This window comes from Centropristis striata, chromosome 19, assembly GCF_030273125.1.
Source record: "Centropristis striata isolate RG_2023a ecotype Rhode Island chromosome 19, C.striata_1.0, whole genome shotgun sequence".
Taxonomy (NCBI): domain Eukaryota; kingdom Metazoa; phylum Chordata; class Actinopteri; order Perciformes; family Serranidae; genus Centropristis; species Centropristis striata.
Window position 1 is genome coordinate 32,283,687 of NC_081535.1, and position 130,205 is coordinate 32,413,891.

The following is a 130,205-nucleotide window of genomic DNA, read 5'->3' on the forward strand; positions in this document are numbered from 1 at the left end:
ATAAAAAGGAGAACTATAATGTATGGCGGAATAGCACTTGGGAGCACTTCGACTCGGCGCAGTAATATCATCACTCCTGAAAAATCTTCTCCCCTCAGGAGAATAACATGTTTTAATATGAAAAAACGGTGGAGTGTTCCTTTAAGCATTCAAAACCTTTATTTTAGGTTATTTAAAAATCTAATTTAAGTATATTTGGAAGATACAAATACATTGATTGAAACAATAAGACTTACCAACAGTAACAACTATTTTTAAACGACAATGACATTTCTCATTTTTGTGCACCATTACTTTTTTATTTTGAAAGTGCAGTACAGTGAGAATTATCTTTTTTTAAATATATGTATTTATATAAACAAGCTTTTATTGCACAATTAAACTATTATATAATGTACATATTCTGGGTACCAGGAGAGGAACGACGAGGACAGCAGCGACTCGGAGAACGAGGAGTACTCCGCTCTGCCGCCTCCTGAGTCCTCCTCTTAGACACTGTGGGGCCAATCCGAGATGTATGTTATTCATCATGTGTGCAACGTTGTGTTAGCTGCCAATCTTATTGTTTATATATTTAAAAATATGCTGTATATAAAAACTATTTACCTTAACTTAGACACTTTATTTAATTTATCTGTGGTCTTGATAAAGCCTTGGTGACACAATTTACACATCTGACTATGAAAGATTGTTTTTCCCAAATCAGGCATTGCATTAAAGGAACACTCCACCGTTTTTTCATATTAAAACATGTTATTCGGTCAAGTAAGACGAGTTGATACAGACCTCTTGCGTCTCAATGCGTGCACTCAATCGCCCTGGCGCGCGGCGCTTTTTATCCGCTTCGAAAAGCGCCACGTTTTATTTTGTGTCGCCATACTTGGTCGTTTAACTACTCGTGTAGCTGTATTTAAATAGGGAAAACGTGGAGGAGTTTGGTCGCTTCTAACTGTCCATCTGTTTGGATCCTAATGACTGAACTGGGCTAAGCTAAGTGCTAGCCAAGTGGCGCCGCACGCCAGGGCGATTGAGTGCACGCATTGAGACGCAAGAGGTCTGTATCAACTCGTCTTACTTGACCGAATAACATGTTTTAATATGAAAAAACGGTGGAGTGTTCCTTTAAGTAAAATGATTAGCACAGTCCCCTGCAGTGGCGTCTTCCTTATGACCCCCCCCTCCCCACTTCCAGCCCTCTTGCTCAGATCACGCCCATGTTTAATTCAGCCTTAATTGATCTTGTTGTGTGTGTGTGTGATCTTGTGATCACACACACACACACACACACAAACACATACATGTCTTCATATAGTTGTGAGGCCCACGATCATTGAGTTGTTTGTGAGGACCACCACTTCCCCTAGCCCAAAACACACATTTCAGGGTTTACCATCTCTGTTGGGACCTTGATGATTAATTAAGGCCTTTAGAGGCTATACTAGCATTTTCTTTGTGAGGACCGTGCAAAATGTCCTCACAACTACAAATGTCCTCACAATGTTGGTGTTCTGCCAAGCGTTGGTCTTCACAACTGCATATAGACAAGCACACACACACACACATTCTTGTACTTCTATCTTTGTGAGGACCCTCATTGGAACAGTGAATTCCCTACCAAGGTTACAATAGTTTTGTATTTCTCATTAGTTTTAGTTTTAATTTTGTTGTGAATTTTTGTTTTCAAATTCAGTTAGTTTTAATTAGTGTTTAGAGTGAGTTTGCTAGTTTTACTTTAGTATTTATTTTTTTGAAATGCTTTAGTTTGTATTAGTTTTAGTTTTTTTCTAATGGGGTATTTGTTGGGTGGGAGATTAAAAGACCTCACAGTAAATTTTGCCTTTATTTCCTTTGTCTGATCCATCTTCATTAGGTATGAAAAAAGTTGACAAAGACGAAAACGAAGGACATTTTCACTTTAATTTTAGTTAGTTTTGTAACCACACAATACAGTTTCAGTTAATTATCATTATCATGTAACCTTTAACCCTTAAAACAAAGTCTGAGATCTCAAAAAAGCCTTTAAATTAGTGAGGACTGGTCGAAATGTCCTCACTCTGTTGGTTAAAAACGTGTTCCGGTCCTCACAATGTAGGAAGTACAAGTACACACACACACACACACACACACACACACACACACACACACACACACAGACTGTACTAGCCAAATGCTGTCATGTCTGCTAACAGATATGGCCCCACTGCTGGATCTTTATTTTTAACTCAAAAGAATATATATCAAACTTCACTGAATTATTTTTTTTAAGATAGGATTTATTTCCATGTAATAAAGCTACACACAGAATCATTTCAAATAGTTTGGACCATGTTTTAGTTTAGTTTAACATTTCATTTGTAATTTTGTGCCTTTTTATGTCTGCATTCTGCCTTTCTTCAGCACCTGCCATTACAAAATGTACGGGATGAAAGTGTGTGTGTGTGTGTGTGTGTGTGTGTGTGTGTGTGTGTGTGTGTGTGTGTGTGTGACCAATTGATAACTGGAACAGTATAAAAAAACACATTTCAATTTCTAAAGCACAGCAGCATTGCTTGCTAAATGGTTAGCAGTGATTTAAATGAATACAACTTGTAGCTAACAGGCTAAAACATGCTAGCAGCTTTGTCTTCATTAGGTATGCCAGTGCATGTACACATTTAAAATGGTCTGTATCAGCAGCATATTCTTTAGTGTTTGTGAACTATTGTGCACAGGTCGGCACAACATGGAACATTGATGAAATTTATAACTGATCATCTTTGATTTGATCTTATTGGAATGAAGGGAAAACTGAAAACACAGGAAACCCACTTTTCAAACCTATGAGTAGGTTTCCTAATTATAATCCAACATTCAGTCTCCATCAATAAAAGCTTATTCACTGCACCTCATAACATGGAGGTGAATAATAAGATGGTGGGATGAAGAATATGCTGTTTGTGCAAACAGAAAATTCAGTTTCATTCTAAATTCTCATGTTTTCTCTATATTTTTTCATTCACTATTCTAAATGTATTCAGGTATTCTCAGACCCTCATCAGACATTTTTGTTCCTGCCATATCCTCAAATTACATATCCAAAACAGTTTGAATACATTATTTTCTTGATGGCATGCAAAGGAAATTGCATTTTTGATGTTGCAGTCTCATGTGGGCTATCTGATATTTATTTTGAAACACTGGTTTTGCTGCAAGAGTACTATTTTCTGTAACTATGTTATTTGTGTAATAAAGTATCTGCAAAGCATCACAGAGTCCTGGATGTCTGTCTGTTCCTGGTTAAAACCTAAAACCATTCATTCTGCTCTGTTTCAACCTAGAAAGACTCGACTGACCTGGGATGGATACCAAAACTCATTTATGGCACATTAATAATATCATGTTTCATTTTTTAACAGAAGCTCTGGGAAACAACTAGATACAGAAAACTGTATGTCTGTTAATGGAAATGTGTAAATGTATGCTTACACATTTTTGACACGTTCATAATGACATGTATATTTTTGACCAAAAGCTCTGGGAAACAAATTTCTATGCAGTAAACATGTAAACTGAGTTAATTTTCTCATTTTGGCGAGATAAACAAATTTTTGACACTTTCAGGATAACATGTATAACTTTTGACCAGAAGCTCTGGGAAACGTGTTTAAGTGAGATAAACAAAAAAACAACAACAACATTGATTTATTTAGTTTTCTTTAGGTCAAGCCAATTCTGAGTGCTATACAGAACACCATACTTGATACACACATCTATTTTGTCACCAGTTCACACTCTCACTTCAAACAATTTGAAAGTAACGTGTAATTGGGAAACATTTCTATGCAGGAAACGTGTAAAAGTGAGTTAAATTGGAGAATTACACTGATTTTATTTGCTTTTCTTTAGTACTTTGTCCGTCACTAAGAGTGTGTCAATTTTTAAGCTTATTTGGTTGAGAGAAGCTTGTTTTGCACACTTTGACATAGAAACATGTCTGTGAAACAAATTTCTACGCAGGAAACATGTCTTGAACCTAAAACCTCGAACCTTGAACCATGCAGCTGGAACAAAAAATATGTCAACTTCGGACTTATTCAGTACAATCAAAAGGCCTTTGACATCAAAAGTTATTGAAAGCTTTGCAGACGTCACACTATATGGCTGTGGCATGGCGGCAAAATATGGCGTTTTGGCATAAAATACGAGACTGTATAACTTGACCATACATTGTCTAATCTGCCTCAATCTTGTCATGCATAATGATGGTCCATCACTGAACAGTTCTACATAACAATATTTCATAAAGTCCCGCCCTTTTTGATTAGCCAAGCCCCCTTTTCCAAATACTGGACATGTTTCCCTCTTAATATTTTGATCAGGAGTGTAAATACATAAAATTCACTTGACATGTATTGTTATTATTGTTGTTTTTGGGGCCTCTCTCACTCCTGTCTTATGATTTTGCAAAGATTGTCTTAGAACTGAATTAGGCCTTGTTAAATATGTTAAGCTCAAAAAGTTCTGATTGTGTTCTGGTTGCTTCAGTATAAGTTAGAAAAATATATATATACAGTACAGGCCAAAAGTTTGGACACACACCTTCTCATTCAATGCGTTTTTCTTTATTTTCATGACTATTTACATTGTAGATTTTCACTGAAGGCATCAAAACTATGAATAAACACATATGGAATTATGTACTTAACAAAAAAGTGTGAAATAACTGAAAACATGTCTTGTATTTTAGATTCCTCAAAGTAACCACCCTTTGCTTACTAGAATATAAGACATGTTTTCAGTTATTTCACACTTTTTTGTTAAGTACATAATTCCACATGTGTTCATTAATAGTTTTGATGAATCTACAATGTCAATAGTCATGAAAATAAAGGAAACACATTGAATGAGAAGGTGTGTCCAAATTTTTGGCCTGTACTGTATATATATTTTTACCTGTTACGCACAATATTTAGGCTGTCATTGTGTCTTTTCCCAGAATATTGAGTGATGTAGTAGGAATAGTGATTAAAGCAGCAGCAGCGGTGTGCGTGAGGACGGAGGCTGCACCGGGCCGGTCCGCCCCTTCCTCCCAGCGGAGAGAGGACGCATCTCCGCGGGCTGGGGGGCTGCAGAGCTCTGCCTGGGATGGCTTCCTGCCGGGCATCGACGCACACTGAGCACCTCATCCTACCGGATTTAGCCGTTCACTTCACCTGGCTGTCACAGACGCGACGCTCCCGGCGGTGAAGCGGAGAGGTGACGGTAGAATGGGCCAAAGTCTCTGGTCCCCTCTTTAACCCTGGACATGTATCCGACGTCCCGCACACACAAAGGTATCCAACAGTTCGCAGTGTCCTTCCGAGGATGCAAATGTGTGTGGCGTGCATGTGTCTGTGTGTGTGTAAGTGCGTGCATATGTGTGTGCGTGCATGTGTGTGTGTGTGTGTGTGTGTAAGTGCGTGCATATGTGTGTGCGTGCATGTGTGTGCGCGCGTGCATGTGGTGTGTGTTTGTGTGTGTGTGCGCGTGTGTTTGTGAGTGTATGAAAGCATATCTACTGTCTGGCTTTGCACTTGTTGAGTGATGTGTGTGTGTGTGTGTGTGTGTGTGTGTGTGTGTGTGTGTGTGTGTGTGTGTGTGTGACCGCTTTGACAATGAGCCACCAGGCCTCACCTGTCCGTTTCACTTTTATCATGTGTGGATGTTTGCTGTTTGACCTGGATGTTAGATGTAAGGTACACTGTAAAAAAAAAATCTGTTTAATTTACGGTAAAATACCGGCAGCTGTGGTTGCCAGAACATCACCGTAAAAAATACAGTGAGCGTATGTAAATGTAAATATCAGCAAAAACTGTAATTTATACAGAATAATCCCATTACTTTTAGGATAATTGTTTCATCATGGTATTTCTCCATTAACTTTACATGGAAATTTTATATTTTTACAGCAAAACTGTGTGTTTTCTACAGTTTATGGCGGTAGAATTTAAAGTTTTATACTATTGTTTGATTTACAGTAATTAAAAGTATCTACTACGGTGATGTACAATGTTTAATTTTACGACCTATTTCTGATGCAATTTGACAGTTTTTTACTGTAATTTAAACAAACATTTTTTACAGTGTAGGTCAGCTGGAAATCAAAGCAAAGACTGAGAGCAGCCCAAAGTATTTGTTTTAACTTGATGAATCCTGCCTGTATGACGACCTGTTTTTTTTTATGACATGTCAAAATAAATGTCTCGAGGGCCAGTTTACCTGCTGCAGGTTCCTAGGTTTTAGGTTTAGGTTTTATTTTATTAGCACAGTTTGAATTACATAAAATGACAAAGATAACATATAATGTAAAGTGCAGGGAGAGGCAGAAAACCCAGATGGGCTTATTTAAAGCCTCCACCTAAAATTTCATTAGAAAGTAATAAACTAATAATAGAAAAAAGTATGCCACTTATATATCTTAGTTTTGACCTACTGTATGTTCCAAGTTCAACCTTAATCATGGCAGGGACTGCCTAACACCTTGCAGTTTTTTATGCAGAACAAAGTCCATGATTTTAATGACATATATTCAAAACCTATTTTTTATTTTTTTTAACCGAAAATATCCAGGCTAATTGCCTTATTATGTGACTGTATGCTATAATGTAGGGCTGGCCTATATGGCTTATAAATTAAGTCAATATTTTTTATGGCTAAACAGTAGAATTCCTGATAAGGAGACACTGCTTCCTCCAGGCAGATAGAGCAGCTGGTAACTCTGGTAACTAGAGGTTGGGGACGGTGTATTTACTGCTAGCAGCTATCACCAGCAGTCATGTACATTCACTGTGGCGCTTCACTTCTTTCTATATATATTAGCAACCACTAAGGTAAGGTATATTATTCAGATTAGTTGTTTTGGGTTCATTTAGAGGAAGATAGAAGCGGGGTTTGCATAATGCATTTTGTTTGTTGGTTTGCTTTGAGCATTTGGCTCTATAGTAGACTTAATGTTTGTTAATTAGCTCTGAAAAGGGTTCTTTTTCATTTATGTTGACTATACTGCCCTATGAAGCCTAACTACATTTTTGGTCAAAATTGAGTTGAAACTAAAAATTAACTTCTTGATGTTTGTTCTCTGTATCTTGTGACAAAGTTTTAGATTGCAATTTTTTTGCAATCTATCTATCTTGAGATAGAGGATCTGATAACCTTGGTAAATAAAACCCAAGCAGTCTGGATGGATACCACTCCTTTCTGTGTCTTTGATCTGTTGATAGCTTTGCTTTGGTCCTCCATCTCTCCAGGCGATGAGCTCCATCAGAAGGAGCTGGTCGGGACCTGTGTGAAGAGGATGCCACAGCGCCCCCTGTGGGAGCTGCAGTGCCACCACACACTTCTCTCTCTGGATGATGGAGGGAGAGCCCTTCACCTCTGCTGTCTCCTCTCTGCTCTACACCTCCGGGGAACACTTCATCGCCCTCTCCTCCTCCTCCTCCTCCTCCTCCTCGTCCTCATCAGATTCGGCCATCGCTGCCATGTCCCTGGAGCAGAAGACAACTTTTGCTTTAGTCATCTTCCTCTTTGTTTTTCTGCTCATCCTTATTGTGCGCTGCTTCCGAATCCTGTTGGACCCCTACCGCAGTATGCCCACTTCCACCTGGGCTGAAGGCCTCGATGGTCTGGAGAAGGGCCAGTTCGACTACACTCTGGCATAGGGGTCTATTCAAACACACACACACACACACACACACACACACACACACACACACACTGAGTTTATAGAGGCAGCACAAAGAGGCAGAGAACCTGTCTGTTGTCCTGTTCCTTTTCATGCTCCCTACTTTATGTGCACACACAGCTGTTTTATTCTCACATGCACAAGCTAATTAGAAAAAGATCAGATCAGAATTTGTATAATATGGGTGTATTTTACTCACTCCACATGGACTAAACACTGGTCTGGCTGACTGTGAGTATGCATATCCTGCCAGGTTGATACTTGCAAAGAGAAAAACTGTTGACAAGCACATAGAGCAGAGACATCTTAACTTGTAGCACCAACAATGAATACGTGACCTAGATAATTATGTACATCAACATGTTTGCCCACATTTATAGCTCACAGTACTTACAGGAAGCCTTTCCTGACCAAAACATTTATGAAGTAGGTGTAAGTGTGCACTGACTAAATGCAAACTTTCTGCCTCTAAAATTTGCTTTGTATCCGTCTGAACATCTGTTTTTACATCAGTTGCTTTTTTATGATTTAAATGCTTGTTTTTAGTTTTGTTAGTAATTCTAAAATAAATTATTCATGGTATTTCAGAAAAATAGAACTTCCTGTAATCTTAAGCATGACTTCAGTATTTTTCATCCTTTTTTTGTAAGTTAATAACAACTAGTGCAGTGCCTGTAGGAAGTCTGGATTCAGAGATTACATGCCACAATGTCTGCAACTCCATAAACACTTACTTTTCATAAGGTACATTTAGTAACATGAACACCAAGCAGGCGTTTCAGAAGGTGAAACCTCTAAATGGGTGAGAACCCAAACCCAACCTGTGTGCAATAACCGACCCAGAAACCTTTTCCAAAGAACTGAATACATTCTACACCTGTTTTGACAGGATTTCAGGATTTCACACCTGAATCTTAAAGATAGTCGAGGCTCGTTTACAAAGGAGAAGATACGGCAACAGCTGAGCTAATGTGAGCTAAACAGGCCTGGATCATGGACCCTGGAACTCTCCTCTTTCTTTCTGTGTATCAAACCAAACTGCCTCAGTACCTTCTGGAAAACTGCCACAATAACCCCCATACCCCAAAATAAGGCAGCACACAGAACTGACCACTACCAGCCCATCATCATGGTTGCCCCAAAACTGGACCCACTTCAATTCACCTATGAGGTGAAGAGGCACAGGGGATGCTGGTCTGTCTGCTAATCCTCCTCCACAGCATCTTGACTCACCAGGAACCTTTATCAAGATCATCCTCCATCTTAATACCATCCAGAGGTATCTAAAGACAGACTGCACGCTGTCTGGGTGGGATGAGCAGATCACCCACTCTCACCCTCAAAAAACTAGCAAATAATCCACAAACTTAAAAGACTCTCTGTTGCTGTGTGCCATTGTATGTTACGTGCTGCTGTCTGTCGGATATGGACAGTGCTGTGAAAATTAATTTCCCCTCAGGGACAATAAAATCTAAATATTGGATGGAACTTTACATTGACACTGCACAATTGCCCTGGTAGCCAGTCTGGTGGCTGCTGTCTGCAGCCATGTCTCTTAATAATGGACCATCTTCAAAAATTGTGCCCATAAAGTAATTTAGATATAAAACATGGGAAAATAGGGTCCAGGCTGAAAAAAATGCTGAAGTTACTCTTCAACACAAAAAGCTATACTTATGATATGAAGAAGGTATTGAACTTTAGCTGAAGCCAGCTCTAGGTGTGACTACAAAGACAAGGACAGAGCCTTTAAGACAAGCATAGAGGTGATAATGGGTATCATGACTTGAATATTTGATGATTTTGTGGCTGGTTTGACTAAGCCTAGTATTACCATGTGTCTAGACTGCAAGAGTTTTTGAGGTGTTTTTCACTCGCAAGTCTCAAGCAGCAGATCCCCTCTTATTCTAACCCATATCAAAGCTGCATTTGTCACATGAAGCATAGCACAGGGTTTGTGTATGTCCATCCACAGGGCCAACAACTCTCTGGTTGGTAACATTACACAGTTTTAAAAACATTGATTTTTTTTTTATTTAAAAATTTGTTTCTATAGCATAGCAATGTTGGTTTGAGTGCAATGAATGGTTGAGCTCTACCTGAGGGTGCTTCAGTCATACTGGGTAGCAATGTGTTGTTAGCACACCTCTCTGTCTTAGCCGTCCAGTGTCTCTCTGTCTAACAACTTGTTTTTATATTTGTCTGGCATTCCTAAAAGTCCTGTACGGTTTTACTTTGGTACTTGCTCCAAAGATGTTCCTTAGAGCAGTAGTTCTCAACCTTTTTGAGTCGCGACCCCCAAATTAACATGTATGTTGTCCGCGACCCCCGCTTACTGAACAGAATCTCACATGCACAGTTTAGATCACCCAAAAAAGAAACAAAATGACCAAAAAAGACACAAAATGGCCTAAAAAAGACAAAAAAATGACACAAAAAAAAAACAACCACAAAATGACCAAAAAGATATATTAAATGACCAAAAAGACTAAAACACATTAACACATGAACACTTTAACACAGTGGAGACAGAGCTGACTTCCAAAATGATTAGGTGACCCCCAGAAATCATCTCGCGACCCCAACTGGGGTCCCGACCCCAAGGTTGAGAATAGCTGACTTAGAGGAACCAGTACTTTATAATAAAAGGATTCAAAACGAAGCAGAACAAGCTTTTACACTACAAGGGTGTCAGCGTTGAGACTTTCAAGTGAAGAAGCACAAGCATTTTTACCATTATTTTACCATTTTTATCAATATGTCATAGTTTAGTTGGTTTAAAGAAGGCCATGAATAAAGTTGTATAATTATGGATTTGTTTAAACTAAATAATGTATTTTAGTGATACCATAAAGTAACTAAAAAATGTCAGCATTGATGTAGGTTTGACGTCTGTAATAAAAAAAATGTGAGCAAGATCATAGGTTAGAAAACTGTTTTTTTCTGTTTTCTTCCATGAATGTTTGGTCCCCAGTTCTCATTAGTCTCTATGGGACAGCTGGTTGGAGTTGCTGTCACATTCAGGCTGACTGAGCCAAATCTGTAAGTCTGTGAATAGAACGGATTTCCCTACAATATGGCCTAAAATGATGTATGAACAGGGTAGTTGTGGGAAAAAACACGTTTTTCAGAACATTTTACTGCTCCTCTCCACAGTTGTGATGTCATCCACATCACATTCAATACACCCCAAATAAACTCATTAAAATATGTACTTTGAATGTAGGCTAAAAAGGAGAGAACACAAACAATACAGAATTTAAATTTAAAAAAGTCAAGTGAGTTATTCAGTTAATTGTAATTTTTAAAAATCACGTTCTAATCATACTTAAAAAACAAACGTTTAGATATTAGTTGACTTGATTAGTTCTGTCTGTGTTTTCCCTTTGTTTTTTTGTTTATTATGACGCTTTTATTTTGCGAGTGTCTTCCTGTCTTTGTTCTGTTTCCCTCCTTTGTAATAACTTATTGCAGGGATGTCAAACTCAAATACACAATGGGCCAAAATTTAAAACTTGAATAAAATCGCGGGCCAACATTGAACAAATAAACCTTTTAATATATACCAAACATGTTTTGCTTTAACATTGAATATGGAACCAGCAACGCTTATAAACATACAATATATAACTAAATAGTGCAGACATGCAAAATCAAATTTCAAATAAAAACACATCAATGTCATTAATTTATTTAATAAAAATTAAATAAAAATCCTATGCCTCTTTTCTATTTGCATCCTTCTGAATTAAATATCAAAATAAAGTTTTTCAACAGGTAAATACATTTAAAAATAAAATAACAATAATAAATCTAGTATTAGCGGTAAATGCGCCATATAATACCGGCGGGTCAGCTTTTATAGTACAATAATAATATAATAATTTGGTATTGCCTCGCGGGCCAGAGTTTGACACCCCTGACTTATTGGTTTGTGTCTGATGATCTACCTCTCCTTGTGTGTTTTGTCTGTTGCAGATTCAACTTCTATTCTCCCAGTTTCTCATGTGATTTTCTTCCTTGGTTCGGTTTTTCCCAGTGTTTTCCTCTTATGTTTTTCATCCCAGAGTTCTTGCCCCTGCTTCTCTTCTTTCCAAATCTTTTTGGATTTTCAGCCTTATTTTGGATTTCAACGAGTCTTTTTATTATGACATCATTGAACTCATCCTGTCTGCCTCATCACATGATTATGCATTTGGGTTCAAACCTGCTTTTTGGACTACACATAGGGCAGAGCCGGCCCAAGCCTCCATGGGGCCCTAAGCAAAATTCAATTTCGGGGCCCTCTATTTCTGCCAATAATATTGATTGTTGATCATTCACACACCTATTACAAACTCATTGCGGCTCTGGCAGTGTTGTTTACATTATGCTATTGTCAGCCTGATATGTCTTCACACATTTAAGGGGGTGTCCCAGTAAATTACATAAATAATACCAATACAATAATGATACAAATGATACAAATGATACCAATGAATGAATGATGTCCAAGGTGTCACATGTGTTTTTTAATCTAAAAATGTATCACATTCAACTATAGAGTGACTAGGGGTTGATTTACACAACAATCCAAATGGTAAAGCATTATTTTTACTGTAAAAGTGGAAAAAATCTGGTTTATTATTTTTGAAAAACGTGAAAACATTCCTTTTATCTTGGCGTTGTTGACATAAAATTGTATTTTTGTACAATAATATATCTTTGATCATATAGAAAGTGTCACTCATGCATGCAAAATATTAAACAAAATATGTACATATTTTTTGTTAATTGCTCTTGGGGGCCCCCTAGTGGCCAAGGGGCCCTAAGCAGTCGCTTAGTTCTCTTATGCCTTGGGCCGGCTCTGACATAGGGTGAAATATAATATTCCTGTACAACCACAACTTGTTGCATCCCGAGTAGAACAAACGACATTTGAGAGAATAATCTAATCTCACTCTACCATGATCCTTCTGCCATATCAGTCTCAGGCTTTCACACATCCTAGTTTGAATATTTGACATTTCATTGTTAAACATTGAGGCTAAGTGTAAAGAATGAGGATAATTGAAAAGCCTTAAATCTTCTTCTCCTCTTCCTCTTCCCTTTTCAGTGCACATACAGATCTTGCGTTACTACTCTTCAGCTGTAAATGCTGACAGAAATCTCCTTTTGTCAGTCGATTGAATTGTTCTTTAACCCTTTATCAGGCAAAGAACTATATTTGGTAACTTCAGGTAATACTTAGAGAAAAAAGTTGCAAATTTACTAGATTAAAGTGGCAAATCTACAAGAAAAAAGTTGCAGATTTACGAGAAAAAGTGGGAAAAAAGCAACTTTTTTCTCCCAGATTCACCACTTTAAATCTCATAAATCTGTGCATTTTTTTCTTGTCGATTTGCCGCTTTAATCTTGTAAACTTTTTCTCAAAATATTATTTTCGTATGGTTTCTTTTACACATTCTGGCTGTATGTAATATCCTCCAATATTCTCTAGGGTTGAAATTTGCAAGTATTTCAATGAGTGTCCTATTAAGGGTTAAAGTGGTGTATCTGGGAGAAAAAAGTTGTTTTTTTCCACTTTTTTCTCGTAAATCTGTGACTTTTTTCATGCAGATTTGCCACTTAAAATCTCTTAAATCTGCGACTTTTTTTCTTGTAGATTTGCCACTTCAATCTAGTAAATTTGCAACTTTTTCCTCGAAATATTACCTGAAGTTACCAAATATAGTTCTTTGCCTGATAAAGGGTTAAGGACCTGAATGAATGTAAATGTGTGATCTCTGTTCAGATCATTGACAACCCAAATACCTTTTGCCAACCATGTATCCATGTACATTAAATTTACCTTTTTACCTTTACAAAGAGAGATTATTATGTGTCTCTTGGCCCAAGCCAATACTATTTCGTTCCCACGAATTAGTATTTCGTGGCCACGAGATACTAATTCGTGGGAACAAAATAAGTATTTCGTGGCCACGAAATATTTTTTTTTTTTTTTTTTTTTTCCCCATGTCATCTCTGGTGCTCCGTACTGTAACAGATTGCTGTAAGAAAACAGCCAAATCGTGACAGTAACATACTGTTTTCCATTAAAAAGGTATTATACTGCAGAAAACAATGCATTCTGGGCAATATCTGTAGGTAGCTTGCCGTTTCCCATAAAAAAATAAAAAAATAAATATATGTATATATATATATATATATATATATATATATATTAATGGCTGTATTTTACTTAACTAACTCATTCAGTATACGTATATTAAAATGACTGAGGTTACAGTGAAGACAGCGCTTAATTCGTAGTAATTGGCTTTCAGACAGTAATATGCTCTATTTACAAAAAAAATGCCTGCATTGTATACTGCAACAATATTGCAACTAGCTTCAGCACTATACTGTTTTATTCTACTGTAAAAATCAATGAAATGCAGGATTGTACTGTAATTCAATGTGTGGTTTTATCACATACATAACATACTGTAAAGTAAATAACAGTAGAGGAACTGTAAAATTAACAGTAGAATGCTGCAACCCTGCTGCCAGTATTTTACTGTTAATTTACAAAACAATTGTTTACAGTGTATGATATCTTGAGGAGAACAGATTCTCAGACCAATTCTGGTCCATAAAAACTCAAGACAATTATATCGTTGGAGGATTCCATCAGAGATGGTTTCTGTTACCTTCATTGTTTGCTTTTATTCTTCCTGTAAGTTGCTTTGGATAAAAGCATCTGCTAAATGACTAAATGTAAATGTAAATGGTTCATCATAGAGATGATACTTTATTGAGAATCGACCCATAAGGTGAAAGTTATTGAGTTCTATTTGCCCAAATTTGCCTTTTCTAATTACATGACCATATTAACCCATTGAGGCCTAAAACGCCTGTAAAACCTCTGGGCGATTTTAAAATAAGCCCCTAAAACCTGAAAAAAAACCTTTTCTGGAAATTCAACAGAAGCGTCAACGCTTCTACTAAATAATAGATTCTTCAGCCTCTGTAGCAGATAGAAATGAAATTCAAAAAGTATTTGAGAGCTTATACAAATACTACAAAACGAAGTATCCGCTTTCCAGGCTTCAATGTGTTAATAGAGATTATATTTTCTATTCTACATTGTTCTATTTTCCTCAGCTGATTGTTGATTGGCCACACTCTCTTGATATCAGCACATATTCAGATTTTAAATATTCAATTGTAGATTAATTATGAGGAACTGACAATAGAGGGTCTTTGATAATTAATAAATACAGTCCGCATACAGGAACAATTTGTGCCCCTTTCTCCCTTGTAGTAGCCTTCTAATACCAATTTCTGCCCTGACTGCAGTGACAGCTTCCAGGAATAATGTTCCTCAGAAAATGTATAAGCTTTTGTATTTTGCTCTCATGATGGAAGAGATGGAAGCACTAAGATGACAAATCCCAACAGAAAGCAACATGTTCTGAACAGACAGAAGAAAAGGCAATGTTGTTCATTAATTGTAAAGTCAACACAGATTTTCAGTTAAAAAAGAACATTGACAAATATACTTTACAACCATTCAGCTATCATTCAGCTAACCCTAACCCTAACCCTAACCCTTTTTTTTTTATTGTTAAACTTAAGTAAAAACAAATTCATGTTATTCGGCAATTGCAGTAACAATATACAAGTACAGTTACCAGTAGATGAGGTGGACGTTGAAAGAGTACATGAAAACAAGTTTCTTGGGGTAACAATTGATTATAAAATAAACTGAAAGTCTCACATAAAACATGCACAAAGCAAACTGTGAAGAAGCATTTCAGTTCTGAATAAAGCAAAACACATTCTGGACCACAAATCACTCCACATTCTCTACTGTTCACTGATTTTACCATATTTACAAAACTGTGCAGAGGTTTGGGCAATACTTACAAATGTACAATACAATCCCTATCCATACTGCAGAAAAGAGCCATAAGAATAATTCATAATATTGGTTATAGAGACCACACAAACGGCGTGTAAACACAGTTTATGGTTTTAAGATGACAGATGTTGAATCTTAATCATACACTGTAAACAATTGTCTTGTAATGAACAGTAAAATACTGGCAGCAGGGTTGCAGCATTCTACTGTTAATTGTTATCTACTTTACAGTATGGTACTGTGATAAAACCACATACTGAATTACAGTACAATCCTGCATTTCATTGATTTTTACAGTAGACTAAAACACAGTATAGTGCTGAAGCTAGTTGCTATATTGTTGCAGTATACAGTGCAGTCATCTTTTGTAAATAGAGCATATTACTGTCTGAAAGTCAGAGTAATTAAGTCAGAGTAATTAAGGTTCAAATGTACGAAGATAGCAGTCCCAATATTGCCTTATAAAAGAAAGTAAACCAATAACTAGCCCTTGGAGTGGCCAGAGCCGGCCATCCTATCCGAGAGTATAATTCACAATGGTGAGTGGACATCTAACAGCTATGAACCTCAAAGAAGCATGATAAACTCTATCAATCATTCTAAGACATGTAGCAGCAACATTCATGTACAAAAGATCTCCGTAATCCAACACAGATTAAAATGTTGCAGTGACAAGATGCTTTTTTACATTAAAAGAAAAACACAACTTATTTCGAAAATACACAACTTATTTTGAAAATTACTACTTATTGTAGTTCCATCTTTAGCTCAGTTTTTCTTTATACAGAATAATCTGTTTTTTAACTCTGGTTACAATAGTACAAACAAATAATTAGTCTATGACCTACTAATAAATAAAAAAAACTATGTGTACATTTTATTACCATTTTGATTTCTGTGTCATTGTTTTTTCTTGGGTTTATTCCTGCTCTGATCATAGGTAACAAATGTCCGTTTCCCTCCTCCAACACTTCTTAGATAGATAGATAGATAGATAGATAGATAGATAGATAGATAGATAGATAGATAGATAGATAGATAGATAGATAGATAGATAGATAGACTTTATTTATCCCAAGCTGGGAAATTACAGTGTAGCAGCAGCATTACACACAGAGACAATAACAACACAATTAAGTAAAAAGAACAACCTAGGCATACTTCAAGCAATAAAATATAAAAATACAATAAAATATAAAGTGTCTAAAGAAGGAGTAGAATAGAATTCCAGTGCAGAATAAATATGAATATACAGTATAAAAATGTTGGTGCAATGAAACAAATAAGGTGCAATGAACAGTGTGCATAAAAAACACATAAAGTGCATAGACAGTATGTAATGAACCAGGTTATTATTTGTTATTGTACAGTACAGTTCTTCTTGCCTTTAATAGTACAGCAGACTCTATTATTCCTTCTGGTAGAGCCTGCTGTACTATCAGAATGATCTCAGGCTCAGCCGTTATCAGGGAAGTCAGGCAGCGCTTGTTATTGACGTCGGGACGTTTGGATCCACCAAACCGAGGGATAGTAACCTGGTGGGAAGTGACTCCGCCCCCTCGGGCCTTATCGGCATACGTTGGTCACAGTCGCGAGTGAACCCAGCGGTTTAATTTGAAAGAACGCATTGCGTCGAGCCTCCCCATTGGCTGGTGGCACACAACGTAAAATATCCAATGAGCCGCCATATTAGGAAGCCAAACCCCTCTTTCATTCGGATAAGAAAAGACCGGATACTTCCAGGAGAGTTTGTGGAAGTACTGGATGTTTTTAAGCGCTTGACTGTAAAGCGTTAAACGTGCGCCGTGTGTATTTGTTTTGGTTCGGCTCGTGTCTTTATTCGTGGTGTTTTTAGTCTCTAACAATGGCGACCGCGACTGGTACTCCGGCCGGGCAGAGGAGCACGTGCGGCAGCGGCACGCCGCTGAGCCCGACCCGGATCACCAGGCTGCAGGAGAAACAGCAGCTCCGGGACCTCAACGACCGGCTGGCCACTTACATCGACAAAGTCCGGAGTTTGGAGTCTGAAAACAGCGTTCTTCACCTGCAGATTAACGAGAAGGAAGAAGTTAGGAGTCGCGAGGTGACCGGACTGAAAGCCCTGTACGAGAATGAGCTCGCGGACGCCCGGAGGTGTTTGGATGACTCCTCCAAGGAGCGGGCCTGGCTGCAGATCGAGCTGGGCAAGATCAAGTCCGACCACGACCAGCTTCTCCTCAAGTAAGCCTCTTTAAATCTTTAATCATGTTATACCGTCTAATACTGACGGGACCACCCGACGACTAGCCAAACTTCAGCGTCCTCACTTTGATTTTCGAGCCACTTTTACAACATTACGCACGCACAAGTGTGTGTGTGTGTGCAGCGTTTGGGGGAGGTGACGTTACGTTGTCTCGTCTCGGAGCGCCTGACTCAAATCCAGCCCATTAACAAAACATGCTTTTGTTTCTTTGCATCGTTTGTGGCTGGTTGCAAAATACTCTTGGACATGATGAAGTCACAATATGTAAGGTATAATTCAAACAGTGGTGTCGTTGGTAATTTTAAATCATATTTTGAAATGAATGACAGTCATTTACCAGCCCACCATTGTCTGTGTTACTGAGGGAGAGAAAGAGCGATTAAGCGTTCATGAAGGTGGCATGGTGCCTTCAAGGTCTACTGGTGGTAACGTTATATCTAAGGAAGATGAACACTTTGCTGTACCCTGGGAAACAATATTAAAGGGCCCCATCATCACGACCCCAGAATCACCATAATCTGGCAAAATACAGAATAGATTACAGTAATATACAGTTAATATACTCAATACATCAATAACTGTCATCAAGTGTATTTTCATGTACAGATGTGCAAACGCTCATAGAACTACAAATGCACCACAATGTCCTTTTGTCAAGCCTCTCCCTCACATATGATGTTATGAAAACAAAACATATCAGTATAATCTGGCAAAATTGACCCACTACATAGATAATGATGATAATAGTAATAATAACAGTCATACATTTTATTTGGAAGGCACCATTCGTGGCACTCAAGGACACTGTACGAAAAGATAGAAAAATATAGGGAAGGAAGTGTCCTCAATTTTCACCAAAAAATAAGTAAACAACCACTTTCAAAGCATCCCATATATATTTACCAACACCTATTCCCAGCAGCACCAATGTATTGAGTTGATAGAACCATCACAGAGGAAGACAAGACACAAACAAAAACCAAGAATCTAGAATCAAGTAACATTTTGGTCCTCGGCTCATTTTAAACTGAAATCACCCTGAAATCACCTCAAAATTCATTTTTGAGCAACGGCTCCGATGGACAGTTTAACATATCAGCGAGAGATAACCAGATATTTAGCTTGTGCCCACACGGCCCCGGGCCCTTTAGAGGTTGTGGGCCCCTGGGCAGTTGCTCATATGGTTAATCCGGCCTTGAAGGAACAGCAGAAACACACAAACACTCACTGGCTTTTGGTATTTCGTTAAAAAACAAAAAAAACAAATGTTTTCTGGGATTATTTCAGTTGTGTGTGTGTTACACAGAATTACTGCTGAGTTGAATAATGCGTTTAGTCGTTATTTGTATACACAGTGCACGTGTATTCATAAACATTAAATATGAGTGTTTGTGCAACAGAATTTGACAGCTGTGTGTGTATGTTAGTCACAGCTGTTGACCAAAAGTGCAGTAATGGATGTCGAGGATTTCCCATTGAAAGTGTGGTTTTTCAACTGTATTTCAGAAATGAAGTAGTAGTTGACCAAATGTGTGAATAGTTGTTAAAATGCTAATATTTTCCCATAATGAACACCAACCAGTCTTGTGTTTGTCCTGGGTATTTTTATGTTACGTCTGTGTGTAAAACTAAATTGACTGAAAACAACTTTGATTTCATTAAAAAAAAATCCCATAGGAGGGTAATATGACTGTTGTTGCTTGAAATGTGGCCTTATTATAAGGGCATACTACATCCCCCAGATATACATTTACTACACACAAGTGTTGTCCAGTGTGAAGTGTCATGTGTGGCGCTGCTGCGTGTTGCTGGACAGACGAAGTATTGTGTCTGCTTCAGCTCTCTGACAGATGAACACAGGTGGCAGTGACGGCCTGTTTCAGTCACTTAGCCACTTGACATATCCCATTAGGGGCGGCTGTGGCTCAGTTAGAGTTAGAGGTAGAGTTGATTGGCCCCCAACCGAAGGGTCTGTGGTTCGATCCCTGACCGCCGCAGCCTACATGTCGAAGTATCCTTGAGCAAGATACTGAACCCCAAATTGCTCCCGATGCTGCGTTCATCGGTGTGTGAATGAATTCCCAATGGTGGCAGGTGGCACCGTTTAGGGTAGCCTCTGCCACCAGTATGAATGTGTGTGTGAAAGGGTGAATGAGTGCAGTCTGTAGTGTAAAGAGCTTTGAGTGGTCGCAAAGAGACTAGAAAGCGTATATAAGTGCAGGTCCGTTTACCATTAGTCTCCTTCATATTTATTTTCAACATGCTGTGTATCTCAGTTGTTCAATACTTACTTTACAAACACTAAAGCTTCTCTTTATATCTTTTCCTATGTAAAGATCACACTAGAGGTAAACAGGCAACCAGGTAACCAAAAGATAAATTAACACTGACATGTTTTGAGAAATTACAAGGCTCTCTTTTACTTTCTTCTGTCATCTGTCTAGAATGTTTTTTAGTTTACAAAGTATCATAATAATAATAATAGTAATAATAATGATAATCCTCTTCCGTGTACACTCAAAATACACAGAGCATGGCAGCACCACAGCTTCCATTATAATCTGCAGAAGCTGCTTCACTGATCACTGAAGCAGCGCTCTGCTGTGCAGAGGAGAGACGAGTTAAGTGAAGATATTGTTGCTAAACAGTCTCAGTAGTAAATGGCATGAAAATGTGCTGATGGATTTGCTTTTTTTGTGTTTGCTTTTAGCAAAGCTAGCCCAGATGATATCTGGTAAAAACAGCTTGGTGATGCTGTCTTACCTTTTATATTTCCCCATTTATTGTTGGACTCTATTTTAAAAACTATGCAGAGGTGCTGCATGTAATTAGCTATGACTTATGCAGCAAAGCATACATGTATTTGCTATTTTATTAGGTCCGCTTTGCTTAAACTAATGGACCAATGAGACTAATGCAAAGTGATCAGCTCTGCAGTAAATCTGGAGAATTGGAGCTCTAAGAAGTGCTTTCAATCGCAGCTGATCTTATAACTTCAGAGGCAATTTGGCTCTAGTGCTCTGATTTACTCGCCACGCCGCTTATAATGTTGTCTAAAGACAACTTAAGTTCTTGTGTTTGCTCCCTTTCCAGCAGTAACAGGTGTATTTTTAAACATGTTCTCCGTGTGGATCTACTTCAGCTCATTGAGAATCTTTCTAAAGTATTTGAGGTATTTGTTGTGTGTGGTCTTACGGGAGTGTTTGTGTGAAGTGAGAGGCTGTTTGGTCAGTAGGTTTGCCCCAGCTAGTGTTTCTCAGTAAAGCGTGAAAAGCAGACATACCACTGTACATTCCACTCATAGTTTGTCCACTTTATGAGCAGTCCCACCGCCCAGTTTAACCCTCAAACACACCATGAGAAAACAACATGACTGTTCCAGCAGAGCTCCTCCAAAGAACACGCTCATGAACCCGTTGAAACAGCTCCAGTGTTTACTTAGTGAACTCAGGGAACGGATGTTTTTATATATGAGTTTTATATATAAAAGCCTTTATGACATAAAATGCATTTATTTTGAATAATCCAAATTAAGTAACGCATTGCTTAATAACATGTATTTGCATTGTAAGTATGATATAAATGTATTGTTGTTCTTTGTTCAATCCGTAGCACTTCTATTTCTGACGCGAGTCGTTGCTAAACTGTGTGAAGCTCAACAGAGCAGACCGCACCAGACAGGAAATCCCACACAGAATCAACGTAATACACTTCCGTCCCCTTTCAAAATAAAATGCAATACTGATGGACCCTCACTGATAAAGTGGGTTGGGTACCGTTCACATTTCAACTGATTCCAGCACCGCTACCTGTAATTCAGTACAGATAACAAACAGTACATTTTTACTACTTTACCGTCTCTGTAATAAATTATCAGTTTAAAAGTTCTAAATTTCAACATTGCTATTCTGTTTAGAACATTTTGGATGAAACGTTTTTCAGTCTGTCACCAGGCCACATACAAGTAGTTAGTATTCTTTTGTCCCTTTTAATACGTTATATTAAATGTGTCAATTTAGAGGATGTGAGACGCATGTCTGAGATTAATCAATTAACATACACTTTAAGTTCAAAACACATGTACAGCGGGATACGGACGCAGATATGCATCTGTGTGCAGAATCATTGTATATATATCATCAATAGCAATTTTGAGCCTTGTTCTCATGGGAATTGATATGTCCTCCTATTCGTTGCCCTTCAGTTTTTATTGCTTCGATACAGTTACCTGAACAAATTTTAAGAAAATGACATAAATAAACAGAGCTTCAGACATCACTTTAACATACAAACACAGAGATCAGTGGAGGAGAGTTGGGAGACAACAGCTGCACTCATGGGGCAGTGTGTGGGTTTGACTCTCATTGTGGAGAAATAAAAGACTGAAGTGAGATGAATAGAGTATTTTTTTTTTGTTTGACAAAACAATTCTTGATTAATGTTAATTTTTGTGGACACAAAATGCAGTTAAACAGTTAAATCCCAATATATTGTATCAATACCATATCGCAAAATGCTTAAAATCACAATATTGTATCGTGATAAAATGGCATTGTGGGTCCTCTGGTGATTCCTGCCTCTACTGATCAATAAAAAGGCTGTTATCAGCTCTGATACGGAGTAGTTGAGACCTGATCGGTACATCCCTATATTTAGCTCTGTTTTACCACAGGTGGCTGGTGTAGTCTGCTTTATAATTTTCCAGAACGGGTCATAGTGATGTTTCAGTAGGTTTACATTAAATCCAACTGGTTTAAGCTTTTACGCCGGACATGCTGGCAACCTGTAAATGGACCCAATTATAATTTTGATACACAGATTTGTACCTTAAGTCCTTTTAACTACTACTCACCATGCCTTGTCATCTTCCTTTCAGTTACAACAAGAAGGACTCTGAGGCAGCAGGAGCCCAGGCAAGGCTGAAGGACCTGGAGGCTCAGTTGAACAGTAAAGAGGCCATGCTGACCACCGCTCTGTCTCAGAACGGAGGCCTGGAGGCCGCGCTGGCTGACCTGCGAGAGCAGCTGCAGGAGGTACAACACGACTCTAACTAGAATGTGATGAGGCTGCTGAGATCGTCTGTTCCTTTTTAGTTGTTCCTCTGATGCAGCTATTCTCAACCTTGGGGTCGGGACCCCAATTGGGGTCGCGAGATGATTTCTGGGGGTCGCCAAATCATTTTGGAAGTCAGCTCTGTCTCCACTGTGTTAAAGTGTTCATGTGTTTTAGTCTTTTTGGTCATTTATTGTCTTTTTTTTGGTCATTTTGTGTGTTTTTTTTGTCATTTTGTGTCTCTTTTTGATCATTTTTGTGGTCAATTTTTGTCTTTTTTGGTCATTTTGTTTCCTTTTTTGGTCATATTGTCTTTTTTTGGTCATTTTGTGTCTTTTCTCGTCATTTTGTCTCTCTTTTGGTCATTTTGTGTCTTTTTTTGGATCATTTTGTGGTCAATTTGTGTCTTTTCTCGTCATTTTGTTTCCTTTTTTGGTCATATTGTCTTTTTTTGGTCATTTTGTGTCTTTTTTTTCGTCATTTTGTCTCTATTGGTCATTTTGTGTCTTTTTTTGATCATTTTGTGGTCAATTTGTGTCTTTTCTGGTCATTTTGTTTCATTTTTTTGGTCATTTTGTTTCCTTTTTTTGGGTGATCTGAACTGTGCGTGTGAGATTCTGTTCAGTGAGCGGGGGTCGCGACTCAAAAAGGTTGAGAACGACTGCTCTAATGAAACAGGACTGATGTATAACCATATAACAAAGAAGTTGGTACGCTGTGTAAAATGTGAATAAAAACAGAATGTATCAATTTCAGAATTCACAGTGTGTGTATGTATATATGTGTGTGTATATATAAATGTTAACGCCTGTTTTTGTGTGTTGTCAGCTGGATTCTAGTCTGACTCAGACCAAGAAGCAACTTGGAGATGAGATGCTTTTACGCGTCGACTTGGAAAACCGCTGCCAAAGTCTGACAGAGGATAGTATCTTCCGTAAGAACATGCAGGAGGAGGTCAGTGTTTCACATTTTATCAAGTCACAGTAGAACAGATCTGGCACTGAGGCTATGACATGTACATAGTAGAATTATTCTGATGTAGATTGGCTGTAAGCCTCAGTGGGCTCTCCGATTGTTACTCAAACAGGATGAAATAGTGTCATGAATTGTTGGGGACTATTTTCAGGGGTGGACTAATCTACATTTGGTGCTCTAGTGAGTTTTTGCATCGATCAGGGATGGAATTAAAATGAAAGTTATGGTGTTTTTTTTTCGATGACAAATTCCGATATTTAGAGAGCATAGAAGCCAATGGCCAATACAATTCCTATGTGGGGTTTTTTGGCATCTGATTACATATAAGAATTTGGTAATATTATCAATGAATATGCACATCAGTTCTACAAATTTGATAACTAATGTGACAAAAAATGATGTTTAGCTCTGTTATTGTCTGTTTGCTTCAGATTTACATTTTAAAATAATGTATCAACTAAATAAATGCCCTCAGGTCGTCAAAAACAAACTTAGTTTAAAAGAAAAAAAGTGTAATTGCATTGAACAGCTTCACTCAGCAGATGGCAGCACCTCATTCCTGCAAGAGCAAAAAAATTGTAAACTTGTGTAACTAAGCAATGTGAAAGCCAAATGCAATTGTGGCACTGAAGGCTATTCCATTTTTATACTATGGAGTCTTGACATGTAAAGATAAATACATCGTACATCAATACATTGGTTTTTTCCTTACAGAACATAGTCATATGGTCAAATTGAGATCATTTAAAATGTAATAACAATTAAGAGTCACTAGATGGCATAAGGATACTTTACAGAATCAAAAATCCAACAGTGGCTTTAAAGGCAAACAGAAGCTCCTGTTGTTATATCTCTGGTCTAAGGGAGAAAGACCTGCTGCACCACTGGTGTCAAAATGATCCATCAAAGGGTGTGGCTGCAGGTTTTCATTCCAGCTAAGCAGGAGCAAACCTGACTCAACTCATTCACTCACTGATCTGTCTGCACTCAGGTGAGTTGTTGTAGCAGGTGTGCTCTTCCTTGGTTGGAACAGAAGTCTACAAGCACGTAGCCACTTCCTTGGTCAGTTTGAACTCAGTCAGCAGTTTATAGAGCCATGCAAAACCCCAAAACCTACCTGACAAACAATAAAAGTAAAACAAATGACTCCCAAAATCTTCTAAACCAAAAACGGGAGGGAAAAGGGGCTCCAACAAAAAGGCTTCTTACAGCTGTTTAGCACTTTTATTTAGCAAATAATTTGCAAATGCATATTAGTCTGGAACCCCTCAAGAGCCGTTATCAGTGGGTGCAGACTGAAATGCCTCTAAACAGACCATCAGCCAATCAGATCACTGAGGGGTGTGAGCACTGAGTGACGCAATCAGCTCCATTAATGGGCCGACAGTTAATCAGTTGGCCACTAGTTTTAACAATGAAGGATTAATAGAGCACACAATACTGAGAAATGTAGAATATCACCACATTTACATTTCAACATCACACATTGGGCTGATTGTCTCAAATCAAGGAGCCACATTATCATGATGAGAGTTTTCAGTAGGACTGCAGCTATTAATTAAGTCATATTGGGGTTTTTTTAACTTGCTGAAATTGTTTCATGTTCTAATGGAGCTTAACCAATGTTGACTTGAGTTAATCAGGACTACAACTGAAGATAACTGTCTGAGTGCTGACTGTGTGCTCTGATACAGGAAGTGAAGGAAGCCCGGCAGCGGTACGAGACCCGGCTGGTGGAGGTGGACTCTGGTCGCAAGGAGGAGTATGAATACAAACTGACTCAGGCCCTGGTTGACATGAGGGCCCAGAATGAGGAGCAGATCCAGATCTACAAGGAGAACATGGAGAGCACCTACTTGGCCAAAGTATGAGCAAACACACACTGTGTCACATAATGATAATTATAATAATAATGATAATAAGCCATTGGATGTTGTACCTGAGGGGTGTTCCATCAAGGTGGATTAAGGAAAAGCCCGGCTTTTTTTGATAAATCTCGCTAATTTAAGTGAGAGATGCATTCCATCAAAGTGGCTTATGTGACTCCCCGCTCAGTAACCATGGTAACTGATACCACTAAACTAGCCTGCTCCGGGGCAGGCTAACTGATGAGCTAACTTTAGCTGTGTGTCAATTTATTTCTGACGAGCGGAAACAAATTCCCAAAAGAAAGTTCCGTCACGTTTCTTTTCGTGCGCGTGTCACTTTTGTCATGTCCGTACAGAAAGTTTAGACTTAGTTTTTTATGTTACAGTCTGGTTTAGACCTTTTTTCTCACAATGTGACAAGGCATGAATTTACACATCTATTTCAGTTACTGTTTTTCAATTCATGCAAGTTTTTTTTGAAGGCTCAAAATGTATAATTTAAGAAAAGTGTGTAAAAGTTTTTTAGTCCTTTATTCATCCGCTGTTAGACAAAAAAAACCCCACATTAAATCCAGTCTAAACCAGAACCTTCTGCTGTGGTAAAATGTATACTTACATCATTCTCTAGTTTCTTTATCTCCAACTTAATTTATTCAATTTTTCAGTGTTTTGTACTCCATATTGAGTTTTTGGTTTTGAGTTCCCATACGCATATAACGCTTGTAGATCAAGCTGGCATCCTGATAGTTGAACATCAGATTCCAACATCATCAGCATTATTTTACTGCTAAACAGTCTCTAGGTTCTGGGACCTGTCTTATCTGGAACTACAGGTCCAATATCAAACCAGGAAACCAGTTCCCAGTGCATGAGACCAGTGGACAGTCCTGTTGTCCTGGGGACAATAGAGAATGTGTTCAGGACAAACGGAGATCTTCCAGGGATAGCTCTGGGTTGAAAGGGATTTTGTACACATATTATTTAGGGCTGTGACTGCGTGTTTTTTTTTCTTACCACAGTACCATTACCAAGAAGCAGTGTATGAGCAGGTGGCTGTGACCGCTCTGCTCTCAAATGCATTACACAGTGAAATAACATGAGATTGACCTTGTGGTGATGACGGTAACAAGCTCATCCTGTCTATCCTATCACACTTATCAACACAGACTCAGGGCAGTCTGTGGCCTAGAGGTTAGAGCAGCGGTTCCCAAACGTTTTTAGCCGCGCACCCCCTTCTATGTCCCAACCGTGTTGACGCACCCCCAATCCCCCACACCTTCAAAAAAACCGAAATGCAATAAGCTTTTTTATAGCCATATTAAAGGCAGCATGTTTAATCATGCTCAAATGAGAACACACATATAAATAAATCACCATCACAACAATGCGGTCTGGCATTTGAATTAACCTGAAACACAGTTTCAATATAATGCAACAAAGTTATGCGCAAGCTTCCACTTTTAAGAGCAAAGAGGATGATGACAGGCTCAGGATCAGAGGCAGAAAGCACACAAGTTGGGAAAATGTTATAATATTTTGAGTCGCGTTGAACAAAAATTGCAGCAAGTTTAAATGAGCGTGGAGCTAAACAACCCGTCATCATAACACAGGCTGGAAACATGGAAGAAGATAACTTCTTCTATGCTTCATTTTAACATGAAGTGCATTTTGAATAGCCTGCATTTATTTATTAAATAATATTACAGTTTTTGATTTTACATTTTACAAAGGAAATGTTTTTTTACACTTCTTTATTGTGTGGGGGGAAAAAATGTAATTGTGTAATTATCAGACCGCCATTACATGACGGCAGTTCGCGCACCCTCAGGGGTCCACGCACCACACTTTGGGAATCCCTGGTTAGAGAATCAGGATTGTAGCTGAAGGGTGGCTGGTTCTAATCCCAGGACTAACGGGGATTGAACAACTCACTGCACAGACTCAGACATATTCTGCCCACTGATCGTTATCAAATAAATGATAAGAAACAGCACTTAACTCCATATGTTTTTGTGTGACTTTTCTCCTGTAGAGCTAGCAAATTGAACATTACTATGTCCTCAACATCTGAACGGTGTCTTTATTTTACAACTACAAACTTACAAATATAGATGATAATAACACGGTAAAGAAACAATGTTTTAACTTTGGGACATTTTTTGCTCTTTTACTATCCTAACATTTGGCAAATTGTTGTCACCTGAACTGTCTTCACTCAGTTGATTTGAGCTTGATTGTAACAAAAGCCTACGGGCACGCCTAAGCTAAACTGTGTGTTAGAACTGTCAGCAGTTTTATAGAGCAATACAAAATAGCAAGCAAAAAAAACAAAAAATAAAACACATGACAGGGTTTTAACCTAATCTCCTAAACTGAAAACAGGAGGGGGAAAAATGATCCAACAAACGGCTGCTGTTTAGTGCTTTTATTTAGCAAATAATTTGAAAATGCATATAAGTCTGGAATCTCTCAGTAAATCTTTGATTTCCAAGAGCCGTTATCAATCTGAATAGGCCTACAACCAATCAGAGCAATGATGGGTGTGACCTGGCTGAGTAACAATGAATGAATGAATGAATGAATCAGTGTGCCACTAGTTTTAACAATGGAAGATTAATGGAGCTTTGGATGCGATACTTGTTGGAAGGATTCATTCATTGCTGGTTTGTCTTTGCACCTGAGATTTGCTGACAGTAAGTAGTAAAAACTCACAATTAAAGATGATAATAACAAAGAAACATTTTACCTTTGGGATGGTTGTGGCTCTTTGCTATCTTAAAATTTGGCAAATTGTTGTTCCCATAATAGCGCAACCCTGCTGCCATTAACACTCTGCTGTCATTTACTAGCTGGTTTTAATGAAATCCATACACCATTTCAAGACAGAAGCAGTATTAACGTTGTTTTGATCATGTGTCATACAGGGATTTACACACAGTGAAACCTCAAGAACTACAGGTCCTTGCAGGCTCAGCTTTTGTACCAGTGGCTTTGTCTTTGTTTGGTTGTGCTCCAGTATAATAGATTGAATTCTAACTGGACGTTTATTTGATGTGCAGAAAGCCACACAGCAAGTTTCTGACATGGTAGCAAATGCTTGGCATCACAGGATGTGACATGTTGTGGCTTTCTTTTATAAATATAGAGTTCATCTATAGTTCACTGGGTGCAGTTGGCACAAGTGCATCTTGTTGCAAGATGCAAATAAACTGATGGAAACTTTGCATTTGATAAATTACCTTCTGACTGCTGCCTTTATTTCCCTAAGTTTGCCTGCAGAACATTTAACGAAAATGCATTTTCACCTTCTGCTCGCAGACCTTCACACCACACATTAGCAGACCACATTCATTGAGCCTTTTGTATGCTGCAGTGGAAAATAAATCTCAAGACAAGAGTAGATGAGATGAAGCTTATTATAAACCATCAGAAAAAACATAGGTGGTCCAACTGCTTTTTATACTGATACTATAATAAATTATAAATGTTTTTTTAATTGCAAAATCCCCATATATGCATTCTGTAGTATATTGGCGGACCAGTTTAAATCATCCTCTTACACATCCTGGTTATACTCTTATATAACCAATATGTATAAGCAACCAATCCAATCCACTTTATTTATATAGCACAATTTTAGCAAACACAAGGTTTCCAAAGTGCTGCACAAACAATAAATACATAACACAATACAAAGAGATGTAGTAAACAATAGAACAGTAAGATGCAATAAGATAAAATAAATAAAAAATGGGATAAAAAATAAATAAAATAAAATGTAAAATGTACTGCCCGCACAAAATAAAATATGCATGAATACAATAAAAACAAAAAATCATAAAATCAACACTCTATGTGGTGTTAAAAGCCAACGAGAAGACTATTGCCATCATAGTTTACAAACACATGAACCTGTAACTGATGCATATAGAGAGCCAACATGCCTAAAGACACGTTACTAACTTCCTGCATGTCAGGAAGTGACTGACACTGCTCAGTTCCTCTTTCAGGTTGTGATGAGAAGAAAACCGTGTTGATGTTTCTCTCTCTAACATCTGTGTGTTCGTCCTCAGCTGGAGGACCTTCGTCTGTGTTCTGAGATGAAGGGAGCGTCCACCAACATGGCTCGGGAGGAGCTCAGAGAGTCCACCCTGAGGATCGAGAGCCTCAGTGCCCAGCTGGCAGCGATGCAGAAGGAGGTTGACATTATATTTTATACAATATTATTATTATTATTGTTGTTGTTGTTGTTATTTTTGTGACAATTAGAAGTTATCTCCTGAGCAAACCACATTTATCTAAGTGCTGAATCTAGTATCTTACATTTTCCAACACAGGACTATTAAGACTCATTTCATCTGATTCTAGCTGGTGGCTGCAGTTATTTGCTCTTATTGTGAAATTCAGTGAAAATACAGTGAGATGGGCTGAATTGGGCTTCCTAATAATTTTCAGTTGTTCAGCCACTGCCTCATCTGGTTTAAGTATCTGAAATGTGTGTAATGCCAACTAATGTACAATATTTGGTCCATCATTCACAAAATTGCAAGATTATTATTCCTATTGGTATTTTTAGCTCTACTAATTCATCTGCCTGCTGATATCGGCCTATTACAAATATATCAGTATCGATGTGTAAAAAAAGTTTTATAGTGACATATTAGACAACATTTACAATATAACCATCTCTACAAAATAGCCTGTCAGTTAGCTAAAAAAAAATTCAAAAATCAATTTGGCTTAAAGATTGAATAATGTGGAGGTGTAGTCTATATTAATTATTTGCAGCAGTATTGTTAGGTTAGTGTGTAGCCTGGTGAGCTGTGTTTAGGCAGGGGAAATACAAATGGAAAATACAGATGCAGATTAATTAATTTGTGTCAGATATGGCCATCGCTGAAGTGCTGAGAAAAGATGGAAAAACACACCAAATGTTGCAGTAAAAAATCTTTTTAGTGCATTTGGTGGTGCATGTACAAGGAAAAATTATTCTCAACCCTGCATAGGGTTTAGTTTTCATCTGAGCAATCATTTTATTTAAGCAGGTATCTAAGCTTTTTGCAATACATATTAAAATGTTTGCCAGCTGTGTAACACATGAGCATTAGAGCCACCTCAGACTCTGACCTCCTGGTCTTTATTCAGACTCGTGGTTGGCGTGATCGTATCGTGGAGCTGGAGGCCGCTCTGGCTCAGGAGAAGGACAGAAGCCGCAACCTGCTGGCTGATAAAGACCTGGAGGTGGCTGAGATCAGGAGCAAGATGCAGCAACAGCTGAACGACTACGAGCAGCTGCTGGATGTTAAACTGGCACTGGACATGGAGATCAACGCCTACCGCAAACTTCTGGAGGGAGAAGAAGAAAGGTGAGGAGCTCAAAGGTTTGAGGTGGTGATTGCATCAGTTTAATTCTAACTGTGCTTCTGACACACTGGCTGACCTGGATTTTTTTCCGGTGTTTCTCTTTGCCAGACTGAAGCTGTCTCCCAGTCCCTCGGCCCGTGTCACCGTGTCTCGGGCTTCATCCAGCAGCCGCAGCGTGCGAACCACTCGGGGAAAGAGAAAGCGCGTTGATGTGGAGGAACAGGAAGCCAGCAGCTCGGTGTCCATCGCTCACTCTGCCTCGGCCACAGGATCCATCTGCATCGATGAGATCGACACAGACGGAAAATTCATCTGCCTCCAGAACACTGGAGACGAGGTGAGCTCTACGGCTGCGTGCCTGGTTTTGGTGATTTAATGTTCACGTGTACAGCTGAAAATGTTCAGTTTTAAGAACCGGTACAAGCTTTGTGTCCGACTAATGAGTGTGTTTGTCTCAGGACCAGGCAATGGTCGGTTATGAGATGATTAAGACGATTGAAAATGCTTCAGCCACCTACAAGTTCACACCCAAATACACCCTGAAGGCTGGCCAGAAAGTCACGGTAAGAGCTTCTGTTTTTACAGTCTTGAATGTTTGGAGAAGAATATGCTTGAATTAAAATATACACCTTGAAAAGTGGTTGATTTTCCACATAATCTGTTGATAAGGAGATATTACCGGTACCCCTTTTTCAACCAACAGCAACCTAGTTCCAGTGATGCTGCAGGTGCTTGTTTGTTCAACTTACGAACCGTCACAGAACCTGTTTGCTTCTCCACAGTTAGAGAGTTACGTCATTACGTCACTGTATATATCTGTACATCGTCTCTATGCAAATGTTGCTCGGGGCTTCTTGAGCCTACATTGGCATCTTAAAACGACATTTACAACACATTTATGTTGTTCCTCTTGGTTGCTATTGACAAGGATTACCTTCTTATTAACAGTGAACATAAGATGTTAATGTTAAACTTTGTAATGAGCTAACGCTAGGGCGCTGGGTCTAGCTAGCTACCTAGCAAAGACTACAGGTATTGATAACATCCCAGTTAAACCCCAGCTGGGTAACTGGTTTGAAATTAGACCGTGGCTCCAAACTGACCCTCAAACTGCTCTGGTTGAAAAGGGGAACCAGAGAGCCAATGCTGGATGTGGCACACTGATTTAATCAACCAGATTGGTTTATGTGCTGATACAGGTATCGGCAATCTACTTTAGATACAATGTATTAGTTAATGTTGTCAGTAGGGGTGTGACGAGATCTTGTATTTATCTTATTTTAACTTTTATAAATTTTAGTTTCAATTTGTGGAAGGAGAAGTTTATTAAAAGCTCATGCCTACATCATGCATGTGAAGAGTTATAATAAAACATTTCAAAATGCATGTGCAACTCTGTTAAATAAAAGTTTGTTGGTCCAGTCAGATATTTTGTCAATGTAGTTTTCTTAAAATCTCGTCTCGTTCTTGTGAACCCAATATCATGTCTCGTCTCATGAGCTGAGAGTATCATCACACACCTAGTTGTCAGTGTTGTGTTACATTCAGTCATGGGGGGCCCTGAGCTCCACGCAGTGTATCTGTATCAGCAAAAACACTAACACTAACACTAATGAGTCACTGAAAGTGTTTCTGAAAGAAAAGGTTGGCGTCTAGTATGTTGTTGTTCAGTGTTTTGCTCTTGTGTTTGAAGCGTGTGTGTTTTAAAACGAGGTGCGATGCATGAAAAGAGCTTCTCAAGTCGGTCAGTGTGAGTTTTGTGTTGAATATGAGGAGGACTTTGGGGCTTTTTGAACGCTCATGTGGTGTTTGTGCAGGTTTGGGCCTCTGATGCTGGCGTGAGCTCTAAACCTCCCACAGACCTGGTGTGGAAGAACCAGTCCACCTGGGGGTCAGGACTGGACGTCCACGTGGTGCTGGTCAACCCTCAGGGAGAGGTACACACACACACACACACACACACACACACACACACACACACACACACACACACACACACACACACACACACACACACACACACACACACACACACACACACACACACACTATCTCTGTCACTGACCCTCTGATCTGTTCAGTAAGTAAAATTTATAGAACACTTTTCATACACTACTGGTCAAAAGTTTTAGAACACACCAACTTTCCAGAATTTAATTGAAAATGATGCAGTTTAATGTCTCAGTGTACTCTGAAATGAATGCACATTTGCAACATTTAAAATTCTTTATTGAGCATGATAGTGTTTTGAAAGTAAAAAAAAGATTCGAAATCACATTTTATGTTGGACTAAAGGACTAAAAAAAGACACAAAATTACCAAAAAAAAGACACAAAATTACCAAAAAAGACACTAAAAGTCACAAAATGACTTACAAAGACATGAAAAGAATTCAAAAATGGACAAGACTCCATAGAGTTAAGTTGTTAACCCATTTCTTGTTCCCTGAAAAAGGCCTACTTGTATAATTCTGAAATGTACATTATTTTTCAGTTTTTGTTAACCTTACCTTTCAATAGAAAAATTGGGGTGTTCTAAAACTTTTGACCGGTAGTGTAGATACAATCACAAAGTGCTTTACAACAGGGATAAAATGCAGTAAAATATAGAGTTGATAGAAAAAAAAACACACAATAGCACAAGAACATGTAACTTCACATATGCCCAGGAAACATCAACATCAGGGGAAGGCTTGCCTAAAGAGATAGACAGTTTTAAGAGAAAACTGAAAACATGTGGACTCTATGCACACTGCTTGCTCTGATGTACTTTCACAATCTCTTAGGTTGTGCAATAGTTTCCCATCCATCTGGACGTTGTTGTTGTTGGTTGCTCACTGTGAAAAAAGTTGGGAGGGCCATGTTTTTCAGCCAGTTGAGTGTCGGGGGGAGGGAAAAAAAGTAAAGTATCCTTGGATTATATACTTGGTGGTGTAGTTTTGATGTGGAGTGTGTTTGTCGGTGTGTGTGTGTGTGTGTGTGTGTGTGTGTGTCTGTGGCAGGAAGTGGCAAAGAGAACCACAACTTACAAGACCGCAGCAGAAGAAGAGCAGAGCGACGAGGAAGAGAACGGAGTGGAGGACTCGGAGGAAGACCTCTTCCAGCAGCAGGTGAGACCACCAGCCACACCACCACGTCAGTACAGACGTACAGGGTCTACAGACCTCTGACGCACCCTGCTGACAGTCGCATGAACCATGACAGTTATGCTTTTGTACAGAGCAGCAAAAATCACCATAGTGTTATTAGTTTATTATTAAGATCCCCATTAGCTGCAGCAAAGCCACAGCTATTCTTCCTGGGGTCCAACAGTATCAAATATACAGTTAAAAACACAAAACATAATAAAAATAAAACAAAACAAAAATTATTCACATATTAATCCATATTACACACATTTCTACACATATACATCATTACAAAATCTACTAACACATAATACAAATGTTGTATATACACCTTCGTTCTACTGCATATACATTATAATAACACATATCATATACCTATAGAAATATACTACATTCATATAAATATACCGTGTTTTCTTATTTTGATAAATACTGTTTTATTAATATTTTGAATTGCTTTATGTTAGTGGTGAGTTTGATATTTTTAGCCAGTGAATTCCATTCTGTCATACCTCTATACAGGAACGTGCGCTTGATGGCGTTAGATTTTGCTTTAGGTTATGTAAAGTTACCTACAGCTGCATGTCTGCTGATATATTTATTGATATATGTAGTGTACATGCATTACAGTGTGGAGGCTGAAATGATCTGTCATGCAGCCCTTATTGTGTGAACACTGCGGAAGCAACTATCATCCGCTCTTTGAGGACATGAGTGTGCATTTTTGTTCTCGTATTAATCTTTTTTTTTAATCTCTTTTTTTTTCTCAATGCAAGTCAATAGAGAGAATCTACAAAGTCTCTTAAAACTTCTCCACTCTCCAATGCTACAGCTGCACATTCTAGCTGCAGACTGGACTAGTTTAAGTGCCATCCATTACCACCTCACACATTTAAGCAAGCATTGCAGAATAGTGTCAACTTTCCAACAAACTTTGAAATATTTCACATTTTTGAAACATTATTGGTCTTACTCAACTTTTTCAATGACATTCATACTTATTCAACCGAATTTCCACCTTTCAATCTATTCCAGACCTGGGCATTGTCCGGCCCGCGTGAGGTTACCCAGAAATTAGAAATCAATACAACCGCAGCGCTTTTATTTTGAAGGCGATTTACGTATATCTGAGTTACCCGAGTTACCTCGGTACCTTGTCAAAAATTGACAACCGAGCTGCTATTGCTTTTTGCATAAAGTTAATATAAAAATATATAAAAATAAGACATTCCTTGGTCACCTTGAGAATCCACCGTGAAAGCAATAACAAGCATTAGCAATTGAGCAAACAAGCACTTTTACTATAGTTAAGACAACAAATATAGCCACTAATATATATGACAGAAGAAAATAAACTTTAACAACCCTTGTGTCCTGTCAGTCAGCCACTATAGAAGCCTTTTTCATACTTTATATCAACTTTATATGAATTACAACGCACTCATTATTATTTATCGTTCGTTTTTCATTTAACCGTTCCACCTGTTATTTCCTGTCACTACCTTTCAAAATTAAAGCACCTGTTTCACACTGGACAGCACCTTTTCAAAATAAAAGCATCACAACATTGTAAAACAGTAAAGGTCATTTACATTTGTGTTTAAAATAAATGGAATAGTGATATAGTGATTGGAGTATTTACTACTTTTTACTGCTATATTTGATTTACTCCACATTAACAGTCTTATCATAACATGTATTCTTATCAGTAGCAGCTCAAAACCAGATAATTTACTGTATTTTATAAAGCGATTACATTAATATTGAGCAGAATTTAGTTCAGAGTTTTGGTCCGGCCCCTGCAACCTTCGTGGTATTAGTCATGAGGCCCCTTGGGGAAATTAATTGCCCACCCCTGATCTATTCCCTCTACTTCACCTTCTTTCACATGTAAATTCAGCATTGCAGTTTAGCGTTAGCTTTTAGCATTCAAGCACATTTTCTGCAGGAAATGCATTTTCTTTTAAGGTTGTTTTTATTTTATTTTTTTCAAATTTAGGCTAGGCGATGTTACTAGTCAGTGTAACTTGAAAGCCTTTCTAGCATTGTGTTTTGAATGGTACTGTGCATGTGTGTGTGTGTGCAGGATGACCCTCGCACTGCAAAGAGAGGCTGCTCCATCATGTGATCCCGCTGCATGAAGCAGCCTCCTCCTCCTCTGAGCCCAGCCAGTCTGCTGCCAACTGTGATGCTAGAACTATTTTTCTATCTTTTGTAGTGTATTTCAATAAAAAAAAAACAGGTTTTATTTCTCATAAAAAATGCTTTTGGTAGATATGTTTCTCATCTGAAAAAGCAAAATAACATGGTTGAACAAAATAGCATTTGTAGTTCAGAACTATTTTTCTTTTTATAAAAAACCATGCAACAGGTAGTTTAGCTCAAGGAGTGACTCGTTCTGGTATTTTTTAAATGTTTTTTAATTTTGTGATATTTTATATTTTATCTTATTATATTACTGATGCTATATTTTAGGCTCAAAGAAAAACCACAGGGTGTCAGTGATTAGATAAGTTTGGGGCTGGTTTTAGATCAGTTTTTTCTTTTATTTGCTCCAAACCTACTGTATTTAAAAAATGAAACTGACAGGACAAGTACACTAAAAGCTCTGCAGTAGCAGGAAATGATGTAATACATCACTTATTACATCACTCTGGACCTTTACTGGACTAGATGTTCTAGTAGAAAAAAATTGAAAATGCTCTGATTGTTTGATTGTATTCACAAGGAAGTCTGAGGGCAATTGGAGTTCAAGTTGCTGAGTCCTCTTAAACGCCCCCATGTATAAAATGTAAAACTGCAGGTTTGGTGGTTAGTCATGATAGTTTAAAAAAAAAAGTTCTCACCTGTGGACATTAGGAAATGGACAGGAAGCAATAGCCAGCAGCAGTTTTCAGCAGGGTGTTTTCTTTATCTCCAATTTAAAAACCTGTGCCATTAGAAACATGACGTGTTCAGATGTTTGATGATTGTATTCTTAAACTTTTGATATTCTAAGTGATTGAAGTACTTTTTGTGTTTTGTCTGTTACTATGCATGCTGTGGCTGTAATCATCATCATATTTGAATGATTAAATACGTTTTCTTGTATTTGTGTTTGACTTGTTTTTCACATGTCTTTCTCGTGGTTCCATAGAAGATTAGTCAGTAAGACATAGATTAGTAACTAATTATTCAAGCATACTTTTTTTTTTAAAGGATAACAATAAAAAAAATGCATACAGCCCTGTATTTACTATTTGATATCACCTTATGCATAAAGCGACTTTACCAAATAAGCCAGGCTTTTTTCGATTACAGGACATTTTCAGTTGGTTAGTTTCCGTAAAACAAATTCAGCATAGTTAAAGCTCAGTAGGTATGGAAACTTATTGTTTATTGAATGGAGCCCCATTAGCTGACGCCTTGGCGACTGCTAGTCTTCCTGGGGTCCCTAAAAAGACATAGAAAATGACATACAAACAACATAAAAACAGTACATACAAACTCAATTAATACATACATGCAATACTGTTAAAAAATTCTACATTCATATTTACCCGACAAATGTTATACTGCAAAAATCATTAATTCAGATGTCTATAGTGTCCATATCAGCTGTATACACTTATCATTTGTCATTTCATTAGAGAACATTTAAAAGGAAGAATCATCCGGCTAATGCTGGGAAACTAGTTGGATTACTTTATGTATCATGATTTTGGTTATCAAGAAAACCATGGAAAATGGCTAGATATCAGCCCCTAAATTAAACTCTTAAGAGCTATTTCTGTTATTATATTTGTTCAAACAAATGCACCTTTATTTGTACCAGGCATTAAAATGAACAAGAAATTGAAGAAAACAAGGGTGGTCTTATAATTTTTCCAAGACTGTTGCTCCTCCATTAAAACAGTCTCTGGAGCAATAGGATGCTCTCATTCTCACTGAGCACCAATGACATCAATCCCTTTAGCCCTTACCACGTTGTTGAACAACACTTCTGAACTGGAAAGTACAGTTAAAACTCATTGGGGAGACTTTTCAAACAGTAGAGCACTTGCCCTTTGCGGTGGATAAAATTTGATAGATTGTGAAGAACAGCAAGTTGTATTGGTTAACAGTTGAACTCTAACCTCTAGAGTGGTTCAGGTCTCACTTGTCATTCTTGGTAAACCTGTATCCTTTTCAGTTCCTCTCTCATGAGTCATTCAGGTTTCTATCTGTGCTGTTTCTTAGTAAAGAGAACAGTAAGGTTAAAATGTATAGATAAATGTATACATAAATAGGTTATAAATAATTGATGATTAATGTGTGATTAATTAAATGAAAGTTGATAGAGCTGATAAGTATAATTATTCAATTAAACAAATTATAATTAAATAGGACATAAATGCATATCATGAATTATTTTCTACAGTTTCCTTCCCTTTATTCTTCCTTATATCTACACTACCGGTCAAAAGTTTTAGAACACCCCAATTTTTCCAGTTTTTTATTGAAATTCAAGCAGCTCAAGTCAAATGAACAGCTTGAAAGGGTACAAAGGTAAGTGGTGAACTGCCAGAGGTAAATAAAAAAAGGTAAGGTTAACAAAAACTGAAAAATAATGTACATTTCAGAATTATACAAGAAGGCCTTTTTCAGGGAACAAGAAATGGGTTAACAACTTAACTCTATGGAGTCTTGGGCTATTTTGTCCATTTTTGAATTCTTTTCATGTCTTTGTAAGTCATTTTGTGTCTTTTTGCATCTTTTTCTGGTCATTTTGTGTCTTTTTTTAGTCATTTTGTGTCTTTTGGTTTTTTTTTTTTGTCATTTTGTGTCTTTTTTTGGTAATTTTGTGTCTTTTTTTAGTCATTTTGTGTCTTTTTTTTGGTCATTTTGTGTCTTTTTTTAGTCCTTTAGTCCAACTTAAATTTTGAATCTTTTTTTTACTTTCAAAACACTATCATGCTCAATAAAGAATTTTAAATGTTGCAAATGTGCATTAATTTCAGAGTACACTGAGACATTAAACTGCATCATTTTCATTTTCACCATCAAGTTGGTGTGTTCTAAAACTTTTGACCAGTAGTGTATTCTTACTGTAAAATAGTCAACTTTTCATGTCAGAAAAACAGAAATCCTCTTTCAGCTTTGTGAGGGGACAGTTTGTGAAAAATTGCATGGTAGGTAAAAATGCTAAAGGAAATCTAGTTGTAGTCTTGTAAATAGTGACCCTGCAAGATTCACAGCCTGTCTAAAATCTCAGTCTGAGACTAGGCTGGGACTAAAAACTGTCAACACTTGTCTTTAGATGTGAGCAGGTGTCAGCTGATAGTCTTGCAGGAGTCTTTCCAAATCTTTTCAAAGTCTTCTGATGTATAGGGAGCATTAGGAAAAGTGGAAAAGACTGAATTAGTCTGTAGTAATATAACATGTGACAGAGGCTGCATTAGCTCACACCCACTTCTCATGCTACAGAAGAGATACATACAATAATATTGTAAAACAAGTGCAAAACGCAATAAATAGGCCCTGCCTCACATGGACCACACACCACTGGTCATAGACTTAATGCATTACAACTGTCTCTGCTCAACCAGTCCTTCTTGTCTGACTGCTTTTCTTAATGTTTCAGAGGTATGAAGCCTTGCATCACTTAAATGTTACAAAAACATTACAACCTGATTGTAGCGAATATTTACTATTGTCTTATACAAAGGCCTTTTGTGAATACAGAATGACAGTCTGACAGGAGGTGGAGCTGTTGTGGGATGTCTGGTATGCTGGATGTTGACAGATGATAAGAGACGGCTGCTCACAACAACAGTTATATATTTTTAACCTTATTTCCCTGTACTGAGAATTCTGGCTTGTGGCTGTGTGAGTGAACTCAAACATTGCATAATGGTTGGTGTGTGCGCATTTGAAGTGAAAGGTTAAATTCAAGCATATTGGATGTAGTCTTCAGACTTGATCTGCTGAAATTGATCTAACGTGACACGTGTTTGTTTCCCTGCTGGCATGAGGTCACTCAGGTGATCACTTTATCAGCACAGAAACTCAACTAGTGGCCAGAATGCCATGAATTCTGCAGCGATACCATTAAAATGGGTTAAAGGTAGGGTAGACAGAATCATTTTGGTGTCCTTTGGCAAAAAAAATCCATATTAACCTCTTAGCATATTGTAATCCATGTGGCATGTAATCCAATAGTAGATAAAAATGGAATCACTTTATCATCTCATCCTATTAGACATTTCATGTAAATATTGTCATAATTAGCAAATGATCTAAGCAAAATCGTTTTTGTGAGGTCACTGTGAGGCATTCCTGAGAGACTGTGTTCACAACAATGGGACAGACGGACTGATGGACAACCTGAAAACATAATTATTATTATTATGAATGAATACATAATTATGGCATGGACACACTAGATAAAAACAACAACAATGCAATTAAATAAATACAACACAGGGATCATAAATCAAATTCAGCTACAAATTAAATAATTCCTATGTGCTTTCCTATAAAAGAAAGTTGTAGGAAGTGATTTAAAAGACTCTTAGTGTAGTCTGTCTGAATAATCTGACACCAACAGAAAATCCTCACCTATTTCTCTGCGCAGATCGTTTGATGGGGAATGATGAGCAGGAGACGTCCAAGTTCTCAGTTTAACATCATTTTATTACAATACGTCGATAAAGTTCATTATTACAGAGATCTCTGGGTTCACTCTCCATGTCCCTGATACACACAGACGGTTTCAGGTCGTGAAGTCTGAACCCGTCTCCTTTCCCTTGAACCCATTATTTATCTAACAATTGTTTACTCAGACATGAAGGTAGATTTCTTCCAGGAAGTTCCGCCTTCTGGATCCGCTGATTCGTCAGTTTTAATCAATACAGGGACACGTCATGTCACCAGGCAGCAATCTTCTCTGCCCTTCACACTGTGTCCTGACCTGGCCTCTTCTCCAAAACATTCAACAAAACCTCCTGCCTTGTTATGTTTTACAGATATAATTTGGAAACCCAGATTTTAGAATCTTAATCAGTTTAAGCAAATGGAATATATGTATTTAAAGTAATCATAGTTTTTAAAACAATATTAGCACACAAACATAATCACTGAATCTAAATCATATCGCATGATTTTTTTTTTATTACTTTATTGCAGGTTATGAAATTACAAATATTAACAGCTTCATCACATATTCAATTCATCCTGCCACATTTATGCGTTTTTTACAAGAGGCAATGCCAATAGAATAAATAAATAAGTAAATAAGATATTCATTTATAATTGTTTGCTTATTCAATAAATTGTTTCATTAAGGAAAAGAAAGAGAAAAAGAAAAAGACATTTTTTTTAATATTGCATGATTAATATATAAATGCATAGAGAGAGGGCACACACACAGTGAACTATGCATGCATTTGATAGTGACCTTTGATAGTGACCTGCGTCACGCACAGAGACAGACAGAGAGATAGAAAAAGAAAGAATAATCCAAATTATTTTAACAAGACAGAATGATCAAATTATTCCAACAGAGCTCTAACAAGGATCATGTTATGGAATGACAAGGAGTCAATAATCCTTGAAATAATTTCAGCAAGACCATTTAATGCTGCTTTAATACCATGCTTTAATGGTGATCAGTAAGACTTTCATTTTTTTTCATTTTATTAATTCTTCTTTTCGAACTGAAAAATAAACAAAAACATGAAAAACAACAACTTAGGCTAAATGCAAATAAATATACACATACTCACATACACACCGTTATACAGATGTACATATAAACATATAGACATATACACACATACAGTATATATAACCCTATACATATACACACATACAGTATATATAACCCTATATACTGTATATATAACCCTATACATATACACACACATACAGTAAATATAACCCTATACATATACACACATACAGTATATATAACCCTATACATATACACATACAGTATATATAACCCTATACATATACACATACAGTATATATAACCCTATACATATACACACATACAGTATATATAACCCTATACATATACACCCATACAGTATATATAACCCTATACATATACACATACAGTATAACCCTATACATATACACACATACAGTATATATAACCCTATACATATACACACATACAGTATATATAACCCTATACATATTGTAAATGCAGTTTCTTCCCAAAATATTGAAGAAAAATGGAATGAGCCGGTGTGATCAATCAGAGCTTTTAGTTACGTGCAGCACGGAGAGAGTTCTCAGCAATCTCTCCCGACAAAGTAAACTTTCTTCCTTATATACAACATTTCAGCCTTACATGATCAAAGAGAGGAGGAAGTTACAGGTGAAGCAGCGTCTTGATGAGATCAACATACAGGAACCAGACATTGAAAGTAGTGAGACACATGAACTTCAAAGAAACAATAGAAACGTAGATTGGGAACCAGTTCAGTTAATTGCCATGCAATACATATGTTAATCCCCTGCAGTTGGCCTGTCTGCCCATTTGTCTATGAGACATGATTTAATTAAATGTTGTGGAAATGTTTATTGTGTAAATATCAAGAATCTAAAACTATTTTTCCACAATATACACACATACAGTATATATAACCCTATATACTGTACATATAACCCTATACATATACACACACATACAGTAAATATAACCCTATACATATACACACATACAGTATATATAACCCTATACATATACACATACAGTATATATAAGCCTATACATATACACACATACAGTATACATAACCCTATACATATACACCCATACAGTATATATAACCCTATACATATACACATACAGTATATATAACCCTATACATATACACCCATACAGTATATATAACCCTATACATATACACACATACAGTGTATATAACCCTATACATATACACACATACAGTATATATAACCCTATATACTGTATATATAACCCTATACATATACACACACATACAGTAAATATAACCCTATACATATACACACATACAGTATATATAACCCTATACATATACACATACAGTATATATAACCCTATACATATACACACATACAGTATACATAACCCTATACATGTACACCCATACAGTATATATAACCCTATACATATACACATACAGTATATATAGCCCTATACATATACACCCATACAGTATATATAACCCTATACATATATACATACAGTATAACCCTATACATATACACATACAGTATAACCCTATACATATACACACATACAGTATATATAACCCTATACATATACACACATACAGTATATATAACCCTATACATATACACACATACAGTATATATAACCCTATACATATACACATACAGTATAAATAACCCTATACATATACACACATACAGTATATATAACCCTATACATATACACACATACAGTATATATAACCTTATACATATACACACATACAGTGTGTGTATATATAACCCTATACATTTATAGACATACAGTATATATAACCCTATACATATACACACATACAGTATATATAACCCTATACACATACACACATACAGTATATATAACCCTATACATATACACACATACAGTATATATAACCCTATACATACATAGACATACAGTGTATATATAACCCTATACATATACACACATACAGTATATATAACCCTATACATACACACACATACAGTGTATATATAACCCTATACATATACACACATACAGTATATATAACCCTATACATATACACACATACAGTATATATAACCCTATACATACACACACATACAGTGTATATATAACCCTATACATATACACACATACAGTATCCCTATACATATACACACATACAGTATATATAACCCTATACATATATAGACATACAGTATATATAACCCTATACATATACACACACATACAGTATATATAACCCTATACACATACATACAGTATATATAACCCTATACACATACATACAGTATATATAACCCTATACATATACACACATACAGTATATATAACCCTATACACATACATACAGTATATATAACCCTATACATATACACACATACAGTATATATAACCCTATACACATACATACAGTATATATAACCCTATACATATACACACATACAGTATATATAACCCTATACACATACATACAGTATATATAACCCTATACATATACACACATACAGTATATATAACCCTATACATATTCATGCATCTGCCCCGTCTAAGTAATAAGATAAATATAAGAACCAGTCGACTTAATGTTCAATACGCATTTCCTTTTATTACTTTGATCCAAAAAAAAGGGAGTAAGCTGAAGTAAGAAAAAAATACTTACTCTAGGCATATCCCCTGATACTCCACACTTTCAAATAAGAGAGTTTCTCTATATATACCCACTTAATGTAAAAAAAAAATAAAATAAAAAAATAAATAAAATTCATGGTTGCAGTTGTTCCATATTCTCACTCCTTTACTTGTAATGCAATGATACTTAGAATTTGTCCTTATCAGGTGTTTTCACATATTCACACATATACCTGGCAGGGCATGTCGGGATCTGATTTTAGAAATGTGTTAGAGCTAAAAGAAGCATGACTGTACAACACTCTTTACTTGAGATCTTCTTCAGCAGCCTACTTTATATTTAAGGTGATTGAACCAAGCTTGTGGGGTGAAGCCACCTACACAGATGGAATATTTCAGATGATATATTATATATGACATGATAAAGATTTGAGGGTTGTGCAAATCACACTAGTATTTGTGCTTTTCAAAGTAATTTCCTTTCACTTTTTAAAAACTAATTGCAAATGTTGCTTTCAATATAAACTGGACAAATAATGAATCATTGACAATAACAAACAGCCCAGTCGGAGAAAAACAGAATTGTTTTTCTGTATATTCAAAATTGTAAGTTTCAGTAAATCTGTTGAAACAAGGTTAAACTTTATCCTCTACCTTAAGATGTAAGCCACCACAGGGCTTATTTGAATTAAAAAACTTGAACTTTTAATCTGTTACTACATTCTCTGGCAGTGAGCAGAGAAACATCTCTCTGTGTTTTCCTCCCAGTTAACTGCCACAACACACTCACTCTGTTATCTGAGTTTTAAACGGAGAGCAGAAAGCGCCTCAGCGGCCCACCCACTCATCTCCACAGCTACTGTCACATGCTTTAACCTCCAGAGAAACACTGACAAGTTCCCTCAAGATATCAAGCATACAGGAAGTGAAGGGGGTGTGCCCTTCAAAATAAAATACTCATGTCACACAGCTTCTACTTCAGGCTCAAAACAGAGCAATATTTTACATTTTTGTCTGTTCTGGAAGAGAGGGGCTGTGTGTTGCTTTTTATAAGGTTTATTTCCTTTATAACATTCCAGACTACAATAATTACTCTGACTTTTGTCAAAAGAAACAAAGCTGTTTTGTATAAAACAATCTATTTGAAAAATAAATAGTATTATTTTTGCAGACCCGGTAGATGATATTTCATGGACTAAATGAGTCCAAATTAAGTCTGCTACAGTTTTAGAATCAGATTTCCTTTGTCATTTGTATGTGCAAAATAATTGAAGCCTTGTGTTGTACTGTGTCCTGTCTGTAACTGCTTTAAAATCAGTCTATACCTTATTTCTTGTCTATTATCCTGATGGATAGGTCATAGATAGATAGATAGATAGATAGATAGATAGATAGATAGATAGATAGATAGATAGATAGATAGATAGATAGATAGATAGATAGATAGATAGATAAGATAGATAAAATAGATTAGATAGATTAGATAGATAGATAGATAGATAGATAGATAAAATAGATTAGATAGATTAGATAGATTGATAGATAGATAGATAGATAAATAGATAGATTACTTTATTCATCCCCGAAGGAAATTTGGTTGTCACAGCAGTCTGGTATTCAAGTACAATAAAATACAATAAAAATACAATAGAATAAGATAGAAGTCATAGTGACCAGGGCCAGGGAACCCTGAGCCAAAGTATCAGGTGACTGTTCTAAAAATGTATTGCTGCTAAAGTCACAAGACTCAGTCAAAGATAGGAATGTTTTGCTTGTGATCAGCATCATTTCATACCAAGTATCTGCTAATACTGACATCCAACATGTGTGACCAGGAGATTACTGCCTCATATTTACAATAAGGGTGCTTCCACTACAGTCCAATACCCCGAATGAGGCGGGTCTCACTCACCGAAACGCTCCTAATTTGAATATGAGCGGTCTCAATTGCAGCACAAATGAAAACAGGAACAGCTTATAGTGACTTTTATTATCAACAGCAGGAGCAGACAGTTAAGAGTCTCTGTGGAAGGCTTGGAGATACAGGCCAGGAGGGTCACCCTGCAGGTGAGTCCGGTGGGTTTATTTACTGGTTTGACTGGTCATCAGAGGCAGCTGGGTGCAGGGAAGTAGAGTCTGGCTAATGAGGTGGGAGTGGCTGGCAGGTAGAGAGGAAAAGTACTGAAGAGACAGAGGCTGTGAAGAAGCCCTTGGCCCCTGCTGTGGCCCCTGTGTCAAATTAATAATAAAATGATCAATTCATAACAATGAACAATGGAACAATTCTAACCTTTTTTTTGTTCAAACAATATCTCATTGTACACAAAAGGAACCCGAATGTGTACATTGTATAATAGTTTAACTCCATGGAGTCTTATAGGGCTATTTTGTCCATTTTTAAATCCTTTTTACGTGTCTTTGTAAGTCATTTTGTGTCTTTTTTGGTCATTTGTGTCTTTTTGTGTCTTTTTTGTGTCTTTTTTTGGTAATTTTTTTGTCTGTTGTGTCTTTTTTAGTTATTTTGTGTATTTTTTTGTCATTTTGTGTCTTTTTTGTCATTGGTGTCATTTATGTGTCTTTTTTGTGTCTGTTTTAGTTATTTTGTGTCTGTTTTTGGTAATTTTGTGTCTTTTTTGTCAGTTTTATGTCTTCTGTGGGTTTTTTTTTGTTATTCTGTCTTCTCATTTTGTGTCTTTTTTGGTTATTTTGTGTCTTTTTCAAGACATTCAAAGATTTTGAATGCTTAAATATCATCTTTGCCATTTTTTTCATGTGCTAATGTGCCCCTCTGATTAAACACTGGCCCCTCCTTGGCCCCCACAGTAAAATTGGTCTAGAACCACCACTGCTGCAGGAATGAGCTCATCTCCACCTTTACAATCACACCAATAATGATTATTATGCTGTTGTGTTTAGGATTGTGTCTGCTGTTGTTTTGATTCATTTATATTGTGAAACTATTGCGTAATCCAAACTTTCTCCAGGATGGGTGTTTTTTCTATCAGCACTGTATCCTTAAAGTGAGGATCTCTCCTGGAGCAGCAGCACTGCATCACTGGCCAAGAACGCTCAACAGCGTCTAATATAAATAAATATAAATAAATGTCATATGTTACACTTTTGGTGAAGTTTTTTGTGTTTCCTGCAAAACTTAAAAAAATTAGTTAGGCTATTATTTTTAACAGGGTGACGATAAGCTACAAACATTTGCACTATTTAGCCTGTATATTTTGCCTTTTATATGTTTAGTCTGTATTTTCTTTTTAGCTTATTTTATTTCTATTCTGTATATAGCTTGTGTATCAAGGTTATTATAGTTAACGAAAACTAACGAAATAACGAAAACTAGAATTGAAAACTCATTTTCGTTAACTGAAATAAAAATAAAAATGAGAGTTTATAAAAAACGATAACTAACTGAAACTGTATTTTGTGGCTACAAAACTAACTAAAACTAACTAAAATTATAGTGAAAATGTCCTTAGTTTTAGTCTTTGTCAACTTTTTTCATACGTAAACCTTTTTGGTTGATATGAAATCTATTTCATCTATCTGGTTTTTATGACTTAGGAAACTTATTGGGGCTGAGATGGACAAAGGAAATAAAGGCAGAAATAAAAATTTATTGTGACCTTATTGAATCTGGCACCCAACAAATACCCCATTCCAAAAAAACTAAAACTAACACTAAAACTAATAAAAACTAAACTAAAACTAAGCATTTTCCCCAAAATAAAACTAATCAAAACTAGCAAACTCACTCTAAAAACTAATTAAAACTAACTGAATTTGAAAACAAAAATTAAACTAAAACTAATGAAAAATTCAAAGCTATTATAACCTTGTTGTGTATTTTGTTTTAGACGAGGGTTTATGTCTATGTGTAGCAGAACTGACAATAAAGTGACTTTTGACTTGACTTTGACTTGTCCTCTTTTATTTTGAAGGCAGCATTTCACATGTTCCGGTCGTGTGCTGTGTGACTTAACGTCTCTGGACTGGTCTTACATCACGTAAACAGAAGATGTTTATCAGGGAGAACAAGGAGCAGTATCTGGAGTGAGCAGCGTGTCTCCACCGTGTCACTCCGCGCCTCGCAGCCGCAGACATGGCCCTGCCTCTCGGATGGCTCTCTGCTCTGGCCACGGGGATTTTCGCAGCTCATGTTTTGCAGAAACTTTGCTTCCCATACTTTTGGAGGGACGTCTTCTTCCTCCTGAATGTGATCAGGTACGGCTTCACCCTGGAGCTCTCCAAGCTGACCTGCAGCGTGCGCACCGTGCTGGACAGGTTCATCCAGCAGGCGCAGCGCATCCCCAACAAGCCCTTCGTCATCTATGAGGACCGGGTCCACACCTACCGGGAGGTCGACCAGCGCAGCAACAGACTGGCTAATGTTTTCCTCCGGACGCTGAACTTGAGGAAAGGAGACTGTGTTGCCATGCTCATGAGCAACGAACCCGACTTCCTCTGCGTTTGGTTCGGGTTGGCCAAGGTGGGCTGCTCGGTGGCTTTCCTCAACACCAACATCAAGTCCAAGTCTCTGCTGCACTGTTTCAACTGCTGTGGAGCCAAAACTCTGATTGTTGGTTCAGGTAAAGATCTCACCTTCACTTGTTCACTGTGTCATAACTGGGCCATCAGCATTATGTGCACCACTGAGAACCCCTGGTCCTTTCTGGGTCATCTTTCCGCGTGAATATGATTTAAGACCATGTGGGAAAATGTTTTGCCAGGAATATCTTTTAAAGTTCCTGAAATTTTGATTTCACCAAAGTCATGCTTACTAGGCTGAACAAACAAACAAACAAACTAACTAACTAACTAACTAAAATTACTTGTTTATCTTCACAATAAAACAAGGACCAGAAACACAGCAACAGAGAAAATTTAGCAAGTTGTGCAGGTGAGATTAAGACAACCACTACAAATCTCACCTCAATTAGAAATAATAATTAAAAAAAAAAAGGAATTTACAAAAGTAATTTAATCCACTAAAGTAAATTAATAAAGAATGAAAAATAATCACGCAAATGTTGTCCTCAAGGGGAGTTTTAATTTAACCGGGCTTGTAACCAGTTCCAGGTTTGACATGAACTGAAGTGCCCTTGAGCAGAACCTTTAGAAACATGCTGCCCATGATGTGTTCACTGGTGTGTAAAGGATGGGTTAAATGCATTGGACAAGCTCACTGCAACAGCAAACACTGATGAACAAAAAGTCATGTTTTCACCTGCACAAACTTTCAAGGCATATTTCAAACAAACAAACAAACAAACAAAGAACAAGAACACTTTTTTACTCTTCCTCAATCATTAGCACAAGAGAAAAAAACAAAACAAAACAGTTTAGATCAGACTTAAAATTGGATCAGCAAATGTTTTTCCTCACTTCCTCTCAGGGCATCCTTATCCTGTATGACACATATAATTTAATCTTTAATTTTAACTTTAATTAACTAAGTCATGTAATCATTAACACATAGTGTGGTCAGTCGATACCCTCTGATGGCTTTGGTAAGGGATCCTGAAACTAATAAACCACATGTCTGTACCATAAAGCCAGTTTACCAAAAAGGCCAGACTTACACTCACCGGCCACTTTATTAGGTGAAATGTGTACCTAATAAAGTGGCAGTGATGCTCTTCTGCAGTTATAACGAATGGTTGTTTGAGTTACTGTTACAGTCTGACCTCTGACCTCAACAAGGCCTCCTGGCTGTGAAATACTCTGACCAACATCACCTTTATTCCTCATTATAATGCTAACTTTGAACTTTTACCACGTCTATATGCCTGAATGTGTTGAGCTGCTGCCCTGTGATTGGCTGTTTAGATATTTGAAAAAAAGAAAAGTTGGGTGAACTCAAAATTTCAAGGCAACAAACTTCGATAAAATTTTAAGTTGGACAATTAAACTAAATATTTTTAAGTTTTGTTTTTGAGTTTGCTCAACTCTGAATTCAGATTTTTGTCAACTCAACTGTAAGTTGTACTAACTTATAATTTTATATTGTAATAACTTTTAATCCTTACTTCTGCAATGTGCTGAATTGGCACGATTGTAACGCCGCTATGAAATGTCAGCTAATGTTGCGACCACAATTTTGAGTTAGCATTGATACGCTAACGGTTACTCTTGTAGCTGTAACAAGCAGCGCCGCTAGCATCAGTTAGCCGCTAGCATCAGTTAGCCGTTACCATCAATTAGCCGCTAGTTTTCGCTAATGACCGAATTTCACCGCTTTCCCGCATTTCCCAACAAAGAAATAAGAGTTATCAGAACTATTGTCCCTTGTTTTGAACCCCAACTTAAAGATATAAGTAACAACAACTCACCAACTTGTTTTCGAGCAGACAACTGGCTTCCTTTGTTGTGCTAACTTACATTATTGCCCTAAATGTCAATCATTTATATTTCCAAGTTTTACCAACTTAAATCACTGTTTTAGGCCAAAAAATACAAGTTGGCTTTTTTGCAGTGTAGGTTTGCCTAATGCAGTGGCCGGTGTGTGTATTTTGGTTAGTCTGACTCCTTTTCAGTTGATTCAGTTTCATAAATCAAATTCAGCATAATTCAGGCTCACTGTGGCTTAGTATTTCTGGACTCGTCGTTGGCTTACATACAAACCATCCTTGTTTATCATGGAACTGAATCAACTGAAAAGGAAATAAACATTTCTAACTGAAATAAGTCTGACTTATTTGGGAAACCTTCTTTATCTCTGTGTTCTAACGTCACCCTGTTTCTGATCCACAGAGATGTCTGCGACACCACAACCTCCCACACTAACTCTGTTTTCTGAGCTGCAGGTATTATCAGTATATGGTTTTCATTTAAACATGCTCTAACCACATTTTATCATTCAATACTTCTTTTCTTTCTTTTTTTAAGACGATGGGTACTTGTGGCATGCAGGAAAATTAGTTTAGCATGTTTCCAGTATATTTTTAGTTTGAAATATATGTAAATTATATAAATACACAACATGCAAAAATTAATCACAAGACTATTAACAGTAAACTTTACTTAAAATATAAAAAAATGAAAATACTCATTATGCAGAAAGGCCCTTTTCAAAGTGTCATATTAATTCTTCTTCTTATTGTTTCTCCATTAACCCTTTATCAGGCAAAGAACTATTTTTGGTAACTTCAGGTAATATTTCGAGAAAAAAGTTGTAAACTACTAGATTAAAGTGGCAAATCTACAAGAAAAAAAGTAGCAGATTTAAGAGATTTAAGAGATTTAAAGTGGCAAATCTGCGCGAAAAAAGTTGCAGATTTACGAGAAAAAAGTGGGAAAAAAGCTACTTTTTTCTCCCAGATTCACCACTTTAAATCTCATAAATCTGCACATTTTTTTTCTCGTAGATTTGCTGCTTTAATCTCGTAAACTTTTTTCTCAAAATATTATTTTCGTATGGTTTTTTTACACATTCTGGCTGTATGTAATATCCTCCGATATTCTCTAGGGTTGAAATTTGGAATTTGCAAGTATTTCAATGTGGTGAATCTGGGAGAAAAAAGTTGCTTTTTTCCCACTTTTTTCTCGTAAATCTGCGGACTTTTTCCCGCAGATTTGACACTTTAAATCTCTTAAATCTCCAACTTTTTTTCTTGTAGATTTGCCACTTTAATCGAGTAAATTTGCAACTTTTTTCTCGAAATATTACTTGAAGTTACCAAATATAGTTATTTGCCTGATAAAGGGTTAATATATAAGCAGCGTTTGAATGCTTTAGCTGTAAATCAGTGATTCAGTGATAAGAATTTGATGAGAAATGACAATGATGCACCTTCAGATATCTGCTAAACCAGTAGTTCTCAACCTTTTTGAGTCGCGACCCCCAATTTAACATGCATGTTGTCCGCGACCCCCGCTCACTGAACAGAATCTCACACGCACAGTTCAGATCACCCAAAAAAGAAACAAAATGACCAAAAAAAGGAAACAAAAGGACCAAAAAAGACAGAAAATGACCAGAAAAGACAGAAAATGACCAAAAAAGGAAACAAAATGACCAAAAAGGACACAAAATGATCAAAAAAAGACACAAAATGACAAAAAAAACAAACACAAAATGACCAAAAAGGACACAAATTGACCACAAAATGATCAAAAAAAGACACAAAATGATCAAAAAGACACAAAATGACAAAAAAAAACACAAAATGACCAAAAAAGACACAAAATGACCAAAAAAGACACAAAATGACCAAAAAAGACACAAAATGACCAAAAAAAAGGAAACAAAATGACCAGAAAAGACAGAAAATGACCAAAAAAGGAAACAAAATGACCAAAAAGGACACAAATTGACCACAAAATGATAAAAAAAGACACAAAATGATAAAAAAAAGACACAAAATGATCAAAAAATGACAAAAAAGGAAACAAAATGACAAAAAAAAGGAAACAAAATGACCAAAAATGACAGAAAATGACCAGAAAAGACAGAAAATGACCAAAAAAGGAAACAAAATGACCAAAAAGGACACAAATTGACCACAAAATGACAAAAAAAACGAACACAAAATGACCAAAAAAAGGAAACAAAATGACCAAAAAAGACAGAAAATGACCAGAAAAGACAGAAAATGACCAAAAAAGGAAACAAAATGACCAAAAAGGACACAAATTGACCACAAAATGATCATAAAAAGACACAAAATGGCAAAAAAAGGAAACAAAATGACCAAAAAAGGAAACAAAATGACCAAAAAGGACACAAATTGACCACAAAATGATAAAAAAAAGACACAAAATGATCAAAAAAAGACACAAAATGACAAAAAAACAAACACAAAATGACCAAAAAAAGGAAACAAAATGACCCCAAAAGACAGAAAATGACCAGAAAAGACAGAAAATGACCAAAAAAGGAAACAAAATGACCAAAAAGGACACAAATTGACCACAAAATGATCAAAAAAAGACACAAAATGATCAAAAAAAGACACAAAATGACAAAAAAAGAAACAAAATGACCAAAAAAAGGAAACAAAATGACCCAAAAAGACACAAAATCACCAGAAAAGACAGAAAATGACCAAAAAAGGAAACAAAATGACCAAAAAGGACACAAATTGACCACAAAATGATCAAAAAAAGACACAAAATGACAAAAAAAGGAAACAAAATGACCAAAATAAGGAAACAAAATGACCAAAAATGACAGAAAATTACCAGAAAAGACAGAAAATGACCAAAAAAGGAAACAAAATGACCAAAAAGGACACAAATTGACCACAAAATGATTAAAAAAAGACACAAAATGATAAAAAAAAGACACAAAATGACAAAAAACACAAAATGACAAAAAAACAGTGGAGACAGAGCTGACTTCCAAAATGATTTGGCGACCCCCAGAAATCATCTCGCGACCCCAATTGGGGTCCCGACCCCAAGGTTGAGAATAGCTGTGCTAAACGACGCTCATAAACAGAAGGAGGACTTTGATAGCATGTACATTTTTCTGTTGACTCTTCCTATGGGGACAGCGCCTACGTAAGGCACCATGTTTGCTCATATCAGTGGCTGACTGTTCCAGCCTTTCCATGAATCCGTCTCTTGTTGAACTGGGGTTGCAGTGAGGACAGTATCCTCACCAACATCATGCTTGTTTGCTTGAGCAATGATCTGTCTTCCTGTCACATGGCTGCAGCATGGTGAATCCTATTAAGTGTAGAAACTGGATTCCTCCAGTGAAACATTGGTAGAAACTGATATGATTAAGTAGAATGCCCTATTGTCCCATCATTAAACTACCCTACTAATATTACAAGTTAACCCTTAATAGGGCACTCATTGAAATACTTGCAAATTTCAAATTTCAACCCTAGAGGATATTGGAGGATATTACATACTGCCAGAATGTGTAAAAAAAACATACAGACCTGGGGGAGGGGGGTAATATTTTGAGAAAAAAAGTTTACGAGATTAAGGTGTCAAATCTATGAGAAAAAATGTGCAGATTTATGAGATTTTAAGTGGTGAATCTGGGAGAAAAAAGTTGTTTTTTCCCCACTTTTGTCTTGTAAACCTGTGACTTTTTTGGAGCAGATTTGCCACTTTAAATCTCTGAAATCTGCACATTTTTTTCTTGTAGATTTGGCACTTTAATCTAGTAAATTTGCAACTCCCCCCCGGTTTGTATTTGTATTTTTATTCATACTTGGCCTTAATATGCTGTCATAGTCAAGTTCTCCTCATAAAAGTCCATGTGGTTCTAGGACCAAATAAAGAGACATGGGGACCTCATTTTGATATCCATTAATATAGTTCTTTGCCTGATAAAGGGTTAAAGAAGCTATGGGCTTTTTAAAATATTAACATTTTAACACATTTGGAAGTAACCAGGGTTGATTCCCACATTTAGGAAATTAGAACTCCACAGTAAAAAGAGTTTTGAGTTTGATGATGACAAAAGTGACCTGGCCAGACATTTGGTGACTAGGGTTGACTTTTGGAAATTATAGAAAAAATTCAAGGAGTATAGTGAGGACAGCATGCTATATAGTTAAATAACATGTTATTCAAAATGTGGAGTCTGTGATTCTGGAGAGAGATTGTGATATTTGAACAGATCACCCAAACATTTATTTTCATACCAATGTTCATACCTCCACCTACTGTAGGTAATAGAATAGATCAGTTGTCCTTATTATAACAGTTAACACTATTAGCAGTATTCATTTAGGGCAGAATGTGTGGAAGAATTGTAACACAAAAAAAGAAAGGACGAGGTTAAAAAGAAGGAGCCACTGAGATGTTCAATGTAATATTAACTTCTTAGAAATGCACAGAAATTTCTGCTCATTATCCTGCTGCGTTATAGTGAACGATATAGGAAAATAAAATATTGAGATAACTTAAAGCCTCGTTGTCGACATGTTGTTATGCGTTGTTGGTTCATTTTTTACACCGTGGTCATTGATTCTCCTCCCGTCACTTCACACAGCAGTTATGGAGCAAGACACAGGAACTTCACTTTCAGTTTATATATTCATGGACAAACTGAAAGCTACACTGTACATTTAACAACATGGTACAACTTTACTGCTAACATTTTCTTTGCTCCAATGGCCAACACCTGGCACAGAGGTTAAATGCCCTATCTTCCACGTGTTGTTAATGTTAATCTTAACAATAATAAAAATAAAAAAGGTCAAGGTCACGTTTATTTCTAGAGCACCTTATATACAACCAAGGTTGACCAAAGTGCTTTACATAACTGAATAACCACAAAAAATCCAATCCAATACAAGATACATAATTGAATAACAATAAACTCACAAATAAAAAAGACAATTTCATCTAATAATATATGAGATGAGATGTACAATACAACACACAGAAACAACTTTCTTCTCACGCAGGTTCGAAATCCTTGGATAAGAAATGAGTCTTAACAGAAGATTTAAAATTGTCCAAAGTCTTTGACGACCGGATATGCAGCGGTAAACTGTTCCACAGCTTCGGGGCAGCCACTGCAAAAGAGCGATCGCCTTTTGTTTTTAGCATTTAGGCTCATCCAGGTAGGACTCATTTGCAGACCTCAGAGCTCTGGTCGGTCTGTGAACCTGTATGAGTTCAGTCAAATACGCTGGAGCCAATCCGTTTAAAATTTGAAAAACAAACATCAGGATCTTAAAATCTATTCTGAAATGGACAGGAAGAGTGTAGAGAGGCCAGAACTGGGGTTATGTGTTCACGTTTCTTTTTGCCTGTTAAAAGACACGCTGCAGCATTCTGTACATCATTTTTGTATCCGCCCAATGATTCAGACGGCTCACCATGTATTAGTTGCTTCCTGGCCTGTGCTGCACCCTTCCATCTGTTGTTTGTGATGCAAACCAACGAACAAACTGAACCATAAAACATGACCTCATTCGTGATAAATATGATAAATATGCGGATTGCACATGAACCTGGTCTCAACCGTTTTCACATGGTCCTACTAGAGCATCAAAGCTTGTGTGCATGTGCAGCCCACAATGTGTTTCCAACCACCTGCTTGGTTAGATTGTGTAACAGTAAAAAATTGCAGCTATTGCAATTTAAAATGGCCTTTTCTTACATTGTGATATTGATATAGAATTTGATAAGTCATTCAGCTGAGGACAAGTGTTGTGATGTAAAATAGTTCTTATGTGACTTCAGACCTTACAGTAGACATTGATGACATCACTTGGGAAAGTTTATCATTTCATTGATAAAGAAAACGGCTCCATTCTGGAAATATCCAGTCACAACTTAGCCTGGGTATACCCAGACTGCCTTGCGTGCTCGATTTAATTTCGAACTGCGAAAGGGTCTGGAAACCAGGGAGGTTTCTTAGCCCTGTTTTAGGGATCCAATCACAGAACGGGGAGGGACGGCAAGACGATGACGCGTACTACTCGGCACTTGGAAGCTTGTAGTTTTCTAGTTTTCTTACGGATCCAACATGGCTGCTGCAGACGCGAAACTCTCTTTAGCTGTAGATGGTGTTTTAAATAGTTTAGAGCGAAAGTTGAAAGGCGAAAGGTCTCTCGGCAGCTCCGCTGTCCCCCGGCTCGTAGCGAGATCACCGGTAGCGCCGAGCCGCCGAGACCGCCGGTCACTGCCGGTGATCTGGCTCCGAGCCGGGGGACAGCGGAGCCCCCAGAGACCCGCAGCAGCTTGTTTATTGCCCATAAAATCAGTGGATGTGTGTGGCAGAATGACATGAGGGGGAATAAGGCGTGAAAATAAATAATCTTGCAGAAAGCGAGAACTGGAGAAGCAAAGCAGCAGCAACACTCTCTCACAGACACACACACAACAAACATCCATTTCTGTCGCTCTACTACGTCATCTGGTATAACTGATCTGATTGGCTAAGAGCTACCTACAGACGCTTTGATAGACATTCTAAGCGCCCAATAAACGGCTCTGGAGGATCATAAACCACACCTCCTCTACGGAGAAATCCATTGCTCGTTGCCAGACTAGACCTCATTTGAGAATAGTCTGGTGTTAGCCAGGCTAGAAATATCCAGTCACAACTAGTACTAGTTGCACAATCTAATTTGAAGAGATTTTTTTTAATGTTACATCAGATTTCACCTCCTAGTGGTTGGCACTGTCACCTCACAGCAAGAGGGTTCTCTCTGTGTCCTCCAGCTTCCTCCTGCAGTCCAAAGACATGCAGCTTTGGTTTAATAGTGACTCTGAATTGCCCATAGAAGTGAATGAGAGTGTGAATGGTTGCCTGTCTCTATGTGTCAGCCCTGTGATACCTGTCCAGGGTTCAGATAAGCGGTTAAGGATAATAAATGAATGAATGCATGAATTTTCCCTGTAAAAGAATATTAAGTGTGTCTCTTCCACATCTTCCAGATTTAATGGATTGTCTGGAAGGCATCCTGCCCAGCCTGCTCAACGACAACATCCAGGTGTGGGCCATGAAGAGCCAGAGTGAGCACACACAGGTGCACACACTCCTGGATAAGGTTGATGCTGCCTCTGAGCAGCCTGTAGCAGCAGAGCTACGGGCCACCACCTCCCTCAAATCCCCCACCCTCTACATCTTCACCTCTGGAACAACAGGTGAGAGGTATTTCTACAGTGAGGATTTAACCCATAAAAACCCATGGTGACACCGGTGTAACAAACACTTTAAATCTTCTATAATCTCCCACATTCAGCTTTATGCTTCACCTTAACTCATTAAATCCCTAAGGTGTGGTGTGGTGGTCATGTGACTTTGACAAGAAGCGACTTCTACAACATGTGGCTGTGACTGGAAACAGAATTGTAAAAAAGTAGCTAATTTCTAAAAGCTTATTTTTTGTGACGAGGCTATGTTTAAACCCATTTAACAATGCTAATCCGTTAATAAGGAACTGAACAAATTAAAGTCACAATTTTGATATATGTTATGGAGATGCAAACAAAAAGGCAAATTTCTGTTTCTGTAAGCAGAAAATGTGTATTTTTTTTATTATTTTAAAATAAGAAATATCATAAACATAAATACAATAAACTCCCAATGTATCATATATGTTACATCACAGATCTTTGACATTTAGGGGTAGTATTTTTTTTTTAAACATCATAAATGTGTTCTATGTGGTCCACCTGGTCTGTGGTATATCCCCCATAGTTTTCCTTTAAGGATAACTGGGTCTGGGTTCTTATGGGTTAAATCATACTGATAATCAGTGTTGGGAGGGTTAGTTTTGAAAAATGTATTCCCCTGTAGATTACTGATTACATGTCCTAAAATTTAATCTGTAATGCATTCCCTTGAATTACTCCAGTAAAGCAATGTATTCTGAATACTTTTGGATTACTTTTAGCTTACTTAAAAATTGTCCAGCTGAGCGTGTTTATCTGGGACATTGAATTAATTTAACACTTGCTTTTAGAGAACGATCTCATTAGTGTCTTCAGAGAAAAAGTTATGCAAGCACAGAAAAAAAACAAATGTGGTATGTTTTGTCCGGCAACTGATACAATTTTCAGGAAAAATGGCATCCAAGAATTAAGAGTCTGCAATTTCCTTTTAACTTAAGTAATTTTCACAGCTCAAAAATTAGGAAAATTGAAGTGCAACTTGCCTGCGTAAAATGAAGCAAAAACATGCTTTAAATTTGCACAAAATATAAATTGTACATTTTGATCTGCTCAAGCTCACAATTGGTGATGTGATGAAAAAAGTATGGGCTATTAATCATTTCATATATATATACATTACTGGTCAAAAGTTTTAGAACACACCAACTTTTCCAGAATTTAATTGAAAATGATGCAGTTTAATGTCTCAGTGTACTCTCAAATTAATGCACATTTGCAACATTTAAAATTCTTTATTGAGCATGATAGTGTTTTGAAAGTAAAAAAAAAGATTCAAAATCACATTTTATGTTGGACTAAAGGACTAAAAAAAGACACAAAATGACAAAAAAGACACCAAAAGACACAAAATGACTAAAAAAAAGACACAAAATGACCAAAAAAAGACACAAAATGACTTACAAAGACATGAAAAGAATTAAAAAATGGACAAAATAGCCCAAGACTCCATAGAGTTAAGTTGTTAACCCATTTCTTGTTCCCTGAAAAAGGCCTACTTGTATAATTCTGAAATGTACATTATTTTTCAGTTTTGGTTAAGCTTACCTTTTTTTATTTACCTCTGGCAGTTCACCACTTACCTTTGTACCCTTTCAAGCTGTTCATTTGACTTGAACTGCTTGAATTTCAATAACAAACTGGAAAAATTGGGGTGTTCTAAAACTTTTGACCGGTAGTATATATATACAGGCTAACCCAGCAATAAAACCCTGGACCAGAAGGTGTTTTTTGGGAGACTCTTGAGAAACACAGCATGTCACTCAGAGAGAGAGAAGCACACTGTAAACAGCTGATTCTATGTGTTTCTCTCCAGTTGATTTCGAGCAATTATTGTAAACCAGCTCAAAACTTCACTATATCAGCCACTGTATGTGTAATATGTGGAGTTTCCCCTCCTTAAATCAATATTGCTATCAATCTGGTTCGACACAGATATAAGATTTGTTTTAAGGTTTTCATCAATATCTTGGGATATAGAAGGCATTTATTTTCATGAAAACCCCTCTGAATTTACCGTGAGATCTGGCTTTGCAGAAAGACACTAAAAGCTTGTTTTCACGGGACATCATCCGTATTTCAGAACAGAAATCTTTTGACTTCTGCTAAAACCATACCATCACATGCACGTCACTGTGAGCTAAAGAGTGATGCCGCAGACCAGAGGGCAGGGTGGTTTAGTGTCATTGGCAGGAGTGAAAGGATAACTGTTCATTATTGCATTTCTCTCATTATCATGATTGCAGCCAGAAACCTTTCCGGGCCTCAAAACTACTGTAATATTGGTAGAAATACATTTTGTTGCATTGTCATGAAGGTAGCACAAGCCTATGGACTCCCTCTACGATTTAAAAGGGAAGCAATGCAGTTAAAATAGACAGGAAGTATGTAATGCTGTATGCTTTTCTTCTCATTATCATTACCACAGGCCTCCCTAAGGCTGCAGTGATCACTCAGCTCCAGAGCCTGAAGGGAGCAGCAGGGTTTTGGGTGTTTGGAGGAACTGAAGATGATGTCATCTACGTCCCTCTGCCTCTCTACCACAGCGCAGCGTCCATCATCGGTATAGGAGGAACCATAGAGCTGGGTAGGTCTCACAATGTGTTTACATGACTAGTTCTGTTGCATTCACTATCAGGGCTTGACATTACACACATCCACCCAAGAATGTGGTGAGAATGGGTGGAAATTGATTAACAGGTTTGACGGTCTGATCCAGTGAACGAACATGAACTAGTTTGATTTTATGCCATGTGTATTTTCAATTCAGTTTTTATTTATATGGCCCAGAACCACAAATCACAGATTGGCCTCAAAGGACTTTGCAGACTCTGCAGTATTAAACAGTGTAGAAACATTTTGGATGAAAACTTCCACTTCTCTTCAGCTGGCGGACAATACCTTGATACATTTGGGAATTCATTCATTTTCCCCTCAGTGATGGCAAGCAGTCCAGGCCCTGAGGCAGCAAAACAGCCCCAAGTCATGATGCTCCCTCCATCATACTTCCCTGTTGGGATGATGTTGTCATGTTGGGACGCGGCCCCCTTCTTAGGCCATATGTAGTGCTGTGTGTTGTGGAGAGTCAAGGTGCTCTTTGTCAAACTTCAGTCGTGGACACCAATTTTTTTTTGCATATTGATAGCCTAATAGCATCGTTGCCTAAGTAGTATTTGAATATTTTCATAAAACAAGAAAAAACTACATTTTTAGCAAACACATTGGTATTTTCTTTTTTGATATTGTAACAGTAAGTTACTAATAACTTTTTACGTTACTAAATAAGGCAATTATGCTATTAGGCTAACGATATGGAAGACTCATGGACAGAGATGTTAACCAGTTCCAATGATTCCTTCAAGTCTTTACTTGTTACCCTAGGGGTCTTTTTTTTTTTACCTCACTGGTCAAAATGACTGGGTGCCCACTTCTAGGGAGAGAAGCCACAGCATTAAATCATCTCTATTTGTGGACCATTTGTCTAACTGTTGACTGGTGAACACCTAAAGTCTTTGAGATTACTTTGTAACCCCTTCCAGTCTGATGCATATCAACAATTCTTGATCTGGTCTTTGGAGATCTCTATTTTTACAAGGTAATTCCTGACTCCAATTAGCTCTTAATGCAGTCATTAGCCAAAGGGTTCACTTACTTTTTCCACACACATGAATGTTTCATGGATGTGTTCAATAAAGACATGAAATATTATAACTTTTTGTGTAGTATTAGGTTAAGCACATTGTGTGTTTCTATACTTGGGACTTGGATGCAGGTCAGATCACATTTTATGACAAATTAACGCAGAAATCTAGCTAATCTCAAATGTTGACATACTTTTTCTTGCCACTGCATACACAATGTTGAAGCAAACGACAAAATATGGGAACAGAGAGTAATAATGAAACATTTCATTGATTTAGATCTACTGTATAGGCTTTATGAAACTGTAGTAGAAGGACACAAACAATAGAAAAGTTCTAGAGCAAGAAAGATCTTCTCATCCTTTGCACCTTGACGGATTTAAACTGATGTAGAAGGGCCTTGCAGAGAGCAGATGTCCACTGAGGACCAGCTTTAGAGCCCGACTCACCCACTACAGGGAGTTTGTCCCGCCCCCACCTGCAAACATCCTAACCATGCATCCACGCCCAGCCCTGTACAGCAGAGCTTCAGATTAATTCTTTATTGTCTTTCAAAGTCTGTACACAGTCAAACCAGTACATGAAAAATGATGAATACTTTCTGTATCTGCCCGAAGATTCAGATCCATTTCAAAATGTAATGGGTTCTCCTTGGCCCACGCTACATCCGTCTATCAGGTTTTATGAACATAGGGTCAGTAGTTTTTCTGTAATACTACAGACAGACAGACAGACAGACAGACAGCATTAGGCTATTCTGTAACTTGTCCAAGGTATGATTATCTAAAGCAGCTATTCTCAGCCTTGGGGTCGGGACAGGTGTATACCTGGTCTGGCAGTGACAGAAGAGCTAGTCTCACGTGTCTAAATACATTTCAACATCTGAACCAGTGAAGATAATGGCCTCACCAAGGTTTGTCAACACAACCTTCCAGGATTGGACAATCTGTACCACGGGAACTTTGGCAGCAGTTGGAACAAATGCAACAGCCTTGGATTCATCAAAAACAAAGCCGACTGCAGTTTGTTTTCTGTAACGTTACCAGTTTCTACCATACTTTAATGTTACCAGCAAACTCATTTGAAGGTTCATTCAGTGGCCAACTCTATGAAGAGGGGGGACACAGCAACAATAATATTCTCCATAATAGTCTCCAGTGTCCACTGACTCTAAAGCGTCTAATTAAGGCGCTAGTTGAAGTGAATCAGCAGGTCCTCAAAGGGCTCACATTGTTTGGCTGTTACACTCAGCTCACTGGACACTGGACACTGTGCTCTGTGGACACTGTGGACACTTTGGACCTTGTGCTCTGGGGACCCTGTCTGCAGTTCTAAATACCAGTTTGCCAAGAGAATTCAGCTTATATGATGGTAACAGCATATAATGAGAACCCCTCTTTAGATCAGTAGTTCTCAACCTTTTTGAGTCGCGGCCCCCAATTTAACATGCATGTTGTCCTCGACCCCCGCTCACTGAACAGAATCTCACACGCACAGTTCGGATCACCCAAAAAAGAAACAAAATGACCAAAAAAAAAGGAAACAAAATGAGCAAAAAAGACACAAAATGAGCAAAAAAGACACAAAATGAGCAAAAAAGGAAACAAAGTGACCAAAAAAAGACACAAAATGACCAAAAAAGACACAAAATGACCAAAAAAGACACAAAATGAGCAAAAAAGGAAACAAAGTGACCAAAAAAAGACACAAAATGACCAAAAAAGACATAAAATGACCAAAAAAGACAAAAAATTAGCAAAAAAGGAAACAAAGTGACCAAAAAAGACACAAATTGATCAAAAAAAGACACAAAATGGCCTAATAAAGACACAAAATGACAACAAAAAAAAACACAAAATGACCAAAAAGAGACATTAAGTGACCAAAAACACATTAACACATGAACACTTTAACACAGTGGAGACGAAGCTGACTTCCAAAATGATTTGGCGACCCCCAGAAATCATTTCGCGACCCCAACTGGGGTTACAAAGTCATCTCCAAGACTTAGGGCAGCACTAATCTAGACCTGCATATATAGACGTGTCCAGTTTAGTAGATGTTTAGTTTTGATTATAATGACCCTCATTATAATTGGTCAAACTTTGACACTTTCTAGTTTCATATGATAAAGTGCCCTTTTGTACAAAACAATGGCTGGGCATGTTGTCCCCACTCTTACATTAAAGGTTCTCTACCAAAGATATGTACTTTAGTAGAGGAAATACAAGTTAGTCAATCAGTTAACTAACAATTTAGCTCACAATTTTAGCCTCCAAATGCTCTTTTTTATTATTATTGTTGTTGTTAGTAGGGCTGGGCGATATGGCCCTAAAAGAATATCATGATATTTCAGGCTATTTTTGCGATAACAATATTCTTGACGATATCAGAAATACTTAAAATGATATAGAAAATATGTTTTTTTTGTCTGTATAAATAAATAAAAATCCAAAATGTAGTGTGAAGTGCAAATCTCAACAGTTGCCAAATACAAAAAAATTTACTCTTGACTCTTGAGTATGAGAAAATAATAAAAATAACCATTTAGGGGTTTCGGGGGCATATTTTAATGACATTTTGTAAAGAAGAATAAAGGTTCTTGTATGTTTTATTTAAGGCATCTTATTTTGACAGTCTTCTTGTAAGTTCTGTGGTGGATTCTGTTAACACACCGTGCTCTTATTTTGAAATGTGTTTAGCGAACAGAGAGTAAGTAGCTTTTTGTGATAAAACAACTTTAACCACGACATCAAGAAGTAGGAACGTTGCCAATATATAAAACTGCACTGGCCTTGATTTTTTCTTCTTTTTCTTTCACCTACATTACACAATTTTGTTGATAGAACACAGATTCCAGTCATGGAAGTCGAGAAAAAAAATATTTTCCTTTACTTTCACATTTTAGATTCTAGATGGAAACACATTGTGGGTTTGATCAGAAAGCTTTTCTTATCTTACTTAAACTTAACAACAGAGTTTGGAGAAATGTTTGGCTTATAGTTGATGTAACTAGTTGTAAGGTCGCTCCAATCTTTAATAAGAACCATGACAGTTTATACATTCTCAAATAAGTCCTGTCTTCAACAGCAGAGAAATGTTTAAACAAACAAAACAGATTAGGAGAGACTGACTGGGCTGGATATCCTGGAGGGACCGAGAGTTAGCTTACAATTTTAATTTAAATAATATTAGATGAGTAGGCTCAGTACAAATAATAAATATGAATGCGTTGTTGTTTTGCAATTTTTTTTTTCATGTACCTGTAGGATTCAATGACTTGCACCTGCTGTGCACCTTAAAATGCTATGAATGAATGAATGAAGCAGGTTAATGCCAATTAGACAATTAGTCAAAGTTGCATGCTAAGATACTAGTTAATGGTAATACGTTAATAGTATAAAAAACACCAGAGGGGACTGGTAAACCAAATTTCACCACTTGGACTTGGTGCTAATGCATCTCTAAGCTGGTTTGCTAATAAACAGAGTAAGCAGAAAGTGAAGCGCCACCACAGTCAGCAGGACAGGTGAGAGTTTAGTTTAAGTACAATTTCAAATGTCCCTTTATAATAAACGCAACACTTTTGTTTCCAGCAAGGAACTTCCCAGGTAGCCTTTCTTTACCTTTACCAGTCCATTACTGGAACCAGTGGATCTGCGGCTGGCAGAAATCTGTCTCACCAGTCGTGTTCTTTCCTTGCAGAGTCTCCTGCATGTTGCTCTATTCCAGACCTGGGCATTGGGCGGCCCGCGGGCCACATCCGGCCCGTTGGCTGTCCTTGTCCGGCCCGCGTGAGGTTACCCAGAAATTAGAAATCAATACAACCGCAGTGCTATTATTTTGAAGGCGATTTACGTACATCTGAGTTACCCGAGTTACCTCGCTACCTTGTCAAAAACACGTATTGCTTTTTGCATGAAGTTAATAAATTACTGGTTTACTGCATAACATACATGCTCTATATTGTTTTTGTGGTTTGAATGTATGTTTAGTAGCATTAATTTATTTATTTTAAATCGTAGCTCCATGAAAATAAAAATAAGACATTCCTTGGTCACCTTGTGAATCCACCATAAGAGCAATAACAAACATTAGCATTAGCACTAGAGCTAACAAGCACTTTTACTATAGTTAAGACAACAAATATAGCCACTATTAATATATATATCAGAAGAAAATAAACTTTAACAAACCTTGTGTCCTGTCAACTAGCCACTATAGAAGCCTTTTGATACTCGTTATTATTTACCGTTCGTTTTTCATTTAACCGTTCCACCTGTTATTTCCTGTCACTACCTTTCAAAATGAAAACATCCGTTTCACACTGGACGGCACCTTTTCAAAATAAAAGCATCACAACATTGTAAAACACCTATACAATATACAAACAAGCTATATAACACACAAAACACCAGTAGGAACCTTGCTAAAGGTAATTTACTCCACATTAACAGTCTTATCATAACATTTATTCTTATCAGTAGCAGCTCAAAACCAGATAATTTACTGTATTTTATAAAGCGATTAAATTAATACTGAGCAGAATTTAGTTCCGAGTTTTGGTCCGGCCCCTGCAACCTTTGTGGTGTTGGTCATGAGGCCCCTTGGGGAAATTAATTGCCCACCCCTGCTTTAGATGGTGAAAGCTGAGAGAAGAAGTTGCTATTCCTACATACACAGTATATATACTTTGTATTAAAATAAGAGAATATATTTAAGGACATTTATGATAACATTGTCTGTTCTGTCACAGGTGCGACCTGCATCTTGAAGAAGAAGTTCTCAGCCTCCCAGTTCTGGAATGACTGTAGAAAATATGACGTGACTGTTTTCCAGTATATTGGTGAACTCTGCAGGTACCTCTGCAACCAGCCCAAGGTAAATAATGTCCTGCTCATACTAACAGCTCCTAACATTTCTAGTTCTTTTGTGTTAAAATAGTATAAATACATTGTACATTATTGTATTACCATCCTCAATGAAGATATAGTGTGTTTAAAACTTCTGCTTTGCTATGAAACAAACTAAATCACTATGGTAGTTTCCCCACGATGTTGTGGCAACATGTCTTATTCGTCTCATTTTCAGCATGAATTTCTTTCTTTTTTTTTTTTTTATTAACATTTTTATTATTATACAACATAAGATAGACACAATACAACCACAAACAACCACAGTATAATAGATCAGACATAACAAACCACAACAAACACCACAAGACATGCATACATACACATACACTCATATACAAAATCAAATTACAAACACAAATGGGGGGGGGGGGGGGGCAGTACTGTACAATTGCAATTAATTGTTCTTTTCAAAATCATGTTCATTTCATAATCTTTTTCAAGTTAATTTACAATGGAAACAAGGTGATAATGTGACAGTAAGCGCCCACTGTCACATCAGCATCAGTTTCTATGTGATTGGAAAGAAGTGCTTCTATCCTGTCCAGTACTTTTCTTTTCTTTTCCTTTTAAATTATTTTATTTTCAAATCAAATCAAATTTCAAACTTTATTTATATAGCGCTTTTCATACATAAAAATGCAACACAAAGTGCTTTGCAAAAAATAAGAATAAAAACAGACAATAAAAATGACAAAACCCACCCCTCCCTCCCCCACATACACATCTGTGAGTATATAGTACAGGCCAAAAGTTTGGACACACCTTCTCATTCAATGCGTTTTTCTTTATTTTCATGACTATTTACATTGTAGATTCTCACTGAAGGCATCAAAACTATGAATGAGCACATATGGAATTATGTACTTAACAAAAAAAGTGTGAAATAACTGAAAACATGTCTTGTATTTTAGATTCCTCAAAGTAACCACCCTTTGCTTACTAGAATATAAGACATGTTTTCAGTTATTTCACACTTTTTTGTTAAGTACATAATTCCACATATGTTCATTAATAGTTTTGATGAATTTACAATGTAAATAGTCATGAAAATGAAGGAAACGCATTGAATGAGAAGGTGTGTCCAAACTTTTGGCCTGTACTGTACATACACAAACATGCACACAAACACACACTCAGACTCACACACACAGCACATATTGATTGATTTTGTGGCATTTCCTTGCTATTATACTGTATCAACATGACTTGCCATCATGCTATTCATATTTAACCTGTTATCCACACACCAGGTTGCAAAACCAGTCCAGATAGTCAATATTCATCAGCACTTAATGAATGAAAGCAGGTTCGAGTAGTGCCAGGAGGCAGACTACACAACGCTTTACGCTCGTTGCTACTTTTGAGCACAACTGTGGCGGAAAGACAAGCAGGGTCTTTGTTTTAATGTCTGCTAACGTCCTCCCATGGTGGACACGTAGACATGCACGCACACACAATGTGAGGGCCGAGCTCATCCATTCTTGAGGCCGGACTCAAAGTCCTCTTTGTCCCCTCTCCCTGTTATTTGGCTGTGTGGGTGGAAGGCTGCCCGTGACACTGATTGGCAAATCAATGTTCTGGACGCAGTTCTAAAGTACATAAGCAACGTTTACACAATGTCAATGTGCAGACAGGTATGATAACCAATTACCAAAACATGACAAACACCATAGAAGTCATCAGAGGACACAAACACACCGGACAAGGTTTGTAACTGTTGGTATAAACTTTTAGTCATCACATGCCAGTATACACTGCAAAAAAGCCAACTTGTATTTTTTGGCCAAGCCACATACGAAATCTGAGGTCAGTCTGACTTCGGTCAGCGAAACATGCCCTAGACACACACACACACACACACACACACACACACACACACACACACACACACACACAAAATGCATCTTGCATTAGAGATAGATATGCATCACAAAACAGTGTAATCAAGACAGCAATAAGACGAATGGAATAAAAAGTAACACCTTATTAGAGAGAGCCATTGGAATGTGCTCATTATTGTGTTTCCACTGATATGATTGAAGAAGCAGTGGGGAAATACATTATGCTACCTAGATTTACAGTACAGGCCAAAAGTTTGGACACACCTTCTTATTCAATGCGTTTCCTTTATTTTCATGACTATTGACATTGTAAATTCATCAAAACTATTAATGAACACATGTGGAATTATGTACTTAACAAAAAAGTGTGAAATAACTGAAAACATGTCTTATATTCTAGTAAGCAAAGGGTGGTTACTTTGAGGAATCTAAAATACAAGACATGTTTTCAGTTATTTCACACTTTTTTTGTTAAGTACATAATTCCATATGTGTTCATTCATAGTTTTGATGCCTTCAGTGAGAATCTACAATGTAAATAGTCATGAAAATAAAGAAAACGCATTGAATGAGAAGGTGTGTGTCCAAACTTTTGGCCTGTACTGTATATCAGAAGATTAACATCAGTTTTGTCTTTATGTACTGTTCAGAGAGAACTGTGGAAAGTGCTCGGTATTAAAACACACATGTGAGGAAGGGGAATTGGAAAACTATGGACAAAATGGTCACGGCCAGAGAATCAGCTATGAGAGTGTGCTTTAATGTTCAAGCTGGGCTGAATCAACTGGTTTCCAGGCTGGACAATGATTAGATTTGTAAAAAAACAAACAGAAAATCTTTTCTTGTTTCCTCATCAATTGAAAGGTGACAGAAGAAGTGCCCACTACTTTTTCACCACTATTTTATTGAGACAATTCAACCACAACTTAATTAATAAATTGACAAAGCCTCATTTCCATAAAGGGTTTTTTTGGGAACATAATAGACTGCATGTGCTGCAACAGATGTATTCATGCTATTTCTTTCTTTGTGACACACATAAACATTACACTGTGAGTTTGAAAGCTTATAACATAACTGGCTTTATGACAAGCTTTATGACAAAATGCATTTATTTGAATTCTACAGGTGATTGAGAAATGATCTGTTGTCACCTGTCCGATCTGTTTTGCTAATGACACCTCATCTTTCTTCCTGCGTCAGAAAGAGGAGGATAAAGTTCACAAGGTGCGTATGGGAGTGGGGAACGGGCTGCGGGCGGACGTCTGGCGGGATTTCCTCTGTCGCTTTGGAAACATTAAGATGTGCGAAGTGTACGGCTCCACGGAGGGAAACCTGTGTTTCCTGAACCACATCGGCAAGATTGGAACTGTCGGCCGCACCAACTTCTTCTACAAGGTGAGTGACTTAACCACAATCAACAAAATCAACTTTATTTATAGAGCCCTTTAAGACAGCGTTAGCTGATACAAAGTGCTGTACATGGCAGGACAGACCAACAATAAAAACAATAAAAACAAAGAACAAGCAAAAACAACTAAAACAAAGCAAGTCTCATGCTGGGTAAAACAAAAAACAGTAAATAAAAATGGGTTTTAAAATGAATCTAAATTTTAAAATTAATCTAAATTAAAAAAAAACCCCACAAAGAACAAATAAAAACAAAAAATAAAACAGAGCAAAGGCTCATGTTGAGTTAAAAGCCAGAGAATAAAAATGGGTTTAAAGATTTCTGGCCTGCCTGATGTGCAAAGGTTGGGAGCAGTGACACACACACACACACACACACACACCCACAAAGCGAAGATGCAATAAAGGCAGATAAAAGCTTTTTTAATAGAATATTGGACCTTGATGGAACAGCTACTATTACCTTAGGCAACCTTTTCAACCATGGCTCTGAAAATAACTTCTTTTTTTTCCAGTTTTTTTTTATGTCTGCCACTCTGCCACTTCTAAAAATCCATGTGCTAAATGAAGGAATAACGTAGAACATAGAACACAGAGAACATTCCATGGCTGGTAAATTCAAGTACTGTACTAAAAATGTTTGACATATTTAAGTACTTTCATTTTTTGTACTCTACTATAATTGTTTTAAAGTTTAGTGGCTACTACGTCACAGTTTCAGATTATTAATAAAAAGTATGTAATCCACAATTCAATTATTATGTATTACTACAGAATGGTGCAAATAGTGCCTGAAAGTGGCTCTTTTTGAGCAGGCTCATGGTCAGGTTAAAGATGGGCTGAAAAACTACACACAGCTGAGTAGCATATCCTCTGAGTCTCCTTAGTCTAATGAACTATCTTCTATCAGCAGTAGTGCTAGACACAAACTCACTAGGAGAGGTTTTGCAGTAATCCAGTAATCCACACACTCACAGCTTGAGGAAGCACACTGCTGTCGCCAGATGAATGACAACTCTGTTCGTCTCATCTTAACTGTCAGCTGGACAGTTTAATGCTGCCGTGCTCTCATTCTACACTGGTTACAGGAATAAGACCAGCAGCCGTGCTGGTTCTGGACAAACAATGCACTCTCTATTCTTTTCTTATTCTATTTCTACGGGGGCACCAACTACTGTACCAGAATATCACACAGCTTTACCATGTGACATTTCTATTTTACATTCCCTATACAGTTTAACACAGGTGATTACCCAACAACACTCCTAAAGTTGCTGTTTTTTTTTTTATACTTTATTGCAAGGCTTCTTACTTTCACAAACATAATGAGTCATTTCGTTTTCTTTACAATATTGTACCTTGCATTTTTTTTCCCCCCTTTTTTTTTCAAGGTATATATTCACAAAGTAAACAACAAAAACATAGAGTAAACAGACAAACATATATACAAGGCAAACTGGTATTCCCCAAATGAGGATCTCTAAGAAAAGAAATAAACAACAAACTAATGACACACAAAAAAGAAAAAGATAATAATATAATGAAAAAATAAGCGGTGGGGCATGTATGCGTGTTCAGTGTAAAGTTGCTGTTTTAATGTGATTTCTCGTATTTGCTGTCACTTTGGGTTCATGGTGACCTAGTTACTAACTCCTGCAGACTACTAGCACATGACAACAGTACTGACAGAAAATCAGCCCCTTGAATTTTTGCCACTTTCATTGGCTATTGTCTTTGGGCATGCATAATGCTGTCTTTCCACCCGCGGTGCAGGACATTTTTTATTTTTTTATTTAACCTTTATTTAACCAGGGAATATCCCATTGAGATTAAGAACCTCTTTTTCAAGGGAGCCCTGGCCAAGAGGCAGCAAACACAGAATACAGTTACATATTTACATAACATACAGACCATAAACACTCATGAGAAACAAGTGCACGTTATGGAATTGGCCTCAATAACTCTTAGTTTGGATTTAAAAGTGCTCAAAGAAACAAATTCAGTTAATTTCCATTCTTTCTGTAGCATATTCCAGCATAAGGTGCAGAGTAAACAAATGCCCTTTTACCCAACTCCGTACGAGCATAAGGGACAGAAAGCAAAAATTGACCTTGTGAACGAAGAGAATACGATCCTGCATTTCTCACAGTAATTAAGCTGCAAATGTACGAAGGCAGCAGTCCCAATATTGCCTTATAAATTAAAGTATACCAATAAAGCCCTTGGAGTGGCCAGAGCCGGCCATCCTACCACAGAGTATAATTCATAATGGTGAGTGGACATCTTACAGTTAGTAATGAACTTCAAAGAAGCTGATAAACACTATCAATCATTCTAAGACATTTAGCAGCAGCATTCATGTACAAAAGATCTCCGTAATCCAACACAGATATGGTGAGGGTTGGGCCGGGAAAAACTAACACCATTTTCAAACTGTTCTATAGAGCCACATACCTGAAAGTATAGAATAATAAAAAATAAAATGGCAGCAGAAACCGAGGATTTATTATGTCATGCATTTAATTCAACCAGAGTTCTCTTCATTTCTAATGTATTTAGTTCCTGTTTTTGCTCCCAGCAGTGGGGGGTTATATTTGTGCACATGGTTAGCTGAGTAAATGGTAGCTGTGGTGGTTGTGGTTGTGGTGGGGGAGGGGTGGCATGGTAAATGGCTTAAAGGGGATCTGTCAACCTGTACTAACATTCAACAACTTTCCTCCATCAAAGGGTCATTGAAGGGTTAATGAACTGGCTGTATGAAGTTACTGTGCATAATGTGGACACGTGTGTCACATACAGCCTGGCACATGGACAAACTACAAACTACATGTGAATATACACTACTGGTCAAAAGTTTTAGAACACACCAACTTTTCCAGAATTAAATTGAAAATGATGCAGTTTAATGTCTCAGTGTACTCTGAAATTAATGCACATTTGCAACATTTAAAATTCTTTATTGAGCATGATAGTGTTTTGAAAGTAAAAAAAAAGATTCAAAATCACATTTTATGTTGGACTAAAGGACTAAAAAAAGACACAAAATGGCCAAAAAAAGACACAAAATGACTTAAAAAAGACACAAAATGACCAAAAAAGACACAAAATGACTTACAAAGACATGAAAATAATTCAAAAATGGACAAAATAGCCCGAGACTCCATAGAGTTAAGTTGTTAACCCATTTCTTGTTCCCTGAAAAAAGGCCTACTTGCATAATTCTGAAATGTACATTATTTTTCAGTTTTGGTTAACCTTACCTTTTTTTATTTACCTCTGGCAGTTCACCACTTACCTTTGTACCCTTTCAAGCTGTTCATTTGACTTGAACTGCTTGAATTTCAATAAAAAACTGGAAAAATTGGGGTGTTCTAAAACTTTTGCCCAGTAGTGTATATATAACACATCCAGAACACTACACACTTCTGTGTAGTACTAAAAAAATAAGAAAACTAAGTTTTCTGTTCCATTTCAATCAACGAGAGTCATTCAAGTGAAGACAGATTTAATCATCCATCTGGTCCTCTTTTCCAGGCTTTTAAGATAATTAAGCAAACTAAAAAAACAACTAAAAAATGAACAAGAAATCCTCCTTTTTTTCTATATTTGATTCGTCTTCTTTCTGTATATCATCATAGTACATAATATACATATCATATGCATAAGGACACCTTTCTATTATAGCAAGATAACAGAAATGCCTTCTCAAACAATGTATTAGAGCATTAGCATTATTAGAAGGTTGTGTAAACATTGTCAATCTAAATAATTACTTGTAGTATTTAAGCTGTAAGTGGGTTGCGGTGGTGAGGAGGATGACCAGTAAAGTGGCTTTCAGGCTGTGGGAGGTATTAGCCTTACTAATGCTCGTCTCTGGAGCTGTTAATCAGAGTTACAAAAGACATGTTATAAGTTTTAATCCCTGACCTCAGCTATTATTAGATCTGTCTCTCTGTCTTCCCTGCTGACCCACAACCTGTTATAAAATATAGTTATACAACATGATTTCAGGACATTTATACTAATGGTATTAATGTTTAATCTGAACAAACGCTCTCAATATTGAATATTTGTGTTGAATTGGGGACCAAATAGCACCTCTGCAGCCATTTTCCCCCTCCAGATATTCTTCTTGTTCTTCTTCCTATCAAGAAATCCTTCACATGCATGGAAATAAATCAAAGTTTGCTCATATGGTCCACCCCTGTGTCCTGTGCTTTGTGGAATAGTTATATAATAATAGCCAATATTCGCCTCTCACAGATTTATCAGTATTGGCGTAAATATTGTCCAATATGAGCTGATATGAAATGGATCATTTTGTCGTCAATTTGTGTCTTTTTTGGTCATTTTGTGTTTGTTTTTTTTGTTTTTTTAGACATTTTATGTCTTTTTTTGGTCATTTTGTGTCTTTTTTTGTCATTTTGTGTCTTTTTTGTCATTTTATGTATTTTTTTGATCATTTTGTGGTCAATTTATGTCTCTTTTGGTCATTTTTTTTCCTTTTTTTGGTCATTTTGTGTCTTTTTAAAAAAAAATTTAGACATTTTATGTCTTTTTTTGGTCATTTTTTTTCTTTTTTGGGTCATTTTGTGCTTCATTATTTGTCCAAAATTTGTTGTATCAGCTGAGTTTGTATGATCTGAACTGTGCGCGTGAAATTCTGTTCAGTGAGTGGGGGGCGCGGACAACATGCATGTTAAATTGGGGGTCACGACTTTAAAAAGGTTGAGAACTTCTGCATTAGATTACCATGTTGCACCAAAAATAGATTTCACACAGGACAATCTTTGAGGTAGATTGAATATTTGCAAACTTCTACGACATTGTGAAGGTTAATTTTTGACTTTTAAAGCAGTAGTTTGGTCACAAAATTACTTAATTAAATGATAAAAATAACAAACTTTAACTTTGAGTGATTGGTTGATGGGTTGGTCTGTCACTGAATTTTTTCAGTAAAATGATTGATTGTGATTTAAGACCATGAGACCTCAGACAAAGAGACTTTTCAAGAGTTGTACAATGCTCAGACTGTAATTATTAATTTTAATAAAGGCAGCGTTCCAGTTGATTGTTCCATTCATTTGTTTTGATTTAAATAACACCTGCCCAATGTAACAATATTTTCTTGATTTTTTTTTTTTTTGTGTAGCTCCTGTTCAAGTATGAGCTGATAAAATATGACATGGTGATGGATGAACCAGTGAAAGACTCATATGGTTTCTGCCAGCGAGTGGGAAAGGGTAAGTGGGACATTTACACAAAATAATTGTCTTTTCATACATTTTTGTCTTTGATTTTAGACTCTCCTGGTTGTTTTTCTCAGGTGAAACAGGGCTTTTAGTGTCCAAGGTTGGCGCCCTCAGCCCATTCTTTGGCTACGCTGGAAGTAAGCAGCTGACGGAAAAGAAGCTGATGAGAAATGTGTTTGTGAAGGGAGACGCCTTCTTTAACACAGGCGACCTCATGGCTGAAGACCAGGAGGGCTTCATCTGTTTCAGAGACAGAGTGGGAGACACCTTCAGGTACACTAGATGTCAGAGATGTATTTACTGCAGGTAATTTTTTTTTGCAGCTGTTACATGTGCAGAAAGTTTCAGGATCCAGAATCATGGTACATCGTCAGCTAACTCCAACGATAGCTACTATAGCTAGCTAATTTTGCAGGGAACAATCATTCTTCGAAATTAACTGTCAACTCCTTAGAGATTCTTTTAGTCCAACCAAACGCTGAACAAAATGTTGCAGTTAACTTTGATGAGTGAAAACACTGTGAAAGGGTCAAAGTTCTGAGATGAAAACAGGGCAATGCTAACTCCTACAAAAATGAGTCATTTCCTTTGCTCTCTGTGAGGATGTTCAACCTGATGATTTCATCAGACATAGTGGAATACAAAGTAAAAGTGTGGAGTTAGACAAAGGGTCTGTCCTCTGCTACACTAGCCTCTGTAATTCTTATTCAGCATTTCTTTCATCGGTTTTTAAAGTTTAAGTTGGTAACTTTTTAAAAATACATTTTTGTCATATTTGTCTACATCCAATCATCTCAACATCTCAATCTCAACTTTGGGTGAACTCTCTTTTAACTTGCTTTTCACCAGTCTTCTGTTTAATTGGCAGGGCAGGGATGGGCAATTTTCTTATTTCTGCTGGTTGTTTTTTTAAATGTTGTGTTTGTGAAGCAGTTTTAGCAAATATGAGAAAAGAAGAAAGGTTTTTTTTTTTTTTCAAATAAAAAGTTACACACCTGTAAAGGTATACTATATAGACGGAGCACGTGTGAGGACGAAGCTGTGAACAGAGGAATACAACAATCCATTCGTCATCAAATACCACTTGATACAGACGCCGCCTTGTGTCAAGTTTCACACCTTGAGCCTCCGTATCAGACACAGAGGGGCGTGACACATCGGTGGTATTTGACCTGGGAACAGCAGCGGGGAACAAAGTCACTTTGCTGATGCTCAGAGAAACACCGGGCCGAGGGGAAAAGTCTCATATGGACACCAACATACACTTATAGTTGGTTAAAAGTGATGACTGAGATATACTGAGATAGACATTTTTAGGAAATTCCTGCATATTATACATTTGTTGCAGTGTGAGCAGTGTTCCTGCTCATGGGGAATTCACAGGAATTGATGCAGTAGGAGGTGGATGTGGTGCATCAATCCAATCCAATCCCCTTTATTTGTATAGCACATTTAAACAACACAAACGTCTCCAAAGTGCTGTACATAAAATCAACAATAAAACAAACAATTCCATATACCAATCAGCAATAAATAATAAGTGTATAAATCTAAAATGATGCCATAAATAAAACAATACAATCAAACAGATAAACAAAGTAAAATAAAATAAAAGACGTAGTTAAAAGTAGTAAAAGAAATAAAAGACACCGAGGACCTGAAGACATGGAGGGGACATGGAGGGCGAGGGCTTTCCAAAGTCTGGGGCCCACCACAGAGAAAGCCCTGTCCCCCCTGGTTTTAAGTCTCACTCTAGGCACCACGAGCTGGAGCATAAACTGGAGCGTCAGTTTATCAGCCAATCACGGCCAGCCGGTGGTGACCGCCTTCTGCTCAAACAAGCGTTTGTTGCTAAATTCAGCTTGTGTGTATGAAGTGAAGTTGTGACATACCTGCACCTTCAGCTCTCAGAACTTATAGCTTTTCACTAAAACTCTGAGCTTTCAGCTTCAATTTCTCTACTGTATCCTTGTCCGTACTTTCAATATTTGCAATATTTTCCCTGTTTGTGTTTGCTGTTTACGTTTTTTCCCCCATAATTTTCAGTTTCTTATTCAGGACACATGGAACAGCCCTTACACTGTTAATCACTATTTGTGTCCCTAATTTCAGGTGGAAGGGTGAAAATGTAGCAACAACAGAGGTGACGGAGGTTCTTGGGCTGGTGGATTTCATCCAGGAAGTCAATGTGTACGGAGTGGAAATACAAGGTGTGTTGGAAATATGTTTGTGTCTCTATGTCTTCCTCTGCTACCCAAATACTGCTCATCTCAATTAACAGTAAAATAACACAGCCTTTAAAATCCTGAAGCGTATTGCAACAACAATACAGGTGCATCTAAAAAAATTTGAATATCATGAGTTCAATATTTTTTGTCAATCATTTCAGAAAGTGAAAGTCGTATATTATATAGATTCATTACACATAGAGTGAAATATTTCGAAAATTAGAATTTTGTGAAAAAGTTCAATATTGGAAACTCAAGGTGTCACACCAAGTACTGAGTGTATAGAAATGAAGATACTTTTCAGAAGCCTGACATTTGTGTTTTAAATATCCTTTTTTTTTTATTGATCTTATGTTATATTCTAATTTTCTGAGGCACTGAGTTTTGGGTTTTCCTTATCTGAAAGCCAGAATCATCAAAATTACAAGAAATACAGGGTTGAAATATTTCACTCTGTGTAATGAATCTATATAATATACCAGTTTCACCTTCTTAAATGATTGACAAAAAATATTGAACATTTCACAATATTCTAAATTTTTGAGATGCACATAGATAGATAGATAGATAGATAGATAGATTACTTTATTCATCCCCGAAGGGAAATTCAGTTGTCACAGCAGTCCGGTATTCAAGTACAATAAAAATAAAATACAATAGAATAAAATAAAATAGAGGTGGCATAAATAAAAACAACAATAGAAAAAAACACAGAATAGAACAAGAACAAGGACACTTAAGAAGTTAAGAATCTTGTAGTTTTTCTTTACAGTCTTTATAGTCTGACTGACTCGCATGTCAATCAGCTTGTTGTTTCTAAAGGCTCAAAGTTTGTTTCCATATTACATGCATCAGTGTGTGTTCCTGCGTGCACCAAACTGTGACCATTACTGCTCTAATGAGGAGAGCTGACACTGACCCGTGTTGTCCACAGGCCATGAGGGCAGAGGAGGCATGGCGGCCATTATTGTGAGACCAGGCCTCAAGTTTGACGGGAGGAAACTGTTTGAACATGTGATGAGCGATCTGCCGGGGTACGCTCGCCCTCTCTTCATCAGGCTGCAGGTAACATAGAGTCATGCTCACACACTGTGTCTGCTACTCCATGTTGGTCATGTTGGTTGATGAGTGTTCTTCATAATAGATAGATAGATAGATAGATAGATAGATAGATAGATAGATAGATAGATAGATAGATAGATAGATAGATAGATAGATAGATAGATAGATAGATAGATAGATAGATAGATAGATAGATAGATAGATAGATAGATAGATAGATAGATAGATAGATAGATAGATAGATGGATAGATAGATGGATAGATAGATCAATAAAAATGACTCTGCTCCTTTAGTTCAGCTATTCTCAACCTTGGGGTCGCGAAATGATTTCTGTCTTTTTGGAAATTTTGTGTCTTTTCTGGTCATTTTGTCTTTTTTTGGTTATGTTTCTTTTTGGGGGCATTTTGTGTCTTTTTTTGGTCATTTTGGGTCTTTTTTGATAATTTTGTGGTCAATTTGTGTCTTTTTTGGTCATTTTGGGTCTTTTTTTGGTCAATTTGTGTCTTTTTGTGGTCATTTTTTCTCATTTTGTGGTCAATTTGAGTCCTTTTTTGCTTAATTTTATGTAATTAATGTAATAGATAGATAGATAGATAACTGCATTCATCTCCGAAGGGAAATTCGGTTGTCACAGCAGTCCGGTATTCAAGTACAATAAAATACTGAGGTAGCATGAATAAAAACAATAGAAAAAAAACACAGAATAGAACAAGGACACTTAAGAGTTAAAAAAGAAAAGAAAAAGAACATCAGTTGGTAGGATGGTTGACAAGATGAAGGTAATTAAACTGGTGATATGATGGCAACAATGCTATAGTGACTAGACAGTATATAATAATAATAATAATAGTACAGTATATAATATAATATAATATGTAATAATAGATAATAAACAATATAAAAATAAAATGAAAAAATAAAAGTAATTATAAGTAAAGTAATATGATATATAATATATAATAATAATAGTAATAATAATAATAATAAATAAGGCCGGTATAATAATAATAGTAGTATATTACAGTATAATGGGGACTAAAGTCAAAAGAGGGCTTATCATAATACTGCTGAGTCAGTAAACTTGTACAAATGTGGAACTATGTTGAATTCGGTTCAAAGTTCCTTGTTTGACCTTTAACCCTTTATCGGACGATGAACTATATTCGGTAACTTCAGTGGATATCAAAACGAGGTCCCCGTGTCTCTCTGTTTGGTCGTAGAACCACATGGATTTGTACAAGGAGAACTTGACTATGACGGCATATTAAGGCCAAATATGAATAAAAATAAAAATACAAACTGGTGGGGGGGGTTGCAAATTTACTAGATTAAAGTGGCAAATCTACAAGAAAAAAAATGTGCAGACTTATGAGATTTAAAGTGGTGAATTCACCACTTTCAGTCTCATAAATCTGCACGTTTTTTCCTTAATCCTTCCTTAATCTCGTGAATTTTTTTTCTCAAAATATTACCCCCCTCCCCCGGGACCGTATATATTTTTTTCACATTCTGACTGTATTTAAATATCTTCCAATATTCTCTAGGGTTGAAATTTGGAATTTGCAAGTATTTCAATGAGTGCCCTATTAAGGGTAAGCTGCAATTTACAGCAAGCACGTTTTGAAACAAACAGACACAAACAATTTATCCCCAGAGGATTTTTTTTTTTTTTTTTTAAGTCTGTCAAAGCATAACTGAAAATGTGTGACAGCATCTAGCACAGCTGGGAAACCAACATGTTTAAAGTTCCAGCCACTTTATTTGGCCCTGTTCTTAATTTGACCAAGCATATTTTACACACCACTAGAATGAATAAGAGAGCTGGAAGGACTCATATCCTTTTTTTAACCCTTTATCAGGCTAAGAACTATATTTGGTAACTTCAGGTAATATTTCGAGAAAAAAGTTGCAAATTTACTAGATTAAAGTGGCAAATCTACAAGAAAAAAAGTCGCAGATTTAAGAGATTTAAAGTGTCAAATCTGCGCGAAAAAAGTAGCAGATTAATGAGAAAAAAGTGGGGAAAAAGCAACTTTTTTCTCCCAGATTCACCACTTTAAATCTCATAAATCTGCACATTTTTTTCTCACAGATTTGCCACTTTAATCTCGTAAACTTTTTTCTCAAAACATTATTTTTGTATGTTTTTTTTGCACATTCTGGCTGTATGTAATATCCTCCAATATTCTCTAGGGTTGGAATTTGGAATTTGCAAGTATTTCAATGAGTGCCCTATTAAGGGTTAAGGATTAATTCTAAGTTGTGATATCACACTGTGAACATACTCATAAGTCAAAGTCAAAGTATTAGCAACTAAACATACTGAAAGTATCAAAAGTAAAAGTACTCAGAATTATGTATTCATGTGTAATTAACATCCTAATGTCGCAAGCTCTTAGGGTGGAGCTGATTTTATATACATATATTTTATGTCATTAACTTATAAAAAATGATACATTTGTTTAATGTTTTATAAGGTAAGATCAATGTGGTGCAGTAAAAATGGCCTAATCCTAATTGTAGTGCAGTAGAAATATAAAGGGCCTTAAATGGAAATACTCCAGATACTTGAACTTGAATACAGTACTGAAGCAAATCTACTCAGCTACATTCCTCTGCTGCGAGAGTGTTTTTGTGAATGGAAGCTTTGTAAAGTAGATTGTGCACTTGCAACAACATGTCATGGTTGATCAGTGTGTGTATGACACCATCTAGTGTCTGTTTGGTGCCAATGCATTGTAAATGAGACAGATAAAAAAGCCTTAGATGACTCTGTACAGTTATGGTTACATTGAATTATTTTCTTTTATTTGAGCTTGTTCATCCATCTTTCTTTCAACAAACTTCACTCCACTTAAAAAATAAGTTTGAATTGAAAGAAAAATGTCCTCAAGTTGACCAGCGTACCAACATTCTTGATCAGCATATTCATAAATCACTGATACAGTAAGTGTCATTCAAATGAATAAATCTCTAATACAAATACAACACCAGTGGACCAAAATACGAATAGAATTTGGGCTCATTCAGCAGGAGAGAATTTAATCAGGGCTCATTTTTTAAGAGGTCAAACTTTTATTTTGAAAATTGAGACAGGAAAGTGAGCTCATGCAATGTCCAAACATGATCCAGTCTAAAAAGCGGTACAAACACACGGTTTTCACCAGGTACAGGGAGGAAGAAGGGCTTTAAGAACCGGGTGTTTTCATAAATTATAAATTATTCATGTATTTGTTTATTTAATCTATTTATTTTCTATTTTTTTGTAAATATGTATTATATAAATATGTTTGTTTAGGGGGAAAAAAGTGTTAATTGAGTAGTGGAGAAGGTTTAAATAAGCATATGCTTCATCCTACTCCTTTTCGGACATGTAGCTTTTGTTTGGACTATTGCTTTTTTTTTTTTTGATTATTATTCTCATTGGATTTATTTGTTTTTGAGTTTACTTTGTTGTGTTACTCGCACATGTTCGAAATAAAAGCTGAACTGAACAAAAAAAAACAAAAAAAAGAAGCTTAAATCTGGAGTGGAGGACTTTTACATATATTTCATTACTGGTTTTACTGCAATGGCGTTGCTAGGCAACAGCTTGGGTCCTTGTTCACTTCCTGTCAGCTGTCATAACAAACAAACCCGTGCACAATTCAGCAATGGTAATTATCCCATAAGTAGGTGCTGTAGCTACTGTAAATATTGTATCACAGGTGTTCCCAACTAGACACTTTTATACAAAGATGGTCTTGCATTTCACAATATCTGGGTGTCTGATGGAGAGGATGATGGGATGAAATGTTGCCGGAAAAAAATGCCTATTTAAAAAACCCTACTTAGCCACAGATTATATATATATTCTCTATTCTGCCTGTTGTCATAATTATCAATACTTCTGACATTTTACTTCTTTGATTGTCTAAATATTCAACTATTTATTTTTATTTATTTACAAGATTAACACTTACTTTATAACTATGTTATGTCAGAACTACTTATTTCTGTATTTAATTTATTGTAATGTCTTAACACTTTTTTCTTGTATGATGCTTAGGATGTTTATTGTGATGTCTCTTACTTCAAATTATGTCAAGAAATGTTATGTAAAATTATTAAAATGGTTAAATAAAAAGTTAAAAAAAAAAAAAAAGTTAGTTGTTCCCAACTAAAATTCGTAACATTAGACAGATAATGTTCAATACTAAACTTATTAATTTTGATCTGAAACCTGCTGTTGTTTTTTGTTTTTTTTAAAGGAGGTGATGGAATTGACAAGCACCTTCAAGCAGCAGAAGTTCCAGCTGGTCCAGAGCGGCTTTAACCCCTCAACGATCTCTGATCCTCTCTTTATTTTGGACTATGAGGTGAAGGAATACATTCCTCTAACAGACCGGATCTACCAGAGCATCGTCGCTGGAGAACGCAAGCTATAGACGTAACCAGAGAGCCTACAATCATGTTGGATGTTTACTGAGGCCTAGATGAAAAGCCATCGTCTACTTGGTGAAAAAAGGATTATGAGTTGATTGTATACATAAAAACAGTAATATCCCTATGAGATTTATTTGCCAAACAAACCCTCCCATAAAAAATATGAACCTCCTGAACTCCTTTAGAGCAGCCATTCTCAACCTTGGGGTCCCGACCCCAATTGGGGTCGCAAGATGATTTCTGGGGGTCGCCAAATCATTTTGGAAAAAATATAAATGCACAAAATTTATATTAAATTACATAATTTCAGACAGGGAGATGTTTTAGTTGTTGTCTGCTTCATTATTTGTCCAAAATTTGTTGTATCAACTGAGTTTGCGTTATCTGAAAGATTATGTTTAGTGAAAAAAAAAACTGTTTTACCACCTTTGAAAAGAGAGAATATATATATATATATATATATTAATTGGCAGAATATTGAATTTTGCTATTCAAATCTTCTAAAAACACACTGCAAAAAGGTCTGTCTAAAAACAAGATAAAAACACTAAATCTGAGGGAAATGATCTTGCTGCATGGACAGATAATTTACTTGACAAGATTTCTTAAATTAAGATGATTAAATCTAGAAATAAGCATGTTGAACGCTTAAAATAAGATGCGGCTGACAACATGCATGATAAATTGGGGGTCGCGGCTCAAAAAGGTTGAGAAGCACTGCTTTAGAGGACATTATTTAACTCTCATTCCTTCTACTGAAACAGAAAGCTCTTCATTTGTCCATTCATTTGAAAAAAATGGTGGTAAAGTCAAACCTTGCCCATTTTCAACCGGCTCTGTGACCTTGCACTGTGGGAATATGCACATGAACTGTTTTTGGCTTTCCAACATACTCATTCGGTGCTCGAAAATAATCCACCTACAAAAGTAAAACACACAAAACATTTATTAATTTATAGATGACTTCATTTACATATTGATTAAAAATATTTGACAAGTGTTTGAGTTTACATGTTCTCTCCAGGTTCTCTGGCTTCCTCCCACTGTCCAAAAACATGCAGCTTAGGTTTAATTGGTGACTCTAAATTGCCTAATTGCCTATACAGTTGATGATTTGGGTTAGCTAATAATTAAACATTTTTCTTCATTATTCAAGTACTCGGTATTCATTTAATAGATCTTCTCAGATATGGGCTAAATGAATGGATACATTTATGATAATAAATGAATTAACTGTAATATTTAAAGTTGTTTTAAACATATTTGCATGGATTAAGAGGGTAATTTGTCAATAAATAGTTTACTCTTAGACTCTTAGAATCCAGTTGAAAGTGCCTTAATTACAGCTGAAGTATAAATTAAGAAAACTTGATGAGGCATAATATTCCATAGTGTATATAAAAAAATAAGATTCACTTTTCATTCATTGTGGTTTGTAACTTACAAACAAAATAAATGGTTCACAGTTGTTTTGGGTCTTTGCTGACTGTTGCATTAAATGTCTTTGTATCTCAAGATACTTCGTTTCACTGATTGTAATCATTTAGCCAATTCTCACATCATTTTGACCAATCACAGCACACACCTGTATGTGTTTGTGTTTCAATTCATATTATCTATGAACAACAATAATACGAATTTATTTAAACTATATATACTGTATATATATATAAACTATAAATATTTAGCTATAGCAAATGTTTTTCAATTTTGTGCAGGTTCTTACTCCACAATTTGTTCATTTACGTTCTATTTTAAAGAAATTGTCCTTTTAATTTTTTTTCAATATGTGCTGCTGAGTAGATACATTGTGTGTTAACTGTACAAAGTTCCTTACTGTAAAAGGTCTTTAGTGTCTTCAGTGTTAAATAGACTCAGGATGGATTTTTCCACTGACTCAGGGTTGTTCTGCTCATGTCACCATCAGCTAGTTTCAGTATATTACCACAGTTATATGACTATAACTAAGAGATTATTTCTAATATTCTGGAAGATAGAAATACTCAGACAGGCTGGAAATAAACCTGGATCACGGGGAGACAGATACATATCACAATAAACCTTAAACTCCCAGTTGATTACTGACATGAAGACAGTTATTTTTGTGGCCGCCAATATGATCTTACGATTTTGATGGATGAAGTTAATCAATCTCAGTGATCTTGGTGTCAATAAATATGTTTTTGAGCGTGCTAATGTTTCTGTTTTCATCACTCAGATCTATTTTGGTTGTACGCAGAGGTGGTTCTACACAGGGGCCTCCAGGGGCCCCTGCCCCTGTGAAGAAGCCCTTGGCCCCTGCTGTGGCCCCTGTGTCAAATTAATAATAAAATGATCAATTTGAAACGATGAATGACGGAATAATTCTTACCGATCTGCCGGGTCGACTTTTAACCCAACCGCAGGCTCAAGACCTATCTCTTCCAACAATACCTTGGTTAAGTCATGGTCACCTAACACATATATATATATATATATATATATATATATATTTATTTTATTTATTTTTTTTTTTAATGTGCTTCCTTTTTTCTCTTCTTCTTTTCTTCTTTAACATATAGCACTCCTGTAGCGATGACAGTTAGCTCTTAAAGTTCTGTACTTACTTGATTCCTGTGGTCTATGTCTAGTACCATCAGGTTGAATGCACTTATTGTAAGTCGCTTTGGACAAAAGCGTCCGCTAAATGACATGTAATGTAATGTTAACCCATGTTAGAATTGTTATATATGTATATATACTGTTGGGCTGTCATGGTTGACTCGTCTCTTCAGTGCCAGTGGAGTGGCAGAGTGGGGTGGTGGTCCCCATTCTCTAAAAGGACCGGAGGGTGTGTTTCAATTTTCCCCGGGAAAGTCTACTCCAGGGTGCTGGAAAGGAGGCTCCGGCTGAATGTTGAACCTCAGATTCAGGAGGAGCAATGCGGCTTCCGGCCTGGCTGTGGAGCAGCGGACCAGATCTTTACCCTGGCGAGACTTCAGGAGGGGTCATGGGAGTTTGCTCATCCAGTCTACATGTGTTTTGTGGACTTGGAGAAGGCCTATGACCGTGTCCCTCAGGGAGTCTTGTGGGGTACTGCGGGAATATGGGGTACCAGGCGAGCTATCAGGTCCCTATATAACCAAAGTGAGATCCGTGTCCACATACTCGGCACAACGTCAAACACGTTCCTGGTGGGTGTTGGCCTCCTCCAGGGTTGCCCCTTGTCTCTGATTCTGTTCGTGGTCTTCATGGACAGGATCTCAGGACACAGCCGGGGGAGGAAATTATCCAGGTTGTGACCTTAGAATTGCATCTCTGCTTTTTTGCAGATGATGTTGTTCTTTTGGCTTCATTAGACCGGGACCTCCAGCACTCGTTGGGGCGGTTTGCAGCCGAGTGTGAATCGGTTGGGATGAGAGTCAGCACCTCCAAGTCTGAGGCCATGGTCCTGAGTTAAAGGGTTAAAGCAAGCTGATGGAGGTTTTGTGCAAAATGCTTGCTCAGAGGTACAGGTTGATACATTTTGAACCAAGAATGTTACATTGTTACAGTTTCATTAAGCAGACACTTTTATCCAAATCAGGCTCGGCGTTCTGAAACATTTTTTAATACAAGCTACATGGAGAGAAGGTCACAGCATGGTTGTTCTCTGAAGTATCTTCCAGAGTGTCTTGCTAAATATTATCATATAAACAAAGGAGCAACTGTAACCAAACTCATGACAAGTTGGATTCAATCAGGCAGTCATTCATTTAAGTGATCATGGTGTGTCTGAGAGTATTTAGCTCTCAACTCTCAGTTGACAACCAGCTGACTCTCACCTGACAACCTCTCTAGTAAATCTCCCAATTTAAACACAGAGAATAACATATCATGTATCAGAATAAATCATGGGAAACAATACACTTGTGTCTAAAGAAAAGAAAAAACACATTCCCCACTTTTGACTGAAAGTGACACTACACTATTTTTGGGAAATCATACAATAACACACACAAAAAAAAATGTAGTTATTACAATAAAACACAATTAACTAGTTAAAAATACTGAAATGGATATAGCTCAAATATGTAAAATAGAATGTATATATATATATATATCAGGGAGATCCATCTTCTTCCCTCAGTGACTTTGTATAATCACATGGTCTACCCATAATAATTGCATTAGGTATATGCCAAATCCATCATTATTCCCCCGTTAGAGACTATTTTATAAAAAAGTACATTATTAGAGGATCATTTGCAACACATTACAAAATAACTGATGATTTTACAGAATACATTGGAGACAAATCAAAGACTCTAAAACAAATGTATCTAACCTAAACTACTAAATGATCCAAAAACATTCATATCATCCGTCTAAGCATAGCAATTACAGACATATGGCAAGTGAGAATAACAGAACAATTAGAATAGATTTCAGAACAGAGTAACTAGTTTAGAAGTCCCCAGCTGTTTAGGGTATTCAAGCTTAAACATATTATATTTAGTGTTAGTGTAATCAATGGCGCCTTTCATAGTGCCGTTTCATGCTGTTACTCTGTAACGTCTGGCCTCCACTATGAATGCGCCCGAAGCAGGATGCCAGGACCAAATGATCCACCAATGTTCCGCCTCCAGAGGTAGTCACAGAGGTGGAAAATTGGTGGGAATGTTGGAAGCGGGATCAGTATGAACGGGACATCCCTGCAAGCCGCGATATTTGATGTCGCGCGTGACGTCTAACACACACCTCCCACTTGGTCCGACAGTCATCAATCACTGTTCAGCAGCTGCTTATTGTAAACAAACCAGCATGCTAACCATACACGTGGTGTCCGCCGCTGTCGCTAACTGTGCACAGAGTGTCCGGTACTTGTTGTAAACAAATGGAGGTCGCTAAGTGAACAAATACATATATATATATATACATATATAGCCTCTGTGGGTTAATGCTAATGGTCACAGTTTGGTTCAGTTTAGGCATCAAAATTACGTCACCTTACTTCCGCCTTTGCTCCCATCATGACATACTTTGCTCCTAAGAGGTCAACCTGAAATGTAAATATGGCCCATAATTAGCTGCTTTTACACACAACCTATGGGGTTGTTTTTGGAGGGAAGGTAGTAACGAAAATGCTGATCCTCTTACACATTCTATGCACAGGTCTGTGGCAATATTACATTTCCATATTCCAAGAGATATACATGCAGGACTGACACATCAGGAGACTCTTCACAAGTAACATGCATCACCCACTACAGGATGTAAAAATATTGGCACATCATACACTTTTCAGATTCAGCCCTGTATTCTGATCCTGGCTTTACACAAATAAAGCAACAACTGAATAGAGATATCATGAGAGCCTCCTTTATTTTTTTGTTTTATTATGATTAGAATATTGTGTGATGTGGAAGAACCAATGAAAAGGCGGTTTTACTTATATTATTATATTGATAATGGACAATTCATGGCCATAAAGAAAAATGTGATGTAAAGATAGCTTTTATGTTTTCTATGTGAAAAAGGGGAAATATTGCATTTTTTTTATATCATGCAATACTATGTCAGACCAATAATATGTAATGATATGACACAAATATATAATTCATTCCTATAAATAAAGTGCCACACATACTCACCGAACACATACAGAATTTAGATCAAATCACATAAGTGACAAAGGTTTATTAAATCAACCATACAGCAGCTTAAATATGAAAAAATAAATAAAAAATGAAATATCTCTTGAACTATAGGCGGGTTTTAACCAGTAGAGGGCAGTCAATATGTACAGTTATGACACAATGTGTATAAATCAAATACTTTAACAACACTACTGAGTATGCATATGTATTGTTTTTCAATAGAAAAGGGTGGTTTAGAGGTTTAGTTCCTCTTTAAAACACACTTTTCTTATACTGTCTGTGTGAATAAATGTGTATGCATGCTCTGTATTAGCACCTCCCAAGAAGAGCTCTGATTGGTCGGTTCTCTGGTATTCTGCATCTGTGCTCTCACTGCAGCAGCACTTTCTACCTATATATAGTTTAGTTGTGACGGAAGTCCTGAGGGCTTGTTTAACCCATAAGAACCCAGAGCCAGTATTCCTTAAAGGAAAATTACGGGGGATATACTACAGACTACTACTACTACAAAAAAAATACTACCCCCTCAATGTCAAAGATCTGTGATGTGACATATATGTCACTTTGGGCATTTATGGAATTCATGTTTATATTTCTTATTTTTAGTGAATAAACAAGACACCTTTTCTGCTTACAAAAACATCCTTAAATGCAAAGAAGAAGGCTTGCTTAAAGAATCGTCACTAGCACTTAAGACAAAGACATTTTTTTATGACATTTTCACTATAATGTTAGTCAGTTTTAGTTAGTTTTGTAACCACACAATACAGTTTCAGTAAGTTACTGTTTTAAACTTGTTTTTATTTTTATTTCAGGTAACGAAAATGTTTTTTCAATTCTAGTTTTCATTATTTCGTCAGTTTTCGTTAACTATAATAACGTCACACTGTTAAAATAATCGCCTAAGTCATTTTTTTTGGGTCAAAATTGTTGTTGTTTTTTTGCCTAAATTATCTCCTCATTGCCACCTATGGTAAAATCACCTACATCCTCAGTTGATCAGATCATGTGATTTTACCCCTTTAAGATAATGGCCTATGTCAAGTGTGTGATGAAGTGAAGTGAATGACTTAAGCAGATTTATTATGCCTAAGTCAAAATAAAATGTGACTTAGGCAATTTTTTTGAACATGCCTTTGTGACCTAAGCAAGATATGGTAACACTTTATTTTGAAGGTGTCTACATAAGAGTGACATGAGGGTGTCATAAACATGACATGGGATGTGTCATGAACATTAATGACACTTTGAAGTAACATTAATGCTCATGATACTTGTTATTTCATGTTTCTGACAGGCTTGTGTCACTCTTATGTAGACACCTTCAAAATAAAGTGTTACCATATCTTGCTTAAGTCACAAAGACATGTTCAAAAAATTGCCTAAGTCATTTATTTCTCTTAAGTTACATAATTTACACACAGTGTTATTACTATGCCAATAGCCATCCTTTGTTACATCCTTTTTGAGTGAAATGATCAATAAATGTCATATGTTACACTTTTGGTGAAGTTTTTTATGTTTCCTGCAAAACTTGAAAAAATGAGTGAGGCGATTATTTTAACAGGGTGACGATAATAACCTTGTATGGGACCATATAGGATAACACAAACATGTTTAGGAACAGGTCATAGTGGAAGCAGAGTGGATGTGGTTGCAGTTTTCAGCTTCGATTTCACAGTTAGCCTAGAGGTAAGGGCACTAGCTTAAAAAGATTAAAATGTGTCACACTGCAAAAAAAGAAATGTTGGGTGAACTCAAAATTTCAAGGCAACAAACTTCGATAAAATTTTAAGTTGGACAATTAAACTAAATATTTTAAGTTTTGTTTTTGAGTTTGCTCAACTCTGAATTTCTCTGGCACGATTGTAACGCCGCTATGAAATGTCAGCTAATGTTGTGACCACAATTTTGAGTTAGCATTGATACGCTAATGGCTACTCTTGCAGCTGTAACAAGCAGCGCCGCTAGCGTCAGTTAGCCGCTAGCTTTCGCTAATGACCGAATTTCACAACAAAGAAATAAGAGTTATCAGAACTATTGTCCCTTGTTGTGAACCCCAACTTAAAGATATAAGTAACAACAACTCACCAACTTGTTTTTGAGCAGACAACTGGCTTCCTTTGTTGTGCTAACTTACATTATTGCCCTAAATGTCAATAATTTATATTTCCAAGTTTTACCAAATTAAATCACTGTTTTAGGCCAAAAAATACAAGTTGGCTTTTTTGCAGTGCACCCAACTGAAATCAGAATCTAGATCTGAACAGCAGTAGTGGATTGTAACTAAGTACATTTACTCAAGTACTGTACTTTTTAAGGTATTTGTACATTACTTTTTTTATAGTTCTACTCCACTTCTTTTTGAGGCAGATATTGTAGTTTTTTACCCCACAATATTTAGCTGCTAGCTTTAGTTATTTTTCATAAATTTAAAGTGAATAGATTTTTTTCTAAATTAAATCTCATAACAGTATATTTCATAGTTGAATTGAGTCCTACATTTACCAAATTAAAACGCTGCTTACATAAATGCATCAATACAAATAATCTAATAATATATTTACAATATATAAAACAATCTGCGTAGGGCCATTCTGCATAACAAGTACTTTTACTGATGATACTTTAAGTACATTTTGATGCTGATACTTTTGTACTTTCACTTCAGTAAGTTTTACCAAATTAAATCACTGTTTTAGGCCAAAAAATACAAGTTGGCTTTTTTGCAGTGCAGTCTTTACTTTTGTCTGACAGCCTCAGTGTCATTCTACCTGCTGCTGAATGGAATGTGCCTTCAGGAGCTTTTCATGACATTTTAACAACTATGGAGCACCATCAATATTGACAACCATAATGTTTACCGTGATTCAAAGTTCAGCAACTGATCTCAACGCTCCATGCTTCAGCTGGAAGGATAAATGCTGGCTGCGCTTCCATGTGTAAGCTAATAACAAGTTGCGGTGTGTACAGGGTATCTAGAGGAACTTTTCCACTCTGCCTGTAGTAACAGTGGTAGTGAACCGTCATGGCCTCTTTTGTTGGTCAATAATGTTTTGTCAGAAGCTGAAAGGGGAAATTGTCTTCTTTTTCTTTCAGTCATTTCAGCTTCTGTCTGTGTCTTGAACGTTGAGTACGTGCTAAAAGTTAAAGATCTACTCGACTCAAAAATATTTATTTTTTGTTTATGTCCCCTAAAATGCCTGACCTTGACTATACTGACTTGTATCAGTGAAGAGTTCGTCACTACAGGCTGTTTTCACATTCCTGTACTGAAGGAGCGTGTCTGTGCACCTCATACAGTTTTCCACTACAGATTCTAGTGTCGGTAGTGTTTTTAGATACGTCACAATGTGTACATGAACATTCGCAACCACGAAGTCGGAATTTCTCTGTGACGTAAATTAAGAAAGAAAGACGATTTTTCTTTATCCACATCAAGTTTTCCACAACAAGAAGATGTTTCCAAAAGAAACATCTTTGAATATATGATTGCCAGGAGAAAAAATGTTAAAGGGAATTTCCATTTAGTATGGGATTATTTCGTTCGATACATTAAGGACTTGTCACAGTAAGCGTATGTTGTTGTCCTCGTTTTGGGTTGACTGCCTGGGTTTTTTATTTTTAATTAATTTATTTTAAATTTTATTTTATTTTATTTTATTTTATTTTATTTTATTTTATTTTATGTCTGTTTTTGGTGTCTGTCTCGGCTGTTTGTAAGTGTTTGTATTATATGTTGAAAAATTAAAAATGAAATAAATACTTTAATAAAAAAATAAAAAATAAAAAAAACAAGAAGATGTTTCCACAAGGGGAGGAACTTTGGATGTAAACTAACTGTTGACAAAAGAAAACTTGACAGGGTTTCAGCTCCGATTAACCCACCGGAAGGTCAGCAGACTTCTCAGATGATTTTTTTTTTTTTGTGTACTTATAGACTCAATTTTAAGACTACAGATAGGATATGATATTGATTCAATATGGAGCTAGAATACCTAAGGGGTCCATTGTTACCAACCTTGTTGGGAAGAGCGGTGCTCCAAAATTATACTATTTCTAGTTATACTATTTCTTAGGACAAGGTGACTTTCAAAGAAGCTCTCTGACCTCAGGATATATTTCTGCAAACTGAGGTCCCTAAACAGTATATGAATTGCATAAATTGGGTATGACTGGAAAGCAGAGGCTCTTGTGGATTCAATGAGCCCAATTTAAATCATATGTGATGATGTTCCCATAGTATTTGCATTTGCTCTTATTGCATTTCATTGCAGTAAGAGCATTTCTTAAATCTTAATCACAGTCTCATGAAACATATTTAATCACAAACTACAGATCTAGAGCATTCAAATGATGTATATTTTTTCTAAGTATATTGACAATACAGGAGGTTCTTAGCAGTTTACACAACAGTAGACAGAGAGTACTCTCCATCCAATCTGCAAAAATACAGAAATCTCCAAAATGACAACTGGGACATGATTAAGGGTGGAAATGTCGTAAACCCTTATACACTTTTTTGATTAATGAATTAATTTTTATTACAGATTTATGACAGCTTGACACACAATGCTGTGTCCACCACGCTATGTGACATCTACTCTTGACATGCTGTCTCCCCATTAAAATCTAATGCCCACATCCCAAAATCCTGTGGACAATTGGGACGAATGACAAGGGGTTAACTAAATTGCCACAGACAGGAGAGGTCATTGGAAGATCACAGCCCCAGAACCATGCTGGATGAATCTCTTTGAAGTGTGTCAGGTATTTTTTTAATTCCCCGGCACATCTCTGAGCGTGGCTGCTGCTTCTGGGAATGTGAGCTGCCTCCCTGGGTCAACTATGTGCTAATAGTCTAACACTGTTCTGAGAGGTCGTCGTGACACTTGAGGATGAAGCTCGCCCCCCTCCCCCTGAAATAGAAACCTTCTGATACCTGCATCATGCTTCAAACCCTCATGAAAGGGCTAAAAGAGGAAGAATGACTCTAATGTCAGTGTGTGAGTGTGGGTGTAACATATAGTTTTTGCATTCCTTCTGAAAGAGAATTGATTTTTGCAACAGTAGATATTTGAGTTTCCTGTGAATGTAATATTTAATATCTGAGAAACCGTGTGATGCACTCTTTTCTTGTGATCAATGTTTATGATATATATAAACAATGTATCCATCAAAAAAACATGACTTGTGTTTAAATTTGACAATAATCACAAATATATTCTTAGAAAAAACAAAGGGAAAAAAACAAGGTTATGAAATACATTGCCTTGCAAAAGTATTAATCCCCCTTGGATGTTTCACCCTTTTGTTGCTTTTACACATGAAATCATGGTCGATATAATTTGGCCTTTTTAAGAAGAATTTGCAAAAAAAACCCTCTTTAATATCAAAGTGAAAACAGATTTTTACAAAATAGTATAAATGAATTAAAAATCTATAAGTTAAAATAAATCATTGAATAAGTATTCATCCCCTAAGTAAATGACCTAATTCAACAAAGTTGCAGCTAGTTGATGCTGCAGAGTCACAGTTAGTGAAATGGAGATCACCTGAGTGCAGTTGATGTGTGTCAAGTGATCGTAGTATAAAAGAAAATGTGTCTGGGAGGTCCAGTCTCTGGTTCATCACTATTCCTGCTACAATTGTACCATGCAGACAAAAGAACACTTCTAGTAACTCAGAGAAAAGATTATTGAACAGTAGAAGTCAGGAGATGACTACAAAAAATTTTTTTAAACTTACTGGACATCACAAAGAGTTCAGTTAAACCATCATTAAGAAATGGAAGCAGTATGGACCTTGCTTAAATCTGCCTAGAGATGGCCGTCCTCACAATCTGAGTGACCGGACCAGAAGAAGACTGGAGAGGGAAGTCACTAAGACACCTAGGACCGCTCTGCAGGAGTTATAATCTTCGGTGGCTCAGATAGGAGAGACTGCACATACAACAACTGTTGCCTGGTTCTTCACCAGTCTGAGCTGTACGGGAGAGAAAAAAAGCTCATCAAATCTGGTCTGGAATTCACCCAAATGCATGTGGGAGACTCTAGGGTCAATTGGAAGAAGGTTCTACAGTCTGATGAGTCAATAACTGACCTTTCTGGCTATCAGACTAGACACTATGTTTGGCGAACACTAACCACTGCACATCACCACACGTTCACCATCTCCAGTGTGAAGCATGGTGGTGGCAGCATCATGCTCTGGGGATGCTCCTCAGCAGCAGGTCCTGGAAGGCTGCAGGACCAGTAATATAAATATCTTGTATACAGAAAAACACAACCAGAGGCATAATATGTTGAATATCATCAATACATTCAGAAAAAATATGTGCATTCCTAACACAAAGACACACACACACCCACACAAATACACATAAGCACGCACACACAAGGAAAGAGTTGAGGGATGGAATCAATTTAAAAGATCTTTTAGGGAGTCAGCTGCAGAGCACCAATCATTTAAACTAGTCTCTCTGGCCCCATTAGTTGTGGATGTTGACTCTAGACAGGCAACATGTGAGAAGCCACTGTCTGGTGGTGAGGGAGTGAGGTTTCCATAGTACCACAATCATCTTTTCAGCAGCAGTGAGGCCTGCTGCTAGTTTAAGCCCAGTGATATTCAGCTTGGGCAGATCATTCAGATCATTTACTACACACAGTTACTGTATCTAGGTGTATACCTGGATAATAAGCTGGACTTCTTGAAGCTCAGATCTCTGGACATGTGTAGTAAGATGCTGCAGATGTTTTATCAGTCTGTGGTGGTACACAGCAAAATCTGTAGTGTTGTTTTTTTCAGTGATAATCATTTTGAGTTGGTGAGTGATGATTTTAGAGTTTTTTTTAAATTGTAGTGATCAAAAAGCTCTGCCAGCGTTGTTACATGTTAACACTTGAGTTAGATTCACTTCAGCTGGAGTTGATTTTCAGATTTTGTGACTTGTATGTTCGGCTAAAGACAGAATGCACTTTTAATGTATCGTAAAACAAAACAATGAATGTTAATTATCACATTAGTGAAAGGAAATAACATGATTTGGGGGTTAAAAATACACTTTGTGTGTCAAAGTAACACAATGTATGTTAAAAAGTTAACACTCACAATGAAAGGGAATAATACTATTTTAGTGTTGAAATTACACTTTGTGTCATAAAATAACACAATGTATGAAAAAAAATTAACAAAAGTGAAAAGGAATAACACAATTTCAAGTTAAAAGTGCACTTATGTGGTGTCATAAAACACCAAGGGTGTCAAATATTTAACACAATCCTTCTTCATAATATACAGAAGAGCCAGCAGACTAACTGAATTTCCCCTCGGGGATAAATTTAGTAATTTTGATTTTGATTTTTTAAATTTGAATTACTTTCACTCATAGTAAGCCAGACAAACAAACAGGATGAGACTGGTGAACAAAGCCACAACATGTGAGGAAAAGAGCCAAGAGCTTTCATAGTCCATAAACTACAGGAGGGATCAGTTAGCAGTCACATGCAACAGAGTTTGCATTGTTTTAACGTGTTCTATGAATAAAATTAAACTGAATCTGTTGGTGATCAGGATTGCGAGAGGCTTACTTTATTCCTGACCAAACACCCACCCAACTGAAATCAGAATCTAGATCTGAACAGCAGTAGTGGATTGTAACTAAGTACATTTACTCAAGTACTGTACTTTTTAAGGTACTTGTACATTACTTTTTTATGTAACTTCATAGTTCTACTCCACTTCTTTTTGAGGCAGATATTGTAGTTTTTACTCCACAATATTTAGCTGCTAGCTTTAGTTATTTTTCATAAATTTAAAGTGAATTGATTTTTTTCTAAATTAAATGTCATAACAGTATATTAAATAGTTGAATTGAGTCCTACATTTATCAAATTAAAATGCTGCTTGCATAAATACATCAATACAAATAAACTAATAATATATTTAGAATATACAAAACTGCGTAGGGCCATTCTGCATAACAAGTACTTTTACTGATGATACTTTAAGTACAATTTGATGCTGATACTTTTGTACTTTCACTTCAGTAAGTTTTGAATGCAGGACTTTTATTTGTGGTGTGGAGTCATTTCACAGTGTCTTAATAGTACTTCTACTGAAGTAAGGGATCTGAATACAACTATACTCTTCAGAAAGAACTGATATAGTGTCTGGCTTCGCCCTGACTATTAAACCATTTCTAAAGTGAATGATGAATTGGTAAAGATTGTTGCTATGAGAAACTCAATGCACTCTGATGTTTTTAGTACACTACACTGCATCATACTGCGTTTTGCATCTGCTCAGAACCTCTGAGTGTGCACACAAATATTTTCACCTGCATGCTGTTTGCGATGGCAACACACTTGTTTTGTGTTTGGAATTGTATCTGCACAAAGGAAGACTCAATGCATTAATTAGTGTTTGCAGAGACAGAGTGTGTGATTTCATTGTGTGTGACAATTATGAATTATTATAATAACAATAAAGAAATAGAACAAAGGTGATCACAAATGCATGTTAATATTCACAAATAGTACACAACTTGACATGAATATTTACATTTTACATTTAGTCATTTAGCAGATGCTTTTATCCAAAGAGAAGGTGAATATTTAACAATGTTTTGGTGCATGTGTGACCATGCACTCATACACTGCAAAAAAGCCAACTTGTATTTTTTGGCCTAAAACAGTGATTTAAGTTGGTAAAACTTGGAAATATAAATTATTGACATTTAGGGCAATAATGTAAGTTAGCACAACAAAAGAAGCCAGTTGTCTGCTCAAAAACAAGTTGGTGAGTTGTTGTTACTTATATCTTTAAGTTGGGGTTCACAACAAGGGACAATAGTTCTGATAACTCTTATGTCTTTGTTGTGAAATTTGGTCATTAGCGAAAGCTAGCGGCTAACTGATGCTAGCGGCTAACTGATGCTAGCGGCGCTGCTTGTTACAGCTACAAGAGTAGCCATTAGCGTATCAATGCTAACTCAAAATTGTGGTCACAACATTTACTGACATTCATAGCAACGTTACAATCGTGCCAGAGAAATTCAGAGTTGAGCAAACTCAAAAACAAAACTTAAAATATTTAGTTTAATTGTCCAAGTTAAAATTTTATCGAAGTTTGTTGCCTTGAAATTTTGAGTTCACCCAACTTTTCTTTTTTTGCAGTGTAGCATTTTATAAATGAATGCAGCCCAGTCTAAATAACTGTCACTCTGCAAGTTTCCAAAAAAATTTGGTTAAATACAATCTCTCTTGAATAATATCACACAGCATTTTATTTATTAATAAAATGTTTGGGGGGTTGTATTCTTGACACATTGTTGAGTTTATCTATGTGCATATGTATACACTGTAAAAAAAGATAAACAATAGCTACTCAATAAAATTGAGGCAACAGATTGCACGCACTATTATTAATTAAATCTAACTATGCTACAAGTTGAATTAATAACAACTTAACAGGAAGTGTTAAGTGTCAATTAAAAACGGACTAATTCTATTGTGTTGGATTCATTCAAAATTCTCTTGATTTAGAATTACATACACATAAAGATTATATTTAATGTGATCAAAATAAGTAGATTCTATCTCAAACATTTTTATATTAAAGTTACTTAAACAACTGCCTCAAAATCAAGGACACATTTATATTTAATACATTTTATCAAATATATTAAGTAAAATGAAATGACTACAGAATAATTTATTACAGTGTAAACGTCTTATTTCTCTCTATAGAAAGTCCATAGAAATATATTACATATATTTTTGTATAGTCATTGAAAGTCTTGGTGGCAGTATGAGCACCATCTGCTCACAGCTCACCAGTCACCTTGCAGAGAATGAACGGTGTTCACATGTTGTAGGTATAGTGTAGCTGTCCTCAGTGAAAGTCACAGTACCCTGTTAACTGAAAGGCCACAGATATGGTCAAAACAAACCAAACACTGATGATACATAAACTCCAACACACCACCATGCTAAATAGCACTTTGTTGGGAAGTTCTAATAACATCTGTCAGTCATCCAACTGCAGAGCTGATGCTTTCATTAAAAAAAACTCATGTATGTTTTGTTGGAGAAAAGCTGTAGAGTTCAAGTTTGGTGCTCAATATTTCATTACAAACATCTGTATCTGTAGACCTTTATTTTCATCTGAGGTGAATTGAAAACAGTTTTACAATTATTTGCAAAATGACCACAAACTGCTAGTTTTAGGTCTCATGTGGTCATTTTTCATCAAAGAGACCCAAAATGAACAAAGAGACATCCAATAGTAGCACAAAGACAACGAGGATGACTATGACACACAAAACAACAACAAACAGGTGTAAACAAAGGGATACATAATTACCGTAAACATAAAAATATACATGACCAAGTTGGTTGTGTGTGTAAATGTAAAATGTGTGACCATGGCACCTAAAGCTAAATATTTCTAGTGATGTTTGGTAAAAAAATAAAATAAAATCCTATTCTGGAAACCAACACGAATCTGCGGAGCTCATGTTGTTGATGCGTCCGTTCTTTCCCATTCAGACTGATTTCCACCAGTTCTGGCTCGAGCTGGGCCAATCACAAGTCTTTATCTCATATAAGGCGGGTTTAAAAGGATGATTGACATCCAGCACAACTCAGGAAACTCAAGCTGCCAAACTAGGCAGCACTGATTAAATTCAAAGCAAGTTTCTGCGTTCTGTTCTCAAAAACACATTCCAGTGACTGGTTACCTGTAATCTAAGGAAGTCATTCATTGTCATAATTGTGTTTCAGAAATGAGCAGTGGTGGAAAGTAACTAAGTACATTTACTCAAGTACTGTACTTAAGTACAGTTTTGAGGAACTTGTACTTTACTTAAGTATTTCCATTTTATGTTACTTTTTACTTCTACTTCATTTCATTTTAAGGCAACTATTGTACTTTTTACTCCACTACATTTAGCTGCCAGCTTTAGTTACTTTTCAGGTCGAGATTTAACATAAAACATAATAGATTTAACATTTGTACTAATTAAACCACACAAAAGTATATTAAGTAGTTAAAATGAGCCCTATGTTGACAACAGTAAATTCAAAGCTTACATAAATGCATCAAAAATAATAATACAATAATATATTTGGACAATCTGAGTGAATCCATTATGCATTGGGAATACTTTTACTTTTGATACTTTAAGTACATTTTGATGCTGATACTTTTTGACTTTTACTTAAGTAAGTTTTGAATGCAGGGCTTTTACTTGTAGTGGAGTAATTTCACAGTGTGGTATTAGTGCCTTTACTTGAGTAAAGGATATGAATACTTCTTCCACCACTGGAAATGAGACACAGATAACTAGGAAAAATAAACAGTCTGTATTTTCTTAAACGTAGCTTGAAACATACTGCTGACATTCCCAGGATATGTGTTAATTTAACATATCTCTGCAGGCTCACACTGAAGGCCACCAAGGTCACCACCAATACCTCCTCACTGGTATAGATGACACTGCAGTGGTCTCTCAGCAGGCCTGTTGATTTAGACATGGTCACAACAGAAATATCCCAGGAGGTCAAAACCTGTGGCACACTTCTCATCTTACAGTGAAGTGAGAGAGGACGGAGCAGGAAGAGGAAGGATTCTTTTTCATTATCTGACTAGAAACATGAAATATGTAGGTGCAAGCACATTGGTTGGCATAGTTTAAAACAACGTGAAGCAACAGCAAAGGTAACTCATGCATTTAGAAATGAAAGCTGTGACATTAAGTAACAATATGTAAAAGGGGGACTGCTTCTCCTCCATTCCGAAAAAATTGCAAGGTAGGAAAAAAATGCTAAAAGAATCTAGTTGTAGTCTTGTAAATCGTTACCCTGCAAGATCCATAGTCTGTCTAAAATTTCAGTGTGAGACTAAAAACTCTAAACACTAGTCTTTAGATGTGAGCAGGTGTGAGCCTACAGTTTTCCGCGAGTCTTTTCCAAATCTTTTCAAAGTCTTCTGATGTAAAGCGTAAGGCAGACTGGGGCTTTCAGGTGAGCTTGATGGCTGGGTCTGACTGACAGGTCCACAACAGGGAAACATGTGGTGGGAATCAAAAATCAAGAAACTGGAACTTTCTCACAAATCTCAAATAGTACAAATTGGCCTGAGCTGTATACCATGTGAAGTAAACAGACTGTGGAAGAGTGAACCAGGCAGAGATCCAGCAGAGAGTGTAGGTGGCTTGATTGTAGATGAGCAGCAGGAGTCCATGATGAGTGAGCCAGAGACGCCCAGCTCCAGAGACGAGCACACCGAGGAGACAGACAGGAACATAGAAACACAATAGGGGGGAGGGTGTTATGAGGAGAAGACACACTAGGGACCTGACAATAGAAGTGGTGAATACCATCTTAACACTTATCCAGAAGATTACTTTGAAAAGTCTATAATAAGAGTTCATAACATGATGTTATGAGTATTGTGGTGGCAATTTTAACAACTGCACTAAGTTAATGGGTGAGCTGGCCAAACACAAAGCACTCAATACTCTGTTCAGCAAGTTTTATTAGCACATTCGTACCCCATACACCGCACAATCCCGAATGGCTATTTTACAATACAACAAAGCCCCGTACACCGCTCGACTTATGACTGTTGCACTTTTCAGCATTGGCTTTCCAGCAAGACTCAATGCAGCCCTATCTTCCTGCCCTATACAACACATCAGGACAGAGCCCACTGGTCCACACGTTCCCCTCAGTCATGGTGTTAGAAGAGTTGAGTTCAAAGAGTGAGTTCCCACAATGCCTTGTGTCTTGAATACCAAGTAGGTCGCCGCCTACTTCATGTCCCACCATGCAGGAGACACCAAATTTCCTTCACAGTATACAGTATGAAGTCCATTCCCATGCTCAATTATGTCCCAATTTGTTGTTGTTGTTGCAGCAATTTTTAGATTTTTTTGATACTGCACATTTGGTGCAAAATCTTTTTTTGTTGTTGTAGAAAATCAAAATAAAATGACAAATATGAATAGAATACAGTTTAAAAAATGCATATGTAGATATATTAAATAATGATAATGTATATATATAATAATGAAGACTTTTATTGGTAGCTTTTTTTATCTTTGACAGTCCACCGCACAACACAACATGTTCAAAACAGATGAACTCATCCTGTGATTAAAGTTTTCTCGTGAATTAAACCTACTTAAATGGTAAATGGACTGCACTTATATAGCGCTTTACACTACAGACTGCGCTCATTCACCCGTTCACACACACATTCATACTGGTGGCAGAGGCTACCCTAAACGGTGCCACCTGCCACCATTGGGAATTCATTCACACACTGATAAAGAAGCATCGGTTGACAATTTTGGGGTTCAGTATCTTGCCCAAGGATACTTCGACATGTAGGCTGCCATGGTCGGGGATAGAACCACCAACCTTCTGATCAGTAGGCGACCGATCTACCAACTGAGCCACAGGGTGAATAAAACCTACTTCTGATTCGTTTTGTAATCGACATGCATGCACAATCGTGTGTATGCTAGGATGATGTGACCTGACAAGAGGGCTATACAATTGGATTTCTTTTTCCATCCAGTGGAGTCTCCCCCTGTTGGAGATTAGTAGGAGTGTAGGTTTAAAGCACTACAACATTGGCTTCACTGTTCAGGCCAGAGGTCTCTGCTTGTTCAAATTAACCAGATTGTTGTCAAAAAAGGGTCCAAGTCAAATGAGCAATAATTTGAAGCAGAAATACACTGTTATAAAAACCAGTAAGAGCAGCAGAGGACTGAGTGAGTATGTGTCACAGTAATTATATCCTGCATTAACTGGATTAGCAGTCCTCCTGGATAATGAGCCCCGAGGATCTAGGGGGTCTGATCTTGAAATGATATAACAACCTTCACAGTGTGATTATCAGCAGGACTCCCACTAGAGTACAGGCAGCCAGCCAGACCAGGCTGGGAAACTTTAGACCTGATGAACGCTTCCTCTCCTTCTTTGTCCAACTAGTGTGCTATTTATTAAATGTAAATATGTTTTTATTTCCCCTCCTACAGACATTCAATTTATCTCTCTGCTCATATGCTCTTGCTTTAAGGTGTCCCATACTGTAATAAATAGACATAATAGTGTATATAAAGGGGGGAAAATGTGTGTATGTGTGTGCCTGTATGTATATTTTAGATTTGAACAAAAATATTTTAAGTATTTTATTAGAGTTCACAAATTCAGATGGATTGTTGAAAATGAGACAAAATAAAACATGAACATCTGATCTGCTGTGATGTTTGGGACGGTCGTTATCTGGCCCACTGTAAATAACCATTTCAGCATTATACAGTTATATAAATATATCATTATTACTATTAGGGGTGCTTTGAGGGTTCAGTGTTGTGATTGGGGGTTTTGCTGGACCCAAAAAGCAGATGATGTGAATGAAACAATCAAAATCAGCCATTCATTGTAGTTAAAGTTTAGTACCACAGTCAGAAATCTCAAGTTATAAGTTCACACAGAGAGCACAGGATGATCTACCCAGAAGCAGTGGAACAATCTGGGTAGATAAACAGCCCAGCACCTTTCCAACCAATGGCTGATTTAATAGTTATACAACCTATACTAATAACTTGTCATGAAACTGACTCTGTGACACTTTATCATTTTATTTATTTATTTTGTGAGAGCATTATAATACAGTGCTTACTTTCACACAATATACAATAGTATTTCTGCCACTCACAATCAAGGTGTTTTTTGTTTACAAAACAAGAAACAAGATACAGAAAGTTAAGTGTATTACATTTGAGAATGTTTAACAAACTGGGAAAGGTAGACATATGTAAAAGAGCAAATAGAAAAGAAAAAAAAGAAAAGAAAAAGAAATTATCCACCAGGGAGTTTCGAAATGAAATATAGGTAATGCAAACTAATCATTAGACCCAATAAAGCATTAAATAATAAAGTACAAAACAGCATTACAGGGTCATCCACACAGTACTTCTGTCTGTTCCAGATTAACATATTTAACCCACTTGGACCACAGTTTAATACATTTATCTTTCTGAAGGCGAAGGGAAAAGGTAATCCTCTCCATAAGATAAATAAATAAATATACCAACATGGTCTCACAGAAATCCGTGAAATAGCCACGGATTTGCTAAAGTCAAAATCCGTGGAATAGCCACGGAATCACTCAAATTTCTGTGAAACTGACACGGATTTCGCTACAATGCAAGTTAATGACAGTCATATCCCGTGGCTATTCCAACATACAAAGTGATTATGTACATTCACTGAGTGAATATTTAGAAAATAAAACATATATTTCTCGCTAGAAATGTGATCAAAATCCATTTTTATGCAGAAACTAAGTCAAAATATTGATTTTTTTTTCTGTCCGCCATGTTTTTTGCTCTGACCACCGGAACCTTGAAAGTCACGTGACTTGGAACGAACCAATAGGAACAAATATCCATGGAATAGCCACGGGATATGACTGTCATTAACTTGCATTATAGCGAAATCCGTGTCAGTTTCACAGAAATTTTAGTGATTCCGTGGCTATTCCACGGATTTTGAGTTAAGCGAATCCGTGGCTATTTCACGGATTCCTGTGAGACCAGGTTCAAATATACCTATCCACTCCTGCACCGTAGGTGGCTCAGGGAGCAACCAACGCCTTGTGAGTGCTTTTTTACCAGCGGTTATCAAAATATCAAATAAATATTCCTCAGCTTGCCTGACTCTGTGACACTTATGTCATTGTAAGGTGTTTTTTTTTTTTTTTTTTTTTTTTTTACAGCTAGAGGTGGGTGTGGGTTGTTGTTAATAACATTATGCATGAGTTGCCCCCCACCCTCCTCTTCCTTTGACAGAAACACTAGCTGCTTAGCCACACAATAGAGGCTTGTCAGTAGGCAAACAAACCTGGTTGGAATTATTTACACAGTAAATAACATAGTTGGCTCCTGCTATTACATCTGTGGAGGTAGCATGTTTAAATGGTAGAGCACTAGTTTTATATTTTACAGCTCTTCAGTTGCAGACAGTTTCACCTATCTCTGAAGCACAAAAATAGCACAAATGAATAGTGAACTGTCTTCATGGAGAAGACAGATAATGTCAGATGATAAGATCACTGCAGGTGTCATGTCCATGTGTCCACTAGAGACAGGCAAAGCAAGCTGCCCTGCAGCTCTGAAGTGTCCTCTGTTTACTGTCAAGTGATGCTAAGAGCACTTGATGTTGTGGCATGTCCTGTAGAGCAGTAGTTCTCAACCTTTTTTGAGTCGCGACCCCCAATTTAACATGCATGTTGTCCGTGACCCCCGCTCACTGAACAGAATCTCAGTTCAGATCACCCAAAAAAGAAACAAAATGACCAATAAAGGAAACAAAATGACCAAAAAAGACACAAATTGACCACAAAATGATCAAAAAAAGCCACAAAATGACCAAAAGAGACACAAAATGACCAAAAAAGACACAAAATGACTAAAAAAGACACAAAATTACCAAAAAAGGAAACAAAATGACCAAAAAAGACACAAATTAACCACCAAATTAATCAAAAAAGACACAAAATGACCAAAAAAGACACAAATTGACCACAAAATAATCAAAAAAGACACAAAATGACCAAAAAAGACACAAATTGACCACAAAATAATCAAAAATGACACAAAAGGACTAAAAAAAGACACAAAATTACCAAAAAAAAGGAAACAAAATGACCAAAAAAGACACAAATTGACCACAAAATGATAAAAAAAAAAAAAAAGACACAAAATGACCAAATAACACACAAAATGACAAAAAAACCACACAAAATGACAAAAAAAAAGACATTAATTGACCAAAAAGACTAAGACACATTAACACATGAACACTTTAACACAGTGGAGACAGAGCTGACTTCCAAAATGATTTGGCGACCCCCAGAAATCATCTCGCGACCCCAATTGGGGTCCCGACCCCAAGGTTGAGAACAGCTGCTGTAGAGGGCTGTGATAACAATCTATTCACAAGAACTAAATGGTTTCAGTTTCTCATTTAATGCTTTACATCATGCACATTTCATCAAGAATTTCTGTTTCTGCAATCAAGTTACCACAAACCAGCTGATACACAGAAAACTTAGGTCATGTAATCTTATTCCAACCTGGGACCTACCTTACTCAATTAAAAGTATAAAAGTATTAGGTCAATATACAACAAAAAGTACCAGTTACTTCATGTTTTAACATTATTTAGTATATGTGAGCCAAAAATATTTTTTGCAAATGTATACAAGTCTTCAGTCTGTATTTATAAAAGCATTACATAAACTGTGCTTCAGGTGAGAAAAGGCCATGGATATTTGTAAAGAATGCACTTTGCTTTGCATGTTGAATATTCCTAATGTAGCTTTTTCTGTTTTATGCAAATATTTTACTCTTCTTTTTTTTTTTTTTTAAATCTACATGCATGTATCATGAGATCACTTGGTTACCATTACAGACCTGACTGGCACTTGGCTCAGTAGCTATCAAGGGACCTGACATTTAGTAGCACATCCACACACTGCTTACTGCTCATTAGGGTCTAAGGCTGGTGAAGCCTACACTGTAAAAAAAAATCTGTTTAATTTACGGTAAAATTCCGGCAGCTGTGGTTGCCAGAACTTCACCGTAAAAATTACAGTGAGTGTATGTAAATGTAAATATCAGCAAAAGCTGTAATTTATACTGGATAATCCCATTACTTTTTGGATAATTGTTTCATCATGGTATTTCTCCATTAATTTGACATGAAAATTTTATATTTTTACAGCAAAACTGTGTGTTTTTACAGTTTATGACAGTAGAGTTTAAAGTTTTATCCTATTCTTTGATTTACAGTAATTAAAACTATCTACTACGGTGATGTACAATTTTACGACCTATTTCTAATGCAATTTGACAGTGTTTTACTGTAATTTCTACAAACATTTTTTACAGTGTAGCCTCACACAATGTGCAATTAGAATTAGATAGCCTATTTAGAGAAAAAACCCTATTCAACATAACTACACAACATTTTTAATGTATGTGTATGCTAGAGAGAGAGGCGACTCACCAGGTTTACACACAAACTTCTACACATATACAGATATGTAATCACCCCGCCCACTACCCCCATCCCACGCCTTTACCGCTTTGTACCCATATTGTATGTATGTTTATGTATATGTACGGACAGGTTGATGGCTAATTCTTCCTTCCCTGTCTTCCTGTCCTGTCCGCCCCTATTGCCTGTTAACAGTGGCGGTTCTAGACCAATTTTACTGTGGGGGCCAAGGAGGGGCCAGTGTTTAATCAGAGGGGCACAGTAGCACATTAAAAAATGGTAAAGATGGTATTCAAGCATTAAAACCCATTATTTTAGCTTATTTAAACATCAAAGTATATTTGGAAGATACAAATACATTGATTTAAACAATGAGATTCACCAACAATAACAGTTTTTTTTGTATGACAGTGACATTTCTCATTTTTGGGTACAATCACTTTTTTTATTTTGAAAGTGCAGTACAATTTATCTCTGCTTAAGTGAACATATTATTAGACTTTTATTTAGCAGTGGGTGACCTATTTGTGTTTTTGTTTTGTTCTGTGTATTTGTTGTTCGCTTCCATTTTTATTTATTTATTTATTTATTTATTTTATTTGTTTTTGGTAATTCCTTTACTATTAGTCATTCCTTATCTGATTTCATTTTATTTTATGTATTATTTTTATTATTTTTATTTTTTTACTTGTTACACTTGACACTGTTTTGACTCTCGTAATGTCATCTCTTGATTTTGTTATGTCACTGAAAAATCAATAAACAAATGTTTAAAAAAAAGAAAAATAAAGAAAGTGCAGTACAGTGAGAATGATCTTTATATATATATACACAATATTTTATTGCACAATAAAACTATTATACAATGTACACATTCTGGGTTCCTTTTGTGTACAATGAGATGTTGTTTAAACAAACAAAAGGTTAGAATTGTTCCATTGTTCATCGTTATAAATTGATCATTTTATTATTAATTTGACACAGGGGCCACAGGCTTCTTCACAGGGGCAGTGGCCCCTGGAGGCCCCTGTGTAGAACCGCCACTGCCTGTTAAGCGTCTTTGAGTGTCTAGAAAAGCGCTATATAAATTAAATGTATTATCATTATTATTATTATTATTATTATTATAAGCATTCTCTCAGCCGGAGGGTCACTCTTCTGTTCCTCTTCCTCCCACAGCTTGGGTTTAATTGGTATCTTAAAATGTCCCGTAGGTGTGAATGAGAAGGTGAATGTTTGTCTGTCTCTATGTGTCTGCCCTGTGAGAGTCTGGTGACCTGTGCAGTGTGTACTACGCCTCTCACGCCCCACGGTCCGATAAGCGTTTAAGGATCATGGATAGAATACATCTTATGGGGGTTGACATATGGAGTAGTTTATTTAGTGGCTATTACCTTTGTTTTTGTGTCAGCTGTTTGTCTGCACTACATACTCTGTTTTGCCTGTAGCTCTCTGTTGTGAGCCCCATCCAGCAGGTTGTCAGAGTCACAAATGCAAAACAAAACAAAGCAACTTGCTAGTGCAGCAGGAAGAGCTATGCAACATGTGGCACTATATCACTAGAGGGTTAAATCAGTCAAGTGCCCAGCAGGATTATGACGGTCATGATAGAGAATGATTAGGGACGACCAAGAAAACACTGCATGCAACACTGTGGCTGCATGACAAGTACAAGTCTGCAGCTATGGCCATCAGTTGAAGGTACACTACCGGTCAAAAGTTCTAGAACACACCAACTTTTCCAGAATTTAATTGAAAATGATGCAGTTTAATGTCTCAGTGTACTCTGAAATGAATGCTAATTTGCAACATTTAAAATTCTTTATTGAGCATGATAGTGTTTTGAAAGTAAAAAAAAGATTCAAAATCACATTTTATGTTGGACTAAAGGACTAAAAAAAGACACAAAATGACCAAAAAAAGACACTAAAAGTCACAAAATGACATAGAAAGACATGAAAAGAATTAAAAAATGGACAAGACTCCATAGAGTTGTTAACCCATTTCTTGTTCCCTGAAAAAAAAGGCCTACTTGTATAATTCTGAAATGTACATTATTTTTCAGTTTTTGTTAGCCTTACCTTTTTTTATTTACCTCTGGCAGTTCACCACTTACCTTTGTACCCTTTCAAGCTGTTCATTTGACTTGAACTGCTTGAATTTCAATAAAAAAATGGAAAAATTGGTGTGTTCTAAAACTTTTGACCAGTAGTGTATGTCCAAGAAAACAGAGCTGCTGCACAATAGCAGAAACAGAGTACAGAACAGAACAGTCATCAGAGTCCTTGTAATTTTCTGACCATACACAACTTGTGAGAATGTGATTTATTATGGACAGATGAAGTGTATATCTTCTGAAACTTTATTAATCAGTCTCTTCCAAACATATCACAAAGAAAATGATTTAAAAAAAAAAACATAACAGACGATTGTTTCTGCAAACAAAATTATTCTAACTTTACGAGCAACAGTGTATAAATACAATGTTGTGAATTCAAACAAAACTACAAGGTTATGTTTAGGGAAAGTCATGATTAAGATAAGTAGATTTGTTACAAAAAGGATTTTAGTCTTTACCAAATTGTCTATACATGACACTCCCAACTCCTCATACATCCTGCACCAAAACACCCTCCATCCAATCCGGGGGTCCATTTAAGATGAGAGTAATCCTCAGCTTTCCCTCTGCTGCAGCAGCTGTACTGCCACTAGCTTTCTCAGACCCACCACCATCCACCTTTGGGGGGAATTTTACACTCATCACTCCTCAATACCTCCTGTAACTGTCTGAGGAGTGATGAGGTCAGAGCCTAGACGCCAGATCTAACATATTCCGCTGTTGCAATAAACATGAGTTGTCTGTCTGAAATGCTTGAATTAAATCAAGAACTGGATGGCTGACAGCAACCAGTTAAATCCAGTTAAATGCAGTAAAGACAGAAGCTCTCATAATTGCCCCTGAAAGTCAAATTCCTTACATCCAGCAGCAAAAAGGGTCATTTAGCACTTGTGTTCAGGATAAGAGTCAAAATTTTGGCGTCAGCTTTGATCAGCTGTCTCTTGAAAAACATGTTAGCCAGCTTGTCCAATCACGCTTTTTACAGTTGAGGAAGTACAGATAAGAGATCTTACAAAATAGGGTTTATTTCAACCACAAAAACAAAATGTACTGAGCAGGCAGTGTGAGCAGGAGGCAGGCTGGCACAAGAAAACACAGCAGTCTGAGGAGAAGCCACGAGCTGTGAGCACATGGAAGTATCAGCAGAGAGACACACAGGTGAGAACAACACACTAGAAAAAGTAGTTATCATGGAGGCTGTCAGCACAACCTAATGTCACATCATTATCTGGCACTGAGACGGAGTAGAAACCAAGCTCATGTGGTCTAAGGTTGATGAGCAGATTGATACCCGGTGTGTCTAATCTGCAGCCGGCCACGCCCTCCTGCCACACACATGCCCTGCAGGAAACAGAGAACAGACACAGAGGGGGAGGTGGAGGCAGCAAACAAAACACGGAGACAAACCAACATCCAGCTGAACAACTAAGATCTAAAAAGAACTGAGACACGTCATTTGTGTAACATCAGGCATGTCCAAACTATTCGACAAAGGGCCGTGTGGCTGCAGGTTTTCGTTTCAACCAAGCAAAATAACACAGTTTGACCAATCAACTGCCTGAAGACTGAGATCAGTTGATTAACTGAGTCAAGTCTGGTGTGCTGCTGCTTGGTTGGAACGAAAACCTGCAGCCACTCGGCCCTTTGTGGAATAGTTTGGACATGCACTGCAAAAAAATAAAAGTTGGGTGAACTCAAAATTTCAAGGCAACAAACTTCAATGAAATTTTAAGTTGGACAATTAAACTAAATATTTTAAGTTTTGTTTTTGAGTTTGCTGAACTCTGTGTCAGCTAATGTTGCGACCACAATTTTGAGTTAGCATTGATACGCTAATGGCTACTCTTGTAGCTGTAACAAGCAGCGCCGCTAGCATCCGTTAGCCACTAGCATTCTTTAGCCGCTAGCATCAGTTAGCCGCTAGCTTTCGCTAATGACCAAATTTCACAACAAAGAAATAAGAGTTAGCAGAACTATTGTCCCTTGTTGTGAACCCCAACTTAAAGATATAAGTAACAACAACTCACCAACTTGTTTTTGAGCAGACAACTGGCTTCCTTTGTTGTGCTAACTTACATTATTGCCCTAAATGTCAGTAATTTATGTTTTCAAGTGTTACCAAATTAAATCACTGTTTTAGGCCAAAAAATACAAGTTGGCTTTTTTGCAGTGTGCCTATAGAAAGTAATTTACCAATACTGTTTCTGGGCTATGATGCACCCCTGACTAAAGAAAGCCTCATATAAACTATTGTTATGTAGAAAGTCACACAAATTATTGCCAACTGTTTGCATGTTCTCCCTGTGTCAGCGAGGGTTCTCTCCAGGTTCAGTGGTTGTCTGTCCAGGGTGAAACCCACCACTCGCCCCAGTGTCAGCTGGGATTGGCTCCAGCCCCCCGTGACCAAAGTTCAGATAGGATAATGAATGATTTTGGTGTTAAGCTGCTGTAACTGTCTAAAAGTTTAAAACCTCGAAAATTAATTCAGTATCAGTCATTTGTGCTGGCACTTCACAGCTTTCACAAAAGTAGAACCAAGTGACCGAAATTCTACAGTTGCTTTGAGCTGGCAGGAATTATGAATTTACATTTCTTTTTTCTTTTTTCTCTACACAAACAAATTGAACCTAACTCCTCCCATATGTTTTGCTCAACTGACACCGAACCTACTACACTGCATCTTCAGACTCCTCCTTCAAGCAATCAAGATAGATCAGATCAGATATTTAGCTCATAGTGCATCAAATGTTTAACTGCAAAAGTACTGCAAACTACTACTGTAAATTATCATTAAACACACCTCCAATGTTTGCTTGTTTTTAAATCACATTTTTATGACACTAGTGCAGTGCCTGTAGGAAGAATGTATTCGCACACCATCCAGCACATACACATTGAACATTGATATTCGCTGGAAACTATTATTGGAAAATCGAACCTTGTAGCGCACTTTAAAACTCCTAAAGATAGGTGGGCGTCCGATCAGAAACAGTGCAATGCCACAACACGTCCTATACGTAAATAATGATATTTTGAAAAATGAATTAAAAAATCTTCAAAATCGAATTACACACACACACACACACACACACACACACACACACACACACACACGTGTGACGCTTCTTGCATTTTGGATTCTATTTCAGGAACTAAATGTTTGACAATATGTTTTATTCAATGGAAATCAAGTATATTTGAACATCAGATTCTCACTTATGAGGAGATCAATCTCGCTACAAAATACAGATATTTTGATGTTGTCTGGATGAAGTACACAAATTCTGAGGATTTTGTCTTGAAAAGTGGAGCAACACAACAATCTGGAACTTTCTATTAACTGAAGTCAAAACTAATCTAACAGGCTGAAATGCAGCACCTCTACATGTATTTATCTCTGAGTGTGCACAACTTTATAACTTGCTAGCTAGCAAACTACACCTGCATTCACAAAAGTAACATATTAGCCAAATAAATAGTTTTATTGTTATATTTCTGACACCAGTTTCTTCACCATTAGTGCTTTTTGACATATTGCTGAGCCAGGCAGACAGCCCATTATAAGCTGCTGCTGCAGCATGTTCTACTTTCCTTCCACTGCTGTTGTCTCTGTTCTCCTCCTCCTCCTCCACTCTGCCCACCACCACCATCATCACTGGCCACTAGTGCTGAAGAAAGTACTGCAGTAAGTTTCTGCCCCCAGAAACTGAAGGATAACAGTCAGTGATTTCCATTTTTTGTTGTAAGATACACTTGAGAAAAATTTTTGCACTTTTTTCTGCTTTCATTTCCTGCTTGGTCTGTTTTTTGTTAAAAAAAAAAAAAGAGGAATGCAGACACACTTGTTTTGACCATGCTGGCCTTATCTGAGTATCTGAGTATGTAACATTAAAATCACCTCAACTGGGTTCTGTGTCATGTGTCTTAATGAGAAATCAAATGAAAAAAATATGTTCTCTCATTATATTAATTACAATTAATTATATTGGTTTGAGGTAGACAAATAGTCTAATCTTACAAATTCTAGTGATTACTTTTATTTTGTCTTTATTTGTCAAAAAATGTTGGTAAAATTTGGTCTAAATCTAAAATCTGTTACAGTCTTTCTGCTGCTCACAGCCTAGTTTTTACCTCTACCTTTACTAATTAACCCTTTATCGGGCTAAGAACTATATTTGGTAACTTCAGGTAATATTTTGAGAAAAAAGTTGCAAATTTACTAGATCAAAGTGGCAAATCTACAAGAAAAAAATGTCGCAGATTTAAGAGATTTAAAGTGGCAAATCTGTGCGAAAAAAGTCACAGATTTACGAGAAAAAAGTGGGAAAAAGCAACTTTTTTCTCGCAGATTCACCACTTTAAATCTCATGAATCTGCGCTTTTTTTTCTCGTACATTTGCCACTTTAATCTTGTAAACTTTTTTCTCAAAATATTACCCCCCTCCCCCGGGTCCGTATGTTTTTTTTTTTTTTACACATTCTGGCAGTATGTAATATCCTCCAATATTCTCTAGGGTTGAAATTTGGAATTTGCAAGTATTTCAATGAGTGCCCTATTAAGGGTTAAAGTGGTGAATCTGGGAGAAAGAAGCTGCTTTTTTCCCCCTTTTTTCTCGTAAATCTGCAACTTTTTCGCGCAGATTTGCCACTTTAAATCTCTTAAATCTGCGCATTTTTTTCTTGTAGATTTGGCACTTTAATCTAGTAAATTTGCAACTTTTTTCTCGAAATATTACCTGAAGTTACCAAATATAGTTCTTTGCCTGATAAAGGGTTAAGCTAGGTTGTGAGATAATTATAGGGGTACTGGAGGATTTAGCTAATTTATATGTCTAAAAGCTGTAAATACACCGTCATTAAAGTCTTTTGTTACCGTATCCACTTGTATCCTGCATATGAGGTCACTCAGCTATCGCTGGTCTAATTTAATTTTCCACCAAAACAACTAAACCTGATTACAGTGATTCAATTTGTGCGTCGAAGTGGAGCAAGCATCATCATCACAAGGTAGTATTATAGGGTCACAGTGATCAATAGGTCAGTGTAATATAAGCTCAAGGGGAGTATTGGTTCTGATGACTCCTTAAAGTGAGCTGCATCTGGAGTCTGGTCATTTCTGCTTCATGACGTTATGATAAAAAGTCAAATCTATTCCCCGTCTGTCCCGTGTGGTTCTTGGGTGGTCCTCTGAGATGACTCTTGTCCTGCTCTCCTTAACTGTCCCTCTTCTCCTGCCCTCTTTCATCTGTGTCCCCTCATACTTATAATTATATGATTTACTGTTTCAGTCAGAGTAGGGTACAAATTTAAGTAAAAAGGTTAGGTTACACTGCAAAAAAAGCCAACTTGTATTTTTTGGCCTAAAAAAGTGATTTAAGTAGGTAAAACTTGGAAACATAAATTATTGACATTTAGGGCAATAATGTAAGTTAGCACAACAAAGGAAGCCAGTTGTCTGCTCAAAAACAAGTTGGTGAGTTGTTGTTACTTATATCTTTAAGTTGGGGTTCACAACAAGGGACAATAGTTCTGCTAACTCTTATTTCTTTGTTGTGAAATGCGGGAAAGCGGTGAAATTCGGTCATTAGCGAAAACTAGCGGCTAACTGATGCTAGCGGCTAACTGATGCTAGCGGAGCTGCTTGTTACAGCTACAAGAGTAGCCATTAGCGTATCAACCTTATACAGTCTATGGTATCAACGCTAACTGAAAATTGTGGTCGCAACATTAGCTGACATTTCATAGCCGCGTTACAATCGTGCCAATTCAGCACATTGCAGAAGTTAGCAGAAGTAAGGATTAAAAGTTATTACAGTGTAAAATTATAAGTTCAAATATCTGAATTCATTGAGTTGAGCAAACTCAAAAACAAAACTTAAAATATTTAGTTTATTTGTCCAACTTAAAATTTTATCGAAGTTTGTTGCCTTGAAATATTGAGTTCACCCAACTTTTCTTTTTTTGCAGTGTAGTTACTTTACAAACTGCTTGGTAGCCTGTGAATGTCCTTATCCCCGAGAACCAGTAAATCCTTTTGATATGTTAAAGTAGTGGAAAATTGAAATACTCAAGTAAAGTACAAGTACCTCAAATGTGTACTTTAGTACACTGATTTATTAAATATTGGCTTAAATTATTATAAAAAAACCCCCCAAAATAATCAAGATAAAATGATTATTGTGCCATCAATGATCTTGTTTTGTGTTATAAATCCAGCGTAACCATTTCTTTCACAGCGGTGTGTTTTCACTTCTTGCATTAGCTCAGTTGGGATACACCATTGTTGTTACAAGATTCTGTGAAAATCATGATGTTGCAGTCCATTATCCATGTATGAGTGGTAATCTGCAGCCTCAATTTTTCCATTTTGCTTTTCAGAGACCATGCATTGATGAGGAACATGATGGGTAGTGTTAGCCAATCAGGAATTAGCTTTAGCCTAGCTCTTAGCCATATTCTCTTAGACGCCACCTGTGAGCATTTCTGGCCGCTAATTCCTGGGATATCACTAAATGCCTGTTTAATGTATGGTTCATTTACATTTTTACATCAACTTTAGCTATCATCTGCTATGACGTAATAAATATTTGACATATTGAAATATATTGAATTAAAGATTATCTGAAAATCTGCAAAGTTTTCCAAATGAGCAACACTGTTTCTGTAAAGTGGGGTAGGTCCTTAGTCTCTGTTACAATAAAATCATTAAAAAGCAAATGCAGCATGTGTATGCATTCAGTATATTGCCATTAGCTACTGTAGCATATAAGTGCAGGTAATGATTTAAGTGCTATACTGTGCTAATGTTAGCTCCACAGGTTTTAATCTCCTCCCAACCTCCAACAAGAATTACCATAACACATGGCCCAGGGACAGTGTTTAACCATGACAAGCTCAAAACCCACAAAACCAGCCTGACAATAAAATCTGAAATTATTGCATGAAAGTCAAGGACTGTAGAAGGAGGAGAGGACTCTGGGTCAAATGACGACATGTGCACCATTGTGCAGCTGTGCAGTAAAATCTGGATTTCAACACTTGGCGCATAATCATAGAACACCTTGGTTCCTTCAGGCCTAGCACACCTTATAAGCACTTGAGTGGAAACCGTCCTTTTAATTCTGGTGCCATCTGTTGCAACACTGAAGCTTCAGTTGCAGCCCATGAATATGATGAATACACTCTCCTTGATGAGAGTCTATGGAGCAGAGCTGCATAATTGTCGGACCCTGGCTAAAGCCGGCTGATACTACACTGTAAAAAATGTTTGTAGAAATTACAGTAAAACACTGTCAAATTGCATCAGAAATAGGTCGTAAAATTGAACATTGTACACCACCGTAGTAGATACTTTTAATTTCTGTAAATCAAACAATAGCATAAAACTTTAAATTCTACTGTCATAAACTGTAGAAAACACACAGTTGTGCTGTAAAAATAAACAATTTTCGTGTAAAATGAATGGAGAAATACCATGATGACACAATTATCCTGAAAGTAATGGGATTATTCAGTATAGATTATAGTTTTTTTTACTGATATTTACATTTACATATGCTCACTGTATTTCTTACGGTGAAGTTCTGGCAACCACAGCTGCCGGTATTTTACCGTAAATTAAACAGATTTTTTTTTACAGTGTACACTATGATTAGCCAATCTGTGTTTGAGGACTTAGCCAACAGTAAGTATAAGGTAAGTATATGTCTTGATATTATGCACAACAAACCAGCATAAAGGTGTAGTGACTGTAATTACAGCATTTTTTTTAAGCCCAAACAAGTTTAAAAATGATCTTTTAATGCTAATGAACAAAAAACCACTCCATCACCAGTAGGCCTATTAGATCAATTATTAAAAAGAAATTAAATAAATGACCTTACCAGGTGCTTTTAAAGTGCTACAGTGCATATAATTTAATGCAGTACAATAGCTTAGATTGTTGTAGAAAGCACAAGTGTACAAAAATACATACATATTAACAAAGGGACCAAGATTTTGTTTTAAAAATTGTGATAAATCAAGAATAGAATAGAATAACAACTGAGAGATGTATTCTCTCTAATATAATAGAACTAGATGTCTGAAGTTGAAAAACTAAACAGCAATGTTTCTTAGCAGAAGTCATGGCTGGCTTACTGAACATAAGCCACAGATGTTGTTGTGAGCAGTTTTCATGTAGGAACTTTTTTCTTTCTTGTGTGGTTACTAGATGAAACTGTCAAAACAAGGTCTGTGGACCTGACATGTTTATCTCTAACAAGTAGAGATATCTATCTCTCTCCTCACTGTCTCATTTTAAATCTCTTCATAACATCAACATCAACAATCTGTTTTTAACACCACGTAGTGTTGATTTATGATTTTTTATTTATTTATTTTTATGATTTAGTTTTATTGTCTACTTATCTTTTTTATTGTGCTTTTATTGTGTTATATATTTATTGTGTTTTTCTGCAGCACTTTGGAAACTGTGCGTTTGCTATAGACGTGCTATATAAAAAAAGTGGATTGGATCGGATTGGAAGTAGATCTACAGGTAAGAGAACAAATATGTATTTGTTTCATTCTCGGTGAACTGTTCCTTTAAGCTTCACGGTTGGGTTGGGTTACTTAGAATGCTATGAGCAGATGTGCTCGACAGTCTCTGAGACATATGTTTAAGTGTGCTTTGTTGTAGAGGTGAACATATGGGGCCTAGGCCACAGGTGTGGGAACACTACATTACTACAAAGGGCTATAGTAATTAATCCATCCACAAACTCACACACATTTTATAATGTAATAATGTAATTATAATGTAATTCATACAGATGATTAATTAAGGCCTTTAGAGGCTATCCTAGCATTTTCTTTGTGAGGACTGGAAAAAATGTCCTCACAATTACAAATGTCCTCACAATGTTGGTATTCTGCCATGGGTTGGTCCTCACAACTATATGAAGACAAACACACACACATACACATACATACATGTCTTTAATAGTTGTGAGGACCACCACTTCCCCTAGCCCAACACACACATTTCAGGGTTTACCATCTCTGTTAGGACCTTCCCTGAAATTCATACAGATGATTAATTAAGGCCTTTAGAGGCTATCCTAGCATTTTCTTTGTGAGGACTGGGAAAAATGTCCTCACAACTACAAATGTCCTCACAATGTTGGTATTCTGCCATGGGTTGGTCCTCACAACTATATGAAGACAAACACACACACACACACACACACACACACACACACACACACACACACAAAAACGAATTGGGCCTGTTCTTGCAGTTTCCCCCCCTCCCCTCCTCGGCGCCATCTCTCCCCTCCCCAGGAGGCTAGTAACGTCACGCCTACTGTTTGGGTTATCTGATGTCTTCTCGCGATACTTTCTCCCAACTGAAAAAAAGAGACGGGATCGATGACATCTCGCGAGGGCCCCATCAGTGGGAGCCCACCCTTTAGTGATGCCGACTGCAGTGTGTATAATAGCAGCGAGGAGAGCTCCGGGAGCCTAGGAGGAGGTGCTGCAAGGTCGACAACAGCATCCTGTCCTGAACAACAGACGGACCGGAGGTGGCCGCGATCAGTCCAGCGGGCCAGTGAGTAAAGTAAGCGGGCTCTTTTGGATTTCCTGCCGCGGAAGAAGAAGGAGGAGAGTGGCTGAAAGTTGGCCGCCTGTCCCCTCATGTTCCGAGGCAGCTAGCGAGCTATCCTCCGCTACTACCGCTCTCCGCGAGACCTCAGCGGCGTGTTTCTCCGGCTGGAGGGAGACAGTTTGTCGCGGGATCGAGTCCCGGGCTCCCACACTTCCTCCGCTTCGTTTGTGGGCCATAGCGTGTTTTTTTTTAACACACTGTTTCCACGTTTCCTAGTGTTTTTTGTGCCATGTCAGCGCCATCCTCCACACCCTCCGCCCCAGCGGAGGGCACGGCGCCGCCGGAATACGATTATCTAGCCACGGATAGCGGGCTGAGGCCGCCCGGTCCGACGCCCAGCCAGAGCCGCTTCCAGGTGGACCTTGTGGCTGAGGCAGCGGGCGCCACCGAAGACAAGTCCCCGAGCTCCGACGCCTCCACCACTGTCCCATCCAGCGATAAGACCACTCCCGTCGCTCCTCCAGAGGTTTCGGCTGCCGATCCAGGTGTCGGTGGGGAGGAAGCCAAAGGCCGGTTCCGGGTGGTGAACTTCGCGGATCCGAGCGCGGAGGGCAGCGCGGCCTCTCCGGACGCCTCGCCGGCCGATGGGCTGCAGAACGGGGACACGGTGATGAGCGAGACCAGCTTACATTCATCCACAGGGGGCCAGCATCACTATCACTATGACACCCACACCAACACCTATTACCTGAGGACTTTTGGCCACAACACCATTGATGCCGTGCCCAACATCGATTTCTACCGGCAGACAGCAGCGCCTCTGGGGGAGAAACTCATCAGACCCACCCTGTCGGAGCTGCACGACGAGCTGGACAAGGTAAGCCGACACATGGCTGGGAGCCTCGAACAGCCGCGGTGTGGCTGCCACTAGAATGATAAGGGGTTATTACTGTAACATGTTATATATCATAACTCCCCAGAGGACGATCACATGTTTAATTCATGCTTTAATACTACACATCCCATCTTCTCACTCTGATCTCGGCCATGTGCACATAGATCTTGGCGGTCTCTGCGCCAGTGCACACAGAAAAATCATGTGCTTTTCCTTGAATGCTACTTCTAGGTCACAGCCAGTTTGCACCACTGCTTGTTTTTTTTTTTTTTCCTAACATTCACAGATTAAAGTCTTGAGACAGAAGCTATGCTAACAGAGCCTGTTGGAGCTGGTTATAGGTGTCCAGCTGGTGTTTTTCTGCTGCTCTCTCTGTCATTTTGTTTACTTTATGAACAATAAACTTATTAAAGGAGCACAGGGCTTTGAGTTGGTCAGGTGATTCTCCAATGAATGGCACACTGACTGAAAGCCATTGTTTTGTTACAAGCAGCTATTCTCTAGTGTGTAGTGAAAACTTCATGATGTGTGACATGCTTGAAGTTGTCCAGGTTGTCACAGTGTATTAGAGAGGTCCAACTCTGACAGACCTGGCTCGCGGTCCCTTTCCAGTGAATCCCAAAGGTGCTGGATGGGGTTGAGGCCAGAGCTCGGTGCAGACTAAAGCATTTCTTTATGGAGCTGCCTTTGTGGACACATTGTCATTGAAACAGGAAGGGCTCTTGCCCAAACTGTTGCCACAAAGTTTGAAGAGCACCTTTGTCTAAAATATGCTGCATATGTATGTTGGAGAATCTGGTTTCATTGCAGTGGATTTAGGCAGACTAGACCACATCAGGCCCACAGTATAGTAAGTGGTATTTGGTCTGGATGTACAGTGTAAGTGGCTACGTATGACTCATCTTTCAGAGCCTAAAAATAAACTCTACAAATGCTAGTTATATCACAAAACATTTTCATTCACATGTCATCTGTCAGCTGCTCCAGTGAACTGTACAAGGCATGATGAGCCATAATCATGTCCCTTCATTTAAGTGATTATGAAGAGTAATTTCTAATGCAGGGCAATGAATTGTAGTGTGTTTATTTGACCCTGAGTCACCTGTAACAGTCAAGGTTACATTTTGATAAAAATTCAAAGTGGCCGCTGGCAGCAGTAGCCTGGCTAATACATCATAGCCCTGATGAATTTACACTGGGTACTCACTGTGAAATGGAGAGCTATTCCAAAGCCTGTACTGTAAACACGCTGGCTATGAATAGGTGACATTCATGTAATGCACTGTTTTTCAAATGTTATATCCCCAGGTGCCTTTTCTAAATGACACATAAAGATGTTTGATGCAGCTCAAACAGGTGATTATTTCTAAATAAGAACATGAATTATAGGGACATTGATGGAGGTGTGTGACTGTGTCCTTTAAGTGTCTAGTAATGAAGTCAGTCACCTTTAAATGACACTGATCTTTGTTCGGGAGTTTTACAGTTTTATATTGCACTCATTTTTAGGTTCATACATGCATTTGAGTCTCTATTAGAACATGTTTACATGCTTTAATGTTGAAAAAAATACTTCTCATACTGTATGTGTGAATATAGCATTGTTCACCCTCTTTCTGACACACTTCATTTTAGGGACTGTCTCTTTAAGACCTCAGTGTCAGTGTTTTCAGTGCTCTGTGTGTCTGCACGTCACTGCAGCCGGGGAATGACCACACTCTCATGATTTACAAATAATCAGTTCCCTTATGGTTTGGGCCCTGGTCTGGATCACTTTCCCAATTTTTTCACTCTCACTCTCTCTCCCGGAGAAAATTTTGTACATTTTTAAGTAAAATGCATTACTCTCGTCAGGTCTTTCCACTAGGACATGGGGTAGCCAGGCAGTGTTGAAAAATAGCTAGGGGGGGTCTCGAGAATTTTTTTTCATAAAAGCCCAAATTCGGTGTCCTCACACATTCTAATGCCACTATTTTATTTAAGGCATCTTATTTTGATAGTCTTCTTGTAAATTCTGTGGTTGATTCTGTTAACACACTGTGCTCTTATTTTGAAAACTGCATGTGTTTAGCACCAGGAAGCTTTTTGTGATGAAAAACAACTTTAATTGTTATCTAATGTTAGCTTGCGGCTAATGAATGGCATAATGCAGCAGTGTGTTTGCACCTCTGACAGCATGGACAGGTTTATAGTATTAAGTTCGGCGCAGATGCAGAGATCATGATACAGACGGGTAGGCACATTTCTCCATCATGCCTGAATTGTTTCGAGGGCAGCTGACAGACACACAATCGTGTAAAAATACTTTCAGTAGCTTGAAATGTGATGTTAGCGCAGCAAATGAGACCACAGTCTGGGTTATTAATGGGAAACCCTTATGCCACTATGTCAAGAAGTAGGTATGTTGCCAATATCATGATATACATTTTATTTACTCATAAAAAATGTATACTGGTATTATCATGAATGACACCCCTAATTGCAGTATGTCATTGTCATATCAGTAAGCGTTTTAATTCCATGGATACTTCAATGCAGTAATTCAAGGTCGTTTACACAAAGCACTTTTGCAATAGATTTTTTTTTACAGAAATATATATCATAATAATTGAGTAATCAGAAATGCATATACTATGCAAAGTTTTATCCGTATTACCTAATTCCATTTCAAACAGTCCTTTGCTCAGCTGCAAAATATCTTGTCTCAGGACATATATTTGTCAGCGCTCATAAACAACTGAAGTCAATAGATCCTTGACAAAGATGTTTATGGAAAAAAAAAATCTGAAGAAAATCTGATACCAGATTATTGGCCCTCAAAACACAGTAGGGTGGATTCTAATTGGTCTGAGTGGTTTCATAAATATTGACTTCTAGAAAGACATTTATTACCCTGAGCCATACTGTTACTACTGGAAATGCTGTGAGCATTTACTGCATCAATACACAGGATGTGATGCAACACCCAATGGATTATGCATGTTGTTGCTGTACTGAGAACAGTCAAACACAGGCAGCAATTGTATGCAAAGTGGTCCTGTCCTGAGCCTTTGTAAGGTTTATTCAAATGGCATAAACCCAAAAAAATTCTGGATTTTACTCAAATCAGTTTCTCCAGATAAGTCGGTAAGCCTGCTTCCAGGAACAGGTTAGCTCTTTAGATGTCAAGGTCAAGGACAATATCAGCTTCCTAAAAAGCTTTCTACACACTATCACATGCGCATTAACATTTCTTACAGTGTACAAAGTCAAATATAATCTCCAATCCCACACTTTAGGATGAAGGAGGCAGCGTTCTGCCTGTTTTGCTTGGTCAGTTTTGGGGCTAGTAACTGCAAAAAGTAAAAAAAACACATTTGTTTGAGGGTCCCACAGTCAGTCAGGACCCAAAACTGCCATTTCCTCTTCCACAGGACCCAGCCTGAGTGAACCAGACTAGTATTGCAAAGATTTGAGACCCATACTATATAATGCTAGCTTCCATCTGTTGTATCTGCTTACCTACACTGTAAAAAATGTCTGTAGATTTTACGGTGAAAAACTGCTAAACCATGACAGTAAAAGACCGTAAAATGATAAATGGGTTAATTCAGTTTCAGTAACAATGAAACATCGTAAATGTATATATCAGCCAAAACAGTATTTTTTACATTTAAAAAAAACAAAAACATTACTCCACTGTAAAATACACTGGCACCATGTTCGTCGTGCAAAAATATACTGTAATATATATACAAGCCGTCATTTTTGCATTTATTTTTTGTAAAAAAATACTTTTTTCACTGTTAAATGTACTAAACACCATATCTCCAACAGAAATATACTGTAATATTTAATGGTAAATCTGGCATTTATAAAGTGTTTCTTGTCAGTTATATGGCAGAGCAGCGTTTCTTTTGATGGAAAAACTTTTTATTTTTACACTGAAATATGGACTAAAATGGCAATCTTAAACGGGAAATCAACAGTGCTAATAAAATTTTAACGTAATATTACAAAAAGTTGCACCGTATTTATTACGGTAAAGTTCTGGCAACCACAGCTGCCGTTTTTTTACCGTAAAAACAACAGGTTTGTTTTTACAGTGTACTGTATGTGCAAATAGTAATGGCATGGGTAGGGACTGGTGTCCAGTATGTCCCCCCCAAGTAAACAGGATGCTATGTGTCCAAGATAGCTGCCTCCGGTCAGTTGTGTAGTAAACCAAGAATCCTTCCTTGTCCTTTCATCCCTGAATCAGCTGATGAGCTGCTCTCTCAGCCAACCTTCAAGTAGTTTGTGATGACAAGCTAGTCTCTTACTTTCTCAAGGTTGTGAAAGAGGGCTTCTATTGTGGTCCCTACAATATATTGGGTCCTAATGGCAAGTATGCAAGCACAGTATCAGTTGAGCCTGTTTCATCACCACAAAATTACTGCTGCTAGCGGAGATATGCACGATGAACTGATAGATGGCAGGATTTAATTAGCTGCTGTGGTTGGCTCACATTCATAGAGGCAGCACTGTTTGGTGCAATATCTGGGAATTACTTTTTGGACTATGAAATCGGGGAGGTTCGTTGTGGTTTGAAGGTCATGGTGACCATGGTGTTTCCGCTGTATCCTCTCGAACATTAAAGAGTTTTCCCTCTTGGTGGATGGCATGATCTAATCGAAATGTGGAATGGAAAATCCACTGTAGGAATTGACTGTTGCCCATGGACTTTTTCACAGCAATCAATAAGTCCTCCAGTGTACTGTCAGGGCAGTTAAAACGACTAAGTGCCATTGCATTTCTCTGATGACTGCTGAACACTTCCACAGTGAGTTAGGGCTGGGCAATATGGCCCTAAAAGAATATCACGATATTTCAGGCTATTTTTGCGATAACGATATTCTTGACGATATTACGAAATACTTAAAAAGATCTAGAAATTATGTTGTTTTTTTTAGTCTGTATAAATAAATAAAAATCTAAAATGTAGTGTGAAGTGCAAATCTCAACAGTTGCCAAATACAATAAAAAATGTATGAGAAAATAATAAAAATAACCATTTAGGGGTTCCGGTGGCATATTTTAATGACATTTTGTAAAGGAGAATAAAGGTTCTTGTATGTTTTATTTAAGGCATCTTATTTTGACGGTCTTCTTGTAAATTCTGTGGTGGATTCTGTTAACACACTGTGCTCTTATTTTGAAAGCTGCATGTGTTTAGCGACAGAGAGTAAATAGCTTTTTGTGATTAAAACAACTTTAATTGTTAGCTAATGTTAACCTTACACCGCTACGTCAAGAAGTAGGAATGTTGCCAATATCATCATATGCATTTTTTTTAACCATGAAAAAAATATACCGGTATTATCGTGAACGATACAATATGGCACACCCCTACAGTGAGTGTAAAAGAGCAGAGATGATGAGCCTCACTAGCAGACAACCAGTTGTATTTGGTGGGACGGTACATTACAAGTAGGGACAGGAATGTCTCCCTGTCCTGGTGCGTTGGGCCCTTGAGCGCCAGCGTGCTGTAGGTCCATATTGACGAGTCAGAACGGGAATGGTGACAGGGCTGATTGATTCATTCCGGTGCAGCCGAGCATAAACGCGCTGCGCTTAAATATTGATGTGTTACTCCAGTAGCAGCCCCACTGTGTGTGAAAAGGCATAGTTGTAGCATTTCCATTACTTTATGAGTCATTCAGGTAATGATCCGATCAATGTAAACTTACACCATAGTTTGCAATCTCAGCCAACTCTCTCAATATGGCCCAAATATTAATGGTATATATCGCAGTCAGAGTAATTGTTCTGTAAATTCAATAAAGAGATGGTTTAACCCATTGAAGCCTGGAAAGCGGATACGTCGTTTTGTAGTATTTGTATAAGCTCTCAAATGCTTTTTTAAATTTCATTTCTATCTGCTACAGAGGCTGAAAAATCTATTATTTAGTAGAAGCGTTGACACTTCTGTTGAATTTCCAGAAAAACTTCAGGTTTTAGGGGCTTATTTTAAAATTGCCCAGAGGTTTTACAGGCGTTTTAGGCGTCAATGGGTTAAAATGACCATACTGTATTTCAAATTCAATTCTTTCCTTATTTTGAACTTCCACAGTTCCATTACCACAACAACAACAACAACAACAACATACCAGTTAAAACCAAATGTCAAAACAGTAAACCTTTTAGGTCAAAGGTTCCTGAGAACAACATTTCACAGGTTGTAAAGTCCTTTGTGTTTACAGTGTTACTCTGTCTGACCAGAAAATTGTGATTACGCAAGAATTTATACGGCAGTAGAAACATATACATAGTATTGCAATAAACAAAATTTTACTGATGGGCACATTTCTGCTGGTGCATGGTACATATACTGTCCAACCGGCCAAACCAAGTCCACATACACATGGTACAGTTCGTTCTTTTGATTTGTTATTTTGAGGCCACATGTAACACCTGTAGGATGATGATGATTAAAGATTTAAAGATGTAGTGAAAGTAGCAGCTAATAGTTACTTTCATTTGAGTACTTTCTGATTAAATTCAACTTGGAAATGTGCAGCACCTACAAATTGCTTTATTAGGTCCAAATAATAACTCAAATATATTCCCTTTTCAAAGTTACAAAACAAACAAAAAGCAAGTTGTCATTTTTGATGACTTGATAACTGATTTCAACAACCTTTGCATGTTGGAGCAAAGCTGGAGCAATCAGAAAAAAAAAAAAAAGATTGAATGAATATCAATTGATGTGATGTAACACAACGTTATTCTGACTCATAATCATCATTTAAATGTCACTGTGCTCTAAGCGAAGCTGTTAGTGTCACATTCTTTAAATGACTCGACTTTAATGATGATGGTCTTGACATTTGACTGACACGCTGCCCCCCCCACCTCTCTGCCCACCTCGCTCCCTATTGGTGTGTGTGTGTCTCTGCTTGTCAGTCTTGCTCTCTGTTTATGTCTAATAAATGTGTCATTTAAAGAACACAATTGTGGACAGCAGTGATACTAAACTATTTGTAATGAAGTGGATAGAAGTGTAGCTGCAGATCGCGGGCTGGGCGTGCAGCTCTGTGGCGTGTTGGTGCTGAAAGGAAGCCAGCTGTTCAAAGAGAACACGCAAAGGACAGAAACAGCCTGTTAATGACCACAAAACAAAGGTTTTTTAGTCCAAATTCTCTGTGTCCTGGATAGTTTGAGCTGCACACATGCCGCTGTGTAATGCAGTGCTGATTAACTGACAATTTCACATTTGGTTTAATACAGCTTGGTTTGACTTTGGACAGACTTTGGATAAATGCTGTTAGCAAAAAACACAACTTGTGTTTTATAGTAGTTATTTGATGTAGTGTCTGTGGTAGCAAAGCTGCTGTTAACCCATTTAGGCCTTAAACTGCCTGTAAAAAATGCCTGTAAAACCTCTGGGCGATTTTAAAATAAGCCCCTAAAACCTGGAGTTTTTCAGGAAATTCAACAGAAGTGTCAACACTTCTACTAAATAACACATTTTTCAGCCTCTGTAGCAGATAGAAATGAAATTCAAAAAGTATTTGAGAGCTTATACAAATACTACGAAACAACGTATCCACTTTCCAGGCTTCAATGGGTTAACAGCATGTGTAGCCCTCTGCTGGAGTCGTCTCTGGTGCCTTAGATGAGCAGTAAAACCCCTCCCAGCCACCAGTCTATCATTTACTGCAGACATCTGTAGTTGTTATCTACGTTATTTTTGGGGCTCTACTGTAGAAATTATTTTGGTTGTAATTTCTTGTAACTTGGCAGTAAGCTCAGTTGTCCCAGTGGCTAACTGTGGCAGCTAACCTAAAGTAATTTGCCTCCAATTTAACAAATACTGTGTTATTGTGTGAGCAGTTAGGAACAAGCAAAACCAACCAACAAACTAAAATTAAAGGTTTATCTCTGGTATGTTGAAGGAGAATATAGATAACACCTGTTGAAAAGCTTTATGAGGCCAATGAGATATTATAAATATAGTATATTGTATATTGACTAGACTATAACTATAGACTGAAGTGCCCTTTAGCAAGGCACCAAACCCCCCACAGCTCCCCAGGATAAGTGACTTTGAAATGTGCTGCCCACTGCTCCTAAGCATGGTGTGTTCACTGCAGTGTTTCCTCTAGGATCTTCTTCAGCTGCGGGGGTAAATTTGGGTTATTTGTGCCCTGGATGGTGTGTGTTTGTAAATATCAATCAGCAATTTAGAAAGTATAAAAAATGACACTCAACTGCACAATTTAGCAGCGGCAGGCCACCGCCACTGAGTATAGCAGAAACCCGGCCTGCACTAATATGTAAAGGATGGATTAAATGCAGAGTACACATTCAATGCTCACTGTTCGTGTCTGTGTGCAAAACTGAATCTTTTTTTCTTTAAAAAAAATAAATAAAAAATCTTAATCTAGTGTACACTTAAACTGGTATGTTTTTTTTTTCTTCCCAAATGAGCCTTTATTCAGGTATCTTGATTATGTTTTGAAACCCTGTGAAATTAGCAATGGATTCAATTAGTAGCTAAATATACTTGTATATCCAGCTCTACTAACCACTCTGCGTGCGTGCGTGGAGAAGAAGTATAACCCTTAAATGTCAAAAACATGGAGGAGATCTTTCAGCATAGTTTTTCTTTTTAATCATTCAGCTAACGTGCTGTAAAAACAATTTCTCTCAACCAGATGCTCTCAGGTACCAACACAAGGCAGTGATTGAATTGGTAGTGCCACCGAGTGTGTTTACTGACACACAGGGAGCTACAGCTGTTGAGTGTGCTGCTTTTTTTCAGGAGATGTTGTGAGCTTGCACAATAGAAAGTCTGTTTGAGTGTTAAAAGTTTTTTTTTTTTTTTTTTTAAATCTCTCCCTCCTGTTTCTACTCTGCTCCCCCGCCTCTTTGTTTGCCGGACAAATTGTACACAGAAACAGGAAGCAAAGGACGCCCTGGGCTTCTGGTGTGGCCTTTGACAGGAGAGGGAGTCCTTTTGTCTCAGCATCAGCCATGGCTGATGGCCTTACAGCTGTTGTAACACACACACACACACACACACACACACACACACACACACACACACACACACACACACACACACACACACACACACACACACACTTAGCAACAGCTTGTAAACCTCTGTGCGTGCCTTTGGTCTGCAGAGACCTGGCTTTCTTCTTATCCCTACATCGCTACAAGTGCGTCACATGGAGCCTGACGTCAGAAAAGGCACTCCAACCCCCCCTCCCCCCTCCTGGGACCATTTGTACCAGCGTACATGTACAATAATTAAATTGGGGGTATATCGTTAGCCTCATAGCATAATTGCCTAAGTCATTTTTTGGCCAAATTGTGATATCTGCCTAAGGTAGTTCATGTTTCTTCAACTTTCTAGACAATAAATGTACTTTCAGTCAATCAAAGGGATTAGGAGAAGTGTGTTTTTACTTTTAATCACATTTCTGCAACAAGGTATGATGAAGTGATGTAAACGCCAGCAAAACACTTTTAAAGAGAGACTTGTAAAGAGATTTGTTTTGAATAGAAATAAGACATTTTGACAAGATATAAGATAAGTATTGTCTTAGATACTGTAGATTTTGAGTTTTTGTAGTGAACCTGTTCATATTTTCGGAATAGCGTTCAGTGAGCAGAACTACTCTGTGTTCGTTCCAAAAAAAAAGACCAGTGTGATGTATGTATCGTTTTTTTTCTTGTTTTCCGAAACGCTCAAATATGACTTAGGTAAATATGCTATGAGGCTAACGATATGAGAGTTTGTTTCCCCCCACATACTTTACAATAAGGTGAAGTGCAGTCCTAGATTCATAGATTCATGCTACCTTCAAATGGAACTCGTAACATTGTTAATACGACAGGAAGTCGTGTAAAGGAGTCGGGAACCTTTCACAAAATTTCCACTTTCAATGTCCTGAATACCACAAGAGAGGGCGGTTCATGTGGGAAATATAACCCCCATTCATTTGTCCATAAAATAACGTTCAAAGACAACAACTTGTACATTCTACTGGCTTTAATAAATATAATCTTAGTTCATCAAAACTTTGGTTTCTGACATGTTCTGTAAGTTTGCATTGGTTGTAATTTAATTGTATGCACCAAATTAAATTATATTTGTGTTGTTTTTTTTGTTTTCTTTTGAGATGGTGACACTGTTTCTTAAACGAGTCGAATCTCAGGAAGCACAGGCAACACATTTTCATTGCCAGATGAAGGAAGATTTTTCGGCTAATTTTCTGTACTTGGAGTAGCATGAAAGTATGGTGGAATTAGAAAGCAAGCTAGTTAACTAGCCAGATGCTAAATGAGTGAATTATTACTTCATTCTTTATCAACAGTCGTGTTATAGCGCAGATAAGTGCTTCTCTATCACCAGAAACTTGTTTGGAGTTTTGTTCAGCTCATTATCTATAATCAGGATGAAAACATAGTAGGATTAGCAAACCGGCTTAGTTACTTTGTGGTTTGATAAACTCGGCTCGGCTTTCATCATGCGGAAGTGGAAGTGTTGTGTGTGACTTTATTTTTTTTAGTGAGGGAAAACAGACATTTCAGATTTTCAAGACCTCAAGATATCTGAATAAAAATGGGCTCTATGGGTACCCACAAGTCTCCTCTTTATATACATGCTGATAACATGCAGTAGAAGGGAAAAAGCACAGTATTTTTACATGCATTAAAATGTTATTTTCACCTATTTCTGCATACTGGTGTCCACGAATAGCCTTGAAATTGAATAAAATGGGTATCACTGATGATGTTAGACATCATAGTAGCATTTCTTGTATACAATGACCTGTGACCTCTAGGGTAATCTCAGTCTCATATATGGAGAAGATTTGTTTGATACTATATAGAGACAAGAGGATGACATATCTAGATTGAGGTTGTAAATAAAAGGCCAGAATGTCTGGAAAATAAATGCTGCTGCTTTGTTGAGACGTGGAAAAAACTGGCTGGTGAAAGGAGCTTAGTTGAC

The 130,205-nt window shown here is 37.1% G+C and overlaps 4 protein-coding genes across 5 annotated transcripts in view; all 4 read left to right on the forward strand.

Annotated features, from left to right (window-relative positions):
- The first annotated feature begins 5,060 nt into the window (after nt 1–5,060).
- LOC131992041 (cortexin-3) lies at nt 5,061–7,701 on the forward strand. The gene is made up of 2 exons (XM_059357385.1): nt 5,061–5,312; nt 7,266–7,701. The coding sequence occupies exon 2, from the start codon at nt 7,368–7,370 to the stop codon at nt 7,674–7,676; it is 309 nt and encodes a 102-aa protein (XP_059213368.1). The 5' UTR covers nt 5,061–5,312; nt 7,266–7,367; the 3' UTR covers nt 7,677–7,701.
- Nucleotides 7,702–17,262: 9,561 nt separating this feature from the next.
- lmnb1 (lamin B1) lies at nt 17,263–37,302 on the forward strand. Its single transcript, XM_059357376.1, has 11 exons — nt 17,263–17,804; nt 22,703–22,859; nt 23,707–23,832; nt 25,548–25,718; nt 29,795–29,920; nt 30,867–31,087; nt 31,194–31,422; nt 31,544–31,648; nt 32,903–33,022; nt 34,087–34,194; nt 36,299–37,302. The coding sequence occupies exons 1-11, from the start codon at nt 17,449–17,451 to the stop codon at nt 36,338–36,340; spliced, it is 1,761 nt and encodes a 586-aa protein (XP_059213359.1). The 5' UTR covers nt 17,263–17,448; the 3' UTR covers nt 36,341–37,302.
- An 11,257-nt stretch (nt 37,303–48,559) lies between these two features.
- slc27a6 (solute carrier family 27 member 6) lies at nt 48,560–85,106 on the forward strand. The gene is made up of 10 exons (XM_059357375.1): nt 48,560–49,131; nt 57,902–58,111; nt 60,567–60,725; nt 66,536–66,660; nt 69,740–69,934; nt 75,099–75,189; nt 75,273–75,471; nt 77,311–77,408; nt 78,361–78,491; nt 82,740–85,106. The coding sequence occupies exons 1-10, from the start codon at nt 48,645–48,647 to the stop codon at nt 82,914–82,916; spliced, it is 1,872 nt and encodes a 623-aa protein (XP_059213358.1). The 5' UTR covers nt 48,560–48,644; the 3' UTR covers nt 82,917–85,106.
- A 33,121-nt stretch (nt 85,107–118,227) lies between these two features.
- The window catches only part of slc12a2 (solute carrier family 12 member 2), a 78,523-nt gene continuing 66,545 nt past the window's right edge, over nt 118,228–130,205 (forward strand). For both annotated transcript variants that reach the window (XM_059357366.1, XM_059357367.1), the window contains exon 1: nt 118,228–119,197. In XM_059357366.1, coding sequence (XP_059213349.1) covers nt 118,610–119,197 — 588 coding nt within the window. In that variant the 5' untranslated portion in view covers nt 118,228–118,609. The remainder of the gene's footprint in view (nt 119,198–130,205) is intronic.

What these genes read in the sequence shown, in the direction of transcription:
- LOC131992041 (XM_059357385.1), top strand. Translation starts at nt 7,368, where the DNA reads ATGATGGAGGGAGAGCCCTTCACCTCTGCTGTCTCCTCTCTGCTCTAC.
- slc27a6 (XM_059357375.1), top strand. Translation starts at nt 48,645, where the DNA reads ATGGCCCTGCCTCTCGGATGGCTCTCTGCTCTGGCCACGGGGATTTTC. An exon ending in CTTCACCTCTGGAACAACAG is followed by an intron (nt 58,112 to 60,566) that starts GTGAGAGGTATT and finishes TCATTACCACAG; the next exon opens with GCCTCCCTAAGGCTGCAGTG. An exon ending in AGAGTGGGAGACACCTTCAG is followed by an intron (nt 75,472 to 77,310) that starts GTACACTAGATG and finishes CCCTAATTTCAG; the next exon opens with GTGGAAGGGTGAAAATGTAG.
- lmnb1 (XM_059357376.1), top strand. Translation starts at nt 17,449, where the DNA reads ATGGCGACCGCGACTGGTACTCCGGCCGGGCAGAGGAGCACGTGCGGC. An exon ending in TCCAGAACACTGGAGACGAG is followed by an intron (nt 31,423 to 31,543) that starts GTGAGCTCTACG and finishes TGTTTGTCTCAG; the next exon opens with GACCAGGCAATGGTCGGTTA. An exon ending in AAGACCTCTTCCAGCAGCAG is followed by an intron (nt 34,195 to 36,298) that starts GTGAGACCACCA and finishes GTGTGTGTGCAG; the next exon opens with GATGACCCTCGCACTGCAAA.